This window comes from Drosophila serrata, unplaced genomic scaffold (genome assembly GCF_035046125.1).
Source record: "Drosophila serrata isolate PLE 108 unplaced genomic scaffold, ASM3504612v1 contig_130, whole genome shotgun sequence".
Classification (NCBI taxonomy): Eukaryota; Metazoa; Arthropoda; class Insecta; order Diptera; family Drosophilidae; genus Drosophila; species Drosophila serrata.
Window position 1 is genome coordinate 36,606 of NW_028257028.1, and position 121,896 is coordinate 158,501.

At 39.6% G+C, this 121,896-nt stretch overlaps 11 protein-coding genes across 22 annotated transcripts; 3 read left to right on the forward strand and 8 right to left on the reverse strand.

The window, feature by feature from the left end:
* Nucleotides 1-23,410: 23,410 nt before the first annotated feature.
* Nucleotides 23,411-48,413, forward strand: acj6 (abnormal chemosensory protein 6). The gene is made up of 8 exons (XM_086826118.1): nucleotides 23,411-23,488; nucleotides 23,905-24,081; nucleotides 43,576-43,753; nucleotides 43,828-43,968; nucleotides 44,331-44,562; nucleotides 45,413-45,576; nucleotides 45,634-46,576; nucleotides 46,871-48,413. The coding sequence occupies exons 1-7, from the start codon at nucleotides 23,411-23,413 to the stop codon at nucleotides 45,693-45,695; spliced, it is 1,032 nt and encodes a 343-aa protein (XP_086682244.1). The 3' UTR covers nucleotides 45,696-46,576; nucleotides 46,871-48,413.
* On the reverse strand, nucleotides 26,576-27,744 carry LOC110187039 (uncharacterized). 2 transcript variants are annotated; one of them, XM_020956404.2, is made up of 3 exons: nucleotides 27,437-27,744; nucleotides 26,730-27,331; nucleotides 26,576-26,673 (listed from the first exon to the last, which is right to left on the reverse strand). In XM_020956404.2, the coding sequence occupies exon 2, from the start codon at nucleotides 27,307-27,309 to the stop codon at nucleotides 26,899-26,901; it is 411 nt and encodes a 136-aa protein (XP_020812063.2). In that variant the 5' UTR covers nucleotides 27,310-27,331; nucleotides 27,437-27,744; the 3' UTR covers nucleotides 26,576-26,673; nucleotides 26,730-26,898. The 2 variants fall into 2 exon arrangements, with proteins under 2 accessions (XP_020812063.2, XP_020812064.2); XM_020956405.2 differs by having other exon boundaries at nucleotides 26,730-27,328; nucleotides 27,437-27,701.
* A 68-nt stretch (nucleotides 48,414-48,481) lies between the features above and the next one.
* On the reverse strand, nucleotides 48,482-52,748 carry Prp5 (pre-mRNA processing factor 5). Its single transcript, XM_020956379.2, has 5 exons — nucleotides 52,487-52,748; nucleotides 52,178-52,432; nucleotides 50,901-52,116; nucleotides 49,811-50,811; nucleotides 48,482-49,746 (listed from the first exon to the last, which is right to left on the reverse strand). The coding sequence occupies exons 1-5, from the start codon at nucleotides 52,501-52,503 to the stop codon at nucleotides 48,606-48,608; spliced, it is 3,630 nt and encodes a 1,209-aa protein (XP_020812038.2). The 5' UTR covers nucleotides 52,504-52,748; the 3' UTR covers nucleotides 48,482-48,605.
* Nucleotides 52,749-52,885: 137 nt separating this feature from the next.
* On the reverse strand, nucleotides 52,886-54,032 carry Sirt4 (NAD-dependent protein deacylase sirtuin-4). The gene is made up of 2 exons (XM_020956393.2): nucleotides 53,782-54,032; nucleotides 52,886-53,725 (listed from the first exon to the last, which is right to left on the reverse strand). Exons 1-2 carry the CDS (start codon nucleotides 53,960-53,962, stop codon nucleotides 52,971-52,973), a joined length of 936 nt encoding a protein of 311 aa, XP_020812052.1. The 5' UTR covers nucleotides 53,963-54,032; the 3' UTR covers nucleotides 52,886-52,970.
* A 41-nt stretch (nucleotides 54,033-54,073) lies between these two features.
* On the forward strand, nucleotides 54,074-55,737 carry LOC110187024 (p21-activated protein kinase-interacting protein 1-like). The gene is made up of 3 exons (XM_020956389.2): nucleotides 54,074-54,969; nucleotides 55,034-55,110; nucleotides 55,172-55,737. Exons 1-3 carry the CDS (start codon nucleotides 54,205-54,207, stop codon nucleotides 55,665-55,667), a joined length of 1,338 nt encoding a protein of 445 aa, XP_020812048.2. The 5' UTR covers nucleotides 54,074-54,204; the 3' UTR covers nucleotides 55,668-55,737.
* Nucleotides 55,738-55,854: 117 nt separating this feature from the next.
* Nucleotides 55,855-65,061, reverse strand: HDAC6 (histone deacetylase 6). Of its 7 annotated transcripts, XM_086826077.1 has the most exons (10): nucleotides 64,890-65,058; nucleotides 64,277-64,521; nucleotides 61,913-62,248; nucleotides 61,724-61,854; nucleotides 61,471-61,654; nucleotides 59,746-60,017; nucleotides 58,265-59,690; nucleotides 57,570-58,202; nucleotides 57,303-57,390; nucleotides 55,855-56,623 (listed from the first exon to the last, which is right to left on the reverse strand). In XM_086826077.1, exons 2-10 carry the CDS (start codon nucleotides 64,277-64,279, stop codon nucleotides 56,220-56,222), a joined length of 3,477 nt encoding a protein of 1,158 aa, XP_086682203.1. In that variant the 5' UTR covers nucleotides 64,280-64,521; nucleotides 64,890-65,058; the 3' UTR covers nucleotides 55,855-56,219. The 7 variants fall into 7 exon arrangements, with proteins under 7 accessions (XP_086682203.1, XP_086682205.1, XP_086682204.1 ...); XM_086826079.1 differs by lacking the exon at nucleotides 57,303-57,390 and having other exon boundaries at nucleotides 57,609-58,202; XM_086826078.1 differs by lacking the exons at nucleotides 64,277-64,521; nucleotides 64,890-65,058 and adding an exon at nucleotides 63,960-64,138.
* Nucleotides 65,062-66,106: 1,045 nt separating this feature from the next.
* LOC110187037 (uncharacterized) lies at nucleotides 66,107-68,302 on the forward strand. Its single transcript, XM_020956401.2, has 2 exons — nucleotides 66,107-67,679; nucleotides 67,739-68,302. The coding sequence occupies exons 1-2, from the start codon at nucleotides 66,212-66,214 to the stop codon at nucleotides 68,200-68,202; spliced, it is 1,932 nt and encodes a 643-aa protein (XP_020812060.2). The 5' UTR covers nucleotides 66,107-66,211; the 3' UTR covers nucleotides 68,203-68,302.
* Nucleotides 68,200-70,787, reverse strand: dah (discontinuous actin hexagon). Its single transcript, XM_020956400.2, has 6 exons — nucleotides 70,430-70,787; nucleotides 70,144-70,360; nucleotides 69,214-70,077; nucleotides 69,035-69,152; nucleotides 68,808-68,973; nucleotides 68,200-68,737 (listed from the first exon to the last, which is right to left on the reverse strand). The coding sequence occupies exons 1-6, from the start codon at nucleotides 70,680-70,682 to the stop codon at nucleotides 68,391-68,393; spliced, it is 1,965 nt and encodes a 654-aa protein (XP_020812059.2). The 5' UTR covers nucleotides 70,683-70,787; the 3' UTR covers nucleotides 68,200-68,390.
* Nucleotides 70,788-73,241: 2,454 nt separating this feature from the next.
* Nucleotides 73,242-82,092, reverse strand: Top1 (DNA topoisomerase 1). 3 transcript variants are annotated; one of them, XM_086826081.1, is made up of 8 exons: nucleotides 81,722-82,092; nucleotides 80,017-80,258; nucleotides 78,513-79,533; nucleotides 78,352-78,446; nucleotides 75,810-76,939; nucleotides 75,499-75,749; nucleotides 75,224-75,417; nucleotides 73,242-75,151 (listed from the first exon to the last, which is right to left on the reverse strand). In XM_086826081.1, exons 1-8 carry the CDS (start codon nucleotides 81,746-81,748, stop codon nucleotides 75,049-75,051), a joined length of 3,063 nt encoding a protein of 1,020 aa, XP_086682207.1. In that variant the 5' UTR covers nucleotides 81,749-82,092; the 3' UTR covers nucleotides 73,242-75,048. The 3 variants fall into 3 exon arrangements, with proteins under 3 accessions (XP_086682207.1, XP_086682208.1, XP_020812071.1); XM_086826082.1 differs by lacking the exon at nucleotides 81,722-82,092 and adding an exon at nucleotides 80,359-81,218; XM_020956412.2 differs by lacking the exons at nucleotides 78,352-78,446; nucleotides 78,513-79,533; nucleotides 80,017-80,258; nucleotides 81,722-82,092 and adding an exon at nucleotides 77,125-78,176.
* Nucleotides 82,093-82,788: 696 nt separating this feature from the next.
* On the reverse strand, nucleotides 82,789-110,635 carry gce (germ cell-expressed bHLH-PAS). 3 transcript variants are annotated; one of them, XM_086826083.1, is made up of 10 exons: nucleotides 110,347-110,635; nucleotides 110,070-110,151; nucleotides 91,976-92,922; nucleotides 87,681-87,844; nucleotides 86,133-86,487; nucleotides 85,872-86,064; nucleotides 85,577-85,808; nucleotides 84,651-85,511; nucleotides 84,450-84,589; nucleotides 82,789-84,378 (listed from the first exon to the last, which is right to left on the reverse strand). In XM_086826083.1, exons 3-10 carry the CDS (start codon nucleotides 92,911-92,913, stop codon nucleotides 84,226-84,228), a joined length of 3,036 nt encoding a protein of 1,011 aa, XP_086682209.1. In that variant the 5' UTR covers nucleotides 92,914-92,922; nucleotides 110,070-110,151; nucleotides 110,347-110,635; the 3' UTR covers nucleotides 82,789-84,225. The 3 variants fall into 3 exon arrangements, with proteins under 3 accessions (XP_086682209.1, XP_086682210.1, XP_020812068.2); XM_086826084.1 differs by lacking the exon at nucleotides 110,347-110,635; XM_020956409.2 differs by lacking the exons at nucleotides 110,070-110,151; nucleotides 110,347-110,635 and adding an exon at nucleotides 100,738-101,577.
* On the reverse strand, nucleotides 100,751-116,364 carry LOC110187022 (uncharacterized). Its single transcript, XM_086826085.1, has 3 exons — nucleotides 115,533-116,364; nucleotides 113,199-115,458; nucleotides 100,751-101,577 (listed from the first exon to the last, which is right to left on the reverse strand). Exons 1-2 carry the CDS (start codon nucleotides 116,235-116,237, stop codon nucleotides 113,209-113,211), a joined length of 2,955 nt encoding a protein of 984 aa, XP_086682211.1. The 5' UTR covers nucleotides 116,238-116,364; the 3' UTR covers nucleotides 100,751-101,577; nucleotides 113,199-113,208.
* Nucleotides 116,365-121,896: the final 5,532 nt, after the last annotated feature.

A 121,896-nucleotide genomic window follows, 5' to 3' on the forward strand; every position in this document is an offset into this window, starting at 1 on the left:
TAATGCGTTTTTGGCTTAGTTATGAAATTTGTAAATTTTGATTTGTCGAAAAATGTGGTATAAAAATATTGTTAATTTCGGTTAAAAAATGGTAATGGACCTTCAGTCAGAAGCTTAAAAGAAAGTGAAGGAGTCATTTCCGACCCTATAAATCATATATATTCTTGATCAGCATCAACAGGCGAATCTTTTAAGCCAACTCCGGCCGAAAAAAATTTTTTTCCGAAATTTCCCATTTTTGTGAAAAAAGGAAAGGGGTTACATCATGAAAATTTGCAAAAATCGGACAAAAATTCACATTTTAAATGGAGTATGCAGTTTTGTTAGCCTGCTAAAAATTAACCTTCTGCCGCTTTCCGAATTGAAATTAATGCGTTTTTGGCTTAGTTATGAAATTTTTAAATTTTGATTTGTCGAAAAATTTGGTATAAAAATATTGTTAATTTCGGTTAAAAAATGGTAATGGACCTTCAGTCAGAAGCTTAAAAGAAAGTGAAGGAGTCATTTCCGACCCTATAAATCATATATATTCTTGATCAGCATCAACAGGCGAATCTTTTAAGCCAACTCCGGCCGAAAAAAATTTTTTTCCGAAATTTCCCATTTTTGTGAAAAAAGGAAAGGGGTTACATCATGAAAATTTGCAAAAATCGGACAAAAATTCACATTTTAAATGGAGTATGCAGTTTTGTTAGCCTGCTAAAAATTAACCTTCTGCCGCTTTCCGAATTGAAATTAATGCGTTTTTGGCTTAGTTATGAAATTTTTAAATTTTGATTTGTCGAAAAATTTGGTATAAAAATATTGTTAATTTCGGTTAAAAAATGGTAATGGACCTTCAGTCAGAAGCTTAAAAGAAAGTGAAGGAGTCATTTCCGACCCTATAAATCATATATATTCTTGATCAGCATCAACAGGCGAATCTTTTAAGCCAACTCCGGCCGAAAAAAATTTTTTTCCGAAATTTTCCATTTTTGTGAAAAAAGGAAAGGGGTTACATCATGAAAATTTGCAAAAATCGGACAAAAATTCACATTTTAAATGGAGTATGCAGTTTTGTTAGCCTGCTAAAAATTAACCTTCTGCCGCTTTCCGAATTGAAATTAATGCGTTTTTGGCTTAGTTATGAAATTTTTAAATTTTGATTTGTCGAAAAATTTGGTATAAAAATATTGTTAATTTCGGTTAAAAAATGGTAATGGACCTTCAGTCAGAAGCTTAAAAGAAAGTGAAGGAGTCATTTCCGACCCTATAAATCATATATATTCTTGATCACCATCAACAGGCGAATCTTTTAAGCTAACCCCGGTCGAAAAAAATTTTTTCCGAAATTTTCCATTTTTGTAAAAAAAGGAAAGGGGTTACATCATGAAAATTTGCAAAAATCGGACAAAAATTCACATTTTAAATGGAGTATGCAGTTTTGTTAACCTGCTAAAAATTAACCTTCTGCCGCTTTCCGAATTGAAATTAATGCGTTTTTGGCTTAGTTATGAAATTTTTAAATTTTGATTTGTCGAAAAATTTGGTATAAAAATATTGTTAATTTCGGTTAAAAAATGGTAATGGACCTTCAGTCAGAAGCTTAAAAGAAAGTGAAGGAGTCATTTCCGACCCTATAAATCATATATATTCTTGATCAGCATCAACAGGCGAATCTTTTAAGCCAACTCCAGCCGAAAAAATTTTTTTCCGAAGTTTTCCATTTTTGTGAAAAAAGGAAAGGGGTTACATCATGAAAATTTGCAAAAATCGGACAAAAATTCACATTTTAAATGGAGTATGCAGTTTTGTTAGCCTGCTAAAAATTAACCTTCTGCCGCTTTCCGAATTGAAATTAATGCGTTTTTGGCTTAGTTATGAAATTTTTAAATTTTGATTTGTCGAAAAATTTGGTATAAAAATATTGTTAATTTCGGTTAAAAAATGGTAATGGACCTTCAGTCAGAAGCTTAAAAGAAAGTGAAGGAGTCATTTCCGACCCTATAAATCATATATATTCTTGATCACCATCAACAGGCGAATCTTTTAAGCTAACCCCGGTCGAAAAAAAATTTTTTCCGAAATTTTCCATTTTTGTAAAAAAAGGAAAGGGGTTACATCATGAAAATTTGCAAAAATCGGACAAAAATTCACATTTTAAATGGAGTATGCAGTTTTGTTAACCTGCTAAAAATTACCCTTCTGTCGCTTTCCGAATTGAAATTAATGCGTTTTTGGCTTAGTTATGAAATTTTTAAATTTTGATTTGTCGAAAAATTTGGTATAAAAATATTGTTAATTTCGGTTAAAAAATGGTAATGGACCTTCAGTCAGAAGCTTAAAAGAAAGTGAAGGAGTCATTTCCGACCCTATAAATCATATATATTCTTGATCAGCATCAACAGGCGAATCTTTTAAGCCAACTCCGGCCGAAAAAAATTTTTTTCCGAAATTTTCCATTTTTGTAAAAAAAGGAAAGGGGTTACATCATGAAAATTTGCAAAAATCGGACAAAAATTCACATTTTAAATGGAGTATGCAGTTTTGTTAACCTGCTAAAAATTACCCTTCTGCCGCTTTCCGAATTAAAATTAATGCGTTTTTGGCTTAGTTATGAAATTTTTAAATTTTGATTTGTCGAAAAATTTGGTATAAAAATATTGTTAATTTCGGTTAAAAAATGGTAATGGACCTTCAGTCAGAAGCTTAAAAGAAAGTGAAGGAGTCATTTCCGACCCTATAAATCATATATATTCTTGATCAGCATCAACAGGCGAATCTTTTAAGCCAACTCCGGCCGAAAAAAATTTTTTTCCGAAATTTTCCATTTTTGTAAAAAAAGGAAAGGGGTTACATCATGAAAATTTGCAAAAATCGGACAAAAATTCACATTTTAAATGGAGTATGCAGTTTTGTTAACCTGCTAAAAATTACCCTTCTGCCGCTTTCCGAATTGAAATTAATGCGTTTTTGGCTTAGTTATGAAATTTTTAAATTTTGATTTGTCGAAAAATTTGGTATAAAAATATTGTTAATTTCGGTTAAAAAATGGTAATGGACCTTCAGTCAGAAGCTTAAAAGAAAGTGAAGGAGTCATTTCCGACCCTATAAATCATATATATTCTTGATCAGCATCAACAGGCGAATCTTTTAAGCCAACTCCGGCCGAAAAAAATTTTTTTCCGAAATTTTCCATTTTTGTAAAAAAAGGAAAGGGGTTACATCATGAAAATTTGCAAAAATCGGACAAAAATTCACATTTTAAATGGAGTATGCAGTTTTGTTAACCTGCTAAAAATTACCCTTCTGCCGCTTTCCGAATTGAAATTAATGCGTTTTTGGCTTAGTTATGAAATTTTTAAATTTTGATTTGTCGAAAAATTTGGTATAAAAATATTGTTAATTTCGGTTAAAAAATGGTAATGGACCTTCAGTCAGAAGCTTAAAAGAAAGTGAAGGAGTCATTTCCGACCCTATAAATCATATATATTCTTGATCAGCATCAACAGGCGAATCTTTTAAGCTAACCCCGGTCGAAAAAAAATTTTTTCAGAAATTTTCCATTTTTGTGAAAAAAGGAAAGGGGTTACATCATGAAAATTTGCAAAAATCGGACAAAAATTCACATTTTAAATGGAGTATGCAGTTTTGTTAACCTGCTAAAAATTACCCTTCTGCCGCTTTCCGAATTGAAATTAATGCGTTTTTGGCTTAGTTATGAAATTTTTAAATTTTGATTTGTCGAAAAATTTGGTATAAAAATATTGTTAATTTCGGTTAAAAAATGGTAATGGACCTTCAGTCAGAAGCTTAAAAGAAAGTGAAGGAGTCATTTCCGACCCTATAAATCATATATATTCTTGATCAGCATCAACAGGCGAATCTTTTAAGCTAACCCCGGTCGAAAAAAAATTTTTTCAGAAATTTTCCATTTTTGTGAAAAAAGGAAAGGGGTTACATCATGAAAATTTGCAAAAATCGGACAAAAATTCACATTTTAAATGGAGTATGCAGTTTTGTTAGCCTGCTAAAAATTAACCTTCTGCCGCTTTCCGAATTGAAATTAATGCGTTTTTGGCTTAGTTATGAAATTTTTAAATTTTGATTTGTCGAAAAATTTGGTATAAAAATATTGTTAATTTCGGTTAAAAAATGGTAATGGACCTTCAGTCAGAAGCTTAAAAGAAAGTGAAGGAGTCATTTCCGACCCTATAAATCATATATATTCTTGATCACCATCAACAGGCGAATCTTTTAAGCTAACCCCGGTCGAAAAAAAATTTTTTCAGAAATTTTCCATTTTTGTGAAAAAAGGAAAGGGGTTACATCATGAAAATTTGCAAAAATCGGACAAAAATTCACATTTTAAATGGAGTATGCAGTTTTGTTAACCTGCTAAAAATTACCCTTCTGCCGCTTTCCGAATTGAAATTAATGCGTTTTTGGCTTAGTTATGAAATTTTTAAATTTTGATTTGTCGAAAAATTTGGTATACAAATATTGTTAATTTCGGTTAAAAAATGGTAATGGACCTTCAGTCAGAAGCTTAAAAGAAAGTGAAGGAGTCATTTCCGACCCTATAAATCATATATATTCTTGATCAGCATCAACAGGCGAATCTTTTAAGCTAACCCCGGTCGAAAAAAAATTTTTTCAGAAATTTTCCATTTTTGTGAAAAAAGGAAAGGGGTTACATCATGAAAATTTGCAAAAATCGGACAAAAATTCACATTTTAAATGGAGTATGCAGTTTTGTTAGCCTGCTAAAAATTAACCTTCTGCCGCTTTCCGAATTGAAATTAATGCGTTTTTGGCTTAGTTATGAAATTTTTAAATTTTGATTTGTCGAAAAATTTGGTATAAAAATATTGTTAATTTCGGTTAAAAAATGGTAATGGACCTTCAGTCAGAAGCTTAAAAGAAAGTGAAGGAGTCATTTCCGACCCTATAAATCATATATATTCTTGATCACCATCAACAGGCGAATCTTTTAAGCTAACCCCGGTCGAAAAAAAATTTTTTCCGAAATTTTCCATTTTTGTAAAAAAAGGAAAGGGGTTACATCATGAAAATTTGCAAAAATCGGACAAAAATTCACATTTTAAATGGAGTATGCAGTTTTGTTAACCTGCTAAAAATTACCCTTCTGCCGCTTTCCGAATTGAAATTAATGCGTTTTTGGCTTAGTTATGAAATTTTTAAATTTTGATTTGTCGAAAAATTTGGTATAAAAATATTGTTAATTTCGGTTAAAAAATGGTAATGGACCTTCAGTCAGAAGCTTAAAAGAAAGTGAAGGAGTCATTTCCGACCCTATAAATCATATATATTCTTGATCACCATCAACAGGCGAATCTTTTAAGCTAACCCCGGTCGAAAAAAAATTTTTTCCGAAATTTTCCATTTTTGTAAAAAAAGGAAAGGGGTTACATCATGAAAATTTGCAAAAATCGGACAAAAATTCACATTTTAAATGGAGTATGCAGTTTTGTTAACCTGCTAAAAATTACCCTTCTGCCGCTTTCCGAATTGAAATTAATGCGTTTTTGGCTTAGTTATGAAATTTTTAAATTTTGATTTGTCGAAAAATTTGGTATAAAAATATTGTTAATTTCGGTTAAAAAATGGTAATGGACCTTCAGTCAGAAGCTTAAAAGAAAGTGAAGGAGTCATTTCCGACCCTATAAATCATATATATTCTTGATCAGCATCAACAGGCGAATCTTTTAAGCCAACTCCGGCCGAAAAAAATTTTTTTCCGAAATTTTCCATTTTTGTGAAAAAAGGAAAGGGGTTACATCATGAAAATTTGCAAAAATCGGACAAAAATTCACATTTTAAATGGAGTATGCAGTTTTGTTAACCTGCTAAAAATTACCCTTCTGCCGCTTTCCGAATTGAAATTAATGCGTTTTTGGCTTAGTTATGAAATTTTTAAATTTTGATTTGTCGAAAAATTTGGTATAAAAATATTGTTAATTTCGGTTAAAAAATGGTAATGGACCTTCAGTCAGAAGCTTAAAAGAAAGTGAAGGAGTCATTTCCGACCCTATAAATCATATATATTCTTGATCAGCATCAACAGGCGAATCTTTTAAGCTAACCCCGGTCGAAAAAAAATTTTTTCAGAAATTTTCCATTTTTGTGAAAAAAGGAAAGGGGTTACATCATGAAAATTTGCAAAAATCGGACAAAAATTCACATTTTAAATGGAGTATGCAGTTTTGTTAGCCTGCTAAAAATTAACCTTCTGCCGCTTTCCGAATTGAAATTAATGCGTTTTTGGCTTAGTTATGAAATTTTTAAATTTTGATTTGTCGAAAAATTTGGTATAAAAATATTGTTAATTTCGGTTAAAAAATGGTAATGGACCTTCAGTCAGAAGCTTAAAAGAAAGTGAAGGAGTCATTTCCGACCCTATAAATCATATATATTCTTGATCAGCATCAACAGGCGAATCTTTTAAGCCAACTCCGGCCGAAAAAAATTTTTTTCCGAAATTTTCCATTTTTGTGAAAAAAGGAAAGGGGTTACATCATGAAAATTTGCAAAAATCGGACAAAAATTCACATTTTAAATGGAGTATGCAGTTTTGTTAGCCTGCTAAAAATTAACCTTCTGCCGCTTTCCGAATTGAAATTAATGCGTTTTTGGCTTAGTTATGAAATTTTTAAATTTTGATTTGTCGAAAAATTTGGTATAAAAATATTGTTAATTTCGGTTAAAAAATGGTAATGGACCTTCAGTCAGAAGCTTAAAAGAAAGTGAAGGAGTCATTTCCGACCCTATAAATCATATATATTCTTGATCAGCATCAACAGGCGAATCTTTTAAGCCAACTCCGGCCGAAAAAAATTTTTTTCCGAAATTTTCCATTTTTGTGAAAAAAGGAAAGGGGTTACATCATGAAAATTTGCAAAAATCGGACAAAAATTCACATTTTAAATGGAGTATGCAGTTTTGTTAGCCTGCTAAAAATTAACCTTCTGCCGCTTTCCGAATTGAAATTAATGCGTTTTTGGCTTAGTTATGAAATTTTTAAATTTTGATTTGTCGAAAAATTTGGTATAAAAATATTGTTAATTTCGGTTAAAAAATGGTAATGGACCTTCAGTCAGAAGCTTAAAAGAAAGTGAAGGAGTCATTTCCGACCCTATAAATCATATATATTCTTGATCAGCATCAACAGGCGAATCTTTTAAGCCAACTCCGGCCGAAAAAAATTTTTTTACGAAATTTCCCATTTTTGTGAAAAAAGGAAAGGGGTTACATCATGAAAATTTGCAAAAATGGGACAAAAATTCACATTTTAAATGGAGTATGCAGTTTTGTTAGCCTGCTAAAAATTAACCTTCTGCCGCTTTCCGAATTGAAATTAATGCGTTTTTGGCTAAGTTATGAAATTTTTAAATTTTGATTTGTCGAAAAATTTGGTATAAAAATATTGTTAATTTCGGTTAAAAAATGGTAATGGACCTTCAGTCAGAAGCTTAAAAGAAAGTGAAGGAGTCATTTCCGACCCTATAAATCATATATATTCTTGATCAGCATCAACAGGCGAATCTTTTAAGCCAACTCCGGCCGAAAAAATTTTTTTTCCGAAATTTTCCATTTTTGTGAAAAAAGGAAAGGGGTTACATCATGAAAATTTGCAAAAATCGGACAAAAATTCACATTTTAAATGGAGTATGCAGTTTTGTTAGCCTGCTAAAAATTAACCTTCTGCCGCTTTCCGAATTGAAATTAATGCGTTTTTGGCTTAGTTATGAAATTTTTAAATTTTGATTTGTCGAAAAATTTGGTATAAAAATATTGTTAATTTCGGTTAAAAAATGGTAATGGACCTTCAGTCAGAAGCTTAAAAGAAAGTGAAGGAGTCATTTCCGACCCTATAAATCATATATATTCTTGATCAGCATCAACAGGCGAATCTTTTAAGCTAACCCCGGTCGAAAAAAAATTTTTCCCGAAATTTTCCATTTTTGTAAAAAAAGGAAAGGGGTTACATCATGAAAATTTGCAAAAATCGGACAAAAATTCACATTTTAAATGGAGTATGCAGTTTTGTTAACCTGCTAAAAATTAACCTTCTGCCGCTTTCCGAATTGAAATTAATGCGTTTTTGGCTTAGTTATGAAATTTTTAAATTTTGATTTGTCGAAAAATTTGGTATAAAAATATGTTAATTTCTGTTAAAAAATGGTAATGGACCTTCAGTCAGAAGCTTAAAAGAAAGTGAAGGAGTCATTTCCGACCCTATAAATCATATATATTCTCGATCAGCATCAACAGGCGAATCTTTTAAGCCAACCCCGGTCGAAAAAAATTTTTTTCCGAAATTTTCCATTTTTGTGAAAAAAGGAAAGGGGTTACATCATGAAAATTTGCAAAAATCGGACAAAAATTCACATTTTAAATGGAGTGTGCAGTTTTGTTAGCCTGCTAAAAATTTACCTTCTGCCGCTTTCCGAATTGAAATTAATGCGTTTTTGGCTTAGTTATGAAATTTTTAAATTTTGATTTGTCGAAAAATTTGGTATAAAAATATTGTTAATTTCGGTTAAAAAATGGTAATGGACCTTCAGTCAGAAGCTTAAAAGAAAGTGAAGGAGTCATTTCCGACCCTATAAATCATATATATTCTTGATCAGCATCAACAGGCGAATCTTTTAAGCCAACTCCGGCCGAAAAAAATTTTTTTCCGAAATTTTCCATTTTTGTAAAAAAAGGAAAGGGGTTACATCATGAAAATTTGCAAAAATCGGACAAAAATTCACATTTTAAATTGAGTATGCAGTTTTGTTAGCCTGCTAAAAATTAACCTTCTGCCGCTTTCCGAATTGAAATTAATGCGTTTTTGGCTTAGTTATGAAATTTTTAAATTTTGATTTGTCGAAAAATTTGGTATAAAAATATTGTTAATTTCGGTTAAAAAATGGTAATGGACCTTCAGTCAGAAGCTTAAAAGAAAGTGAAGGAGTCATTTCCGACCCTATAAATCATATATATTCTTGATCAGCATCAACAGGCGAATCTTTGAAGCCAACTCCGGCCGAAAAAATTTTTTTCCCTAAGTTTTCCATTTTTGTGAAAAAAGGAAAGGGGTTACATCATGAAAATTTGCAAAAATCGGACAAAAATTCACATTTTAAATGGAGTATGCAGTTTTGTTAGCCTGCTAAAAATTAACCTTCTGCCGCTTTCCGAATTGAAATTAATGCGTTTTTGGCTTAGTTATTAAATTTTTAAATTTTGATTTGTCGAAAAATTTGGTATAAAAATATTGTTAATTTCGGTTAAAAAATGGTAATGGACCTTCAGTCAGAAGCTTAAAAGAAAGTGAAGGAGTCATTTCCGACCCTATAAATCATAAATATTCTTGATCAGCATCAACAGGCGAATCTTTTAAGCCAACCCCGGTCGAAAAAAAATTTTTTCCGAAATTCCCAATTTTTGTGAAAAAAGGAAAGGGGTTACATCATGAAAATTTGCAAAAATCGGACAAAAATTCACATTTTAAATGGAATATGCAGTTTTGTTAACCTGCTAAAAATTAACCTTCTGCCGCTTTCCGAATTGAAATTAATGCGTTTTTGGCTTAGTTATGAAATTTTTAAATTTTGATTTGTCGAAAAATTTGGTATAAAAATATTGTTAATTTCGGTTAAAAAATGGTAATGGACCTTCAGTCAGAAGCTTAAAAGAAAGTGAAGGAGTCATTTCCGACCCTATAAATCATAAATATTCTTGATCAGCATCAACAGGCGAATCTTTTAAGCCAACCCCGGTCGAAAAAAAATTTTTTCCGAAATTCCCAATTTTTGTGAAAAAAGGAAAGGGGTTACATCATGAAAATTTGCAAAAATCTGACAAAAATTCACATTTTAAATGGAGTATGCAGTTTTGTTAGCCTGCTAAAAATTTACCTTCTGCCGCTTTCCGAATTGAAATTAATGCGTTTTTGGCTTAGTTATGAAATTTTTAAATTTTGATTTGTCGAAAAATTTGGTATAAAAATATTGTTAATTTCGGTTAAAAAATGGTAATGGACCTTCAGTCAGAAGCTTAAAAGAAAGTGAAGGAGTCATTTCCGACCCTATAAATCATATATATTCTTGATCAGCATCAACAGGCGAATCTTTTAAGCTAACCCCGGTCGAAAAAAAATTTTTTCCGAAATTTTCCATTTTTGTAAAAAAAGGAAAGGGGTTACATCATGAAAATTTGCAAAAATCGGACAAAAATTCACATTTTAAATGGAATATGCAGTTTTGTTAACCTGCTAAAAATTAACCTTCTGCCGCTTTCCGAATTGAAATTAATGCGTTTTTGGCTTAGTTATGAAATTTTTAAATTTTGATTTGTCGAAAAATTTGGTATAAAAATATTGTTAATTTCGGTTAAAAAATGGTAATGGACCTTCAGTCAGAAGCTTAAAAGAAAGTGAAGGAGTCATTTCCGACCCTATAAATCATATATATTCTTGATCAGCATCAACAGGCGAATCTTTTAAGCCAACTCCGGCCGAAAAAAATTTTTTTCCGAAATTTTCCATTTTTGTGAAAAAAGGAAAGGGGTTACATCATGAAAATTTGCAAAAATCGGACAAAAATTCACATTTTAAATGGAGTATGCAGTTTTGTTAGCCTGCTAAAAATTAACCTTCTGCCGCTTTCCGAATTGAAATTAATGCGTTTTTGGCTTAGTTATGAAATTTTTAAATTTTGATTTGTCGAAAAATTTGGTATAAAAATATGTTAATTTCTGTTAAAAAATGGTAATGGACCTTCAGTCAGAAGCTTAAAAGAAAGTGAAGGAGTCATTTCCGACCCTATAAATCATATATATTCTCGATCAGCATCAACAGGCGAATCTTTTAAGCCAACCCCGGTCGAAAAAAAATTTTTTCCGAAATTTCCCATTTTTGTGAAAAAAGGAAAGGGGTTACATCATGAAAATTTGCAAAAATCGGACAAAAATTCACATTTTAAATGGAGTATGCAGTTTTGTTAACCTGCTAAAAGTTAACATACTGCCGCTTTCCGAATTGAAATTAATGCGTTTTTGGCTTAGTTATGAAATTGTTAAATTTTGATTTGTCGAAAAATTTGGTATAAAAATATTGTTAATTTCGGTTAAAAAATGGTAATGGACCTTCAGTCAGAAGCTTAAAAGAAAGTGAAGGAGTCATTTCCGACCCTATAAATCATATATATTCTTGATCAGCATCAACAGGCGAATCTTTAAAGCAAACTCCGGCCGAAAAAAATTTTTTTCCGAAATTTTCCATTTTTGTAAAAAAAGGAAAGGGGTTACATCATGAAAATTTGCAAAAATCGGACAAAAATTCACATTTTAAATGGAGTATGCAGTTTTGTTAGCCTGCTAAAAATTAACCTTCTGCCGCTTTCCGAATTGAAATTAATGCGTTTTTGGCTTAGTTATGAAATTTTTAAATTTTGATTTGTCGAAAAATTTGGTATAAAAATATTGTTAATTTCGGTTAAAAAATGGTAATGGACCTTCAGTCAGAAGCTTAAAAGAAAGTGAAGGAGTCATTTCCGACCCTATAAATCATATATATTCTCGATCAGCATCAACAGGCGAATCTTTTAAGCCAACTCCGGCCGAAAAAATTTTTTTTCCGAAATTTCCCATTTTTGTGAAAAAAGGAAAGGGGTTACATCATGAAAATTTGCAAAAATCGGACAAAAATTCACATTTTAAATGGAGTATGCAGTTTTGTTAGCCTGCTAAAAATTAACCTTCTGCCGCTTTCCGAATTGAAATTAATGCGTTTTTGGCTTAGTTATGAAATTTTTAAATTTTGATTTGTCGAAAAATTTGGTATAAAAATATTGTTAATTTCGGTTAAAAAATGGTAATGGACCTTCAGTCAGAAGCTTAAAAGAAAGTGAAGGAGTCATTTCCGACCCTATAAATCATATATATTCTTGATCAGCATCAACAGGCAAATCTTTTAAGCCAACTCCGGCCGAAAAAATTTTTTTTCCGAAGTTTTCCATTTTTGTGAAAAAAGGAAAGGGGTTACATCATGAAAATTTGCAAAAATCTGACAAAAATTCACATTTTAAATGGAGTATGCAGTTTTGTTAGCCTGCTAAAAATTAACCTTCTGCCGCTTTCCGAATTGAAATTAATGCGTTTTTGGCTTAGTTATGAAATTTTTAAATTTTGATTTGTCGAAAAATTTGGTATAAAAATATGTTAATTTCTGTTAAAAAATGGTAATGGACCTTCAGTCAGAAGCTTAAAAGAAAGTGAAGGAGTCATTTCCGACCCTATAAATCATATATATTCTCGATCAGCATCAACAGGCGAATCTTTTAAGCCAACCCCGGTCGAAAAAAAATTTTTTCCGAAATTTCCCATTTTTGTGAAAAAAGGAAAGGGGTTACATCATGAAAATTTGCAAAAATCGGACAAAAATTCACATTTTAAATGGAGTATGCAGTTTTGTTAACCTGCTAAAAATTAACCTTCTGCCGCTTTCCGAATTGAAATTAATGCGTTTTTGGCTTAGTTATGAAATTTTTAAATTTTGATTTGTCGAAAAATTTGGTATAAAAATATGTTAATTTCTGTTAAAAAATGGTAATGGACCTTCAGTCAGAAGCTTAAAAGAAAGTGAAGGAGTCATTTCCGACCCTATAAATCATATATATTCTTGATCAGCATCAACAGGCAAATCTTTTAAGCCAACTCCGGCCGAAAAAATTTTTTTTCCGAAGTTTTCCATTTTTGTGAAAAAAGGAAAGGGGTTACATCATGAAAATTTGCAAAAATCTGACAAAAATTCACATTTTAAATGGAGTATGCAGTTTTGTTAGCCTGCTAAAAATTAACCTTCTGCCGCTTTCCGAATTGAAATTAATGCGTTTTTGGCTTAGTTATGAAATTTTTAAATTTTGATTTGTCGAAAAATTTGGTATAAAAATATGTTAATTTCTGTTAAAAAATGGTAATGGACCTTCAGTCAGAAGCTTAAAAGAAAGTGAAGGAGTCATTTCCGACCCTATAAATCATATATATTCTCGATCAGCATCAACAGGCGAATCTTTTAAGCCAACCCCGGTCGAAAAAAAATTTTTTCCGAAATTTCCCATTTTTGTGAAAAAAGGAAAGGGGTTACATCATGAAAATTTGCAAAAATCGGACAAAAATTCACATTTTAAATGGAGTATTTAGTTTTGTTAACCTGCTAAAAATTAACCTTCTGCCGCTTTCCGAATTGAAATTAATGCGTTTTTGGCTTAGTTATGAAATTTTTAAATTTTGATTTGTCGAAAAATTTGGTATAAAAATATGTTAATTTCTGTTAAAAAATGGTAATGGACCTTCAGTCAGAAGCTTAAAAGAAAGTGAAGGAGTCATTTCCGACCCTATAAATCATATATATTCTCGATCAGCATCAACAGGCGAATCTTTTAAGCCAACCCCGGTCGAAAAAAAATTTTTTCCGAAATTTCCCATTTTTGTGAAAAAAGGAAAGGGGTTACATCAAAATCGGACAAAAATTCACATTTTAAATGGAGTATGCAGTTTTGTTAACCTGCTAAAAATTAACCTTCTGCCGCTTTCCGAATTGAAATTAATGCGTTTTTGGCTTAGTTATGAAATTTTTAAATTTTGATTTGTCGAAAAATTTGGTATAAAAATATGTTAATTTCGGTTAAAAAATGGTAATGGACCTTCAGTCAGAAGCTTAAAAGAAAGTGAAGGAGTCATTTCCGACCCTATAAATCATATATATTCTTGATCAGCATCAACAGGCAAATCTTTTAAGCCAACTCCGGCCGAAAAAATTTTTTTTCCGAAGTTTTCCATTTTTGTGAAAAAAGGAAAGGGGTTACATCATGAAAATTTGCAAAAATCTGACAAAAATTCACATTTTAAATGGAATATGCAGTTTTGTTAGCCTGCTAAAAATTAACCTTCTGCCGCTTTCCGAATTGAAATTAATGCGTTTTTGGCTTAGTTATGAAATTTTTAAATTTTGATTTGTCGAAAAATTTGGTATAAAAATATGTTAATTTCTGTTAAAAAATGGTAATGGACCTTCAGTCAGAAGCTTAAAAGAAAGTGAAGGAGTCATTTCCGACCCTATAAATCATATATATTCTCGATCAGCATCAACAGGCGAATCTTTTAAGCCAACCCCGGTCGAAAAAAAATTTTTTCCGAAATTTCCCATTTTTGTGAAAAAAGGAAAGGGGTTACATCATGAAAATTTGCAAAAATCGGACAAAAATTCACATTTTAAATGGAGTATTTAGTTTTGTTAACCTGCTAAAAATTAACCTTCTGCCGCTTTCCGAATTGAAATTAATGCGTTTTTGGCTTAGTTATGAAATTTTTAAATTTTGATTTGTCGAAAAATTTGGTATAAAAATATGTTAATTTCGGTTAAAAAATGGTAATGGACCTTCAGTCAGAAGCTTAAAAGAAAGTGAAGGAGTCATTTCCGACCCTATAAATCATATATATTCTCGATCAGCATCAACAGGCGAATCTTTTAAGCCAACCCCGGTCGAAAAAAATTTTTTTCCGAAATTGCCCATTTTTGTGAAAAAAGGAAAGGGGTTACATCATGAAAATTTGCAAAAATCTGACAAAAATTCACATTTTAAATGGAGTATGCAGTTTTGTTAGCCTGCTAAAAATTAACCTTCTGCCGCTTTCCGAATTGAAATTAATGCGTTTTTGGCTTAGTTATGAAATTTTTAAATTTTGATTTGTCGAAAAATTTGGTATAAAAATATGTTAATTTCTGTTAAAAAATGGTAATGGACCTTCAGTCAGAAGCTTAAAAGAAAGTGAAGGAGTCATTTCCGACCCTATAAATCATATATATTCTCGATCAGCATCAACAGGCGAATCTTTTAAGCCAACCCCGGTCGAAAAAAAATTTTTTCCGAAATTTCCCATTTTTGTGAAAAAAGGAAAGGGGTTACATCATGAAAATTTGCAAAAATCGGACAAAAATTCACATTTTAAATGGAGTATGCAGTTTTGTTAACCTGCTAAAAATTAACCTTCTGCCGCTTTCCGAATTGAAATTAATGCGTTTTTGGCTTAGTTATGAAATTTTTAAATTTTGATTTGTCGAAAAATTTGGTATAAAAATATGTTAATTTCGGTTAAAAAATGGTAATGGACCTTCAGTCAGAAGCTTAAAAGAAAGTGAAGGAGTCATTTCCGACCCTATAAATCATATATATTCTTGATCAGCATCAACAGGCAAATCTTTTAAGCCAACTCCGGCCGAAAAAATTTTTTTTCCGAAGTTTTCCATTTTTGTGAAAAAAGGAAAGGGGTTACATCATGAAAATTTGCAAAAATCGGACAAAAATTCACATTTTAAATGGAGTATGCAGTTTTGTTAGCCTGCTAAAAATTAACCTTCTGCCGCTTTCCGAATTGAAATTAATGCGTTTTTGGCTTAGTTATGAAATTTTTAAATTTTGATTTGTCGAAAAATTTGGTATAAAAATATTGTTAATTTCGGTTAAAAAATGGTAATGGACCTTCAGTCAGAAGCTTAAAAGAAAGTGAAGGAGTCATTTCCGACCCTATAAATCATATATATTCTTGATCAGCATCAACAGGCAAATCTTTTAAGCCAACTCCGGCCGAAAAAATTTTTTTTCCGAAGTTTTCCATTTTTGTGAAAAAAGGAAAGGGGTTACATCATGAAAATTTGCAAAAATCGGACAAAAATTCACATTTTAAATGGAGTATGCAGTTTTGTTAGCCTGCTAAAAATTAACCTTCTGCCGCTTTCCGAATTGAAATTAATGCGTTTTTGGCTTAGTTATGAAATTTTTAAATTTTGATTTGTCGAAAAATTTGGTATAAAAATATTGTTAATTTCGGTTAAAAAATGGTAATGGACCTTCAGTCAGAAGCTTAAAAGAAAGTGAAGGAGTCATTTCCGACCCTATAAATCATATATATTCTCGATCAGCATCAACAGGCGAATCTTTTAAGCCAACCCCGGTCGAAAAAAAATTTTTTCCGAAATTGCCCATTTTTGTGAAAAAAGGAAAGGGGTTACATCATGAAAATTTGCAAAAATCTGACAAAAATTCACATTTTAAATGGAGTATGCAGTTTTGTTAGCCTGCTAAAAATTAACCTTCTGCCGCTTTCCGAATTGAAATTAATGCGTTTTTGGCTTAGTTATGAAATTTTTAAATTTTGATTTGTCGAAAAATTTGGTATAAAAATATGTTAATTTCGGTTAAAAAATGGTAATGGACCTTCAGTCAGAAGCTTAAAAGAAAGTGAAGGAGTCATTTCCGACCCTATAAATCATATATATTCTCGATCAGCATCAACAGGCGAATCTTTTAAGCCAACCCCGGTCGAAAAAAAATTTTTTCCGAAATTTCCCATTTTTGTGAAAAAAGGAAAGGGGTTACATCATGAAAATTTGCAAAAATCGGACAAAAATTCACATTTTAAATGGAGTATGCAGTTTTGTTAACCTGCTAAAAATTAACCTTCTGCCGCTTTCCGAATTGAAATTAATGCGTTTTTGGCTTAGTTATGAAATTTTTAAATTTTGATTTGTCGAAAAATTTGGTATAAAAATATTGTTAATTTCGGTTAAAAAATGGTAATGGACCTTCAGTCAGAAGCTTAAAAGAAAGTGAAGGAGTCATTTCCGACCCTATAAATCATATATATTCTTGATCAGCATCAACAGGCAAATCTTTTAAGCCAACTCCGGCCGAAAAAATTTTTTTTCCGAAGTTTTCCATTTTTGTGAAAAAAGGAAAGGGGTTACATCATGAAAATTTGCAAAAATCTGACAAAAATTCACATTTTAAATGGAGTATGCAGTTTTGTTAGCCTGCTAAAAATTAACCTTCTGCCGCTTTCCGAATTGAAATTAATGCGTTTTTGGCTTAGTTATGAAATTTTTAAATTTTGATTTGTCGAAAAATTTGGTATAAAAATATGTTAATTTCGGTTAAAAAATGGTAATGGACCTTCAGTCAGAAGCTTAAAAGAAAGTGAAGGAGTCATTTCCGACCCTATAAATCATATATATTCTCGATCAGCATCAACAGGCGAATCTTTTAAGCCAACCCCGGTCGAAAAAAAATTTTTTCCGAAATTTCCCATTTTTGTGAAAAAAGGAAAGGGGTTACATCATGAAAATTTGCAAAAATCGGACAAAAATTCACATTTTAAATGGAGTATGCAGTTTTGTTAGCCTGCTAAAAATTAACCTTCTGCCGCTTTCCGAATTGAAATTAATGCGTTTTTGGCTTAGTTATGAAATTTTTAAATTTTGATTTGTCGAAAAATTTGGTATAAAAATATTGTTAATTTCGGTTAAAAAATGGTAATGGACCTTCAGTCAGAAGCTTAAAAGAAAGTGAAGGAGTCATTTCCGACCCTATAAATCATATATATTCTTGATCAGCATCAACAGGCAAATCTTTTAAGCCAACTCCGGCCGAAAAAATTTTTTTTCCGAAGTTTTCCATTTTTGTGAAAAAAGGAAAGGGGTTACATCATGAAAATTTGCAAAAATCTGACAAAAATTCACATTTTAAATGGAGTATGCAGTTTTGTTAGCCTGCTAAAAATTAACCTTCTGCCGCTTTCCGAATTGAAATTAATGCGTTTTTGGCTTAGTTATGAAATTTTTAAATTTTGATTTGTCGAAAAATTTGGTATAAAAATATGTTAATTTCTGTTAAAAAATGGTAATGGACCTTCAGTCAGAAGCTTAAAAGAAAGTGAAGGAGTCATTTCCGACCCTATAAATCATATATATTCTCGATCAGCATCAACAGGCGAATCTTTTAAGCCAACCCCGGTCGAAAAAAAATTTTTTCCGAAATTTCCCATTTTTGTGAAAAAAGGAAAGGGGTTACATCATGAAAATTTGCAAAAATCGGACAAAAATTCACATTTTAAATGGAGTATTTAGTTTTGTTAACCTGCTAAAAATTAACCTTCTGCCGCTTTCCGAATTGAAATTAATGCGTTTTTGGCTTAGTTATGAAATTTTTAAATTTTGATTTGTCGAAAAATTTGGTATAAAAATATGTTAATTTCGGTTAAAAAATGGTAATGGACCTTCAGTCAGAAGCTTAAAAGAAAGTGAAGGAGTCATTTCCGACCCTATAAATCATATATATTCTCGATCAGCATCAACAGGCGAATCTTTTAAGCCAACCCCGGTCGAAAAAAAATTTTTTCCGAAATTTCCCATTTTTGTGAAAAAAGGAAAGGGGTTACATCATGAAAATTTGCAAAAATCGGACAAAAATTCACATTTTAAATGGAGTATGCAGTTTTGTTAACCTGCTAAAAATTAACCTTCTGCCGCTTTCCGAATTGAAATTAATGCGTTTTTGGCTTAGTTATGAAATTTTTAAATTTTGATTTGTCGAAAAATTTGGTATAAAAATATGTTAATTTCGGTTAAAAAATGGTAATGGACCTTCAGTCAGAAGCTTAAAAGAAAGTGAAGGAGTCATTTCCGACCCTATAAATCATATATATTCTCGATCAGCATCAACAGGCGAATCTTTTAAGCCAACCCCGGTCGAAAAAAAATTTTTTCCGAAATTTCCCATTTTTGTGAAAAAAGGAAAGGGGTTACATCATGAAAATTTGCAAAAATCGGACAAAAATTCACATTTTAAATGGAGTATGCAGTTTTGTTAACCTGCTAAAAATTAACCTTCTGCCGCTTTCCGAATTGAAATTAATGCGTTTTTGGCTTAGTTATGAAATTTTTAAATTTTGATTTGTCGAAAAATTTGGTATAAAAATATGTTAATTTCGGTTAAAAAATGGTAATGGACCTTCAGTCAGAAGCTTAAAAGAAAGTGAAGGAGTCATTTCCGACCATATAAATCATATATATTCTCGATCAGCATCAACAGGCGAATCTTTTAAGCCAACCCCGGTCGAAAAAAAATTTTTTCCGAAATTTCCCATTTTTGTGAAAAAAGGAAAGGGGTTACATCATGAAAATTTGCAAAAATCGGACAAAAATTCACATTTTAAATGGAGTATGCAGTTTTGTTAACCTGCTAAAAATTAACCTTCTGCCGCTTTCCGAATTGAAATTAATGCGTTTTTGGCTTAGTTATGAAATTTTTAAATTTTGATTTGTCGAAAAATTTGGTATAAAAATATGTTAATTTCGGTTAAAAAATGGTAATGGACCTTCAGTCAGAAGCTTAAAAGAAAGTGAAGGAGTCATTTCCGACCCTATAAATCATATATATTCTTGATCAGCATCAACAGGCAAATCTTTTAAGCCAACTCCGGCCGAAAAAATTTTTTTTCCGAAGTTTTCCATTTTTGTGAAAAAAGGAAAGGGGTTACATCATGAAAATTTGCAAAAATCTGACAAAAATTCACATTTTAAATGGAGTATGCAGTTTTGTTAGCCTGCTAAAAATTAACCTTCTGCCGCTTTCCGAATTGAAATTAATGCGTTTTTGGCTTAGTTATGAAATTTTTAAATTTTGATTTGTCGAAAAATTTGGTATAAAAATATGTTAATTTCTGTTAAAAAATGGTAATGGACCTTCAGTCAGAAGCTTAAAAGAAAGTGAAGGAGTCATTTCCGACCCTATAAATCATATATATTCTCGATCAGCATCAACAGGCGAATCTTTTAAGCCAACCCCGGTCGAAAAAAAATTTTTTCCGAAATTTCCCATTTTTGTGAAAAAAGGAAAGGGGTTACATCAAAATCGGACAAAAATTCACATTTTAAATGGAGTATGCAGTTTTGTTAACCTGCTAAAAATTAACCTTCTGCCGCTTTCCGAATTGAAATTAATGCGTTTTTGGCTTAGTTATGAAATTTTTAAATTTTGATTTGTCGAAAAATTTGGTATAAAAATATGTTAATTTCTGTTAAAAAATGGTAATGGACCTTCAGTCAGAAGCTTAAAAGAAAGTGAAGGAGTCATTTCCGACCCTATAAATCATATATATTCTCGATCAGCATCAACAGGCGAATCTTTTAAGCCAACCCCGGTCGAAAAAAAATTTTTTCCGAAATTTCCCATTTTTGTGAAAAAAGGAAAGGGGTTACATCATGAAAATTTGCAAAAATCGGACAAAAATTCACATTTTAAATGGAGTATTTAGTTTTGTTAACCTGCTAAAAATTAACCTTCTGCCGCTTTCCGAATTGAAATTAATGCGTTTTTGGCTTAGTTATGAAATTTTTAAATTTTGATTTGTCGAAAAATTTGGTATAAAAATATGTTAATTTCGGTTAAAAAATGGTAATGGACCTTCAGTCAGAAGCTTAAAAGAAAGTGAAGGAGTCATTTCCGACCCTATAAATCATATATATTCTCGATCAGCATCAACAGGCGAATCTTTTAAGCCAACCCCGGTCGAAAAAAATTTTTTTCCGAAATTGCCCATTTTTGTGAAAAAAGGAAAGGGGTTACATCATGAAAATTTGCAAAAATCGGACAAAAATTCACATTTTAAATGGAGTAAGCAGTTTTGTTAACCTGCTAAAAATTAACCTTCTGCCGCTTTCCGAATTGAAATTAATGCGTTTTTGGCTTAGTTATGAAATTTTTAAATTTTGATTTGTCGAAAAATTTGGTATAAAAATATTGTTAATTTCGGTTAAAAAATGGTAATGGACCTTCAGTCAGAAGCTTAAAAGAAAGTGAAGGAGTCATTTCCGACCCTATAAATCATATATATTCTTGATCAGCATCAACAGGCGAATCTTTTAAGCCAACTCCGGCCGAAAAAAATTTTTTTCCGAAATTTCCCATTTTTGTGAAAAAAGGAAAGGGGTTACATCATGAAAATTTGCAAAAATCTGACAAAAATTCACATTTTAAATGGAGTATGCAGTTTTGTTAGCCTGCTAAAAATTAACCTTCTGCCGCTTTCCGAATTGAAATTAATGCGTTTTTGGCTTAGTTATGAAATTTTTAAATTTTGATTTGTCGAAAAATTTGGTATAAAAATATTGTTAATTTCGGTTAAAAAATGGTAATGGACCTTCAGTCAGAAGCTTAAAAGAAAGTGAAGGAGTCATTTCCGACCCTATAAATCATATATATTCTTGATCAGCATCAACAGGCGAATCTTTTAAGCCAACCCCGGTCGAAAAAAAATTTTTTCCGAAATTTCCCATTTTTGTGAAAAAAGGAAAGGGGTTACATCATGAAAATTTGCAAAAATCGGACAAAAATTAACATTTTAAATGGAGTATGCAGTTTTGTTAGCCTGCTAAAAATTACATCATGAAAATTTGCAAAAATCTGACAAAAATTCACATTTTAAATTGAGTATGCAGTTTTGTTAGCCTGCTAAAAATTAACCTTCTGCCGCTTTTCGAATTAAAATTAATGCGTTTTTGGCTTAGTTATGAAATTTTTAAATTTTGATTTGTCGAAAAATTTGGTATAAAAATATTGTTAATTTCGGTTAAAAAATGGTAATGGACCTTCAGTCAGAAGCTTAAAAAAAAAAAGCTTAGAAAAATTTCTAGGCATGTTTGGTGGAAAAAACATTTTCATAAATTTTTGTAAATTTAAAAATTTTATAAGGGGTTACATCTTTAAAATTGACAAAATATTGAATTTTTGAAAATTTAAAACCGAGTATGCAAATTTGTTAAGCTATAAAAAACTAACACAGAAACACCTTCCGAATTAAACTTAATGCATTTTTGAAATTTTCGATATGAACAAATCGATTAATATTGATTCAAGGAATGCAAATATTGTAAACTTAGTTATGATCAATTTCCGATTCATTTGCAATCTGCAACTGTAGTTGCCTTCCATGATAAAAGCCTTGTTTTCCCTGTTCATCGCTTTTCCTTTCTTCATCAGTCAGTGTGTCTTCCTTCAAAAATAAACTCTTTACGATCTGACGGCTCCTTATTAACCATAAAGGCCTAGATTTTTGTCAGCACTATGATGCTTTTGCTTTCTTTTCCGTTTCCGGCGATTGTTAGAGTGTGTGTGTATGTGTGTATATATGGATGAGGAGAGGACCTGCCATTATGTCTATGTGAAGTCTGTCAGGCCCTCGTCCTGGCATCCTGAGAAGGGAGCACGCATAAACGTGGCGCCAAATGCAAAAACACACTGCGGGGGCCGTCGGATTATTTGCACACCGCGGCCCCCCTTCGATGTGGCACACCCTTGTCCCCTTGAAGTGGCAATGTGAGGGGTCTGGACGGGTTGGCCATGGTTGAATATGGCCAAGACGTCATTAGGAATGCACAACATTTTGATTTCTACAATGGCCGCTGTCCCGTTGCCGTCGCCTCTGCGGTTCTCCTTGGGCGATTGAGGGAGGAGCTGGACTGGGCTGCGCTGGTTTTCCATTGAATTACGCCTTTCGCCTTGGAAAATGGGCCGCAAAACGTGAGCGCCGATGTCCTTTAGACATGTGGGCGTCCTCTCTCTCTCTCTCTGTATCTCTCTCTATCTCGCTCTCTCTGTCTCGCAACCCATATCCTTGATATCCTTCCGTCGTTAGTCTTTCGTTTTCGTCGTGCGGCGTTTTGAAGTTTTTGTGCGCATCTAAATAATTGATTAACTGAAAAATTCGTGCGAGTTTCGTATACACAACGAGTTGTTTCACTTGTGCCTGTACAAATATATACACACATATATATATATATATAGAAATATATATATAAAATATAAAATCGATAAGACTGGAATAATAAAGACGCCGACGACGACGACGATAGCGATGGCGACGACATGAAGATGAACCGGAGGGAACCAAAAAACTTTTGATATTATTTATTTAAAAACCAGCTAGTGGCGCGCGGTGGCAGTGGCAGGTGGCACTGGGTTGGCGCAAAAATCAATATGACCCTCAAAAAAAAAGAAAAAGGAAAAAAAAACTGGTTAAAGACTGAGAAACGCTTTAAGATTAGATGGAGGAGTTATCTCCAAGGGAACCTTAATCTCGACAACTGAGCGAGTCGAGAAGGAAAACCTTTTACAAAAATATTTACAGAACCTAATAAATATATTAAGACTACTGTTGACATTTCATATTTAATGTCTTGGATACCGTCTTATCCAAGGAAATATCTGAATTCTCCAAGATAAACTATAGTTAGTATATGCCCCGAAAACAATGTTTAATAAAATATAAAATCTATCAGAATATATACAATAATATATACTATATTGAATAGAGCCCCTTAAAATTATTATAATAACCTGCCACGAATTTCTGCATATTAATATTCCATAAAAACAAAAGAATTTTAAGCAGGAAAATCCGTGCCTGAATAAGCGGAATTTCGCTATATATATTACCGTAAAAAAAAAACAAATAAAGAAAACTAAAAATATATACGAAATACCTTTTGCTACAAAGGCAAAGCCAATCTATACACATACTATCGATGTTTGTTCCGTCTTTTCAGAGTCGATTGTTAGAAGATGCTTCCCTATTATGCAATTCGTGGTCAGCACGTCAGAATGTAAGTTACACAAACTTCAAAATTAAACAAAAACTAACAAAACAAAATATATATACTATATAAGAAACAAATTATACAAAAACAAAACAAGCGAAAAACCATGTTTGTCTTGTCTCTTGATTGATTTTCCTTTTCTGAAATTCATATTTTTGATATTCGATATTTCCTATATTTGATCTCTCGTACATCCGGACTCTCTCTCTCTTATTTGAAAGCGCCGACGCCGACCTATACATATATCTATATATACATATATATATCTATTCGTATGCCAAAGTGTATCCTTGTTTCATCGAAAAATTCAAATTGGATTTGGGATTGATTTGTTCTCCATATTGTTTCGATTGTTTCGATCCTCCTCGCCGCCACCTTCGATCCATTTTGACCTCTCTGACCTTCTGCTCTCTGCCTTCCAGGGTGATATCTTCGCGGGCATCAACGACGGCATCCTGAGCCGAGCGGAGGCCCTGGCCGCCGTCGACATCCAGAAGCATCAAGCCCAGCATGTACATAGCCAAATGCCCTCCCAAATCAAGCATGATGTCATGTACCACCACCACACAATGAGCGGGCCCCCGCAACGTCCACTGCAGGTGAGTGTCCTTTTCTTAGTATCCTGTTTGATAGTTTTAAAGCGCTGTCCAATAGTTACAAGAACCATGAATATGTCACCAATAAATTCTTATTCATATACCCTTCTAATAGTACTTCCCCTCGATGATATATCAACTTTCGTCTCCATAATTGGTTGCTTATAAGTAGCATGCCGATTTCTGCTCTACGTTTTTAATGCTAAATAAATCTATTTTGTTATGTAAACTGCTGTCTGTGCCATTGCGTTCAATTATCAAAAGCGGCTTGCTGGGCACCCTTTTTCCCGGGCGAAAAGCACTTTCATTTCGCATCCATTACATGATTCTGGGATTAGCCAGGACATGGGGAACCGACCGGAAGTTCAACTCCAGCCGCTGATTGAACTGTGCGGCGTGTGTGTGTGTATGGGTGGGGAGACACACAGGATAAGGCATATTAGGCAACGTCTAGAAAGCTGCAAATTATGAAAGTCATTCCCTGATGAAAGTCCTGCGAGCGGCTAAGTGGAAAAGGACGAGAAACTGTCGCATTGGGACAGTCGGCAACTTCAATTTCCGCTTTCGGTGGTGGTCACACGCATGTCTCCCTCCCAAAATGTATCTCTATATATTTGAGTATATATATGTATGTACGCTTGTGCGGTTAATTTGAAATGTTTCTTTAATAAAATTAAAATTGTGACGTGTAAGCCTTCTGGGAACGTGCCACGTGACGGTCGTTTGCCAGGTAAGCACATCATGATTCGTGTCGTTAATTGTATTGTACTTCAACTCGAACTGGGCGTTCCGAAAATGGAACGAAAAAATAAAAGGACAACCGAGGCGCTCTCTCTAAAAACGCCCCGTGTTCCAGGAACAGAAGGTGTGCAAAAGGGGGATTGGGTCAGGTGGCCCAGTTGGGACTAGGACTGGGAACTGGGACTGGGAACTGGGAACTGGGAACTGGGAACTGGGACTGGGACATGGACTGGCACAAGTGGAATTATGTGCGCCAGTGGTTGGTGCTCTATTAGAAGTTGATTGTAATCAAATTACACAAGCAACCTGTTTTCGGGCCTCTAGCTGCACGGCAAAGAATATAAAGTGAACATTAAAAGTATTAAATAAATAATGTAGGAAATAAAGCGACCAGTAATATTTTAAGGTTAAGGTTAGGTTTTATTACCACAAATTCGAACATACCCATTTTAATTACTAAGCAACCTTAACACTATGAACTTATATATAACACGTTAATTCTGAGGTATTTTTGTTATTAAATATAAAAAAAGTAGAGAAGAAGACACTTTGGGAAAACGAAATTTCGATACCCTGCAGAACAATTTTTTCTAGAATTCAAAGATTTCAAAAATTCATAACTAAGCCAAAAATGCATTAAATTTAATTCGGAAAGTGTTTCTATGTTAGTTTTTTATAGCTTAACAAATCTGCATACTTTATTTTCAATTTAAGTTTAAACAAATAAAATAAATACATATTTTCCATGGCATACTTTTTTTATAGTAAATTTATGTTCTATTTTGTTGATTTATCAAGGCTTAAATATATCACAGCTCAGCCAAAAATGCATTAAATTCGATTCGGAAACCGTTTCTATGTTAGTTTTTTATAGTTTAACAAATCTGCATACTCGGTTTTCAATTTTAAAATTTAAATTTTTTGTCAAAAATTGACAATGATGTAACCCCTTATAAAATTTTTAAATTTACAAAAATTTATGAAAATTTTTTTGTTCTCCAAACATGCCTAGAAAGATTTTCCTGTTGATGCTGATCAAGAATATATATGATTTATGGGGTCGGAAACGACTCCTTCAATGTTCTTCAAGCTTCTGACTGATATTTATTTCCCCAATTTACTGCTCGAAATTCGGTCTTAAAAATATATTATTTGAGTCCAAATTTATCTCTCTGTGTAGCTGGGAAGTTGCTCTTGTCGCTACTGCCGCTCCTGGCTGGTGTTGCTCGTGTCGTCCTCGTGTTGCCGCCGCTGCCGTGCTCATGTTGCTGTTGCACTTGTTTTCGGCACAATCGAGCATGACGAAGTGCGCCCTGTCCACGCGCCGCCTGCGGTGGTTGATGTGTGGTTGCACCCCGCCTCCCCCTGCACCACTCCACGCACTCCCCTGTATATTGTACATACATATATTCGTTCGTAGGCAAAGTAATCCCACCCACAGGACGAATCCCTCCTGGCACATAACCCGTAACCCATAACCATTCCCAATTGCCAGCGCGTGCAGGCCTTAATTTTCGGCAACACACACACTCTCGAGCTTCGATTTCGGCCTGCACAGGACTCAGGTGGCAGGGAACTCTATCAATCACCCATTCTCCTCCCGGCTCCTGGCTGCGGTATCAGGCGAAGGACTGCACACGATCTCCGCTCCAATTCAATTGTTAACAAATTGGCTTTTCCGGGGGTAAGGGCTGAAGGAGGAGGCTACTTGGTTATAAGTAACGATGGGAAATCAAAAAGGGACTCAAGGAGAGGGTTTTTTACACTATTTTCTTTTAATTTTCCTAAAAACAAAGGAATCAAAGCGCTTCAGAATTCTTGAGAGACATTGTTTGGGGTGTACTAACTTGGTGCCTGTAAAACGAGAAGTGAAATTAAATTGAAATTCCTTTAACTTGTACAGCAATTACCTTTGGAAAAACAGTCTTTGCATGGACAAAATAGTTTGGAAATGAGTTCTGGAAAACCTTCTAGAGTCGTTGGAAAACCATATAAATTTTGTAATCGAAGAGACTTCAGCGGTTGTTGTTCACATCTGGTGAGAAGGTATCCGAAATGGGGGGCTTCTTACAAAAATTTCTATGGCACAAAGTGATAGTCCCGATATTTTTCGGTCCACTCGGCAAGTCTAGCATTATCGCCTCCATTCCGGGGGCACTGGCTCTGGACAACATTATCCCCTCCATCCCCGATGGACACAGCATTATCACCGGGCTGAGCCTCTTGGAGGGGAGAAGTGTTAGGTTTTGGGGCAGGTGCCTTATGTGGCTTGTGTGGCTTTTGTGGCTTTGGTGCCTTCGGTGGCTTCTGCGGCTCCTCGCCCAGAGCCACTTTGATGCGAACCAACAGCTCTGGTTTTAGTTTGGGCATAGGTACAGGTTTCTTCAAGATTTTTGGCGATTTCTTGGGTAAAGCCTTCTCTTCGAACAAATCGGTCAGCTTCTGCACATGCCCGAAGGCGGGCCACGAAGGACTTAGATGGAGCGGCATGTCTCTTGCTTAAAAAGAGCTGCTAAACACGGATTGAAATCATTTGAAATATTTAACAAAGATTCAGGTTCATATATTTCACAATTGCATGAGAAGATTTTCTCTTTATATTTCATTATTAACTCACAGTTTTCTTTAGTAAAATGTACAAATGTGTCAGGTATTACCGGTGTTTATTGTTTTGAATAAAAATTTTGTAATATCAAAAACTTTCCAATTTTGTTGACCAAAAAAAGAAGAAGAAATATTTCCGAAATAATTTTTGTTGACCTTCGTTTTGTAAGAGAATTTTGACTGCTGGTTTGCTTCTGAATGTCTCTTGAATGTTTTATATTTGACGCTTACTTCACTGATAAATGTTCCTTTATGGAGAACGTACAGGGTCTGAATGATTTTCGTACAGTCGAAAAACTTCTGACAAGAGAATGACAGTAGTATCTCACCTACTTGACCTGGCTTACATGATTTGTTTTAAAAGACGCTCTTCTTCGGTTATTAAAAGTAGATCCAAATACAAAAAATCTTCTTAGATATTTTAGTTATTTAGGAGACTTTCTATAAACTAAACCATATTTTCGTAAGAACACGCAACCCTTGTATAAGTCCCTTTATCGTCTTCCTAAAAACATTTGCTAGTCCTAGCCCAAGTCCTTGGCTAATTTCGTATCCTCCCACCTGAGAGGTGAGTGCCACTTCAAACCCCTCGGAACTCTGCTCTTCCCAACATCATCCCTCGATGGCTTCGTGGGCTAACTGTCAGAAAGTCCTGGCAACATGTGTCATAATCGTTATGCCAGAAGACAGGACCGGCAGAGACCCCCAGCGCATTATAAAACTCATTAAATTAAACTAATTTACGGAACGGCAGCCCCAATCGCAACTGGTTTCGGGTTTTGCGAGCATATGAAAAGCCAATTATGTGGAGAGGCAATCGCAATAAAATCCAGTGCACTGCCTTTGCCGAAAGGGGTAAACACGAGTAAATATAATGCTAATTAAAATAATCATATCCATCATAAAGTTTTCGTTTCGAGAGGACGTGAGAGAGAGTGAGGAGGGGTGGGTTTGTTGCTGTTGTCGGAACATTTGTAACAATTACGGCGGCGGCAAATATCCATTATCAGTTTCCATTCCCAACCCCATCCCTTCCGCCGTCGCAACTGTGCCAAATGAGCAAGGATGAGCCAGGATATTCGCTGTGATGCCACTTTGCAGGCATTTATCACAGATTTCTGCCGGTTCAAACTTATGCTACGATCTAGTTTGGGATCGGGGAATACCCGGTAGAGCAACCCTCGCTCGCCGACTGCCCGCTTGGCTGACCCGGAAAATAATACACAACAGACAGCAGCAGCACACTTAATTCAATTTAAATTACACTTACATATTTCCGGGCTGGGCCGGGCCGGGGCCAATGGCCATATCCTGTGTGTGCCATTAGTATTCGCAACATATGGCTTGATTTCCCGTCGTATCCTTCGGCCAGGCACGGCACGCACTGCCAGCGCCGCCCCGAAGGGATATACATAGTACTCGTTCTCTGGGCTCCTGCATATATCCTGTATATTCTCTCCTCTTCAACCACAAGTGGTTTATCATATTCGAAATTCATTTAGTGCACCTGTTTGATTTTTCATGTCCTTGCACTGCGGTTTGGCATATTGTTTGGTAAATATCGTTAACTTACCATTGCCACTCCACACGCAACTCCACTTCCACTTCCACCTTCGATTCCCATTTCCTCTTCCTCTTCCTCGCCCACTTCCGCTTCCTTTTTCTGGTACCGTTATTCCTGGGCCCAGCGGCGACAGGCGACAACAGCAAATATTTGTCTTGTGCGCACATTAGAAACAACTTACCGTTAACTAGGGTGGCCGCCAGTTACCACTAATAAAGTCCACCCCGGGGTAGAGCCTTGTCGGAAATTAGGGCTTACCTTGCCGGAAACTAAAGTAAACTAGCTTCATTTTTTTCTACCCTTCCAAAGATATTCTAATTTTAGTCAGAAGCTTGCAACACTATGAAGGAGGCATTTCCGACCGCATAAATCATATATATTCTTGATCAGCATCAACAGGAGAATCTTTCTGGGCATGTTTGGTGAAAAATAAAATTTTCAAGATTTTTTCAAAAATTGCAAATTTTTATAAGGGGTTACATCATTAAAATTGTCAATTTTTGGCAAAAAATTGAATTTTTTAAAATCAAAAACCGAGTATGCAGATTTGTTAAGCTATAAAAAACTAACACAGAAGCACTTTCCGAATTGAATTTAATGCTATTTTGGCTGAGCTGTGATATATTTAAGCTTTGATAAATCAACAAAATATAACATAAATTTACTATAAAAAAATATGCTATGGAAAATATGTATTTATTTTATTTGTTTAAACTTAAATTGAAAATCGAGTATGCAGATTTGTTAAGCTATAAAAAACTTACATAGAAACACTTTTCGAATGAAATTTAATGCATTTTTGGCTGAGCTGTAATATATTTAAGCTGTGATAATTCAACACAATACATCATAAATTTACTATAAAAATACCATTTTCAGGGTATTTTAATTTTAGTCAGAAGCTTTAAAAACCTTGAAGGAGTCGTTTCCGACCCCATAAATCATATATATTCTTGATCAGCATCAACAGGAGAATCTTTCTAGGCATTTTTGGTGAAAAATAAAATTTTCAAGATTTTTTCAAAAATTGCAAATTTTTATAAGGGGTTACATCATTAAAATTGTCAATTTTTGGCAAAAAATTGAATTTGTTTAAATTAAAAACCGAGTATGCAGATTTGTTAAGCTATAAAAAACTAACATGGAAACACTTTCCGAATCGAATTTAATGCATTTTTGGCTTAGTTATGATATGTGAAAAACTTAAATTTACACATAAAATTAGCATATAAAAAATAAATTTAATAAATTTATCAGTATAAATATAACAAGATAAATGCAGTTAAGTTTGCTACTTCCTAGCCATAATTGCCATCATTTTAGCAATTTGTCGAAATGTTTCCTTCCCAGCTGAAGTTCATCCCCTGAAGCGATTAAATTTAAACAATTTAAATGCTATTTGCAGTCATTTACATTCTTGATTTTTTCTGTTTTCTTCTTCCGAGTTTTAAAAATTCAAATTGTTAGGCAAACACACTCACTCAGTGGGGGAATTTTCGTGCATTGAACTTCCTGTGGAAAATAGAACCTTTGCCGTTTGTAATTGCGAGGCATTACTTGCCCATTGACTATCGTTCGAATTGCCCAATAATCGATCACTGTTGCTTGTTTATGGTCTCGCCATTTGTCTGGTTATCGATTACGTTGTCATTTATCGCCAGCAGCCTGATTGACATAATTAAATTGTGACCATATTTAATGTTGACCCACGCCACAAAAACCCCAAGATAGATGTGGGAGAAATTATGATTATTAATGCATTAACTTTATTTAGGGGTCTGGGCTTTTTTCCTAGTTCAGGTGAAAGTTCAATGATTCCCTCCCTCTCTCTCTCTCTCTCTCTCCCCCTCTCTCTGTATGTGTGAGTACACTTTTTTTATTTATTTAGTGTATTATTTGCGCTGTGCAGAAAGCTTCGTGTCATCCAGTGACAATTTACCGTCCCCATGCCCGCTCCCTCGCTCTCTCTGGCTCCACTTTCCCTTCGTTCCGCCTCGTTCTCGTTCTCGTCCTCGTTTCATTTATTTATTTATTTAGTTTCCTTTTCTTCATCAATTATTTATGTCCACCACTGTGTACGTACGTGTGCGTTCTTCTTTTTTATGACCGAGACAATTGAAGGCGCAACTTTACGAATGGGGGCGACGTTTAGAAAGAAAAATAAGAAAAACAAAGAGGGCCAGGGCTAGTTTTCACATAAAACCCAAACTGAACATACCCTAGGTCTGCATTTTGAGTTAAAATTTAATGATTCTCATAAAATTCCTTAAAAACAGCAACTTTGAGTTTAACATAACTTTGTTTTTGGATTGCAAATATAAAAGTATATGGATCGTAAATTATTAAAGATATCTCATATGATTAAATAGAGAACAAAATGTGATACATCTATATTTGCTACATCACAATTTACGTACAATATATACATACAATAGTTGTTTGCTTAATAACTATATTTACTTAATAACTAACTATTTAAAGGCTTTGTTTCGATCGTTTTAAATCGAAGCTTTTCCAAGTCTCTCCTCTTTAAGCTGCTTAAAAGAAAATCCACTTTAACAGTTGTTTGCTTTTGTGAGAAGTGAAAAATAAAAGGCGACGAACATCACTCATACGACACGTTGTCGCAATTACACGGATCCCCCGGCAAACACGGTCGCCCGGTTTTTGTGACTGCAAATTGCACTTTCGTCCTTGCAGCTCCTCATGCATACGTAATGGTCCACTTCCGGCGAATCAGCTTTCCGGGGTTGGCCCTAATCGACTGATTGCCCAAATTGCGGATTACAATGGACGCGGAAGGAGAGGGCCAGACAAGTTTTGGTCAGCTAAACGGAGAGCTCCCTAAGCTCGAGCTCCAACCAGGTTGGACCTCCTCCTACCTCCCGGAGGTGGAGCACAAAAAAATAGAGAGATAAGGAAGGGTTCTGCGACAGTTAACAGGTTAACCTGCCTAAAATGCACATCAACGCATCGCTTGACCCAAAATCCAACCCCCTGCCTGCCGTACATTTAATGTGCGGCATATGTGGATGCCAGACTTTACAATTATCAGTTACAACCTTGACGAGGGATGGACACGGCCTTTCAACGGAAAATATGCTTCCTTTTTTCCCTCAGTGAGACTTGCACCGGGCGAAGTGAGCATCAAATTGATCGTATTAATGGCCATAACTAGTTTATCCCGCCCATCTTATCAGGGGGGAAAGGGCGGATTATGCACGCAGATTTCCATTACACAAAAAGCAGGGGTGTAGCTGGGGTGTAGCTGGGGTGGCTCCGGCAGGTTGGAAAGTGCCTCTAAGGGTTGGGGGAGTTGCGTACTCTATCTATTCGCCGGAACATTAATGCAATTTCAATGAACCTGGGCTCCGGTCAACAACAGCAGCAGCCAGAAGGGGGGCAGGGGAACAACACTCTTTTTCGATTTGCGGCTCCTGTTCCGGCTGTGGAAACCCGTCCACGTCCCCGTCCCCGTCCTCATCCTCATTCACTTCGCACATCCCATTCCATTCCACCTGCCCAGGCCATGTTTGATCCGCTTGTTTTTATGCCCGTGGCCCGGCGCACACACACAATTTGTTTTAGCCGGCGAGGAGGGTTCCAGGTCCTGTTACCTTTACTCCTGATCCCAGACCCAGGCCCGGTCCCCGGCCTTCTGTGCATCTCCCACAGGAATTCCCAGGCAATATAACTGAAAGCAAAAATGAAGATAACAGTCAGCACGGCAAGTGCAAATCCACCCGTCCATTTAACAACTTGTGCCCGCCCCCTGCTCGCACTTCTACCCCTGCCTCAGTCACTCGTATCCTCATCCATATCCTCGCCCTCGTCCTCGTCCTCGTCCTTTTCCCTCGTCCTCCCCCTTTTTTTTGTTGGGCAAAACCAACTAACTGCCTTTTTACTCGGCGCGTCTGTGGGCGATTGGCGTGGCCCTGTTTGATGCTTGTAAAGACCACTTTACCCGCTATAATAAAAATAAATCATAATATTTCCCCGTGCCCCCTGTGACCCGGACCCGGTCCTCGGTCCCCGGGACAGCCGCTGCTCCTAAGCACAGTGGGCATGTCCTTGAGATTTTTGTGTGGATTTTGTTAATGCTTGTTGGGCATGTACAACTATTGTGCCAACGATATGTATACAAACTTAAAGGAACTTAGTTTCAAAACCTACTTCAATTTAATATTTGAACAATTGAAGTGTTAAAATTCATAATTAACAATGTTGTAAAGTGTTTAAAAATAATAAAGCAAAGAAGTATTGCTGCAAAATGAAACCGAATCCTGAATCCCAATACTCTACGTTTTCAAATACATGTTTTTGTGTAAACCATTCTTTATATAATTCTTAAATCTCACTCAATAGTATATTATGATTTTATTTTACTTCAAAATCATTTAATTTCAACATAGATCGCATTTGAAGTGATTTCGAAACACTATTTCCATTACACTTTGCCATTGTTGGCTCTACCAGTAAATTCAGGATGCTGACTGCGTACGCAGTGCCGTGTTCCTGCCCTGCTCACTCCCCTGCTCCTGTGTTATCCTGGAGGTTGTAACCCCGGATAATGTACTTAATGCATCTACATATTAATGTCGCACCGCCAACAACAAGGGCAAAGCAAGGACGAGGCGGGGATAGGAGGGGAAGGACCTGTGTTCGCTACTTTGTATGTAATTTCTATTACCGCCTTCCCCGTCCACTTGGGTTTTCCTGGAATCCCCGTGTGTCCTCGCAGTGTGTGTGCCTGTGTGTGCCTCTGTGTGTGTGTGTGCAGCGTGTCGTTGTGCTTTTTGTTGTTGTTTTTATTGCACAGACTTGCGACGCAGCGTGTGATTGCCACTTTCCCTGGGCACTCGAAAAAAATTAACTTCAATTTGCACATCAACTTTCACAGAAAAGCATATAAATTTTAATTCTGAATTATATTTTCATATTTCATTCTCCTTTAGGGTTTTTACTTAATTTTTCTTTTAAAAAAAATTAAAGAGAGAGGCATAGAAAGGTCAGCAGTTTATTGGGAATATTTCCCAAGTGCATGGTCTCTGGAAAAACTTAGGTATATTTATACCATTTTCAGGGTATTTTAATTTCAGTCAGAAGCTTAAAAAACATTGAAGGAGTCGTTTCCGACCCTATAAATCATATATATTCTTGATCAGCATCAACAGGAGAATCTTTCTAGACATGTCCGGTGAAAAATAAAATTTTCATAAATTTTTGTAAATTTAAAAATTTCATAAGGGGTTACATCATTAAAATTGTCAATTTTTGACAAAAAATTTAATTTTTTAAAATTGAAAACCGAGTATGCAGATTTGTTAAGCTATAAAAAACTAACATAGAAACGGTTTCCGAATCGAATTTAATGCATTTTTGGCTGAGCTGTGATATATTTACAATTTGACTTTTCCAAAAAATGTTCATATAAAAATGTGGAAATATATTAATTCAATGAGCGAATACTTAAAGCTTAATCGTGATCGATTTTCGACTTGAACCTATAATTCAATTGCACATTGCAATAAACTTTGGCTTCCCGTAGTTAGTTTCCTTGCTTGTTTAAAGTCACTTTCATTTATTTAACTTAAGAAATAAAATATGTAATTTTAAATAGATAAATGTATCCCCCATTTTGCCAAGTGTCCTTTTACCCCTCACCTGAGAAATTGTAACTGAACCTGTAACACCACCGCTGCTGCACTTGTTCCTCCTTCGCCGGTGTGTGCGTGACTTGTAAAAGGATCCACCGGGACAGGGTAGTTGTGTGTGTGTGTGTGTGTGGGTGTGTGTGTGTCCGTACCTCAGAGTTTCCAGGTTTCCCAGTTATATTGATATGTCTCCCAGTAGAGCAGCGCCGGAAAACAGGCGGCAGAAGGCGGGCCGTTAAGCTGGGACCGCAATGTGTAAAAAATTACGAGCATTTTAAGCATGGGAGGAAACATGGGAGCAAACACAACAGGGGAAAAAAATATATTTATATTAAAGCCTGGTCCGGGAAACGTTGGCAGGTGGTTGCCGGAGGCAGAGTCCTGCAGGTCCTTAATTCCTTCCTTCCTTCCTTCCTTCCTGCAGCCACGGCACGCATGATGGCCCAGCAACAATATGCCGGCAGCATTAACCCTGAAACTTATTGCAGTGTACGGTGTACGGCTCTTGGAAAACTTTATGAGTTGTGTCTGTCCAGGAGTCAGGCATACACTTAAAGCAGATTGCCAAAGGACCCGGAAAATGGCAGGGAAAGCCAGTCAATTGAATGTAATTAAAGACTAGGAAAACAGCAAAGAGAAAACTTCCAAAAAAATGTGGTACAATGCAGGAATAACCTCTGACTTTTACGCTTAAAAACTAAATTAAATGTATTTTTATTTAGCTTTAATATTGTTTATATTTATTTTAATATAATAAATATATAAAGATTGGGAAAATCAAAGAAGTAATACAGGAATATTTATTAAACAATTACCTAGCACATTACCTCTAAGTATCTTTACTTTGTTAAGATACATTCACAACTTAAAACTAATTTTAGTTCAAGGATTTCAAGAGAAATTAAATTCCCAAAAGTCGTTTTAAATTTATTGGAAATTAGCTAGCAAAAATCGAAGTAATATCTTTTATTAAGTTAAACAGTCCAAGAAAGTCTTTCCAAATCCAAATCAGTTGCAGTTGCAGTGTATCCCTTCATGTCCTGGGAATTCCCCGTGAAATCCGCCTTGTTGAATCCTTGTTCGCTTCCCCCAACGGACCCTTGCGATCCGAACGGCAAACGGCAAACGGCGAACGGCAAAAGGTAAAAAGTAAAAGTAAGTAAGGACACGATTTCCACCCCCCACCCGGCGGCCACCGTTGCCTTCCAGCTCGTCTGGCGGATATAAAAATAAAATAAAATCTATTACGTGGCAAACCACCCCACATTTATGCGGCAATTTGTTGTTTCTTGATTGTGTCTGTGCGCTGTGTGTGCTTGCGAGTGTGTTGCGGGTGTGCACTTGGAGAAAAGTCTGGCGATTCAAGTCACACAAAAAACAGTTTTTCAAACTGCAGGGTATTCTAATTTTAGTCAGAAGCTTAAAAAACATTGAAGAAGTCGTTTCCGACCCCATAAATCATATATATTCTTTATCAGCATCAACAGGAGAATCTTTCTAGGCATGTCCGGAGAAAACTAAAATTTTCAAGATTTTTTCAAAAATTTAAAATTTTTATAAATTAAAATTGTAAATTTTTGACAAAAAATTGAATTTTTTAAATTGAAAACCGAGTATGCAAAATTGTTAAGCTATAAAAAACTAACATAGAAACACTTTTCGAATTGAATTTAATGCATTTTTGGTTGAGTTATGAGACTTGTAAAAAGCTTATATTTTGGGAAGTCTGGTTCTATACAATTTATAATCTTAATTAATAATCAAATGCAGCGTTATTATTATGGCTTTTTTGTTAATGTTATGGTGGACATTAAATATTATTGTACATTTATGAGTTTAGTAATGAATAAATGTATACATACATCTTATTATTATTATCCTTCCGTGTTTTTGTTTTAATTACCACTTTGATTCACTTGCCCATCAGTTGTCTGGCTCCCTATGCATATTTTTTTCCAGTGTACCGACGTGTGCTGGTGGAAATGTAAGTAAAGTGTATCATTTTCCCATTTGTCGACCCCTTTTCGCCGCCCCTCCATGGGCACTTCTCGCACTTTGTCTCAATTCCCAAAACTGTCGCCCCGGCAATTGCAATTTATGAAGATTTGTGTGTGGCCAGAGTGGGTGAGGGGTGAGGGGTGAGCATGAGGGAGGGTAAGGCAAAGGACGATACACCGCCCCCTCGTTTAGCCTCGTTCGCCTGCACTTGTTTTGATTTGTTTGGAATAATAACAGATGCTTACCGTTCATATTATTCATTGTTAAAATTATGAACGCTTGACAATAAAAATTGGTATTTGAACAGCTCTCGAAAGGTGCACTCAGCCCGCATACACACTCACACACACTCACACACACATCCGACCCCATTGGCCTGGGCAAATTGCAATTTGTGCAAATATTTATGTACATTGAAAATTACTCATTTGTGTAACACCAATTAATTTCAACAAACAGCAGCGGCAGGCAGCACAACAATGGCCAAACCATTTATAAAACTTGATGCTGTTGTTGCTGCTGTTATTGTTGCCACTGCTGCCACTGCTGCCGTGTTGTCCTTCGCCTTTCTGGTTAAACAAATGGAGGGAAAATGAGGTCCTTTGTTTCCCCAAAATAAACGATGCTGTTGCTCTGTAGCGTGTTTGCTGTTTGCCTTGCGGTGCAGGACACTGCAAAATGAGGGGGGCCAGAGAGAGTGCTGTGCACAGTATATGGTACAGTGAAGCCCCCATTGGGTTGCCGCAAAAAGTTTTACCCTCCAAGCCCCCCCAAAACTAAAAGGACTCACGATTTGTCTTTTTATGCAGGAGCAACATCCTGGAAAACAGTTCAATGAGCACCGGGATATGGCTTTCTGCACTCTAAATATATTTATTTTCATTCTAATTAGTAACTTTACAAAGTTTATTTATTTTTAAGGTGATGCAGAGTCTAACAATTAAATATTCTTGGCAAGATTACTTTTAGTAAAGAAATATTATATGAATTATTATGAATTTTGTACTTTCTACTTGAATTAAAGTTAGTAAACTCCATACTTTAATCGTTATGGAGCCAAAGTTTATTAATAAAGTATACATTAATTAAATTTTGTATTATAAATATTTAAATAGGTTTATTTTAATTGTAAGATTTATACGTTTTACCAAAGTTTTTCTCTTCGTAAAAAGAAATCCTTATTTTTAAATTAAAGGAAATTTCCTTCTCTCAAATACATATAAAGTCCCATACTTTATTTTCAAGTCGAAGTAGAAATGAGAATAAATTGGGGGTTAGAATGAGCTCATTATTAGGCCAGTGCACTTGTCCCCTCTTCAACTTTATTTACACTGCAATTTTTCAAGCCGCGCTGACAAATTGCAGCTAATTACAGGCGGCACTTCAAGTTTTCCACTCAATCAGAGATAATAAGAACAAATGGATAAGGGATATGTGTGTTTTCAGGGGTCGTCTTGTACATAGCATTTCAAGGGTGCAAATTTAAGAAAATTTCTTTGGTAACTTTTAAGAAAAAATCAACACAAAGGCTCAAAGGAACTTATTTGTTCAAGCGAGTCAGGAAAACAGGTGAGAAACAAAGTTTCCTGATTCGAAACAACTAAAAGTAGTTTTTTTAAATACATAAAATTGTTTTTCTCGATAAATTTATAATATTAGGTGGGATATACATATATGTAATTTTATATTTGATTTAAAGAAGTTTCAATTTCCTTAGATTACAAATTTAAGCTAAATTACATTCGAAAGTAGACTATTCATAGAAAAATAAGCCCCGAAATCTAACAAATTTCTAGACAGTAACTATTTCAATTTGAGCATAACAAATATTAAAACTTTTTCAACATTTATCAAAGATTCCAGACTGATTGATTTCAAATAAGCCACCTCAATTAGAGGCTTCATTAAAGTTTAGCAAGTTTCGCTTGATTTTTCCCCCGCAGCGCACGAAAGTGTGCTACGAAATCTGTCAGGACGAGGGGAACGGGTTTGCCCTATCTGTTCGTGCTTGGTGCTTGTGCCCTGGGTGACAAAAGTCACCGCCATAATATATTAACAGTGCTAAAAAATTAATGAACAATAACAAAGTACACACACACACACACGCCTGTGAGAGCGAGAGGAAAAAAGAGAAGGATAGCTGGCAGACAGAAGACAAACAAAAACAAAGACAGGCTAGAACAAATTGCGCCAAAAACGCTTTATTATGTCAAAACAAGGAACCAAAAAGAAGTATAGAACGCAGGTAAGAGAGGGAGAAATAACAAATTACATTATATACTATATATACACAGATATGTATGTATATAAATGTATATAATGAGGTCATTTGCGCGTAAACAATCAGAGAGGTGAAAAAGGCAAAAAAAAACGCACACAAGGAATCAAAGGCGAAGCCAAGGGAAAGGAAAGGAAAGGAAAGGAGGACAGCAGGACATGTTTATCAACAAACGGCAAATAAATAAATTATGTTCGCAAATTTGTTAATAAATTATGAAGCTGGCGACCAAAGTCAAAGCGTAAAATTAAAGCGAAGAAAGAAAAGGCAGAAATGGCGAACAAGGAATGCCCTTTTCCCTTTAAAAAAAAAGTGTGGACTTAATACAACACTTTATTATAAAAATTAGTTGGTAAACTATTGAGTTCATTTTTGTATAAAATATTCAAATGGAAATCGTTTGTACCAGCTGAGTTTAAACAGGGTTTAATGGGTTTTACGGCAAGTAGTTAAAGGGAGTTTTTAGCTATTTTTATAATAAAGGGAAATCTTTTATTTTAATACCATTTTAGTTTAATAAAAAAAGGTACAATAGTTAGTTCCTATATTTTGTTAATATTTATCTTGAATTGTATTCCTTTTTTTAAATGTTAAGCATTAGTGTGTTTTTATATTTGAACTTAAAACTTAAATCTTGCCATCTAGTCAGCCTTGAACTCCTTGTTTCAAACCAAAAGTAAAAAGTTTTCCCAAATTTTGTAAATTTCAACCGATTTCCAAAAAGTTCAGACATATATATATATATATTTGTCCTTACAAGTAGTATTATAGCCATACTTGAAGCTGTCCAATTCTGCAGGAAAAATTCAGGCAAGTACGCTATATTCACTGATTCCCTATCCTCCTTTAGAGCATTGCATTCCCTGTCCTTGTTCAGGGTATTTCTCTTTTAAAATGGCGTCTTTGCGCACACAGACACACGCACACACTCACACAGGTCCTGCCTGCTCTCTCTCTGCTGCAGCAAAAAGGATATATGTATGTATGTCCGCGTGCGTATGTATAAAACACACGGGTATATATGTATATGTATTGCAGCAGAAAATCAATGCGGACAACATTTGGCAATTTGAAAGAGCACCGAATGCAATTGTTGTTCCCTCCTTTCCCTCGTATTTATTTACGTTCCTTTTTGTTCATTCTTTTTTTGGGGGGAATTGTCTTCTATTGTTGCATTTGATTTGTCCTCTGGCCATAAAGGGGTGGAGATACCTGGCTTGACACACCCACACCACACCCGAAAAGGCCTATCTCCCTCGCACAGGAAACTTCTGGCCAAGTATCGCTCTAGTCCCAGCTTGAGTATGGGTTTTTAGAACAAGAGACTTTAGAAAAATAACTAAGAATAAATCATAATACAAAATATAAACATTCAGAAGCCATTAAACATTTTTACAATGCTCACATGTTTTGGTTTCGTGTATCCTTTCAGCGTATTATAATTTCTGTCAGAAGCTTAAAAAACATTGAAGGAGTCGTTTCCGACCCTATAAATCTTATATATTCTTGATCAGCATCAACAGGAGAATCTTTCTAGGCATGTTTGGTAAACAAAAAAATTTACAATATTTTTTCAAAAAATTCAATTTTTCATAAGGGGTTACATCATTAAAATTGTCAATTTTTGACAAAAAATTGAATTTTTTAAAATAGAAAATCGAGTATGCAGATTTGTTAAGCTCTAAAAAACTAACATAGAAACACTTTCCGAATTGAATGCATTTTTGGCTGAGCTGTGATATATTTAAGCCTTGATAAATCAACAAAATAGAAAATAAATTTACTATAAAAACATATGCTATAGAAAATATGCTATAGAAAATATGTATTTATTTTATTTGTTTAAATTTAAATTGAAAATCGAGTATGCAGATTTATTAAGCTCAAAAAAACTAAAACAGAAACTCGTTCCGAATTGAATTTAATGCATTTTTGGCTGAGCTGTGATATATTTAAGCTGTGATAATTCAACAAAATACATCACAAATTTACTATAAAAATACCATTTTCAGGGTATTCTAATTTTAGTCAGAAGCTTAAAAAACATTGAAGGAGTCGTTTGCGACCCTATAAATCATTTATATTCTTTATCAGCATCAAAAAACGGATCGTTCTAGCTATGTCTGGCATAAAATTTTTTTTTTCAAAAATTTCCAAAATTTTATAAGGGGTTACATCATTAAAATTGTCAAAATATGACCAAATTTTAAATATTAAATTAAATATGCAGATTTATCAACCTAATATAAACTAGCATAGGAAAGCTTTCCGATTGAAAATTAATGCATTTTTAATTGAGTTATGAAGGATATTCACTGCAAGGTTTCGATTTTCATAATTTAGCCTCCTTTCTTGTTTAGACTTAGTTAGATCAAGGTCACAAGGTTCTGAATATCCCAAAAACGAAAGGAACGAAATGTACAACATCCTCAGAACAAAATACAATTTAAATACAGATATCGCTTCTATATTTCACTTAAGATTTAAAGAATTTAAGATATATAATTATTTTCTTTCGGTGCAAATTCAACTTAAATCCGGGCCAACTTTAAGTTGCAGCCTTTTGTAGCAGAAGCCTTTGGCCCCCTTTGAATAATTTTATTAATTACAAATTATGCGCCTAATGAAATGGCCAGAGCAGAGGGACTTTTGCCGGCAGGACGACCGAGGAGAGTTTTAGAGGATAAAGAAGTGGGCGTATGTATGTATGTATGTATGTATATATGTACATATATATGTATGTATGTTATATAGTATATCCTACTCGATGCTGACGTTGAAGTTAACGCTGGCAGCGACATCGGCGTTTGGCATCGGCGTTCGGAATCGGCACTGCCCACATGAATTTTGCATAAGCCCCAGCCAACCACAATGCAGCAGCAGGACTATGGCTCTTTTCGGGGGTCCTGCCGTAGTCACGGGTACGCAGATCCTGGCTCTGGCTCCGGCTCCGGCTACAGCCGGGTGCGGGTTCACGGCAGGTCCATGGCCAAGTCTCTCTCTCACTCGCTCACTCACTGACATACTCTCTCTCTCTCTCCGACACTGCGTGGTGTCCTTGCGCAGGGTGGTTCCTGCTCTCAGTAGAGAGAGACAGCCGCATTAGTGTGCGAAAGAGAGCGCGCAGCAGGACCCGCATCCCCAAGTGCGACCGAAGCGAGCGAGAGAGAGAGAGAGAGCACCGCCAAGGGTGCAAACCAATAACCGTCAGACTAATTTTGGGATTGGTTTATAATTGAAGAGTTTGCCATTGTATTCGGCAACATCCCAGCCAGGGGAGAGAGAGGAGTAAGGAGCGGGGCGGGAGTAGGACCAAGAGCAGTAGCAGTAACAGGAGCAGGAGCAGGAGCAGGAGCATCAAGCCTCTACATAGTTTCTGGCATCTACATAAATATACACACAAATATATATACTGTATTATTGTAGTCCTCCATCGTGCTTATCATTTTAGAGTTTTACATAATTGGCACGGGTCCGATTTTGGTGGTGTCCATTTTCCATTTTCCATTTCCCTGGCTATCCCTTACCGCTGCTGCTTCTCCTCCTTCTCTAAGCGGGGGCGTGGTATATACGCTTTGTACATAAAGTCAAAGAGGAGCATAGAGCAATGGGTTGGGGCAGCACTAAGCGCTAGTTTTACCCGCCCGACTGCGCCACATTCACACACAAAAAGATAAATAAATATGAGTGACCCCCTCAGCGCCGGAAAAGCCCTCCCTCCTCCTATTTCTAGTGCTTTTCCAGCTCTCGCTCGCACAGCTCTCACACGGCTTTAACCCACTCGAAATGGAAATGGAAGTGGAGCAAAGGGAGGGAGCAGGGAGCAGGGAGCAGGGAGCTGGAATCGAGGGAACAGGGAATCAGGAGCAAGGAGCCACGAGCAGAGCTAGGAGCCCAGTCTATTTGTAGCATACTTTTCAGCTGTAATCAGTTTAAATGCTTAACAAAGCAACACAAAAGCAAGCGAAGGATAACGAGCAAGGGGAATGGGCAAAGGGAGTGAGAGCAGAGCCAGGAACACCATTTTAGTTGCTATTCATATTTGTATAAATAATTCAACAATTCCATACATATTTGATGCCTAGACAAAAGAGTTGTGAGAGCGGATTCGTATCCCATATCCGTATCCGTTCCATTTCGCCTCGTTTCATTTCGTTTCGTTTTCAGTCATCTCAAGATGCGTTCAATGAACGGGGAACCCCGAAAATCCCCAATTTAGCCCCTTGCTCCTTCCCCTCGCTCTCCTTTCCCTTTACTTTTTTGGGAAAAGTAACAAGTGCAAGGGTTGATGGAAGCAGGAGCTGTTGACTTTAATTAGAGGCAACTTTAAATACATTTCTTATGCCGCGTGAGTGGAAAACTTTATAAATTATCTGCTTACGGAAGACTCTTGGATGGGGGCTTGGAACTTTTCCAACGTGATAATTACAATGATTAGTTTTGGGGGTAACGAAAGCGATAAAGCTGCGGCAGGTCTTTGAATTATTTATATGGATTTCTTTTTCAGGCACTTGTCTGAAGTTTTATGTAATTTAAAATATAATATATATATAAATTCAATGGAAATATTGAAAACAAAGCTAATTAATTAGATTTATAGCTTACATTTTCCCAGTATTTGATGTTAATGTTTGTACTATTTAATCATGGTCTTGCAGATGCACCATTCAATGGACCAGCTGGACATGCTGGATCCAACGGGCTCGATGACCACATTGGCGCCCATTTCGGAGTCACCACTAACGCCCACACATCAGCACCTGCACGGTTCCTATCACAGCATGAATCACATGATGAGCCACCACCATCCGGGCACGTTAAGTGGCCACACGGGGGGTAAGTAGTGATCGGAGCTAGCCAGTGAGTCCTTGATCACCTTCTCCTTCTCTCCGCATTGTTGTGGCCATCAGGTCACCATGGACACTCAGCGGTACATCATCCTGTCATCACGGCGGCAGTGGCGGCCGCTGGCCTGCATCCCGACACCGACACCGATCCCCGAGAGCTCGAAGCGTTTGCGGAGCGCTTCAAGCAGCGGCGCATCAAGCTGGGTAAGCTGAAAGTGCTAATTGTTTAATTAAAATCTCAAATTCCTAAATTAAAATATTTCAAGATTTATGCAAAAAGCGTAAACCCAGTTTTAAATTTATAATTTGTAAGGCAATTAGAACCTTTTTCATAATTTTCATTTATGAACACTACCTAGTGGCGCCATCTATGTGTGGGTTTTCCTTCTGTTGCCAAAGCTTTTTATTTGTGAAGGATGTAAAAGGTTCTGGTCAACAAAATGGTCTTACGCCACCTCAAAAACAATTATTTATTATGATTATTTATACAAATTCGAAGTTTACACCCAAAATAACTTAAATTGACTGGATTTAAATCTATTTCATTAATAACCAATGACTTACAGGTGTGACGCAGGCCGACGTGGGCAAGGCCCTGGCCAATCTCAAGTTACCTGGCGTCGGCGCACTGTCGCAGAGCACGATCTGTCGGTTCGAGAGCCTGACGCTGTCGCACAACAACATGATCGCCTTGAAGCCCATCCTGCAAGCGTGGCTCGAGGAGGCCGAGGCGCAGGCGAAAAACAAGAGGCGCGACCCGGACGCGCCCAGCGTGCTGCCGGCGGGCGAGAAGAAAAGGTAGAAAGTGTTTTAATCGACCCGCCAGCCGAACCCCTCCCCCTCACACTCCCCCTCTCCCACCCACCTGCACCTGAGTTCTTTCCCATGTCCCAAGACCCATCCCGGCGAGAAATCGCCGGGTCAGCAAATCCCCATAAGCCCCCCGGAGAGTACCTCTTCCAGCATCGGAATAGCGAAGAAATTGGCCCAACATCGAAATATCGCAGAGATTTATGGAATCGAGCTCGAATGCCAGTTAGTTTTATTTTCATTATTTTATTTCATTTTAAATACCTCAAAGAAACCCTAAAATATCTAATATTTATTTCATATTTTTGTATATCCCAATTTTTTGGCTAAAACAATGTTTTCCAAATATCACAGCTCAGTCAAAAATGCTTTAAATTCAATTCGGAAAGTGTTTCTGTGTTAGTTTTTTATAGCTTAACAAATCTGCATACTCGGTTTTCAATTTAAAAAAATTCAATTTTTTGTCAAAAATTAACAATTTTAAAATTACAAAATTTTTTGAAAATTTTATTTTTCACCAAACATGTCTAGGAAGATTCTCCTGTTGATGCTGATCAGGAATATATATGATTTATAGGGTCGGAAACGACTCCTTCAATGTTTTTTAAGCTTCTGACTGCAACATGAATACCCTGCAAAGGTAGAGAAAAACCCTGGCTTCGGCTCGATTCCAATGACAGAAAACACAGCAAATAAAGAGTCTTAAATCTTGTACAAAACTAAAATTGAAAATTAAATTAAAATCATCCACCCCCTTGCCGAATTACCACCTGTCCGCGTCCGTTCCCCGGCTTAGGGCCCCGCTTCTAAAGTAATCTATATCGAGTCTTTTTTCAAGAAAAAGGACTTCCATTGCGGCACCTGAAAAGCGTTCCCTGGAAGCCTACTTCGCCGTCCAGCCGAGGCCGTCCGGTGAGAAAATCGCAGCCATTGCCGAAAAGCTGGATTTGAAGAAAAACGTGGTGCGCGTCTGGTTCTGCAATCAACGTCAAAAACAAAAACGTATGAAATTTGCCGCTCAACAACACTGACAATCAAATAATACAGCCACACAATTAGGTATAGTTAGTAGTGTAACACCAACAATGACTGGCCACGGTTCGGCGGGATTCGGATACTGATAGTCGTTTATGACGGCAGCGGCGGCGGTTAACACGGCGGCGGCATCAGCAGCAGCAGCAGCAGCAGCGGCGGCGGCAGCAGCAGCAGCAGCAGCGGCGGCAACAGGAGCGGGACCGGGAGCGGGACCGGGAGCGGTAACCGGGACGGTAGGCGGTCCGGTTACGGGAATGGTTCTGGGAGCAGGAGCAACATCGCAACTTGGACAACAACAACAACAGCAGCAACACCACCAGCAGCAGCAGCAACATCAACAGCCACAACACACAGCATCGCATGCAACATCCGCGTGTCACATGCCCCTCGCGGGCGACTATTACCTATAGTGATTCTGATTCATGACCCCAGACACAGACTCATGATTCCTGATTCCTGATTCTTGATTCTGATACCGATTTCGATGAATATATATATATATATATAAATATAGATTTCGCCAGCGATTTGCAGCAGCGGCAGCATCACCACAACAACTACAAACTATAACAGCAACCGAGAAAGAGTCCTTCTTCACTTCTCTCTATATTTCACTCAGTAAGATGTAAAAGAAAAAGAAAAAACAATAAGAAACAGTACTAATAATAGCAGCAAAATACACACAACTATAACATAGTTCCCCTCCTCCAATTTCCACTAATTTTCCCCAATTTTAAGAACCCCCTACACTCCCCAAAAAAGATACATAATAATGAAAAGAGAACGTGGAAAACTCTCAAGTATAGCAAGGAAAAATTGCAATAATAATAAACAAAAAAGAAGAAAGCGAAGAGAAAGAATGAAAACATGCAACAAAGAAATACAAGAATTTTTTTAGGAACGAATAATGAAACAATGGACCAACATATCAAATGCAATAATTTATTGAATTGTATAAGAGAAAAAGGTAAGCAAAAGCACAACGGCCAATGGTATTTGCACAGAGAAAAATATTGTTTCCCGTATCTTAAATCATTCAATACTTTTATATTATAGCAATTTGTTTCATTTGTTTAATACAATTTAGAAAGGATATTTCTGTTATTTATTTGTAAGATTTACTTTTATAACATTTATATTTTCTCTGTGCATCCTCAGCCGCCTTTCACCAGTTTTAACCGAAAATAAATTGACCAAACTAAGCCATTTATTTGTATTTCTCTTTCATCCCCTCTTTTTCTTACTTATTCCTTTTTTGCAGAACAAAAATGAGCAAAAAAAAAAAGAAAGAACAAATTGAAATGATAAATCAATTGAACAACACACGACGGGCCTTCCCCTCTCTCTCTCTCTATCTCTCTCTCCAGGAAAGAAGAAAGAAACCCCTCCACTCCAAAATCTGCTACTGCCCAACAAAAAGGATAAACACACACACACCGAACACACACACATACACACAGTAAGACACACCGACACCGACAAAGACCAAAATACGAATGCCAAGAAATTGCTTCAAGTGATCCGATAATAAGAATCTAAGCTTATAAATCTAAGGAAAAATGGCAACAAAAGAGGAGATACTGGAGGAAACAACAGCAGCAACAGCAACAGCAGCAGCAACAGCAGCAGCAGCAGCAGCAACAGCAGCAGCAGCAACAAACAAACAGAGACACACACACACCACTCACTTGCGATATTGCATATTAGCCACTCTGTATATAATACTATATACAATATAGGGAACTTTGATTCGATTGTAAATACCAACAGCACAAGTAGCCAAAAACAAAACATAAAAACAAGGATGATTTTTCAGCTAGCTTACCGTAGATCCAGAGAACCAGGCCAAAAGCAAAGAGTAGCCACACCAAGCCCCGAACTCATAGCCCCCCTTTTCCAAGCTTCCCCCACAGAGACCAGCAAGGAAAGAGCATAATTTAACCCTTTTTTTTGTCTAATTATAAGTAAACTAATGCAAAAACAAAAACAAAACAAAACAAACAACTAAATAAATGCAAAGAAAAGCAGAAAAGTTAGCAACAACTGTGGAGATATTGCAACGAATTTAAAATGTTGCCAAACTAAACTAAAAACTAAAGCGGAAAGACACAAATATATATATAAAAAAGCCACTCTATGACAACTATGCATAAAACATATGAATATATATAGTAATATATATATAGTATATATATTATATATATAAAGAATTTTAAAAAAAATTATATACTATACATACAATTTTTTTTGTGTTTTTTTTTTTTTGTATAATTTAGCACATTTTATAGATTTAACTAGAATTGTACATATAAAACGAAGAAACATAAAGGTCAAGGTTATATATAGCGCGCGTGTGAAAGATTTTGAATGAGTAGCCATAAATATAACAAATAAAAAATAAACACACGAAAAGCGCGAAATTCAATAATAATTAAAAAACAAAAACGAAATTAAGAAAAGCAAAGGGAAAGCTAAAAGAGAAATAACTCATAGTTTTGTATTGAGACAACATTTTTGCCGACAAATTAGTGCATATAAAACAAAAAACAAAAATGTAAACAAAACATTGAATTTTTTTCATAAAAGCGCATAATAATAGTTATAAAAAATTATAATACCAAACCAAAGGAACAGCGAACATGCCGGACAAGCTCATAACTACATTTAAATTTAATTTTAGTAGTTTCTAGACACAAGAAAAACAAAAACAAAATACTGTAGCATGAAAATCAATTGATTGCAGGTGGAGAGATATATAAGTAAATAATAAAAATGCAGCAAGACAAGCAACAAAAAATACGAAATATTTACAAGTCTTTTCCATTTTGGGCACCTTTTCACTTTAGAAATATTAAATGTAAACAGAAACTTGTTACTTGTTTTCGTTTTAATCTTGCCCGCGTTTAAGTTAGAGTAAAATCTTTATTAGATTTGATTGCGTAGTTGATTTCAACAATTATCCTTTGTCTGTTAACAATTTCCTGGAGTGGCCCTGCCTAGACCACCTTGTAGCGTCCCTTGTTAAAGACATGGTGGGCAGAGCTGAGCTTCAGCAGCTCCTCCTTGATGAGGCGCGTTATCTCGCGCTTAGCCTTCTGCACGGCCAGCTCGCTGCAGCTCTCGATGGCCAGGTAGAGCTTCCTCTCGCCATCCGGCGGATTCTTGCCCTGCGGCACATAGGTACCGCGCACCGTGAGACCCGCCTCCGAGTACTCGGAGATCTGGGCGAGCGCCTCCTTGGAGGTCACCTTCCAGCGGGCCTGTTGCGGGAAGTCGTTGATCTCCAGCTCTTCTTCGTATTTGGTAAACGAATTGGTATTGCCGCCAGCAATGGTGCCCAGGGACTCCTCATCCTCCTTGGGCTGGTAGTTGAGCTTATTGTTCAGCTTGGCGGCCATCTGTTCGGCCACCGTTCGGGCGGTCAGCATCGCCGGGGCTGTGCCTGGGACATGCTGTCCCTTGAGCAGTGGCTCCACGACCGGCACAGTGCTCTTTATATCCAGATTCTTGCTGCTGTTGATCTTGGAGGCCAGTCGCTTGGCCAACTCAAGTTTATCCGAGCTGAGAGTGGCTCCGACAGCTGATCCAGTCGCTGCGCCAGCAGCAGGTGTGCCCGGTGCAGCGGCCGCTGATGCCGCTGCAATGGCCATATTGGCAGCAGCAGCAGCGGCGGCGGCCGAGGCCAGAGCCACATTGCCACCGGAAGCGGCGGCAGCAGCCACCGCAGCGGCAGCCGCCGCCGCAGCTGTGGCCGTGGCCGACGTGTCCTTCACCGTGCGCTTGGCCGCAAAGATCTGTTCAATCTGCTGGTCAATATCCTGCTCGATGTCCTCCTCATCATCGGAGTCGGCCAGACCCAGGGCGGCCTTCTGCAGTTTCTTGCTCTCCTTGACCGCGTTGAACTCCTGTTCGTCGAATTTGAAGCCCTTGCCGCTGAAACCGCCGCCGGTGTGCACTGTTTTGCCCTCGGCCTCCTGGGCGGCCTTGTACTCCGTCCACAGCGTTTGCAGCTCGGCGGGAATCAGACTGCCGGACAAGTCCAGGGCACGAATCACATCGCCAGCATAGCGCGATTGCTCCGGCGTAATGAAAGTGTACGCGCTGCCCTTCTTGCCCGCTCGTCCAGTGCGGCCACACCTGTGGGGAAGAAGAGTATTTAGTAAGATTATGATCATAGGGCTTTAGGTTCTCACTGTCTTACCTGTGCACATAGTCCTCGTAGTGATTGGGCACATCGTAGTTGACCACCAGGATGAGATCCTTGACGTCTAGGCCACGTGCCGCCACGGAAGTGGCTATCAGCAGCCGCACCTTGCCCGACTTGAAGTCTATGATGGTGGAGTCACGATCGAACTGATCGATGCCGCCGTGCAGGCTCATGCACGGATACGAGGCCTTCATGAGGTCGCGCAGCAGGCTGTCGGCGTTCTCCTGTTTGTCAACAAAGACGATAATGCTACCAGCCTCTTGGTAGATTCCCAGCAGCTCCAGGAGCTTAAAGAACTTGGCGTCATCGTTGAGGATGACAACATTCTGCTCGACATCCTTGCAAACCACCGACCTACCGCCGACAATCACCTCGATGGGTTTTTTGAGAATGCGGCGGGCCAAGGCCTCCATTTGGCGCGGGAATGTGGCACTGAACATGACCGTTTGCCGATCCGGCCGCACGTTGTCGATGATGCGCATCACCTGCGGCTCGAAGCCCATGTCGAACATGCGATCCGCCTCGTCCAGGACCACATAGGTGACTCGTCGCAGGTTCGTAACGCGTCCCGAGTTCGCCGCCAGCATATCGATCATGCGCCCCGGCGTACACACGAGAATCTCGGCGCCGCGCTTCAATTCGGCTATCTGCTCGGAGATCCCCGTGCCGCCGTAGACACAGACCGGTCGAAGGCCCAGCGATTTGCTAAACTTGCGTATGTCCTTGCCGATCTGCATGCAGAGTTCGCGCGTGGGTGCCATTATTATGGCAATGGCGCCATCGCCATCCTCAAGGCTCGGCTGGTCCAGGATGTGCCTAAACATTGGTAAAATGAATGCCAACGTCTTGCCACTGCCGGTTTTAGCAATACCTATCAGATCCCGTCCGGACATGATGGCCGGTATGGCCTGGCACTGGATGGGCGTGGGCTTCTCGAAGCCCAGCTTGCGCAGCACATCCATCTCTTTCTTACTGACGCCGCACTGGGCCCAGGTCTATGGGGATAACAGTCATTAGTTAGGCACAAGCGCAAAAACACATACAAGCTGTTCTAGCTCTTTTAGTTTCGTTGATTTAAACTCACCTTGATGGGCTTGGGGCAGCCTTTGCCCTTTACTTGTACCCCCTCCAGCTCTGCACGATACTTCTCCACATCGCCAGCGGTCATGCGCGCAAGCTCTGGCACCTCTACGTAAAAGCATTTCCGGAAGGGAGCATAGCTAACCGAGGAATGATCAATCTTAGCCAGCTCCTTGCGATGCTTCATGGCCAGATTGACGGCCGTGTCGCGTATATCCTCCAGCTCGTCCTCGCTGGAGTACTCCAGACTGTCCATATTCTGTTCGATCAGCTCGCCCTTCTTCGTCGTCGTCGACTTCTTCTTCGCCACGCCCGTGAGAATGACGACGCCCTGGTTCTTTGTAGGCGGATTTACAAAATTGTTGACGCGGCGCATCTCATTGTTGACCTCCTGCATATAGGCATCCAGCGGGTCTATATCGTCCTCGGGCTCTGCTTCCGCTTCGACTTGGGAAGCATCTTCCGTCTCCATTTCGGTTGTGGTTTCGGGTTCCGACTTGATCTCCACCGAAGGTTCCTTTTTAACTTCAACGGTCTCCATTTGGACGGGAGCTGCGGGAACTGATTCAGTGAGATCTGGCTCGGACTGGGGCTCCTTCTTCACCTCCTTGAGCTCAGCCACAGGCGTCTCCTTCTTGACTTCCACCTCGGTTTTGGGTGACAAGCCCATTACTAGCTTGGCGCCGAATGCCTTGCTAAAGGTGGGTCGCTTCATCGGGGAGAACTTTGGCTCGACAGCGTCGTCGTCGAAGCGCTTGCGGATGCTATGGAACTTGGACGGCGGAGAGTCGGGCTCAGCATCCTTCTTGCCGCTGTCCAGCGACGGAGCGTGATTGCTATCATCCTCCTCGGACTCATCCTCCAAGCTCCACTTCTTGACGGTTTTCACTGCAGCCGGTGCCACTGCCGGCGCTTTGGCATCCCGTTTGCGTTCAGCCCGCCAGCGTTCGATGCGCTCACGACGCTTGATCATCTCCTGCTCGAGGCGGCGCTGCTGCTCCTCCTTGTCGATCTCTTCTACCTCCTCGTCTGAAGAGCTGGATGAGGGCACCGGTATAATCAGCGGTGCAGGGGCGGCGGGACGCCTGCCATCTGCCTCGCGATCCCGCTGTCGATCACGATCTCGATCCTTTTCCCGGTCTCGTTCCTTTTCCTTCTCACGCTCACGCTCCTTTTCCCGCTGGCGCTCACGATCCCGATCTCGGTCCCGATCAAAGCGTCTGTAAAAGGTAAAAAATACTGCTTTAGTCATAGATTCTGGACTGATTAAGAACCACTCACTTTTCCTTGTCGTAATCCTTGGACCTGGAACGCTTCCTTCGCTTCTCATCCCGCCTGCCGCGTTCGCTGTTCGAATCCTTCACACGCTTACGATCCTCCCGGCCGCTACGGGAACTTCCAAAGCTGTTGCCGCCGCCTCCTCCTCCTCCATTACGGGATTTCACCATGTCATAGTCCCTGCTGCGATTATCTCGATCCCTGTCTCTGTCCCGATCCCTGTCCCTCTCCCGTTCTCGATCCCTGTCCCGCTCGCGCCTGTAGAACTCGGCTGTTATTGCAAATATTTGACGAAAAAGGTGGAAAACTTACCCTGAACTCTTCGACATCTCCGATTTGTTGGTGTCCGGTGGCGCCGGTTGACCGCAGACACGCCTCCTACTTACGGACGGTGGCTAATTGATGCTCACCCACTGGCTTTCTCTTTACAGAACACCTCAAAAGTCGTAATTCAATCCTTTTTATTGAGCTTTTGAAAAATTTTCACTTGCAATCCGGCATCAGCTTTTTTCTTGTTTTTTTTTATATCTATTTTTTTGCTGTTCACTAGAGTTGGACAGTCATCGATATCTCTATCGATTACATATCACTATCAATTGACCGTATTTTGGTATTTTAAAATCTAGTTGGTATATTTTGAAGCTAATTGGAATTTCACTTGATTTGAATATTATGTTCATATTTTGTTTTTAACGAAATAAAATACAATACTTAAGTTACAAAACATGACTATTTAGTTAAAATATTTATTCCCATCTTTTGGGCACACATAACAAAAACAGATACTCAGGATTAGCTAGGAGCTTTTCGTGGAACGAAAGTCGAATAGCTTGGGTATCACATCGCCGCACTTGGCGGATATCTTGATGTCCGCCAGATGATCAGCCCGCGTATCTCCTATATTGACTATGGCCACCGGCAGCTTAAGATCCTTGGTCTGTAGCACGATCCGGTATCCGGAGAAGACTAGGAGACTGGATCCGAGCACCAGCAGGCCATCGCTGTTGTACACCATCTCTGCAATCTTATCCAGCCGCGCCCTGGGCACCGAATCCCCAAAGAAGACAATCTCGGGCTTCAAATCACCGTCGCACTGCGGGCAAGCGGGTATCTGGAAGTTATCGATGTATTCCGCGGGTATCTCCACATCGCCATCGGGCCGGATCATGTCGGGGGCGTCCTTAAAGGCCGGATTAAGGGAAGCGAGAATGCTCTGGAACTCGTGACGATCGATACGATAATCACAGGACAGACACTTGACCACAAAGCCACTGCCATGCACCTCCATTACGCTACGGCTGCCCGCCTTCGTGTGCAGTCGGTCCACATTCTGGGTGACCACAGCCTGGACGCGCTCCTCCCGTTCGAATCTGGCCAGAGCATGGTGCGTGGCATTTGGCTGGGTGGCGGAGAACGTGGGCCAACCCACGAAATTACGGGCCCAGTAGCGTTTGCGAATCGCCGGCGACTTCACAAACTCCATGTGCTGAACCGGCTTGTGATTGGACCGGGCGTAGAGTCCAACGCCCTTGGAGCGGTAGTCGGGAATGCCTAATGATCATTAAATTTAGCTGCTTGGTTGGATGTTTTAAATACGAGATACTCACCCGATTCCGTGGAGATCCCAGCGCCTGTCAGAACCAAAACATTCGGTTTGGACAACAGGAAATCCTCTAGCCGCTTAATGTCATCCTCCACCGCTGGCTTGTGTTGTGGCACATACTGCTGCCGGGCGGTGTTGCTTCTTAGAGCGGTGCAGCGGAACCGCAACAAGCTGCCCACGCGCATTTGGGGATTGGTTTAAAATTGTATTATTGTTAATTTTGCACTTGTTACCGCATCAGTGTGACCCTGAACGGGCCCCTGTAAAAAATACCAAATTAATATCGGTATTCACGGTCAGCGCTGCCACCTGTGTACCTTCAGTGTTGCCACTCTGCTTGCGCACGTGTTGAGTTGAGCGCCTTCAGCTTCGCTCGTAAACAAATTGTTAAAAGCTGAAAAACAAAGCAATTTTAAATAGAAGCAGCATGCCGCCAGACATCGAGATCATCGTGAGCACTTACAATGAGTTCCTGCTGGGCTATCAAGTCACGGCGCCCGAAGAGGAGGGCGAAAAGTCCAACAAACTCAAACTGAAGCAAACATTTGCGGACAAATCGCACGCCGGCTCAATAAAATCCTTGGCTGTTCAGGGTCCCTGGGTGGCCACCGGCGGAATCGATGATCGCATCTTCATCTACGACATGCGCATCCGAAAGCAGTCCCAGATCCTGCTCTCGCACTCTGGCACAGTGAACACGCTGACCTTCTCCCCGGACCTAACGCACTTGCTCTCCGGCAGCGCCGATGGCCATATGATTGCCACACGGGTGGGCAGTTGGACCACCGAGGGCGACTGGCGCAAGGCCCATGCCGGCCAGCCAGTCACCCACATCAGCTGCCATCCCAGCAGCAAGCTGGCCCTATCCCTGGGCGGTGATCAGGTACTCAATACCTGGAATCTGGTGAAGGGCCGAGTGGCCTACAAGACGAACCTGAAGAGCAAGAAAACACTGGGCAGTGCGCCGGAATGCCTGTCCTGGTCCACGAGCGGCGATCACTTTACAATAAGCGGTCCACTTCTGCTGGAGATTTGGGACATCAAGAACGCCAATGTGGTTAGGCGCGCGAAGACGCCGGGCAAGCCCGTCTGCGTCAGTTGGCTGGATGCCAAGGAGTGCCTGACTGGCCTGGAGAACGGCAGCATTGCCTGGATTTCACTGGAGGACGGGGAGGACGGTATAGAGGCAGCGGTGAGTGAAAATATATATTCATGGACATTATTTTTGTATAACAGATCTCTCCTTCTCTTGACAGCCAAAAATCATTCCTGCTCACGAGTCGCGGGTGAAGGCCATGGCCTATTTGAACGACACACTGGCCACCGTCTCCAGGTGAGATTTCTTTGGAAGCAGAAGCCTTAACTATCCTCTGACACTTTCTCATATCTCGTAGCTCTGGTGAGATCAAACTCTGGCGTTGTTGTCTCGAAAAACGAGAACTGGAGGAGGTGGCTAGCACCAACATCGATTGTCGTCCCACGGGCCTGGGTCTGCTGGATCTCGGTCAGTTCGGCAATGCCCGTCCCGAGGTGGAGCGCGTCAGTGTGTTGGACAAACCGGCGGTTAAAGCGCAGACCAGTAAGTCCGCGAAGGTACCGGCACCGCGGGGCTTCGTGACCATTGAATACGAGCAGGACGAAAAGACGGAAGTTGAAGCGGAACCTAAGAAAAACACAAAAAAGAAGCAGCCCAAGAAGGCGGTACCAAAACCGGAGGAAGAGGAATCCAGTGAAGACAGCAATGAGGAGGACGACAGCGAGGAGCTCTCAGACAGCGACAGTGACGCCTCCAGTGACGCTGGTGAACGGCGAAGGAAACCTACCAAGAGGAAACAGCCGCCAGCCACACCACCCTCCCAGCGGAAGGGCAAGCAGCAGAGAAAGAAATAATGACTTGAATTAGTTAATTGTTTGACTTTACGATAATATGACTGTCAATAAAGTTGAGTTAATCATAGAATGAGATCTTGACTCTGGATTTTAGAAAAGATGGAGCTCCCGATAGCATAGTGCTTTTTAATAAGATTGGGAAAAACTATATTGGAACGTTTTCTAATTTCAAACAAATTTTTAAACGTTTGCGGGTCAAAAAATACTCCAAAAACTATCGAAATCTTTATTAGACAGTAATTAGCTGATAACATTAACAATTTTAATTTGTATACAGTAGAGGGAGCCGGGATCAGGATTTCAGCTCCCAAATCAACAATAACTTCATGTTTTATTTTGCTTAGCGGAAATGTGCTAGGGGTAGGAAGGCGGGATAGCTATCTATCTATCACTCTCTCATGGGGCCAGGAAATAGTGGAGAAGGTTTAGGTAAATGCGTTCCAGCAGCGGCCACAGGTGCTCGGCCAGAAACTGGATCAGGTGTCTGAGCGGCGGGCAGAGTGTGCACATGTAGTTCGTGAGGGCGTCCAGCACGCGGACGAGGGCCATGGGTCAGTTACTGTCGTTGTTATTCCGCTCCAGCTGGATGCAGATAGTCCCAGCTCTGCTGCTGCTCCCCGGGCCGTCATCCTTGTTTCGTCCGTCCGGTCCTAGTCCGTAGCAACCGTCCTCGCGTCGCTGGCAGGCATATGTCCAGGCCATGGGCTCCTCGAACTTGTCCATATGCGCTGCATTGAGGAAGACGTACAGGCGGGGATGATCGAGGTACGCGGAGCACGCATAACACCACACGGACAGGTCGCTCAGGCTCAGAGCCAGTGGATGATCGGAGCACAGGGAGTGCATCTGCATGTGCTCGTTCACGTAACGCCCACAGGCCACCGTCCGACAGCTCAGACACACCCAGTTCTCCGCCAGCGAATCGCACTCGCTGCACGCCGCCTTTGTATTTATTGCTGTTGGGCGAGACAATTGTAAAAGTATATATAAAAATTCTGAATAAATATTTAAACACACAGCATATGTACAAAAAGCCAGAGAGCATGCGAAATCATCAGCATTAATAGCTTTGAAGCAAGAACAAACTAGAAAAAGCATTTAAAAAGCATAAATGAAAAGTTCAAACTTGCTTTATAAACAAAAACAGCTGAAAACGAAAGCATAATGTTGACACTAAACTTAAAAACAAACATAGAACACAAAACACTTAAAAAAACACCAAGAATCCAAAAGAGAAAAAATTTAAGAACTAAGAAAGCAATTACATATTATGAGCACTTTTCTTCTATACTTCTATATGATAAATAATCTTAAACTTTCTCGAATTTAACTTAGTTCTTTTGATATTTATAAAAAAGGCTCATATTATTATGTACACAAAATCTACGTTTTAAAATAAGTTTGTTTATAAATGCTTGTGGGCGCAAAACCCTTTAACCGCAAGAGTGGGACCTATAACTGGTTTAAATTGCCAAATTTCTGTTTAAATTAACCATTAAATTATTTTGTAATGAAGATATCTATATAAAATCTCAAATATAGAAGAATGCCCGAAAGAAACAAAAGCACACAACATTTACGTGGGACATAGTGAAGCAGAAGCTGGACTGAACTGATGGGAATCGGGGGTCTTACTTAGTGGCGCCTCCTCCGGTCGCAACAGGCTCAAGTGAGGACACGTCTTGAGCGGATACACGGCGAACATCTCATTCTGCTCGAGGGCCTGGGTGAGCCCAGGCCAGGGTTAATGTCAAGATGAGAGCGACACCGCAAGATGAGGGATTTAATTTTTTAGAGGTAATGGTGGCATGGAAATGAAGGAGACAACGAGAGATAGAGAGAGAGAGAGAGACAACCGATTAGCTAGGGGGGATGATGGTCTGTGCATGATGTTCGTCATACCTCCTTGTGCTCCGCCATGTACTCGGTGAGCGTTTTTACCTTGACTTTGGGCTTGCTCCCGCTGGGCCGTTCCTCGCCGGAGTCGGTCCGATCGCCTTCGGCTCCGCCCGCTACCCGCGGAACGCTGTCATTTGTAATATTCAACTGCCGCAAGGAGGCGGTAAGAAAATCCTCGTTGTTGTTCTCGCCCACGAACGGTTCACGAGGCAGCCGTTTGCCCACGAACTTGAGCGATTGCCAGTGCTGGCCCTGCACCTGCAGGCACGCCTGCAGCGTCTCCACACAGCTCTGGAAGGCCACGGTCGGCTGTTTCTGCAGTGCCATGGCACCTAGCTGGGGCGTGGGCACCGGATCGCCCAGCAGCGTCTTCGTGCACATGGTCATTGCGTACGAAATGGAATTCACGTTGTAGCCACCCTCCAGGCAGACGATGATCTTGCCACCGGCCAGCGCCGAAAGCCAGTGGGTGAGCAGGCCGTAGCCCTCGGGCGTGACCTTACACCCGCCGAGTGGATCGCCAATGGCAGCATCGAAACCGGCCGAGACCAGCACCAATTGGGGATTGAACTCATAGGCAATGGGCATGATGAGCTGCTGAAAGGCCAGGGCATACTCCAGGTCGCCCATGCCCTTCTACAAAGGAAAGAGAACACATATTAGCAAGGGAAGCAGATAATGATAATACAAGCACTCACCTTGTTCCAGGGTATATTTACATTGAAGCCCCTGCCAGCCCCCTTGCCGACCACATCGAAATTGCCATCCGGTCCCTTGGGGAAGAAGGCGCCGTGCTCGTAGCGATGCACACTGATATACAGCACCTTGGGATTCGACTCGAAGATGTGCTGCGTGCCATTCCCGTGGTGGACATCCCAGTCAACGATGAGCACACGCTCCAGGCCAAAGTCCCGTATGGCATACTGAGCGGCAATAGCAACGTTGTTGAAGATGCAGAACCCATGCGGTTGATCCGGCTCGGCATGATGACCCGGCGGCCGGACATTGCAGATACCGCTGCGGGATTCACCGCGCAGGACACTCTCCACCGCCTGCAGAACAGCTCCGGCGGCCAGGGTGGCGCAATCGAAGGTGCGCGGATGCAGATACACTGAATTGTAGCCCGCTCCGAGCTGGTGCAGTTCCTCCGGATCACGGCCGAGCAGGCGACGCACAGAATTTACATGGGAACGTGTGTGGGCGAGGCAAACCTCATCCGTGGTTGCAGTCCTGCCCGTTGGCAGCTGCTTCATTCTTGCCAGCAGGGCGTACTCCTCGTGCATCTGATGGATATGCAGAATACGCGAGGGCTGCTCTGGATGCCCGGGATCATGGAGATTCGAGTGCTCCAACATTTGGGGATCGTAGGCATAGCAAACCCGGATCGGCGGCATCGATAGCTTCGTCTCTGTGCGCAGCACCTGCAAGCGGGCCAAGTTCCGGGCTTTCTTCTCCGGCGGTAAAGGGATGGCCGTGTCGCGCGTAGGATACCGATCCATGGGTGGCGGTCCGCCTATCCAAATGCGCACAATCTGATGCAGATCGTTATCCTTCTCCTTTTCCTGGTCGACCAGCTGGGTCAGCTCGGCCACCTCGTACGTTCTCTGGAGCTGCAGGCAACGCCAGTGCGGCCTGTGCAGGCAAATGCAGTTGAGCAGAGCCTTGGTCAGCTCTGGACGCGGCAGGACCAGTGGCTCCACCAGAGGCGGGCAGGGATCACCGAGCAAAGAGCGAAGAGTTAAGGCGGCACCCTCGGCCAGGGAATCCAGGCAATAGCCACCCTCGAGGACGACAGCTACTCGAGAATCGGCGAGTCGGAGTAGTGGGTTCAGCAAATGAGGATAGCAAGCGGGAGTCACCTCCATTTCACCCTCGGGACAGCCCAGGGCAGCATCATAGCCCGCGGAGACGATGATCAGTTCTGGCTGAAACTCCAGGGCCACGGGCAGCAGCAACTGCTGAAAAATGGCCAAATAATCGGCATTCGTCATTCCAATGGTATTCAGGGGGACATTGAAGTTGTAGCCAGTGCCAGGACCAGATCCTATAGCATGGTAATCGGACTCCTTGAGGTGCGGCCAAAAGCTGCCATACTCGAAGCGATGTATGGAGAAGTAAACCACCCTGAAAGGAACAATAGTTAGGGATATCTGTTAGGCTTAGGCTTGCTTGGACTCACCTGGGATCGTTGTAGAAGAACCGCTGCGTTCCCTGCCCATGATGGACATCGTAGTCAATAATCAGGATGCGCTGCAGCTTGTGCACATCCAAGGCGTGCTGGGCAGCTAGAGCCACATTGTTGAAGAAGCAATAGCCATTAAATTCGGCCTTCATGGCATGATGACCCGGCGGCCGGATGATTGCCATGCCATTTTGTGCCTTTCCAGTGATCAGTTGATCCACCAGCTCGATGGTGGAGCCGGTGGCCAGTAAAGATAGCTCAAAAGTGGACTAAGAGAAGGAGGGAAAAGAAAAGAGAGAGAATGGGAGGTTATCAACACAGGGTAATTTGTAATCTGGAACAAAACCTTATCTGAAACTTAAGTATAGGCACAATACAATACGGGTTTTATGAATTTACAGTGCGTTTCATACGTATAGAGATAGGGTGGAGATAGCAGAGACTGATTTGCTGTACAAGATTGAGTTATAAATAAAATATGCATTTGTTTTTAATATATATAACCTATATAATATGAGAAGCAGAAAGGAATCTAGCTCCGGGAAGCCGAAGATTGTGTACCCTTACAGTTTGCAAGTGAATTTTGAGTATGTATTTGTATACAGAAATTTTTTCGATAAATCGAAGTTTTAAAATCTCATAACTAAGTCAAAAAAGCATTAAATTCAATTCGGAGAAAGTTCCTATTTTAGTTTTTTATAATTTAATAAATCTGCATACACGGTTTTCAATTTTAAAAAATTCAATTTGTTGCCAATTTTTGAAAATTTTAACGATGTAACCCCTTAAAAATTTTGAAAAATTTTTGAAAATTTTATTTTTCACCAAACATGCCTAGAAAGATTCTCCTGTTGTTGCTGATCCAGAATATATATGATTTATAAGGCCGGAAACGACTCCTTCACTTTCTTTTAAGCTTCTGACTGAAGGTCCATTACCATTTTTTAACCGAAATTAACAATATTTTTATACCAAATTTTTCGACAAATCAAAATTTAAAAATGTCATAACTAAGCCAAAAACGCATTAATTTCAATTCGGGAAGCGGCAGTATGTTAATTTTTAGCAGGCTAACAAAACTGCATACAAATGTGAATTTTTGTCAGATTTTTGCAAATTTTCATGATGTAAGATGCCTAGAAAGGTTTTCCTGTTGATCCTGATCAATAATATATATGATTTATGGGGTCGGAAACGACTCCTTCAATGTTTTTTAAGCTGACTCCTTCCTTTCGTTTCAAAATCTTTACCACCTTTTTATATATTTAAAAAAAAAAAGAAATATAATAGATAAAGGAGAGGCAACACATTTAAACTTGATATTTGCTAGTAAAAATAAATAGAAAAACTCAAATTAACCAATTTGATAGCAAACATATATACAATTTATAAATATGGATTAGAGAAATACCTCAAGCTCACATTAATTCAATATATACCAATTATTTATAACGAATAAATAACTACATCGCCTGAGACCTTAACTTTAAACAATAAGACAATAAAAGTGAGGAAAGAGATTACATTTCAGGTTTCACTGAAACGCACTGTACTCAAGCCTCTCTAATCTAATCTGCATCAATTTACATTTTCCTCAAGCAGCAAATGAACTAAAAACAGCACGATCTTCCCAGGCAATCAAGCGTAAGCACAAACAAATCATCAGGGAAGCCCTAAGGGGTACGTGGTACCTGGTACCTGCACCTTAATCGATTTGCTTACCGGATGAATGAAGATTGAATCGTAGCGGGAGCTCAGCTCCTCCATGCGCTCATCGTCGCGTATGCCAGCGGTTTGCTTAAGCCGCTCAAAGTGCTCTTCGGTGTGCAGGAGCAGGATCTCCTCCTTGGTGGCGGCCCTTGAAGGCAACTGGTTGCATCTCTCCACCAGACTCAGTTCACGGCAACTGAACGCGAGAGATAAATAAACGAATTAAATATTAGATATTCTATAATATTAAGGACTTCGAACCCACCGCTCCAGGACGCGTGTGAAGCGCTCGGGACACTCGTAGTGCTCCTTGTCCCACAGACAGCAGTGCTGGCTCATGGTCTCGTCATAGATCAGAGCCGTGGGTCCTCGCACCAATCCCTTGGCATTCATGGCCTACGAGGATTATGCTCATTGATTAGATGTTAATGGACAGCCAGGATAAGGAGCTTACATTCTGGAATATATCGGTCACCGTCTCCTGCACGGCCATGGCGTTTCCCTGATTCTTGAGCATATTCCGTGCACGACGTTTTGCCTCCAAGAGCGCTGCGCTCGGTTTGCCAGCCTTTCGCTGATCGCCGGCGTTGCTGCCGTTCCCGCTGATGCTGTTCCCGCTGCTGCTGCTGCCGCCGCCGCCGCTGCTGCTGTTGCTGCTGTTCCCGCTGCCGCCAATCATTCCAGCTGCCGTTGCGGCCGTCGTACCGCCAGCGGCCGACTTCGATTTGACCATGGCGCGTGTCTGGATCTTTGCCTGCTGGGCGCTGCGTCGCGTGACGATGGGCGGGCTCTGCGGATTTATATAATGTATATAAATTAGTCTCGATTACAGATATGCACCCATACACAGAGAGAGGAGCTACGATGCACTGATTATTTCCAATATATGTAGATCGCATTCGTTATGCATAAGAAAACTTGAAAGTTCGTATGAAAGCCAGGTGTGCAATAGAAATATACGAAACAGAAATGTCAAAGCAACAAGGTTACGAGCGTTGACAATCAGTTTGTCAAGTAACATAATTCTTAGCAAAACGAAAAATCCCTCACAATTTTGGGTTTAAACTGAAAATGTATGAATAAATAAAAGATTTTTTTTTAATTTTCTTTTATAATATTATTAGGATAACTTTAATCTATAAATATAAAAAACAAAACTGAAATATTTTAATTTAAACATAGTCAAAAAAACAAAAACATTGCAATTCGTATGCTGTCAATTAATTCTTTGCAAAATGCAAAAAGGATTTGAAGAGATTCCTACAATTAAGCAACGCAAAGCTAATTCTGAGGAAAATTTACGCTTGCCACTTCTTAGTGGTCTTTACTTTTATATACTTGAAAAATTTCGTCGGAAAAAGTTCGTGTTTGATCGAGTCCAAAATTTTAATCATGCCCGGCAAACGAATTGACGATAATACCATACAATTGGTTTACTTTAACCATTTCAAAGGGTAATTAATTCAGAAATGTTTCATATTAAGTTAAGAACAATGTATAATATTAATTAACGGGCTGAAAAGAAAAATAGACTTCACCTGTACAATTCTACGGTCAGATTACCAAAGCTCTCCAGACGCGAAGGATTTTTAATGATATAATGACGAAGGAGTTTTATTTGGACATCCTTAAAAAGGAAGAAATTTGGTCTGCATGACGCAACTCGTCCAAAAGGAAATAAATATTAACTGCACCAGGAAAACGAACCCAAGCTCAAATCTCAGCTGTGCAGGACCTGGCTCCTGTTTAATTGTAAAACAGTCATTGACACTCCTGCGAAAAGCCCAGATATAAATATAAATAGAAAATTTTGGGGATTTTTTGGAAAAGAACGTGACTAAACGGAGTCCAACAAATAGAAAGGGTTTACTTAAAGTAATACAGGAGAAATGGGAGAAAATTCAACTTGAAGGGGCTAATAATGCCAGCTATTATAGTTTTTAAGTTATCCTTGTTAAACTATAACGTTTTTGCATTTTGCAAAGAATTAATTGACAGCATACGAATTGCAATGTTTTTGATTATGTTATTTTTTACTGTTTTAAGTTAAAATATTTAAGTTTCGTTTTTTATATTTATAGATTAAAGTTATCCTAAAAATATTATAAAAGAAAATTTTGAAAAATTCCTGTATTTGTTAATAATTTTTCAGTTTAAACCCAAAATTGTGAGGGATTTTTCGTTTTGCAAAGAATTACTTGACAAACTATACTTTTGGGGGCCTTGATTACAGAACCCAATAGTTAACACTAATCTTGGTACAGTTTTGACTCGCTTAGGTGTAATTTTGTATAATATAAAATGTTGTTTCTAAGTTATTATAAATAAAATCGTTAATTTTCTCTCCCCGATAATTTCAAAACATGCATAAATGACTTATTTTCCTAATTCTATTAGTAAAACTACTAAAAATTATATATTGGCTTTCAGTTGAGAAGGTTTTACTGTAGTTATCAGCTTGGACTGTTTACATTTATCACAAACAACAACAAAAATCGTACTTTTGGTACAGTTTTCTGAAGTTACAGTTATTTCTGTCGATAAGCTTGATAACTTGATCAAATCTCTAGGCTTCCAGCTGTAACCTTTCCAGGTGCTCGCTTTTTAGAGGTAACACTGTGCAAGTGTGTGTGCCTGGAAGGCAACCAACTGCTGGCCACGAAGTTTAAACGGGAACTGCGACTGGGAAGCCAGCTTGGAGCATGGAACATGGCCAAGCCAGCGGGCTGTTGGGCTGCGGCGCGAGTGGGAGTTGTTGCCATTGCCGCTTTTGGCCAGAGCCACTTCAAAAAGGCGGCAGCGGGCAGCACGTACTTACCATAATGTGTGTGAGACCGAATTCGAATCCGAATCGGAAACTGGAGGAGGAGACAGGAGAAGCAAGCGGAGCAGCAGGGGCGGCCTGATTCACAGCTGTGGTGGGCGTCCGTTTGTTTGTTTCTTTGCAGCCGTCACCGTAGTAGCCGTGGGTAATACTTTCTGGGCTTTCCTTCGGCTCCCGTTCCTTTTTTATCGATTCTCTTTAGTTTTTTTTTTTTCTTATAATTAGCCGTTTTGTGTGTGCTATAAATTATGCCTACTTTATTTCTATCTCGCTTTCGCAATCCCTACTCTAGCTCTGCTACTGCCCGTCAGCGAGTGTGTGTGTGTGTGTGTGTTTGCGCTTCAGTTGCTTTGCCTTTTTGTTGTTATTGTTATTATTCTTCTGCTTCTTGTTTTCCCGTTTGCTCTTGTAATTGCACTGCACTGAACAAATAAAATTATGTTTTTCTCGCAATTCGGTTTACAGTTAACAGTTGCAGCTGCAGTTGGCAGTGTAAGGCAGCATTCGCGATTTTTAATAAGAAGAAGAGAAAACGAAGATGCAGCAGGAACGCAACAGCAACAGCAACAGCAATGGCAGCAGCAGTAGTAACAGATACAACCAGAACCTGAAACAGAAATCTCGCGCACACACACGGCGATGGAACACTTGCAGGGAGTGGGTGGGAGCGGTGTGGAGCAGGGAGCCGAAGACGCGCGCGGGCGGCGAAGAATACGGTCGGCGATGTTTGTGTCCCGTCTTCTTCTTGTCGCTTACATGAGAACAGATGTTTGCCCGATAGGCACAACTTGTTGATAATCGCCGGAATCGATAGCTGTAACGATATAGAAGGAATATATAAAAACTTATCATTTATGAATTAAATTCTAAAAGAATACATTCGGTAACGAGTGCTTGTACTTCTTATTGTGTTAGCTTCAGTAAATTTACAAAATATATTACATTTTCTCAAAAAATGAAATCATCGTTTGAACTCATCGTAATGAACGATATACAAACCAAAAGTGTTCTTTTTGTTAGGTTTAATTATTGCAAAGAATAAGAACTATTGAAAAGAAATGAAAACAATCCAAAATATTGTTATAAAATAAGAACAATCTTTTTCAAAATAAATGAAATTAATTAATTATAGCAAGAGACGAAATTTCCAATCTTTGATTACTTGGGTGTTTTTGGAAATGGGATTTTTTCAATTTAAATAATTAAATGTTTTAATCAAATACGAACGATTTATGTATGTATGTACACATAAATAAATAATTCTAATCATATGTCGCAACTGAAATCCCAAGTTCGGATTACTTGGGGTTTTTTTTTTTATATATCGCTTAATAAAGTTCAAAAAATGTTCAGAAAAAAAGGCTCTTAAAATACTTGTATACCAGTCCCATACCCTTGGATGCTATTCCTGGTGGTTTCTGATTGAAATATCAAACAACAATTAATTATAATCAAAAAAATTAAAATTAAAATGGGGTAAATTTGTGCAAAAATAAAAATAAATTCGACTTCTAAGGTCAATTGCACACCTGTCATCAAAATGCAAAATAAACAAATTCTACAATTACAAAAATTAAAAAAAAATAAATAATAATAATGTCACTGTTCTGTATTCACAAAATCCCCCGAAGTATTTCTAACTTTGTTGATAGAAAACGGAACCTATGAATAATTAATTAAAATAATACAATTGTTAATAGCTGAACAGCTTTATGAAGAAAATATTTAACATAACATAACAAAATAATAATTAAAGAAAATTAACATATGGTAGTAAAAACATCGAAAGTTCTGCCACCTCTATCAATTAACCTTCACCGATCTAGATTTCGTCGTTCTATCGATATAGTGCCATCTCTGGCACCCGCCAAATCTCGACCTTTGATTTAATGCTGTGCCGCTTTGTTTACCTCTGTGGATTCCGCGTCCATGCTGCCCTTCGTTGAGGAGCACGTGCCGGAGCTGCTTCTGCAGCGCTCGAGCATCGCCTTCAGCCGCAACCTGCACCTGGAGCGCGGTCGGGATCGACATAATGCCACCTCCAGCTTGGTGCTCGCTCGGAACCTAAAGTTCTACGAATTCCGGCGCAAGCAGCTCCTGCATCACATCGATTTGAGGGGTACTCGGTTGCAGCGGTGGGCCGTGCAGCTGGAGAGCTACAGTGGACCCGTGAGCAACTTCTTGCTAAAGGAGCCAGACTCTTTTAATGGCCAGGAGTTGGACTGCAGCATGCTGTCGTCGCCAGAGGACCTACCAATCCAGATAGGCAAATACGTGTGGCAGCAGGATCAGATCTATATACTGCTGCACTGCTGGGAGCTGTTCCTCGTCCTACGTCGGCCCAAGGAGCATGGCTGCAACTTTGTGCTGGTGGCTCAGCACCTGGATGTGGCCTTGTTCCGCATGATTGGCGGCCCCATACCCTACCAGGCCTACGTGGAGCTACAGTTCGGTAGCAGTGGCAAGCGCCTGTGCACGGACTTTCAGGAGCCCCCGCTGGACGAGGGCCCCAGCACCTCCAGCAAGGCCAGCGCCTCTGCCTCCGCCTCCGCCACAGTGTCCGTGTCGTCGCAGAAATTTGAGCGCCTGGTGCAGCAAGTGCATAGCGCCCGGGCGGAGCTCTCTAGTCAGCGAGCGCAGACGCAGCGGGACTTTGCCCGCAGCCAGGATCTGCAGACTTTTGGGCCGCCCGGCCAGCGTTCCTTGTTGCTGGAGGAGAAGCAGCTGTTACGGCGCTTCGGCGACGTGTGGACGCGTGTGTGCGGTGACTATCTGGTCTGCGGATGCCTGCTGGTCAACATAGCCGGTAGCCATCGGATGAGCATTGTGCAGGAGTTGCGTCCGCTGGTGCGTCTGGAACCGCCGCCACCAAACCTCAGTCTCGAACATCGCTTGTACGAGCTGCCGCTGCAGGCGGATGGCCAGCCACCGGAGGATTATGATGAGCTGGCGCAGTTCTGGGCATGTCAGGAGCAGCACAGTCGTCGCTTGAATTGGCGGGAGGTGGCAAAGGCCGCACAGCTGCCGCCCGAGTGCTCGGCGGTGTTGGTTGTACGCCTGCGGCTTGCCGACCTCCTGCAGGCGGAACAGCTTCACCTGATGGCGGTGTATGAGGTAAGGAGCGTGCAGGAGAAACAGCTGGAAGCGGAAGCCGCGACGGAGATCAGGCAGCTGCATTTGGTGAGTTTGGATGCGAGAAAGCTTCTGGACGACATGGAGGCCCAGGCACCCACATTTGCCGCATCCACATTGCACCAGGACTTTCTTGCCGTTATCGTCACCCAAAAGGCGCATTGTACTTTGCGCCTAGAGTTCCAGGCGGCTCAGGACTGCACGCGGTTCGAGCAGCTGCTGGCGTCCAAGCTACAGTTCGAGCTGATCCAGGCGCAGGATCAAAGTGAGTTGTGCCACACCTTTACATTCAAAAGGAAACTAATAGCTTCTATCCTTCGACAGCCTCCCACTTGCAACTCCTAGATGGCACCTGCTCGGAAACCGATTTCGAGTTGGCATCTGACCCTGATTCCGTGCAGCGCATCTTCCACAACCGCCAGCCGCTGTCGCAATGGTGCGGCATCCTCTTGCTCCGCGACGATCCCGGACAGCATTGGCACGTGTACGCGCCCACAGAAGCCCGTCTGCGCCTGCTCCTTCACCACCTGATGCGCGATCTCCTGCAGCTGCACTGCAATCTCACCCTGCTCGAGATGAGCGAGCATAACCCTTCGCCTGCGGACGACGTCGCTGCTCTCGAACTGGAAGCAAGTCTCGGCGAGGAGCTGCAGGCCTGGACAGCCCTACTGCGGACGGGAAACGGAGCGGAGAAGCGACTGGAACAACTGCAGCATATCCAAAGTCTGCAAATGGTCAGCGATGTGCTGGCGGCAACTGTGATAAGGAGGCAGAATGATCAGGAATAGGTGGCATGCCATAATCTTTATGATATTGCGATCTCGTCCGACTGTTTTTGTACACTTAAAGCATAAACATAAAGCATTAAATTTGTAAACAATTTAAAAACTGGAAATCCCTTACTAAAGCTACATTAATAAGTTACGAGCTCACAGGTCCAAGGTTGGACTTGGTCGGGCTGGAATCTCACTTTTTTTCACGTGCTCAGGCGTCGCTGCTGCTCCTCGCTCTTAATTATGCTGTCCAGGACATTCTCTAGGTTCTGTGTGGCCGCCGATAGCTCGGCATTGTCGCTGTAGGAATCCTCCACAATCTCTTTAACCTTGTGCACCAGCAGCTTAAAGTTGACCATGCCATCTCCCGGTGCAGCAGCCCCGACTCCTCCTGGCTGCTGACGTTCTAGCAGGGCAGAGACCGGGGCTAAAGGAAGGGAACCTGGTCCCTGGCTGGCTCGACGCTGATCAAACCACAAACTGATGTCGTTCAGGGAGTAATCCGACTTGTTGGCCTCCAAATAGCTGCGATTCAGCTCGGCTCCATTTACTGTAAAGAACGGATTATGAACAAGGTAAGGATAGTATACCAGAATCCTTGAAAGGGAGTCGGTACTTACTGGAATGAGTCAAATTGGCTCCCACGGGCGCATACATATCGAAAAGCTGCTGCCTCTGCGGCGTACTGGAGCTCAAGAAGGTGGAGCTAACCAAGGCAGTAGTTAATGAAGGAGCTGGAGCTGTAGGTGGTGGTGCTGCTCCTGGCAGGGAGGCCGGGGAAGAACGCTATAAATGTAAAAAGTTACCACAAGTTCCCTTAAAAATAAAACGTTAAAGCTAAACCCACCGATAGCTGTCGCATATCCTCAATGATTTGCAACAGAAACCTTTGGTGTGCACTCAAGAACTCGGAGATTTCCGAGCTGGACGAGGTGGCCACCATTTCAAGCTGTGTTTCCAGTTTCCTAAAAAAACCCAAGGTTATTATAAGAACCAGAAAGAGAATAAATCCTCTCCAGAACTCACGCATTCTGCTGCAATAGACGATCAATGATGGACTGCAGCTGGCCCGAGGCCTTGCTGGCCATTCCAGTTAGAGACAACAACTCCTGCTGCTGCTGCAGGATTTCCTTGCTGTGCTGCTGCTGCTGCTCCTTATCGTGAAGACTCCGCGTTTCGGCGGGTATGGGCGTGACAGCGGATTGACCCACTGCGGCGCCACTTTCCTGGGCATTGCAGAAGCCACGACGCTCCTCCTCCTGGGCCGTCTTGCGCCGCGGCACCCAAAGCCAACCGCATAGCCTGGCCAAATGCCGTGTCCAACGCTGCGGCGGCTGATCCTCCACAAAGACTTCACACATCCGATGGCATGGCTCGTGACGGCCGCCCGCAAAGCCCACCGCGAAGCAGGGAAGGCACAGTGAGATGTCCCGGCACACCTGGCAGCGAAAGCGAATCCCCACAATGTGCTCCTTGCGGCAGCCTGCGCAACTGTTGCTATGTATCAAATGCTCTGTGTCTTCAATGCGCTTGATCAAAGCCAGCAGATTGCCGTAGATGAGGAAGCGTGTCTGAAGGCCCGCTCCCGTCCAGAGTTTGTGGAACTGCTGTTCGCCGAGACCGGCTATGCCATGGGGACAGCGGGCAAAGCATTGCTCCATCGTCAGGGGCAGATTGTGGACGCCGTAGGCCTTGGCCTCGCCCAGATAGCTGAGCAGCTTGCTCAGCGTGGCCAGCAGTTGCTCGAAGGCGTAGCGCGACATTATCTGTGTCTTGGGATCAGCCAGCAGACCAAAGAAGTCGGCCACCAGGTGATCACTGCTGTATAGCTTGCAGAGCAGGATGAAGGTGATCTTGATCTCCAGCAAGGAGATGGAATGTCGACGTTGTCTGGAGTATATAGAGCGAAGAAGGCTTAATAAAGAGAAGAGAGAGTCAGAGAGAGAGAGCCCTTACGGATCGTAGACGTTCCAGAAGAAGTTGGCCAGCATTCCGGTGGCCCTGTCCAGTTGATAGCAGCTATCCTGGGCAAAGTGTCCCAGCTTCTCGCAGGCAAAATAGACGTCGTGCAGCAGCGATGTCAGCTGGAATGGTGGCACCATCAGTTCCCAGCTGCCGCTCATTCCATGGCGTTCCAATATCGCCAGCAGCAGCTTATACGGTATTTTTCCAGCTGGAAAATAGGAACGCATGCTCACAAATTTCAGAGGACACTCTTGGAGGTTGCTGCTCTCGTACTTACTGTGAAATACCTTCTGCAGGGCCACAAACTTGCTGGCACAGCGGTACACCGTATATTTGTAGCTCCCGTAGTCCGTCTGCAGCGCATCCATTATGGTGGCCAGGTCTTTGTTGTTGTTGCTGGTGCTGAGCGCAGGAGCCACTTGTTGCGCGGCCACCACCTGTCCAGGCGCCTTTTCCCGGGCCAGGCAAGCCATCGCCTCCGCGCTAGTCCGCATTTTGGTCAACTGCGGTCGATGTGTCGTGGCCAGCATTGCGTTTGTTGTCAAGTTTTAGCTTATTATTCTGTAGTTTTGGCCCTTTCACGAACGCGTCTCAAGCCTGGCTCTCTTCTTCTTCGCTTCCGTTAGCGCAAAAGTCAAATCTCGGAACAGTGTGACCACGCCGCTTTGCGATTTCTGAAAATCGATAATGCGATCGATAACCAGCCGTTGCGATTTGAAATTGTGAAATTAGAGTTTTTGTACACATTTTTGTTAAGTTTTGGGCAAATATTAAAATAAATTTGTTATTTTATTTAAATTGATGCAGATTAAACTTCTTTTGCATTTAATATTCTGCTAAACTTTAGAATAGTTGAGTGAATAAAAGGATATTTTTAATTTCTCAATTTATTCAGACTGAAATATCTAAGAATGAATATTGTTCTTTTACATCTTTAAAAATATCCAAAATTGGTAAAAACATTTAATTTGTAGAAAAAATTGTGATATTAAATATAGATATGTATCGACTCCAGGAATGCTATTAGTAGGTATCTTTCAACAGTAAGTATCAATGAACATTAAGTAACTATGATCAGTAAGTAAGTATCTATGGCTATTAAGTATGTATGTATGATCAGTTACTAACTTTGAACACTTGTAAACAATGACTTGCAACTTTTGTAACACAACACATATCTTCTACTTAGCCGGCAGCAGTCACTTCGTTCCGGGGATGTTTGAACCAGTTGGGAATCATAAACATGTGCGAGATTTGTTTTGAACCAATTTAAGAGCAAGCTATTTCAATGAAACTATGGAGTTATTCTTCTATAAAATTATACTAGTATATAAGTCGGACCATGGCGGATCGGTGGACTATATATATACATATATATGCTGCCATAGGAACAATCGGACGATTTGTAGAACTATGATCATTAAGTAACTCTGAACATTAATTAACTATAATCAGTAAGTAACTCTGAACAGTAAGTATCTATGGCCAGTAAATAACTATGATCAGTAAGTATCTATGACCAGTAAATAACTATGATCAGTAAGTATCTATAACCAGTAAGTATGTATGATCAGTTACTAACTTTGAGCACTAGTAAACAATGACTTGCAACTTTTGTAACACAACACATTTCTAAGACTCGGGCGGCAGAAGTCACTTCGTTCCGGGGATGTTTGAACCAGTTGAGAATCATAAACATGTGCGATATTTGTTTTGAACCAATTAAAGAGCAAGCTATTTCAATGAAACTATGGAGTTATTCTTCTATATAATTTTGCTAACATATAAGTCGGACCATGGCGGATCGGTGGACTATATATATACATATATATGCTGCCATAGGAACAATCGGACGATTTGTAGAACTATGATCATTAAGTAACTCTGAATATTAATTAAATATGAGCAGTAAGTAAGTCTGAACAGTGAGTATCTATGACCAGTAAGTAACTATGATCAGTAAGTAACTATGATCAGTAAGTATCTATGACCAGTAAGTATGTATGTATGATCAGTTACTAACTTTGAACACTTGTAAACAATGACTTGCAACTTTTGTAACACAACACATTTCTAAGACTCGGCCGACAGAAATCACTTCGTTCCAGGGATGTTTGAACCAGTTGGGAATTATAAACATGTGCGAGATTTGTTTTGAACCAATTAAAGAGCAAGCTATTTCAATGAAACTATGGAGTTATTCTTCTATAAAATTATACTAGTATATAAATCGGACCATGGCGAATCGGTGGACTATATATATACATATATATGCTGCCATAGGAACAATCGGACGATTTGTAGAACTATGATCATTAAGTAACTCTGAACATTAATTAACTATGAGCTGTAAGTAAGTCTGAACAGTGAGTATCTATGACCAGTAAGTAACTATGATCAGTAAGTATCTATGATTAGTAAGTAACTATGACCAGTAAGTATCTATAACCAGTAAGTTTGTATGTATGATCAGTTACTAACTTTGAACACTAATAAACAATGACTTGCAACTTTTGTAACACAACACATATCTGATACTCGGCCGGCAGCAGTCACTTCGTTCCGGGGATGTTTGAACCAGTTGGGAATTATAAACATGTGCGAGATTTGTTTTGAACCAATTTAAGAGCAAGCTATTTCAATGAAACTATGGAGTTATTCTTCTATAAAATTATACTAGTATATAAATCGGAGCATGGCGAATCGGTGGACTATATATATACATATATATAGCTACCATAGGAACAATAGGACGATTTATAGAAAAACAACTATAACTTTTACAGTTTTAAACTGATTTTCATCAAACTTAATATATGGACATTATTTATAAATTTAGAATTTTGTGTAAAACTTTATGAAAATCGGACTACTATATCATATAGCTGCCATACAAACGATCGTTAAAAATAGAGGAAAAAGCAAAACGGTGAATGTAAAAATGTAAATATAGCATGTATAGGTGAATGAAATAAAAGCAGGCATTACTTTATATATATATATATATAATAAAGTATATAGATAAAAATCGTATAAATTCGAAGATCAGGCACCCATTTCGGAATATCCCAAGGAGGAAACAAGACGTGTTTAAAATTAAATATAGGTTGTCGTATGTATATTTGCATCATTCCATTACAATTACAATAACTTAGGCTTAAATTTTTTTTTATTATACGTTTATGTTTTGTTTTCGTTTCTTTAAAATAAGTTGTAGTTGTTTTTTTTCTTGTTTCTTTTTTTATTAGCTTACATCGATATTGTTGTTGTTTTAATATGCCAAGTTTTTTAAGTGAGTGTGACACAAACGTTGATGTTTCCTTAACTTTCTTTTTTTGTTTTTGTATCTTTTTTATTGCCTTTTGAAAGCATACATTCATACGTATATAAATGTGTGGTGTGTTGCTTTAATTACTAATTATCATATGTGTGTGTGTGTCTCCTCTCTCTTTATTTATAGTTCAATATTCTTTATCTTGCAATTTATGCTAGGGGTGAGGGGGCTTCCATCTTGATCATTTCGTTTTAATTTAATAATTAAAAATACAGCTACATACAGACATTATTATTATATTATATAAATCATAAACGATGGGCTTGAACAAAGGTTGTAAAGTGTAGATTCTCCACTACGATGCTCCTTTTCCTCCTCCTTCTCTCCACTCTCTTTCAGTTTAAGAGAGAGATTTCTTGATTCTCTTTGATTTTTACAGGGTTCTCTTGTTTTTTTTGTTTTTATTTTTACTTTTTGTTTTAGGCTCACTTAATTGCACATACTAATTAGATGCTAAAGCATGGAGTTCCATTTTTCATTTAAGTTTCGTTTTTCTGTGGTTTTGGTTCATTGATTGATTTGCAATTGGTTGTTGTTGTTGTGGCTTGAACAGAATTTGAAACCTGTCTATATATGTATATGTGTATACATATATAGCTTAGTTAAAAAAATATTAAAACGGTTTTTCAAATTTATATGAATTTAGCATTTGTTTATTTTTAGAAAGTCGTAACTAAACTCACGAAGGTACATACAACGAAAACCACTTCTATAATAACACTAATTAATGTTTTCTTTTTTAATCCTTGTTTTAATTTTACATTTCTTGTTCTCTTTTTAGGGAGTTAAACGGCCGCCTTGGGTTCAGAGTTGAATAAATTATGCTATGCTATTCTGCCTTCTCAGATCTCTGTTCCGTTTAGCATTTAAATACGTAATCATAAATTGTATATTAATTAATAGTGAAAGTCATCTTTGCTAAATCAAAATCAACTATAGTTAAAACATACAAAGAAATCATCTTGCTTGCGTCTTGGTTGTTTTCGTTTCTTGTAGTTTTTTTTTGTTTTTGTTTGTTTTTTTTTGTTGTGGTTGCTGTTATTGTTGTTGTGCTTAATTATCATTTATAATTAACATAATAGATATTTATATAAAAAAAAATAAAGGTAACTTTCATAGAATTATGCTTTCTTGAATATGTTTTTTCTCCCTCTTCTTCTCTTGGCTTGGCTTTTTATTTAACATACAGTATATGCGTATATATATGCATACATATCAATCTGATCATGCACATATATAGCACATATCCAGGTGTGTGTGTGTGTGTGGGTAATGGGTGGTGCACATTTCGTTTAGTTAGACTTTAACGAAAAAAATACATTGCAAGCAGCTCTCTCTTTATCGCTATCCCTCTCTGAATCAGATTCTCTCTTGCTGCCTTCACTCTAAATCAAAGGGTTTTTGCAGTCTCCCCTTAACCCAAACAGCTGAATATATGCATTACCAATTGCATAAACTGTTTGGGGAAAGAAGACATGTGGTTTCAGCTCCTGTTTTTCTGCCGTTGCTCCGCTGCTTGCTTCTGTTGCGCTGTCTGTGCTTCGATGTGTGGCTGAGTGCCTTTAGAAACGATAATTCTCATCGGCCATGTGAACGGCCCAGAGGAATTTGGTTCTTTGTGTTTTGTTAAAGATCTTCTCGATGGGCACGCCATTCTTTTTACACCTGCAAATGGGTTAGGGGGCAAGTTAGAAGGTGAGTGAGTGGTCAAGGGATATACTTCGAGCCGATACTCACCATGCCACCGATATGCGTGGATCGAGATAATTTAGCTTAGATGTGCCCAGGGCAATGGTCTTATTCTCGTCTCTATCAGTCTCTTGTAATTCCAGTTTCTTAAGCTGATCCTTCAGGCGCTCCAGCTGTTTGCCCTTCTTGTCCGCATTAATCTTCTCCTTCATGGAGCCGCGCTTGGCTGCCTTCTTCAAGTCCTGCAAAGGTCAAATTTGAGTTAAATGTGCAAAATTGAAGAAGCAATCTCAAGCATATTTAATGTTCTGCGCCATACTCACATGATATTCGGCCTCGCAATCATCGATGGCATCGCGCTTGGCCTTTATCTTCTCCTTCAGGTTCTCCATGGACTTCTGATGGCCCTTGGGCACGGAACGCTGATGGTTACAAAGGATGGCCACGGCACGATTGGCCCGGTTGTAGGCCAACAGCTTCTCCGGCACCGTCGCACTCGGATCGGTGAGCAAATCCAGTTGACTTTGCAGCGTCTTCGATGCGTTGTACGTACGGAATACCTTGGCCGTGAGTCCTACAAAATTCCCATTGATTCAGTCTCTCGGTAAGGAGAATATTTACTTCGAGCACTTACCTTCCATCAGCTCCTTGAGATGCTCGTTGAGCACCTGGGTATTGAGGCGATCGAAGAGATCGTCGCCCTCCTTCTTGTGCTCCATGAACAGCTCGAGGTTCTTGAAGACGCGCTTCTCCACCTCGACCTCGTTGTAGTAACGTATGGAATCCTTACCGGGAAAGTCGAACACCACCACGTTCTCCTTGCCGTTCAGCTCCTTGTGCAGCTGCACGTGCTCCACGCGCAGCGAACAACAGCCGACAGTGTCGGCCTGATCCTCATCCTTTTCGTTGCCCGCCCTGAGGGCAAGTTTGTCGATGAAATACAGGGCCACTGCCCTCTGACGGACACGCATCTCCTTGGACTTCCATTCGTCGCGATAGGTGGCACGGATCTTATCGATTACCTTGTCCAGGCGTCGCGCCGTCTCGTACTTGATGTGATCCTTCTCACCCTTCAGCTTGGACGAGGGATTCAGCATGATGTACTTCACCTGGCCCTGCACATTCTCGATCCAGGAGGCCAGCCAGGTGACCGTGTTGTCGTGGCGCACCTCCTTCCATCGCGATCCTGGCGGCGGTGGCGGCACCTTTGAGTCTTTGCCACAATTGATGGACACATCGCTGGCCTGGATGCGTCGCTTGATCATGCCCATTTTGGGATGTTCACCACGACCACGGAAGAGGCCTGGCGGCTCCAGGCGGAAGTTACCAATCTTTTCCTTGTGGCCATCGATCATACAGAAGCCGTACTCCTTGATCAGGGCCTCGTTCTCGTTTTTCTTCACCAGCTTCTCCTCCTTGGTGGCTGCCTTGCGTTTCTCGGATTCCGCCTGGAAGAAGTCAAACATCTCCTGGAAGTTGCATTTACGGAAATCCTTGATGATCTCCTTCTCCTTGGACGTCATCGACTTGCGGAAGTCCTTGAAGAAGTTGTTGTTGAACACATCCTTGGTGCAGTAGTCATGATTCAACATCTTAGCATAGAAAGTGGCCGCCTCCTCCGTTTCCTCCGACAGTTCCAGGGGCTTTCCGTCGTAGAAGAAACGCACATTGCGCGGCACACGCTCGTACGGTGGGGCGAAAACGGGTCCCTTGTGTTCCAGCGTGGACCATTTGACGCCATCCTCACGCTTCTCCTCCTCCCACCTGGAAAATTGGAAGGGAATAGTATTTAGTATATGTTTGGTAGAATTGGAAGCAGTTTTTTAGATTAAATCCCATTGTATATTGCTTGTTATGATTATAATACTTTTAAAGCAAACAAAATGTATATTTCCTATAATAAAATACCCTAATATTATCCTAATACTACCCTAAAACCAGCTCCTAACCATCGACTTTGCTGCTCTTCGTCTGGAACGACGTCGCTCTTTCTCCTTTCTCTTCTCTTCCTGTTTGTGGCAACGGTGGCCAGTTGCTGCCTGAAAACCAAGCAGACACTCCGATTTCCCAATGGAAGCACTGCCGCCGCCAGCCAGCGCATTTGTTTTCCTTTATATTTCCAGTTTCTTTTTATGTTTTTTCTTGTTTTATCACATTACGCAAAGCAGTGGTGGCGGCGACAGCGGTGGGGATCAAACCTAACCTCAAAGTCTGTACTTTTTCGGTCTCGCTCAATCAGCTGTTTTCCCGTGGGGGGTTCGTCGTCTTCGCACGCGTTTCGTGGGGAATGTTTCCCCCAGCACAGTGGGCCCCAAACTGTATTCGCCCCTATATAACTGTTGGTACTCACAGTCTGCCTGTCTCTCTCTCTCTCTTTTTCCTTATTCTTTAAGTTTTAATAGAAATAGAGATGTAAATATATATATTTCCTAAAATATAGACTGCATTTATATTTCTTATAAAAGAGCACACTTGCTATAAATGTTAAATTTTTCTGATATAATATATAATATTCCAGATATAGCATGAACTAAGCTAAACTGGCAACAGTGTATCGTATCTGTGTGACTTTCAAAATGTAGGTCAGTGACATTCAAACTTCACAGGCAAACACATGGCATTCGCACACGCATACACACTACACGTGTGCACACGTCATTTTCAGTTGCGTGGGCAGCCAGCGTGTTTTTGTTTTGTTATTGTTGCAAGGGCTGTATATTTATAAAAGTATATACATATATATATATACAACCACATTTATTCCTTTTCCAAGTGGATGCTTAAATTTTTGTATGATTAATCAAAGCCTTTCACCTGAAGTAACCTTCTCTCAAATGTAATAACAATAAAAATAAGCTTGTTCCTTATCGGCAGCTAAACAAAGTCATTGATTTTATAATAAATACACGAGCAAGAGTTGAAGATTTAAATTTGTATCGAATATTATGGATGATTAGTTATCGGAACCTACAAGAGCTAGCTTATCATTTATCTATTTTTATGATCCTCAAAGGTACTTTAGAAAAACTAATATATAATATACAGTTTGTTAGCTTTTCCTTATCAAAATAGACTTTTAAACGGCTTAAAATCTCTCGAAAATCTTAAAAACTTGCAATTTAACCTATTTTTTGAGCTAAAAATGGCCTTTCCTTTTGAAAAGCATCTTCACTTACCATCTCCACACCTCCTCCTCCTCTTCCTTGATCTTCTGGCGTTTGGTGGGCGAAACATTCTCCGTCTTGATCTGACTTCCTCCTCCTCCAGACTCCTGTAGACGGAAAATAAGTCATCAATCGTCAGAACAAAATTAAAGTGTAAATTAAACAAAGCCTACCTTCTTGATCTTTTTCTTTTTGGGCTTGACGCTGCCATAGTCGTCGTCGGCCTCCTCTTTGACCCGCTTCTTCTTGTTCTTCTCCTTGGCCTCCTTCTTGATCTTTTTGCGCGCCAGCAGCGGAATGTCGTCGTCGTCATCGTGGCCGCCGCCGCCGCCATTTGACGGCTCGAGTACCTCCTGCTTGCGCTTACGCATGGCCAGCGGCACATCCTCCTCGTCGTCGTCCATATCCGCGTCCTCATCCTGATCCTGATCGTTGTCGTTCATGGTGCTATCGTCCTCAACATAAGTGGACTCATGCTTAACCTCAAACGGCGGCTCATCGGCCCGAAACTGGGACATGGAGTAGTCACAGGAGCTGGCCTGCGACAGGTTGTTCAAGCTCGTATCCTCCTTCTTGATTTCCACAATCGATTCCTCATAACCATTCTTGTAGTTATTGCCATCAATGGAATCGCCGTTCCCATTGCCATTGCAGTTGACATTGGCATGGGTGGACGTATCGTAGCCACCGAGGGGCTGCTGCTGCATGTGGAAGGGATCAATGGCGTCTGCGTTTAGTGCCGGCTGAGAGACGGGCTCGGGCTTGACAAACACTCCATCGTAGGATGGCGTTTCCTTCGAGGAGGAAGAGCTGCTGTGACGCGAACTGGAATGTTTGCTCTTCGATGATGACGATGACGAGGAGGAGCTCTTGTGACTGCTACTGCTGCTGCGCTCCTTATCACGGGAGCTAGACGAGGACGATGAGGACTTGTGACGACTGCTGCTGCTACTGCGATCCCTGTCCTTGTCACGTCGCTCCTTATCCTTCGAGGAGCTCTTATGGTGGCCGGAAGAGGACGACGATGACGAGGAGGACTTGTGTTTGCTGCTTCCATCCTTTTCCCGATGACTCGATGAGGAGCTGCTGCGGTGTGAGTTGCTACTGCTGCTGTCGCGCTCCTTATCCTTGTCCTTGTCGCGATGTTTTGACGAGGAGCTGCTGCTGCTGCTGCTCTTGTGGCGATCCTTGTCGCTAGAAAATGGGTGAAAATACAATTGTTATTATAACAGTTTTGCAGTTGATTATTTTAGGCTTAGCTCGGCTCCGGCATAACTATTGTCTGTGTGTTTAAAGCGTAGCTCTGCGGGCTATCGTTCATTCTCACGGGTGAAAAGGAGGTCAAGTGATCATAACTATGTTGTTTGCATAGATAATTGAATCAAGCTAAACGGGGATTGCCATTTTGTATGCTTTGTAAATATACTATAAATCGGATTCATTCATATACTATTTAACTGCCCTTACCCTACCTCTTTAGCTTCCATCCTTGATCCACATGTTCCCGTACATTTCCAGGAGGATATATAATGTAAGTTTTCCTTTCTATCTTACACGATCCCATTACTTCTTCTGTTACAATCTTATCCTAAGAGAATCTACGTCTTCCAGAAGATTCTAACCAATCTGCTCTTTCGCCCTACATTATATTCCATTATCTTTAGACCTCACACATACCGACTGCTGCTCTTGTGATCCTTGGACGAGCTGGACGAGCTGGAGCTCTTGTGCTCCCTGTCCTTATCACGATGCTTGTCCTTGCTGGAGGATTTATGCTTGCTGCTCCCACTGCTACTGCCGCCGCCGCCGCTGCTGCTGTGGTGGTGGTGGTGGTTCTGGGACTGGTGGTGGTGTCCATTGGTGGTCACCCCGTTGGACTGCACCATCTCGCAGCTGCCACCATTTTGTGCGTGGATGTTCTACAAAGGAGGGAGAGAGAGAGAAAGATATAGAGAAAAATTACAAGATGTAGACAAGAGTGGAGCATGAGGAAAGTAAGGGTATAATCGAGCCAGAAACCTGTGCATTCGTCATGTCTTTCCAGCTGCTGCTGCTGCTGCTGCTGCTACTGCTTCGCCGCCTTGTACGTTTTTCACTTTTGTTAAGAATTACTTATGATTTTCTTCCTCACTTTAGATTCCGATTAAAAGTCGTGCGGCCTGCGTGTGTGTGCGCTCACCACGTGGTGAAAAATCAACCCTAACAAATGCCGCGTAGGAAAATTCATGGGAAACAACAACAACATTAGAGATGTTCGAAGAAGCAGAGCACCGAGCACAGAGCGATGGCGACCCAAGATTCCTGCTTCCGAGTGGGAAATGGGAATCGAAATCGGGCTATCGGTTGGAATAGGTTAAGAAACATATGCCAAACAATGGCACACGCACACACCACCTTGCAAACCCACACACACCGCTTCACTGGAGAATACAGAAAATCGACTGCGTTTTATAGCATAATTTTGTACTCTTATTTTTTTCAACGTGGGCACACACACTTGCACACCCGGGGTGTGTTATTGTTGTTGTTGTTATTATTATTGGGGTGGCAAATCTCGCTTATCACAAATATCAAGATGTATGTACGTGGGATTTGTAATTGCAAAATGGGACACTTGCAATTACATACAAAAAGAGAAGAGTAATGAGATACAACAACAACAAACACATGTGATTTTGAATTATTTTGTTGTTGCTGCCGCTGACCAAGGTGACCAAGTGTGACCACACCACGGCCAAGGGGAAAACATCAACAAACTGCAAGGCTAATATAAATATTTGTGTTAAAACACCCGAGTTAAAAGTGAACCCTGCATATATTGGATAATTTCGAAGTTACAGCCGCCCCGTGGGGTCAAAAGGGTTGAGTGATCAAAGACAAAAAAAAACAAGGAAAAGAAAGGTAGCTACAAACAAAAAAATACTGAGTTGGTATATCGCGAGCGGTCACACTGTGCCAAATACATTTCGTTTCGTCTGTTCGGCTTTTCTCCTTCCTCCCCGCCCACTACCAGCCACCTCCCGTCCCGCATCCGCACTTGCCACTTGCATTGTCGCCATTTTCGTCAATTACCAAAAGGCCTTTTTGTTGCTTTTGCTTTGCGCTGCTGTGGCTCTGCCAGCAAAATGTTCGTACCGTACGCACTGCGAGCAGCGACGCCGACTGCGTAGCACCACTTGCAACTGGGTTTCTTTTTGTATTGTCTTGCCTTTTCATTTTTAAATTTTATTACTTTGCGGCAGGCAGGAAGGCGCAGGCAGGCGCCTATTCAACACGTTTGGACTTGTCTTTCGGTTTAATTACATAAAATGAAGAGGCCAGCCCGCTCGCCCGCCTGCCTGCGGGGCGAAAAGTGAAGGAAGGAATTTTCTCGGAAACTTACATTTTCGGCAGCCACATCTCCGCTCATTTTGCACCGTTGCTGCTGCTCGGCGTTTTTTTTTTTGTTCGTTTTTCCCCTGCTCCTCACTTTCGGACCCCGTTCAATTTTGTTCCGTCCGACCCGTACGTTGATGTTGCGCACAATACGACAGTTTTTCCGGGCAGTGTGTAGTTGCTGTCTGCCAGTGTGTGGAAAGTGGAAGGCTCTTTTCAGTTCTCTAATGTTCGCTTCTTGTTCTGCCTTCTCTGCTTTTTCGCTTCTTTCGCCTTGAAAAGCAGCACACAGCCACGCGAACGTCACAATCCGAGCAGTGTGACCAACTGCTAAAACATCGATGATAAATCAGCCAATAATCGATATTACCTTTTAAACATCGATCAACCCAGCAGCAGGTCACACTGCTTTGAACTACTTGAACGTTTAAATCGCAACCAATTGACGTAAAGTGTTCAGAAATTTCGTAGACAATGCCAAAGTGTTTTGTATGGGAATGATATATTAGTTAACATTACTATATTGACTACAAATAAACGTGACGCTTAAAAAATTAAACAGGAGCTCTTTTAATTTCACTGGTATTATAAATAGCTTACCATTGGCCGGCATTGTTGGAATGTCGATTACCGATATTTTTTCAACATTAGTATTTTTGGTATATTTAATTTAAATTATTCCGCCTTGTGACCGTTTTTGATATTTTAAAAACAACTTCCTTCATTTTTAAATCCTTGGAGGGTATTTGCACCGCAATAAAGAAGTGGACGATCGCGAAATTTATAAAAGAATTAAGAACTTCGCTGTATTTTACCATATTTTCATGTCCCCTCAGATATGGAAATTTTTTTATTATTAAGAACTTTGGTTTCAATGTTAACCAAATCGGATTACTAGGACTGATAGCGTAGTTTATAGAAATTGATCAAAAAGATTTGAATCTTTAATATTTTTCTTTTCATTTATCTAAAAAAATCAATTTTAATAGCAGACTGCCAAACTCCGTCGCGTTTGATTCATTTCTTTGTTGGTTGGAAAATCCCTCAATAATTTAATTAAACAATGCTTCTCCATTGTTTTGTATGTAGGTACACAAGTTTATTCACTAATACATTAGTTTACTATTAATTTAGATAAAAAAAAAACAAATGCATAACAAACATTTAACAGAGTTCTCTTATTTTTTCATGCTTTAGATTTTCTTTTCTGCTGGTTTTTGTTTTATGTGTGTGGTTTGTGTGTGTGATTTAGATTTTCTTAAATTTTTCTTTACACCGATTCAAACACATTTAGTATTTATAGCATATATCTGTGTAAATTGTACTTGGCTGCTGTTGTTGTTGTTTTTGTTGTCGTCGATGCTGATATTTCCGGCTATTAACAACATTAAACATCTATAAAAAGGTGTGTGTGTGTGTGTGTGTACAGTAAATTTAATTTATCTATTTTATGAATATTTTTATTATTCCGAATTAAGTTTACGTTGTTTTTTTCATCGTTTCCTTCATAGATTAGTTTTGTTTAAATTTAAGCGTGTATCTATGTATGTTTATAGTATGTGTGTTTGTAGTTGGTAACAGTCTTTTATCACGTTTAGTTTGGGCCATGCGCTAACCACGCACAACATATGGTACATAGGTACATATATATATTAATATATATACTTATACATATACAAATATATATATGTGGTATATTTAATGTATATTCCGATTTAGCCTAATAATTGTTTATATATCCTCCCATTTATGCTAATCTTTATCCTTCGTCCGTCGCTTCGATTTCGCTGAAATTGCATTTTGTTTGTCAAATTTCTATAATTTACAAAACAAACTAGAAAATAGTATAAAAATCCAGAGATTTCAGAAACAATTTGAAAAGATAACCCAACACACATTGGGTGACTTTAAATATCGCAGGAACTCAAATATTTCCTTTAAGTATAAAAGCGAGGAAGAACTTCGAACTAAAATCGAAATCGAAATAGCAAAATCGGCGCTGGAAACAGGAAACGGAAACCGCTCGTTACTAGTTGCCAGTTAATCCTTGTTCTTTCTTGCTACTCGTTACTCGTTACTTCAAAGTCCGCTCTATGTGGTACGTAAGGTTAAAAATAATAACAAACTGATCAAACAGCATTGTGTATCAGCGAGTGTATCGTCGGTGTGTGTGTGTGTGGCTTTTGTTGTGCGTTTATGGGGGCATCTCCAGTATGTAAAGTATGTTTGTTTCATGCTCACTCATAGGTTGGGATTATAGGTAGTGGTTATCTAACCGTAATTGTAATTGTATCTCTCCTGCAGCTGGTCTCTCACAATCGTGGGTCTATACTCTAGTTATATATGGGTATATATATTTATATATAAGAGCTTGTGTGTTTCTTGTTTTGCGACAATCCGCTTTTGGGACTTGAGCTGGCTGCCAGGACAGTAGTAGTTATCACATCGATGAAACCCTTCTTCAGTCGAGAGCTGACCTCGCTCTCACTCTCTCAGTATCTCTCAAGCTCTCTAGTCCTGTTCCCGATCCCGAGCCGTTGTCTCCTGCTGCGTTTCCGTTTCCGATTCCGGGGACTTACGGGCGCCGCCGGCCTTGCTCTGCAACTGCACCTCGTACTCGCTCTTGATATTCACATACAGCTCGCTTTGCTTCTGGTGTTCCTGCTGCAAAGGGTGAGGAAAATGTATGAATTCAAGCGACATAAGGATCAAGGGTTTTTGGGGAGATAGCTCACCATGATCTCATCGAAGCGCTGGTCGGCATGCGGCAACTCGTAACGCTGGCCCTGCTCCCTCAAGTTCCTGGCCACATTGAGCTGCTGCGTCAGCGTTCTTCCTATCTGATCTAGGGATGTGTGCAGGGCATGCTCGATTTCTGAAGGATAACAAGTGATAGTGTCAAGGGTTAGTGAAAAAGGTATTCCCTGTTTCCTCACCAGTGCTGGGCATGAAGCGCCGCTTCGCTGAGTGCTTTTCCTCGCCTTCCGACAGAGTCGTAGTGCTCCTCTTCAGGCTGGAACCTATCGGCAGGGGATCGGGCGTGAGTGGTGCCTGGCAATAGTCGCAGGAGGATCGGGATTCAATGCATGTGCAACTGGACGACAGGGAGGCGGTAGGTGACTTGGCTGCCGAGCTATGGATACCGCGCAAATGTTTCGCCGCAGTCACATTCACCACACTGATGCTCTTAGATATCGAGGACTTGACGGAGGAGGTTTCTGGTGGCACCAGAGCGAGAGGCGGGGTCTTGGAGCTGCCTTGACCATGATGATGGGACAGAGCACTCGATGAGCTTCCGTGCTGTGAACGCCTATGATGGAGCTGCTGGTGATGGTGATGCTGGTGGTGGTGTTGACTATACGAATCCCCAAGCTCGGACATGCTCCGTACCCCATCATCGGGATCTTCGTCATCGTCCTCGTCGTCGTCCTCCTCCTCAACATCTTCGTCCTCATCACCCTCCATGCCCTGGGCACCATCTTCCCCGGACTTTTGCAGGTTCTGAATGAGTCGCAGCACCGCCTTCTCAAGCAGAGCCGGATGCTCCGAAGCCGGCACATCGACGGTGGACTGCGGTATCTGCGTATTGATGATCACCGAGAACTTCTTCTTCATCTCCTGCACTCGTCGCTTGCCCTCCTCCTCGTCCAGCAATGTGTTGACGCAGAAGAATGAGTGCACCTTGTTGGTTTCCTTGTCGACCTCCAGATAGCCCTTGGATTGCAGGTAGATGATGTTACCGTTCCGAGTGAAAAGGCGATAAGTGGACTCGCCATACGAGCTGTTGCAGTCGTACACTGTTAGGATTTCAAATGAATTTCGTTATAAAATATTAAGATATACAATATAGTTTTAAACTCACTCTGTCGCAGAGCTACAATCACCCAGCGCACGTCGTCGTTGTGCATGAAGGTGAACGGACTGAGGTTGCGCACCTCGTCCGTCATATAGCCGGCCACGATGCCGATCCTTTGGTCGCAGTCAATGATCCTGCCGTCTATCAAATGGCGGGTATTGTACTCGAGCGTATTGGCATCGATCAGGCGGTTGACGATCTTCGGAGGACGGATGATCCGAGCGCAGGCTGTCAAGATCTGGACGGGAATATGCAACGAGTTAAGGCATATACATATATTCATATAAATGATAATGCTTACTATATCGTTGCCACTGATCGTGTGCAGTGGAATGACATCGTCGCGACCGCGGGTCCTTCGTATCAGCTGCAAGCTGGAGCTCAACGTATTGGAACGGACGCCACGTGGAGCCTCGTCGCTGCGCCGGAAGCAGCCATCGATATTAACCACCTCGTAGGCTGTGGGTTCTGATCGGGGTCCAGCACGAGCCAACCTGAATATCGGGAGGAATATCAATATATATTTATATATATTTATATTTAGCTACAAATATACAATTACCTCACATGAAAGCTACGCCTGTCCTCGCGCAGCTTCCGATCGATGTAGTCCTCCTCGGACTTGCTCCGCTGGCGGGGCTCACCCTCCGCATCCGAGTCTCCGTGGGCATTGAAGAGGTTCTCCAGCTCGGTGGGTATGAGCTTATCCTTGAGCATGCTCTGGTCCTCGGGATGGGTGATCTGCATGATGCTCTGGCCGTAAAGGTCCGTCTGGCAGTGGCCCAGGTGCTGTTCGACGCTGGACGAGATCAGCAGGATGTGGCCATGGCAGGTGAGGGCCAGAAAGAAGCTGTCCAGCATGCTCATCAGTGTGTCGGTGATCTGGGGCCGCTGGTGGAGCAGGGATTTGCCAAAGGCTGCAACGGAATTTGCGGATTTCAATTTTAGGGATTTTAAATCAATTCTTCCAGAGCCTTTTATAGATTTTTCTACTCTATTTTTCATTTGCGACCCTATAAACCCTATATATTCTTGATCAGCTTTAACAGCTGAATCGATCTAGCTGTCTCCGACAAAGATTTAACATTTTCAGAAATTTCACATTTTTATAAGGGTTAAAATTATGAAAATTAAATTATGAAAAATTGATAAAAATTTGAATTTCATAAAATTCTAAATTGAGTATGCAGATTTATTGCCCTAATAAAAACTATCATAGGAAAGGTTTCCGAATTAAAATTAATGCATTTTTGGCATAGTTATGACTTTTTTAAACTTTAATTTGTCGATAAAATTGCCATATAAAAATATAGATAAAATCGAGTCAAAAAATTGTATTATGCTTTTATTCAGAAGCTTAAAAAATGTGGAAGAAATCATTTCCGACCCGATAAACCATATATATTCTTGATCAGCATGAAAATCATCATCGATTTAGCTATCTCTGACAAAGGTTTAACATTTTCAGAAATTTCACATTTTTTTAAGGGTTAAAATTATGAAAATTGAATTATGAAAAATTGATAAAAATTAGAATTTCATAAAATTCTAAATTAAGTATGCAGATTTTTTAACCTAATTAAAACTAACGTAACACAGCTTTCCGAATTAAAATGAATGCATTTTTGGATTAGTTATGAGTTTTTTAAGATTTAATTTGTCGATAAAATTGTCATATAAAAATATAGATAAAAATCGACTCAAGAAATGTTGATATACTTTTATTCAGAAGCTTAAAAAATATAGAAGGAGACATTTCTGACCCTATAAACCATATATATTCGTGATCAGCATGAAAAGTTGAATCGATTTAGTTATCTCGGACAAAGATTTAATTTTTTAAAAATTTGCACAATTTTTTAAGTGTTCAAATTTAGCAAGTTGAATGTTGAAAAATTGATAAAAAATTAAATTTCATAAAGTTCAAAATTGAGTAAGCAGGTTTGTTAACCTAAGAAAAACTAACACAGAATAGTTTTCCGAATTGAATTTAATGCATTTTTGACTTAGTTATGATCGATTTAAAACTCGGAAAGGGTATACAAACTTTGGCTTCCCCAAAGTTGACTTCCTTTCTTAATTTGAATAGAAATTTAAAATGTAACCTTACCGTGCTTTAATCTTAATCCATGGGCAGCGAAACGCAAAACCGCTGTCTTGTCCACTCGTCGCGGCGATTCTGCCACATGGGGCACCATTGTGGACAGCTCCTGGATGGATCCATTCAGTTTATCCCGGCGATTTTTCTCAGCTCGATTGCGTGCCTCGCGACCGCTAGAATATAGTTAAATAAATATACTTGTATTAGAATCGTATTCTTAAGATTAAAATTAAAAAAAATTTCGAATAGTTCATGATAATATTCGATATTCCAATACATTTTATTTTTGGCAAACCTCAAATAAATTTCACATGATATGTGTCATTGTGATTCTACATATATTTTGAGGCGAACTTTGGAACTCATAGTTCTCTCTCTAAAGAGTCAGATTAATGACGATAATAAAGGTATAGTGTGCAATGCACACCCGCCAAGTAGTTAGATATAGTATACAATTTTCAGATATACGACAAGCGTTTGCTGATTGAGGTAGGAAGGTGACAAAGTCCCAGAGAGCTGCAGGGGTTTAGATTAGCCAATCGCTTTTTATATGCCGTGTGTTAATTGTTGTTTAGAGGAGAAAATACAAACAAGTTGCAGGAAGCGAAGAGTAAGTATCCAATAATAATACCATAATATTAATAGGCCTCGGGTTTCTGAGGAGAATTTCGTAGGATTTTATTTCTATATAGATTTGGTAAAGAATGATCTTAAACCGGGTCTCAGCAATTTAATATTTTGTAGACCCTTTTATATGCTTGAGAGGCTTTCTCAAATAATTACATGTGTTTGATAAATATATTTTATACATGTATCTTGTGAGTTTCTTCTGTGGTCACCCATATCATTTATATTTTCTGGAACAACCTCGTGTGGCTATCTGCTTACGACTTTGTAGCCTGTAGTCCATTTCCCGTATTTCCCATATGCACATATGCACACAACACCAGTAATCATATAGCTCTGTTCCTATATAATATAGTGCAAATACAAAAATCTATAAAAATATATATGGGGCGCATGACTTGGCATTTGTTTGGCGCGGTTACGCAGTCTCGTAAGTATTACATAGTGCAACCGTTCGGCTAGACTATGACAACGAAAAAGGTCCGAGTACTGTCAATAATTATCAGCTCCGTTCAGGGGTATCAATTCCGGGGGGAAGATGGACGGGTGGTGCAATTCAAGGGCAATGATCACGTCGCTCTTGAGGGCAGTTCCGCCATTAATTGCATAAAGTCAGACACGGAGAAAAGTGGTTTCGGGTTAAATTAAAAAAATATATAATTCATTTCAATATATTTGTAAATTCTTCATCTATTCTATTTGTTAAATAATATTAAAATAAATATATTCGCTTTATACTTTATACTTCAAGTTTCCAGCTAATTTCTGCTCAAACCTGGTCACTTCGAACTGCTTTCTATTCAAGCCTGGTCACATTTAATTTCATATTTAAATATACAATGTATTCGAAAGTATCATGAGTAATTCATACGGAAATGTGAGAACGCTGCTGCGTTCGATTAGCAATGGCTACCACAGCTGCCACATTGTTGTTTTCGCACATACACCCAACCCACCGCCCCCCTTGCCTAGCCACTAGCCACTGATGTAATTTATTTTAAAACGCAATTGCAAAACAAGTTCGCAAAATACACTCACACTCACACTCACACAGACAAGGCAAGTGCGAAACGAAGTGCAGGAGCAATTGCAACTGCAATTGCAATGGCAAAGGCAATGTAAACAGCAAAAAAAAACTAAAGAAAATAGGAAAAACAAAATGAGAGAAAAAAACAACAGGAAAGTGCGCAACAGTTCGAGTAAACAAAAAACAGGCAGTGGTCACAAACACCAAGGGAGGTGCACATTGCAAAATTACTTTGAGTTGCAATTATAATATTACTAATTATAAGCATTAAATTAATCAGTTGCAAATGATTTTTTTAATAAATTTAAAGTTTTCAAAAGGATTTGAAAATTCTAGAACAAGAATGCATCAAACTAGGTCACATAGTTACGTGTGCTTCTTATTTAAATCTGGTTACATAGTTACTATTGCATTTATTTCAAGTCTGGTCACATTATTTTGCATATTCTTATGCTGCCAGAAAAATAGTTTGGAAATTGTTTTTACTATTACAATAAGACAAGTGTCTCCTGGAAAGTTCGAAAACATTGTGCTTAAGGATTGAGTTTGAACTATAAATTTGGCAACCAGGTAAATAATAAATTAAAACTAACAAAACTAACCCGAGTCAATAAATAATTAAAAACTATCAGTGTTAATTTTAAGTTGTAATACAATACCGGCTGCATTTTTGCTCATAAATGCATTTAAAATTTTAAAAATAGCCTAAGCAATAGGGCGCACATAAAAACAAATATTTAAAAATTACCAAAAACAAAATTTGATTGCCATTTACTGAAACGAAATGAAAATTCCTATAAATTCAGCTAATTATTTGGTTATTAAATATCTTTAATGGCTTAATCAATATCAAAATCATTTTTCAAATAAAAACCAAACAAGTCACATGCTTAAGAATAACTTGAATGTTTAATCAAAAGCTTTAATTACTTGTTTATTTAAGATGGAAAAAAAAAAAATTTTAGCTAGAGTATTCAATTATTGACTATATAGTTTCGTGTGATTTTCTGCTGCTATTTGGTTGCCCTTGATTGAATCAAGCGAGTGCACTGCACCCTTGCACTTGATGTCACATTGTTGTCGTAGCAATTGTTGAGACCTTTTTTTTATTTGCTGCTTTTGGCCCACTCAAAGCGTTAACGTTAACGGTTTTAGTTTTTTTTTTTGTTTTTCGTTTGTTTTCTTAGCCAATTCCAAGTGTATTTGCTATCTGTGCACTCAACTTGTTGCATTCGCAGCAGAATGGGGAAAACAAGCTACACTTTACAAGATTTTTGGATCTAGAATTACTAGATCTAGAATCTACTTTGATGCTAATTAACAATTAAATTGGTAGAAGCAATCAGAAATATGATAATATTTCATTCCAAACCAACGTATCGATATACAATATCGATTTACATTTTAAAGTGACAATAAATCGATATTATATTATATCGGAAACATATGTATAATCAACCAAAGCGACTAAGGAAAGTAATAAGATTTTTAAAATGTTTTTCAATAATATTGAAATTTTAAGTTTAATGTAATATTCTCTGATATTAATAAGAGTTTACAATATTTTCGATAATTCAGAGACTTGTCTGCATCTTAGCGGAATTCAAGCAGAAATGTTTTCACAGCATATTTTATCCAAAAGAAAATGTGGATAATTTTTTCCCACTGTATTTTCTATTATCTCTATTTCTCACAGTGCATTGGCCCTACCCCCCCACACTCTATCTTTTTCTTTCTGCTCTCTCTCTGTCTTTCTCTCGCTCTCGCTCTATGGCTGTGGAGCTTACATTGTAAAGAGCGCGCGTATCGATAACTGCATCACCACCACCACCACCATCGATACCACCACCCAACGGATGCAGGTCGACCTTGGAATCGCCGCTAATGACGTATCGAAACGCATTGGATTATATATGGCCGATTGTAACGGTACAGCAACGGCAAAAGCAGAAGCAAAAGGCCAAGTAAATAAGGAAGCAAATTGTTAGTAGTTCAAACGCTTCTTCTGTCGCTTCTCTGCTGATTTGCCAACTGATTTGGGAAACGCGGCAAGTGGGGGGAGGGGGCGGCTCCTGATTGGCCTCCGATTGGAGGAGGTGGAGTGGGTGGTGGTCAATGTCGTGTGCGGGTTTCCAGCGGCTCCCCCTTGGCTGGAGCAAATTGGTTAGCGATTCCGCTGAATCCAGGACCAAAAATAAATCCCAAACAGAAGAACCCAAGTCAGATGGATACGTATATAAATACACATTAACTGGCTAATCAGGTTTAGTTAAGTTAAGCCACAAGAAGACAGGCTAATTGGGAGCGGGAGGGGGAGCGAGCTGGAAGCAATCTCCAATCCCCAATCAGTCCAGACAACCAGCGGGATGCAGGCCCTGAATAACGTTCAATTGGCCACCCGCGGATGTGGATGTGGTCCCCACTTAACACCACGGGTGATCCAACCGGGATCGCCATTCATTCCATGTGCGGTTTCTCAGAAAGAAATGAAAGAGGAGGAGGAGCTCCCCTTGGAACTACAGAACTCCAATTTCCGTGCCAAGGAAGAGTATCCATGAACTTAAAACGAAAGTAACCCGATTATTATTAAAGATTTCCCAACAAATCTAAGCAATTCTAGAAGGTATATACCTTGGCTTTACAGACTCACCTATTCGAGAGCTGAAACATTTCCATCATGGTCTCGTGCGGATGCTGGTGATGCGGATGCTGAACGTGGTGCCCATGATGGGGATGCGGATGCCCGTGGGGATGTGGCTGCTGGTACGGATGGTGCAGGGCATGCCCCGGGTGATGCAGGTGTGCCTGATGTCCCGGATGACCTGGATAGCCTGGACCGGGACTTGGTCCTCCAGGTCCGGCGTAGGTCATGTACCTGCCACCGGCCATTGAACTGCTGCCGGCAACCGAAGAGGAGCCACCTCCAGAGCTGGAGGCACCGTAGGGCGCATTGGGATACCACATATTGGGATAGAAGTTAGGCGGCGTGCCGTGAGCCGCGGAATGTCCATACGGATGCAGGCGTCCAGATGGGGGTCCAACTGCTCCTCCTCCTCCTCCTCCTGGTCCTCCTCCGCCGCCGCCTCCTGGCATGGTCAAGGGACTCGCTGGCGATCGGTAGTTAAAGTGATACATGGAGCTGGAGGGAGGTCGGAGCATTAGGTCACAGCCAGAGCCCGAGGCGGTGGAGGGCGTTGGCGACATATAGAAGCTATTGGCGGCACTTCCGCTGCCACTTGGCGCATAGTCGCTCCCGAGCACCGAACTCTCGTTCTCATCCGGATAGTTATCCTCCTGCCCTTGGTCTGCATCTTGGTTGGGGTCTTGGTCTTGGTTCTGGTTCTGGTCCTGGTCCTGCTCCTGATCCGCATCCATGTCGGTGGGATCCCAGGCCAGGTCGTCCAGGCTGCACTCGCTCTTGCCGAGCACGAGCAGATCGCTGGCATTAATCGCCGGCGGCTCGTCGAAGTAGGGAATGTCTTGCTTGAGGTCCTGCTCAATGCGGTCCTGGCTGGGGCGTCCTCCTTGCTGGCTGTGGCTCGCGGAGGCGGCTGATGCGGCGTTCCTGCTGCGACTCGCACCCTCCATGTTCTCTAGCTGGAACGGGTAAAAAAATATAGGGATCTATTAGAAGGAGCGATCGAAGCAGATTGCAGAGAAAAGAAATGAAGCCTTACTTTGTCAATATAAATATTGAATGTATATATAATACATATTTAATTTAAAAAATACTCTCATTTAAATACCAAAACAATTGATGGTACACAAGTAGTTTTCCTCAAAGATTTTTCTTTTAATAGTCAAGGTTTTTTCTTAATATTTGTACACTGACTCCTAACTACATATCTATTTTTTCTCTTTAAAAACAAAGCATTTCAGTTTCAGTATTAAAAATAGCTGGAAAAAGAATGGAATAGTTAAAGATATATAAAAAAAAAACATGGGCGCAATTGGACTCTACGTTCCTGGGACTTGCTGCTTTTTTTATGATCGAACTCGTAAAAAACGCTCAAAGCCATAAAAAATAGTGAGTCATGGGCGGAGGTCGAGGTGGGTCTGGCAAGGGGGATCGGTTCGGTTCGGTTTTGGTTTGGTTGAATGACAGCAGCAAAAGTCAAAGAACAGGCCAAAGATACTCTCCGTGTGTTATTTATATGCGAATCTTGTCCAAGTGCCGCCTATAAATAATACCCTCACTATACACACACACACACACACTTTGAGATCAGATGGCGCACATATATTCGTCTATTCAGGGCAGATCTTTGAACTATATTTACTGCTCTCGGTTTCCCCATTGTCATACATATTTCCCGCCTCTCTGATTCACATGACAAACGATGGGAGAACAGAGATTCTGCTCGTAAATTTCGTATTTTTTGTCCTCGAACCCAATCAGCGTCCTCTACTGATGGTTCTTCTATGTATTCTCTTTGGATTCCTCTCAAGAACAATTGAAGAAAACATAACATGAAGCCTCCAGGGTAGCAGCACCGCCGAGAGCAAAGGCACTGGCGGGGCAGCAGTGTCCAGGGTAGTTGCAGTGTCCAGGGTAATAACAGAGTCCAGGGTAACAACAGCGTCCAGTGTAAGAGCAGTGTCCAGGGTAACAACAGCGTCCAGGGTAGCAGCAGCGTCTAGGGTAGCAGCAGTGTCCAGGGTATCAGCAGCATCCAGGGTAGCAGCAGTGTCCAGGGTAACAACAGCGTCCATGTTAAGAGCAGCGTCCAGGGTAACGGCGTCCAGGGTAGCACCAGCGTCCGGGGAAGCAGCAGCGTCCAGGGTAAGAGCAGCGTCTAGGGTATCAGCAGCGTCCAGGGACGCAGAAGCATCCAGGGTAACAACAGCGTCCAGGGTAAGAGCAGTGTCCAGAGTAGCAGCAGCGTGCAGGGTAGCAGCAGCATCCAGGGTATCAGCAGCGTCCAGGGTAGCAGCATTGGCTGGAGCAAACGCCAGGCGGAAAAGCTGTCCAACCACGACGACGACCACACCCAATCCTTTGGCTTACGTGAAAGATGCTGTCCGTACGACCTGACCCGTACGATGTATATGCAAATAATGTCGGAAAACCTGCATTAATTTTCGGGCAATACTTGCATATACATCGGACGGTTCGAGTCTTACGGAAGCACCTCTCACGGAAGCCAATGGATTCATGTCTTGATGGAGCGCATCCTGTGCATCCTGCACTTTTTCCAGGAGCACCTCAAGGATTGGGACGAGACGAAAACCTTGTGGCCACAGTGGAGCCCTTGGAAAATGCTCTCTTGATCGTTGGCGGTGATTCTGGTATTTGCTCAGCCTAAATAGGGGTATATAGGGTATTATATATAACCCATATACATATATTACAATTTAAATAAACACACCTCTTGAACAAAATTTGGAGAAACTTTTTTTCGGGATACAAATAATTTAGAAATATTTACTAAAGGTGTTGCTGGTTCGACGAATGGAATTACAAAGAAAATTATTAGGAGCACAATTTGGCAGCCAGACTTTTGGTTTGACACAAGGAGTTCAAGGCTAACTAGATGGCAAAATTAAAGTTTCAAGTTCAAGTATTTAAATACAATAATGTTTACAAAGCAAATTAAATAATACATAAGTACCCAAACTAGAAGAAAGCTTAGTTAAGTTTTTTAAGCTTTGGTTTCTACAAAAAATTGTCTTAAAAATTAATGAATGAAAAAAAGAATGTGAATATACAGGGTATTATTATTTCAGTCAGAAGCTTAAAACATTATGAAGGAGTCTTTTCCGACCCTATAAATTATATATATTCTTGATCAGCACGAAAAGCTGAATCGATTTAGCTATCTCCGACAAAAATTTAATTTTTTCAAAAATTTCACAATTTTTTTAGGGGTAAAATTATGAAAATTGAATCATGAAAAATTTATAAAAATTTAAATTTCATAAAATTCTAAATTGAGTATGCAGATTTTATAATCTAAAAAAAACTAGCATGGGAAAGCTTTCCGAATTAAAATTAATGTATTTTTGGCTTAGTTATAAGTTTTTTAATTTTTAATTTGTCGATAAAATTGTCATATTAAAATATAGATAAAATCGTGTCAAAAATGGTATTATACTTTCAGTCAGGAGCTAAAAAAATATATAAGGAGTCATTTCCGACCCTATAAATCATATATATTCTTGATCAGCATTAACAGCCAAATCGATCTAGCTATGTCAAACAAAAATTTAATTTTTTCAGAAATTTCACAATTTTTTTAGGGGTAAAATTATGAAAATTGAATCATGAAAAATTGATAAAAATTTAAATTTCATAAAATTCTAAATTGAGTATGCAGATTTATTAATCTAGTAAAAACTAACATGGGAAAGCTTTCCGAATTAAAATTAATGCATTTTTGGCTTAGTTATAAGTTTTTTAATTTTTAATTTGTAGATAAAATTGCCATATAAAAATATTGATAAATATTGACCCAAAAAAGGTATTATACTTTCAGTCAGGAGCTTAAAAAATATATAAGGAGTCATTTCCGACACTATAAACCATATATATTCTTGATCAGCATGAAAAACCGAGTCGGTCTAGCTATGTCAGACAAAAATTTAATTTTTTCAGAAATTTCACATTTTTATTAGGGTTAAAATTCTGAAAATTGAATCATGGAAAATTGATAAAAATTTGAATTTCTTAAAATTCTAAATTAAGTATGCAGATTTATTTAATTAAAAAAAACTAGCATAGGAAAGCTTCCCGCATTAAATTAATTTATCAAAAAAAAAGTGTGATAAAAAAATATTGATATATATTTATGACATTTATAATAAATATTATTTATTATCCTCCAAGTTCCCTGCGCATATTTATCGTTTTCAATTATTTTTTTTAAATTGTAACTTCACCTCAAAAAAAAAGACCTTAGTGTTACGTTCCGAGATAATATAATTATCTAATTAAAGGCAAAAAACAAGGAAGGTGACAAGGTACTTGACGGGCAAGTAAGTAATATGCAATTCAAGCGTTATTTATTTAGTTTTCTTTCTTTGTTTTTTAGTTGTTATCATCGACGTTGCTGCTGTAATATTTGCTCTTCTTCTCTTTTTATTAGTTTATTTTGCCATTGCCGCTTCTGCACTTTTTTTTCCGCCTTTCCAACTTTGTTTTGTAATTGTTTTCGAGTGCCAGGTGAAAATACACACACACACACACACACACACACACACACACAGGTGATAGGGGGGGGGAGGCAGAGAGCATGTCAATCGCTTCGACCGAAATCGCCAGACAGACGGCGCTGTTGACGTCGCCGTTGCACGGCTGACTGTCGGTGCAATGGGGCGTATACGCAACGCGATGGAAAAGCGACCGAGCGAGCAGGCGGAGAAAAGCAGCGACAACAGTGGGTGGGGTGGGGTGGTACGGTTGCCGGGTTGTAGAACACCCTATATATATTGTTATAAATAAATTTAAAATTTAAATAAATCTAATTTTATATATGAATTGTTGCCTTTGTATCTCTTTTTTGGTTTTCTATTTTTTTATACCTTGCAACGCAGTGAAGGAGTCATCTTTCAGCAGTAAGTTAGTGTGATCAGAAAAAAAACCATGATAAGTTCTCATCTATCTAAGACCAGAAAGTAATTATGATCAGTAATTAACTATGACCAGTAAGTAAGTATCAATACACATTAAGTAAGTATGATCAGTAAGTAACTTTGAACATTAAGTAACTATGATCAGTAAGTATCTATCTATGACCAGTAAGTATGTACATATGTATGATCAGTTACTAACTTTGAACACTTGTAAACAATGACTTGCAACTTTTGTAACACAACACATATCTGATACTCGCCCGGAAGAAGTCACTTCGTTCCGGGGATGTTTGAACCAGTTGAGAATCATAAATATGTGAGAGATTTGTTTTGGAACAAATTAAAGAGCAAGCTTTTTAATGAAACTATGGAGTTATTCTTCTATACAATTTTGCTAGCATATAAGTCGGACCATGGCGGATCGGTGGACTATATATATACATATATATGCTGCCATAGGAACAATCGGACGATTTGTAGAACTATGATCATTGAGTAATTCTGAACATTAATTAACTATGAGCAGTAAGTAACTCTGAACAGTGAGTATCTATGACCAGTAAGTAATTATGATCAGTAAGTATCTATGACTAGTAAGTAACTATGATCAGTAAGTATCTATGACTAGTAAGTAACTATGATTAGTAAGTTTCTATGACCAGCAAGTATGTATGATCAGTTACTAACTTTGAACACTAGTAAACAATGACTTGCAACTTTTGTAACACAACACATATCTGATACTCGGCCGGCAGCAGTCACTTCGTTCCGGGGATGTTTGAACCAGTTGGGAATCATAAACATGTGCGAGATTTGTTTTGAACCAATTAAAGAGCAAGCTATTTCAATGAAACTATGGAGTTATTCTTCTATAAAATTATACTAGTATATAAGTCGGACCATGGCGAATCGGTGGACTATATATATACATATATATAGCTACCATAGGAACAATAGGACGATTTATAGAAAAACAACTATAACTTTTCCAGTTTTAAACTGATTTTCATCAAACTTAATATATAGGCATTATATATTAATCTAGGATTTTGTTTAAAATTTTATGAAAATCGGACTACTATATCATATAGCAAACGATCGTTAAAAATTGCAAAACTGTTAATGAAATAACAGCAGGCATTACTTTATTGTTTTTTAACATAAATATATATAAATTATATTGTATTAATTTTCAGTGATCGAATTTCAATTTGGAAGGGTATACAAACTTCGGCGTGCCGAAATTAGCCTCCTTTTTTGTCTTAAATTCATTCTTGCTTATCTCTGAGCCTAATATTTCGGCTTTTGGCCATAAAGTGGCACACGACACACCTGAAATCTAACTAGAATTTCGGGCCACAAATCGATAAAGTTGCCAAAGTGGCCAAGACCCAAGACTTGTACCCCCAAAAACGACCGCCTCTCTCTCTCTCTGTCTCTGTCTCTGTCTCCCAACTTGGCTATATAAATTTTAGATATAATCGTGTGCGAGTACGCACGTCTGAGTCCATATTTATATGGCCCGAGTGTGTGTGTGTGAGTGCGGGGCAATTATACTTTGTACAGATATTCAACATGAATATTGCTTTTGATAAGCCGCCCGCCCCAAAAGCATTGCTTGTTTGCTCTTCTCGATTGCCTTTCAGCCAACAAACACAACAAAACAACACACACCCACACACACACACCATGCTCAAACACCCCGCCGCGTGTGTGTGTAGATATCGCTAAGCTGATTAGACGGCGCTAGAGCTTGTTGGGGTCAAGCTTTGACAGTTAATTCGCTAGTTGGAAATGTGTGATATCTCCCAGTACTTAGTATTCAGAACTCAGCCCCACCGCTTATTACCATTACCCGACCCAGACATCACATAGAAAGCGCAGGGGAGAAGGGGGAATTATTTGAAATGCACATATCTTATCGCTAGGGTCAATTTCTGGTCTGATCTCTATTTAAAATGGATATATTATTTCTTTTCCCCTATAAACTAGTTGTTGAAACTACACCGAAAGAAAGATATCAATTAAACATTTAAACTTAGTTGTTTCTTAAATTCTTGGATATATAATCAAGCAATATACCATTTTAGTATAGTATATATTTTATTACTTAGATATATTCTTTATTAGATATATTCATTAATTTGATATATTGTATTCCAAGACCTTCTCAAGATATCAATTAAACATTTAGCCTAACATTCATTGAATACTATGAATCAAAGAGCTAAATTATTTCTTAAATTCTGGGACAAAGGCATTTAAATATAACATATATTTGATTAATAAGACTTATTACTTAATTAGATATATTGTATTCCAAGACCTTCTCCCGATTTTATATAGTTCTAAAATTGGTAAAACTACCTTTCCCCATAGCATCTATCAAAGGTTATCAAAGGCCCTCAATAGGGTCTTATCATGTTATATAACTCCCGAACTAATCTATTTGTATGTCAACATAGTGACTCACTGTTTTACGGGTTACCAAAAACGATAGAAAACTATTATTCACCCGATTGAAGAGCTATGATAATGCAGGTGTGATTGCATTACATTGTGAGCTGGCCAAGTTTACAACTTTAGGTGGTAATCTCCTTAGAGATTACCCAGATTTGATAAGATTAGATTGGTTTTATTTTTAGCAAAAGGGTTTCTGAGATGTTCTTATAAAATTTCTTGAGATTCTTAACCGTTTTTCTCTATTTTAAAAACTTGGAGACATATAAATGTATTGCAAAAAAACTAATTTTACTAATTTTAACAATAATAAAAAAATCAACTAAAATAGCATTGTGGAATCTCTTTTGGCATTATCTTCCCTTGAGCGTATAATAATCTTTTAGAATAAACATGAGATTATCACATTTGCGCCAGGGTTGCCACCTTTCTTTGCGATACCGTTAGCTTTCCCTGGGCCCGCATAAATCAATCATGAACAAGAAAGGAAGCTAACTTCGGCACGCCGAAGTTTATATACCCTTGCAGATAGAACTTCTATGACTTGGAATCTCAACAATATAAATTATATTTATTTGTGTTAAAAAAAATGAAGTAATACCTGCTTTCATTTCATTCACCTATACATATTATATTTGCAGTTTTACATTCGCAGATTTGCATTTTTCCTCTACATCAAACATAGTCGTCCGATTTTCATGAAATTTGACACCAAATTTAAGACTAATATAAAATGCCTATACCTCAAATTTGATGAAAATCAGCTGAAAACTGAAAAAGTTATAAATTTAATTGTATTAATTTCTCGATCGTTCCAATGGGAGCTATATGATATAGTAGTCCGATTTTCATAAAATTTTAGGCAAAATTGTAGAGTATAGTAGAATGGCTATATCTCAAATTTGATCCAATTCTATTGAAAACTGAAAAAGTTAAAAAAAATTTTGTAAAAATTTTCCGATCATTCCTATGGCAGCTATCTGATATAGTCGTCCGATCCGGCCCGTTCCGACATATATACGAGTGAGAGTATATGGAAGGCTAACTACAAAGTTTCATTCAGATAGCTTCAAAACTGAGAGACTAGTTTGCGTAGAAACGGACAGACGGACAGACGGACAGACGGACAGAAGGACAGACGGACAGACGGACAGACGGACATGGCTAGATCGACTCGGCTGTTGATCCTGATCAAGAATATATATACTTTATATAGTCGGAGGTGCCTCCTTCACTGCGTTGCAAACTTCTGACTGAAATTATAATACCCTGCAAGGGTATAAATATTTACGTCTAATGTTGGCAATAACAATAACAGCAATAATAACAATCAAATGAAAGGAGGGAGCAAAAGGCAAAGAAAAAATCAATTTCACTTACATGTTTTGCGCTGTTTCTTGTTTTTCTGCATGAAGCTTTTCGCTAGCGCTCTCTCCTCAGCTGCTCGGCCTCTCTCTCTCGCACTCGCAATCTTTCTCTGCAAGCTTCGGTGCCGTTTGTTTGGTTTGCCTGCTTTCTCCCTTACTCTTGTCTGAGCTGTGCGTCTCGCTCTCTCTGTCTCCTACTGTGGGCGGAGGATGCGGTTTTTGTTTTGTTTTTCTTTTTTTTTTGTTGAATTGGGAAATTATATATTTTGTATTACTTTGTTGTGCTGTTGATATTAGTCTTATGCAGTTTGCATTTAACGTTGTTATCGCTGCGTTTCTTTGTACTTTGCTGTTGTATTTGAGTGTTTGCAGGGAAACAAATTATGAACAAAAAACAACGAAAATCAAACACGAATAACGGGATTCTCAATTGTTCCGCGGTATATTCTTGAATTTAACGCACTTGGTATTTTTCTGGTATCTTAATAGTCCCACTTTCGGTGAAAAGTTCCGGTAGTAGTATTTTTTCAAACATCTTTCCTCCGATTTTCTTCGCACTTTAGTTTTCTTTGTTTATTTTTGGACGGGGTAGGCGGATAATTGATTATATTGTTACATTTTCGTATTCATATTTCTTGTTGATTCATTTTTAATTATATTTTGGTATATATGGTATATATGCTTTTATATTTGTTTCTCAATATCAATCAATATTTGTACAGCTGGAGGTATTTTGTTGTTGTTTCACTTCTGTTTGTTTGTTTGGTTGTTGTTGTTGTTGTTGCTATTGTTGTTCCATTTTTGTTATTCAGCTTCCAGCAAGTGTTCAGTGTTGTTTTGTTTTTGTTTGTTGCTGAAGAAAAGAGGGAAGAAAAACGGGAATAAGAGTCAGAAAAAGAGCTCCAAAATCGTTTTTTGGTTTGTTCTGTTCTTTTTTTTAATAAAGGTAAAGGTTTCATTGTCAATTCAACCAAATGTTAAACATTTTCGAAATAGAATTCTTAATTACTTTTAAATTACTCTTGGCAAGGTTTTATTTGGTTGTCGGTTGGGTTTTTTTTTCGTCTTTGTTCAACACTTTTAATGTATAAACTATCAGTTTTGCAAACTATTTCTTGTTGTCTTAATTAAAATGCAAGAATATGTAGCCTTTCCTAGGCCCTTAAGTATGAATTTAATAAGTTTCAAAGATTTATTCTTCCAAATCTTTTTAAAAACCCGTATAGTTTAAATTTTAATCATATTCTTATATATTTAAAATAATTATTAACAAGTCAAATAAAGTGTATTTAGAATTTCGGTGCAGCCCGCGACTTTATTTTGTACTTTGGTTCGTCTCGTTTTATAGCTCGAATTAAAATTGTAATATTGTTTTTGCTGCTTTCCGTTTGCTTTTTGTTTCCTTTGCTAATTAAATGAATACTTTAATTTATATATTTGAATTTTTATTTCCCACTACGCTAGCCAGTCGTCGATCGGATCTGTGCTGTCACCTGTTGCCTTTGTTGCTCTCTGCAGCTGCTAAATGCTTCTTAAATTCTTTTTGTTTTATACTTTTTGTTATCTCGTTGCCTTTGTGGAAATATACACACAATAAAGTATATAGTATATAGTATAGTATATGTATATAAACCGGTTAAAGCCGACCCAAAATTTAGCACCCAACGGGGTGGAATTTGAGGCCCGGTTCGGGGTTTTCAGCGGGTTCCAAATTAAGGGAATTATTGAACCCGAGTTCAAGTCTTCAATGTCGATCAACCAAGTTTTACTCGATTCTTTTTTGGTTCGAGTTTTATAAAATGGATTTTTAGGGATTTTTATACCTAAGCTATAAATTGTGAAATATATTTTGTAAGTCCTATAACTTTAAGCTTTATTTCCCTATTAATTAAAGAGAGCTAAACTGGGTATGGATTTTCTATTCAATACAAAAAACAATGTTTCTTTATTTTAAATGTCTGTTTAGCTAGTTTCATATTCCCTCGCCTTCATCTACCATTTTCCCTTCACAAAAAAAATTGTGTGTATACAAAATATATAACATATACTATATATATTTATTTGTGCGCATTCAACTCAAGTGTTGCTTGGCAGTCTAAATCAAATATATACATATAAGAAGATAAACTTCTTGGCGACTGTGTTCCCCACTTTTCCCCCGAAATCGGTGAAAGCTCCTCCTCCTAGAAACAGACACAGACACAGACACAGACTTTGTGGTATTTGTATCGAAATTTCCCATGAAGCAAGGACATTAATGCGTAGGAGGGAGTGTGCACACGCACTCTACAGGCCAGGAGGTCCTGCGACTACAGTGAGCATTGCTTTAATTCGTTTGCTTATATATAATATATATAACATATATAATATATAAGTAATTTGTTAAAGATTAAATTTGAAATTTGTTGTGAAATAACATAAATATTATTATGGTTGTTGACCTTCAAGTGGCTAACCTGTTTTCGCACTTAATCTATAATTTAATGAGCAAATCACTTAATTTGGTATATTATATTCTTTGAATATATATCATATATCACTTTAGATTTATTTCGCTTGTAAAAAAGTGAATGTATTAATTTATTTTTTGAATTAATATGCAAATGTTAAAATATATATTATTAAAATAATGAAGTGAGGTTGTAAAAGAATTTATTATATATTATTTAAATGCTTTTATTATTTTTTTAAATATTTTTTTTGCTTCTAAGTTCTTTTTATTGAGTCTCCTCTGTGCTTTTGTTGGTCTTTGTGTTTGTCTCGCTTTTCGGGAACATGGCACCCACTGCGAAAATCTTTGGCAACATTTTTTCGAAGGCCTTTTGTTTGCGCTGTGGTTGACACACACAGGCACAACCAACCACCCCACCACCCAACCACCCAACCACCCATTCTATTTCCCTTTCCCACCAACCCACTTCTAGTTCTGAACCTAAATCTCGCTTTGAATATGGAAATGGATATGGATCTGGATCTCGCCTTGCGAGCCTGGGCCTTGTGGGTCAATCACCCGCCAGCAGGTCGTAATTGCAAAAATGACACAGAGAGAGAGAGAGAGAGAGAGAGAGAGAGAGCAGCAGTGACAAAAAATTAAAATGTAATATAAAGAACCTTTTTCGCCGCTCTTTTTTTTAATTTTATTATTTTTATATATTTTTTGCACCCGCTTTATTTGCATTTCAGACGCGACGATGTAGAAAAAAGCAAAAAATAAATAAAAAAACGAAGGCAAGACCCGAAAAAAAGAAACAAGAATAAATTCAAGTGCTCGAGGGGGCAGAAAAAAAAATGAGAACAGCACAAAAATTGGCGAGCAAAGAGAGCAAAAAGCTAATTGCCAGACAACGAACCCCAAAGGCGGCGAGAGAGAGAGAGGGAGAGATTAAGAGAGAGCAGGCAAGAGAGCAGCACATCGCGCGGTAACAAAATAAATAAATTATATAATTTGCTTTGACGTTTGACGTACCACCCCCCCTCTCCCTCAACTCCCCTTGCTGCTTCCCACTTCCAGAACTTGCGGTTTGTTTACATTTGCAATAGTTGAAGTTACATCGAACGGGACGCGCGCTCTCTCTCTCTCTCTCGCCTCGGGTTAGATTAGGCTTGAACTGCGGGGCGTATACGCAATATTACGTATACGTATGCGCCGGCGATGTACAGCGATCATTTATAAATAGAGTAACAAAACAAAAACGCAGCCTAGGAATGCCAGCTAATAGATCATTAAAAAATGATCATTTTGCCGCAAAACAAAATACAAATAAATAAATGGGAAGAGGTTGGAAAATTGTAAATGAAACCTGTTGCGGTTCCACATGATTAAGCTGGCCATTGTAATCATTGCATTCCATTCGTAATCTGAACTCTCGAACTGCTGTCTTTTTAAATCATTAAAATGTATATATTTTGAAGTCTGTTTCTATGTTTCTTCTTTCTCATTTTCGTTGAATTTAACCTGACACCTGTTCTGGGGTATGCAGTTACACAAAAGAAAAGGATCAAAGGGATAAGTGAAACCACCAAACATGTGCAAACATGTTCATGTAGCGGAAGAAAATAGATGTATTAAGAAGATATTCAATTTACAATAATAACCAAAAATTAAACATTAAAAAACTCATAGCTAAGGAAAAAATGCATTAATTTGAATGCGGTAAGCTGTCCTATGCTTGTTTTTATTAAATTTTTAAATCTGCATACTCAATTTACAATTTTAAGAAATTCCAATTTTTATCAATTTTTCATAGTTCAATTTTCATAATTTTAACCCTTAAAAAAGGTGAAATTTTTGAAAAAATTAAATCCTTGTTAGAGATAGCTAAATCGATGCAGCTTTTCATGCTGATCAAGAATATATATGGTTTATAGGGTCGGAAATGATTCCTTCCACATTTTTGAAGCTTCTGAATGAAAGTATAATACCATTTTTTGACTCGATTTTATCTATATTTTTATATGGCAATTTTATCTACAAATTAAATCTTAAAAAACTCATAACTAAGCCAAAAATTCATTAATTTCAATACGGTAAGCTTTCCTATGCTAGTTTTTATTAGACCAATAAATCTGCATACTCAATTTACAATTTTAAGAAATTCCAATTTTTATCAATTTTTTAAAATTCAATTATCCTAATTTTAACCCTTAAAAAGGTGAAATTTTTGAAAAAATTAAATCCTTGTCAGAGATAGCTAAACCGATGCAGCTTTTCTTGCTGATTAAGAATATATATGGTTTATAGGGTCGGAAATGATTCCTTCACTGCGTTTTAAGCTTTTGACTAAAATTATAATACCCTGCAGGGGTATAAAAATATATACAGAAATACAAGAAAATACATCTAAAAGGAAAATCAAAGACCAAATAAATATAAAAACAAAAGGCAAAAACCAACCAACAAATAAACAAACAGCAAAAATCACACACACACACACACACACACACACACACACACACACACAACCTTTCTTTTCTTCTCGCCGCTAACTGCTGAGTCTGTCTCAGTCGCCGCCTCAGCTGCTGCCTCTGCCGCCTCGACCTGGCCTAATGCCGACTGGCGACTGCGACGCGAACAGCGAACAGCGACGCAGACGTCGGCATCGACATCGACATCAGGTGGTGGCTGGCAAAAAAGTTGTCGCAAAAACCAAAAATAGCTGAGCTGAGCTGAGAGAAAGAAAGAACGAGAGTAAAACACACAGAAAGATAGAGCGAGAGAGAGAGAGAGGAGTAAAGAAGAAATGGGGGAAGTCGAGTGGAGAGAAGAGAGCAGAGAGTTAAGCAGCAAAGGGGAGGAGGGGGGAGGGAGGGAAGAACGTGGTCGATGGAGCACGTTCTACAAAGATTTCCGAGTGCATTTTGCATAACATTCCATAACATAAGTAATACCTATAATAATCATAACAAAACAGAAAAAATATATATATTCAAGGTGGAGAGTAATAAAATAATTTGTTAAATTTGGAAACATTCTCTTAATAATGATTTCATTAGACCTAATAATTGTATAATTTATAAATTAATATTAGTTTTAAACTTGTATTCCATCTATTTAATTAGTTAAATAATAATGATTAAACCACAAGTATAGGATTTATAAATAATTAATTTCCCACGAGAAGAATAATGAAACTGAAAAAAGCGCATAAATTTCGAGCAAAATACTAACTACTAAATACTAAAAACATGCTCAAGTAAATAATAAACAGTATAAATACTAACTTCTAGTATATACCACTTTGTAATGGAAGCCAAAGCCAAGTGTTTAGTATTTCCCTTGCGACAACGGGGCGTATGCGTGATGTGCGAAGATTGCGCATACGCCATGTGAACCGCAGAGACCAGAGTGTCGCTCCGATCTAAACGGAATTGATTTAATTAGCATGGCAGCCTAAAATGGCGTCAAGCTATCTCAGGCCGTGTGTGAGCCACAAAGCCCAAACTTAAACCGAAACCCATACCCCCGGCCATGCGATCTCCAATCAGGCATGCTAAATTCGCCTCCAATTAAGATTCGATTTATCGATAAACTGGTGTTTTGGCAGGCCACATTTTTTGGCGGATCGTTGGATCGATTTGATTGCCCTTAATTTATGGCCCGATCGCTTTGCATGCCGCCAGCGAGGCAGCAGCTCACAAAGCCGTTTCCTGTTTACAACAATTATTTTTGCTCGAGTTCCAACACAACACTCTCTCCGTTATTGTTAACGATATTAAAACAGCACTTTTATGGCATCAATTTTTGGGCTATTTATTTCTCAATTTTTAATTGAGAAATGAGCGAAAGAGGGGGAGAAGAAGATGGATTTTTACGACGTGACCTAGCAACAATTGGTTTGTTTTGGGTTTTAATTATTTAAAAATTAGAGGGACCAAATACCGAATTGTTTTATTATGACAACTGTAGATCAATATTATATTTTGTATACAACGAGAAAGGAAATTAATTTCGCGAAATGGAAGCTAGTTTCTATTAGTTTAATAAATCGGTGTACTCTGTTTAAAGTTTGTAATATAAAATTTAAAAAACGCATAACTAAGCCAAAAATGCATTAATTTTAACTCGGTAAGCTTTCCTATGCTTGTTTTTACTAATTTAATAAATTTGAATACTCATTGTAAAGTTTTAGAAAAATTCAAATTTGTATCAAATTTTCAATATTCAATTTTCACAATTTTAACCCTTATAAATTTATGAAAATTTTGAAAAAATTAAAATTTTGTCGGAGATAGCTAAATCGATTCAGCTTTTCATGCTGATCATGAATATATATGGTTTATAGGGTCGGAAATGACTCCTTCCACATTTTTTAAGCTTCTGAATGAAAGTATAATACCATTTTTTGCCTGGATCTTATCTATATTTTTATATGACTATTTCATCGACAAATTAAAGTTTTAAAAAATCATAACTAAGCCAAAAATGCATTAATTCTAAATCGGAGAGCAGTTCTCTGCTAGTTTTAATTAGGTTAAAAAATCTGCATACTCAATTTAGAATTTTAAGAAATTCAAATTTTTCTCAATTTTTCAATATTAAATTTTCCAAATTTTAGCCCTTAAAAAATTGTGAAAATTTGTAAAAAAATAAATCTTTATCGAAGATAGCTAAATCGATTCAGCTTTTTTTGCTGATCAAGAATATTCATGATTTATGGGGTCGGAAATGATTCCTTCACACCGTTGAAACCTCTTGACCAAAATATAATGTAAATTATTTAATGCAATTTGCAATTTTTATTTCTCTTTCACTTTTGCAAGCAAACTTTCCCCTCATCCAAAATTATAAATAATTGTTAGAAAATCAAGCATAACAAAATCGGAGAGGGTTAAATGTGCACATTTAAATATGAGTTGCTATATATACAGAGACATTTATGTTATATACATTTTTTTGGCATCAGTTTTCAGTTTTCCAGTTCAGTCAGCGATTTGCAATCTGTTTTTTATTCCGTTTATTGTTGTCTAGGCTGGCTTATCAATTTGCCGCTTTCGGTACAAGTTCGGCTTTCCTTTTTTCCGCAGCTTTCGGGCTCCCCGCCCCCTCCTGGCCCCCACCGGAACCCCTTCGCCATGACAGAGCTTTCGGCTCTCTCTTTCTATGTCTGCCGCTCGCTCGCTCGCTCGGAGCGTTGAGCGTTGAGCGCAAAACGCTCTCAGACGCGACGTCAGCAAAAATTTCATGAGAAGGCGACAAGAACAACAAATTATAAAAAATATATACACAAACACACACACACTCACACACAGGCTCAAATAATATATGTATATAAGCGGGCCAAATAAAAATATGAAACATTAAACAAAAAAAAGGCCAGCAGAATATACGTATGTACACATTTTTCTTATTTCTATTCATTACACAAAAAAATAAAGAATATTAAACTCACACACTCTGGCAAGCGATTATTAAATTATTATTATACTATGTATATAATAAATATATAATGCCGTGCACAAGTGTGTGAACACAATTAACACAACATTCGAAACATTCTGCGACGACGCAATTGAAATGCCAACATCAACATCATCGCTTAGGCTTTGGCAACAATCTTTTCGTTTTGTTTCTAGTTTCTTGTTTTTTGTGTGACGCCGAAATTAATTATCAAACACAAAACAAAACAACAAAAACAACTACACACGCACACACAAATGATCAAAGTAACAAGTCCAACACACACAAGCAGCGAAAATAATAATAATAAGACAAAAAAACAACGAAAAATCATCGGCAACAGCAAAGAAAACCTTGAGAGCAGCACAAACGAAAAATATAAAAAAAAAAATAACAACAAAATAACACTACCGAAAACATAATAAAACCGAAAAATTGGAAAGAAAAGCAACAACAAAAAAAAAACCAAATACGCTTTTTTTTATTGATTCGGAACTCGGAACTGGTAGGTAAATCATTGAAAGTTTGTTGCCAAAAAATATGTCTAATGCTGGCTATTTATATTTACTTTTATTATTATTATCATGCCCATCCAAAGATCATTTATTGAGATGCTGGACTGTGCTATATGAACCCCATCGGGTTCAAGGGTGAACGTGGATCTGGACATGACATTTGCACCTGATCTTCAGCTTAACTCCACTTCATTTAAGGATTTTAAGGATTTTTTGGAAATGAAATAAATGCGTTAGAGATACGCCAAGTCAACCCCATAAACCCTTAAATTTGGTTAACAGAAGATCCATTTATAATAGGAAATTTCAATTTAATATGATATCTATTTCCCTATTTATTTTTTATTAGGTATTTCAAAGTCGATAGATTCAACGCTCACGTTCTTGCTTGAATTTTTCGCTGTTTTTGTTGGTGTTTCATTCGCTTTCTGATACAAAACACAAAATAAAAAATTAAATAAACCGAAAAAAGAAACTGGAAATTCATTAATATGTTAATTTTTTTTTTTGTCTTGCCTCATTGATTGTGTCGGTGTGTGATGTTTATGGTGTGTGTGTGTGGTGTGTGCGAATATATAGTGTTAATGTTGGCTAAGCAGATTTTCGGGGGATGTCAAGCGGTCGCAGTGGGAATTTTGTGAATCGAATACTTTTCCTAAGCCAACAGAGGCAGGTTCTCATGTTTCGATCACGCTGCACGAATTAATCGAGAGGGAATCAAATGAGAAATACAAATCCAAAGATACATATAGAGAAATGCGCGCGCGCGCGCAGCTGATATTCAATTCACCAAGAGACTACACCAACACAGCTCTAAAAATTACTCCAAAGTTACACCAACACAACTCCAACATACACCAACGCATCGATATACTCGATTTTAGACTTTTGTGGCTAATATTTTTTGAAGCCATTAAGGTCAACGTAATCTACCTTCTTTTGTAATATTTCTCCGCCGCTTCTTGTTGTTGTTGTTCTTTTTGTTGGTTTTGTTATTCCACGATTACCACAAACACTAGCACACACGAGAAAAAAAAAGAAAATGAAAGAAAACCGCTGTATTATTATTGAAGCAACTCGAGTTTGTTTGTTGCTTGTTTCCTATTTCGCTTTTCGCTCCTTTATTCCGTGTTTTTTCTGTATTTTTTTATGAGGCTTGGGGGGCACTGTTTGATATTCCAATTTCATTGGTTAGCGCGGCGCCATTTACGTTTCTCGAGCGTGTTCTTTGCATTTCAGCAGCGGCGACAACGACGGCGATGAAGGCAGGCCAGCAGTTACTGCTCCCGCCTCTGATCTTTCACTCACACAAATTAAATACAAAAAACAAACAAACAAAAAAAAATGTACATGTATAATAACAATAATAATGATTATAATAAATAAATATATAAAAAGCGAAACGCCGAGAAGTTGCGACGGCAATGCTAGCAGCGAGCGAACCAAGCGGACGGGGCCAAGCGAACGTCGCGACGCGTCCGTCCGAACCGCTACAGAAACAAAAATTAATTACATATATTGAAATCACAAACTAAACTAATCAGCCAGGCCGACCGACCGCCGGAGAGCGGATTGCGGAGAGTGGAGAACAACGCTCCCGAGCGCAAAAGCTCGGCCGAGCGGAAAAGCTTGCTCGCTGCGAGCGGAGCAGCAGCGCTGAGCGGAGATAGAGCGACAGCAACAACCTGCGTTGGAAAGCTGGCGAGACCTTGACTAAGGTTTCCGGCCGGGAAACCCTCAATGCGGCGAGTTCACGCTCACCATTTAGCCAGCAGCAGCTACCAAGCTGCACTATGCAAAAATATTCACATATTTATTCGATATTTGTATATTGTATCTTTTGCAGAATTCTAAATACTTGAATTTGTATTTTCGATGGGGAATTTTTGAATCCGTTGAATTTGCGCAGAAAAGTAGGCCACACAAAATTGCTATGCTTAAAATGGCACCAGTTAAAAGTCATTTTAAACATGGCTATTTTGTGTGGCCTACTTTTCTGCGCATTTTCAAGACCTTAGAATTTCATAGACATTAGAATTAATTAAATTATAGCTAGTTTTGCTTTATTTAAATTAATAAACAAATGAGCAAGTTAAGATATTAACAAAGACTAAACTAAAAAATTTAATTAATTAAGACCAGAGAGGAAACTAACTTTGGGAAGCCAAAGTTTACATAACCTTGCAGTTTGCAATTAAATTATGGAATCGAATTCGCATTTTAAATACGATGTTTATTCATATTTTTATACGACAACTTTTTCAACCAAATTTCTAAGCTGAATATTTTAAATATTGAATTACTGCTTACGAACTTGCAAGATATATTACTCGATTTGCTAATTTTATCTTGCAGTGCACTTGTAGCAATGAGAGACAGCGACTTGGCTCTCTCTCTCTCTCTCCTCTCTCTGTCTCTCTATCTCTGGGAGCTTTTTCTTGGAGGCGGAGGCGGAGGCGCGACAGTTTGTCGCTACTTGGTCTATGAACTTGACGCTGGCGTCTTACACAATGCTGCCTCTGCCTCTGCCTCTGTTTGCGTCGCTGCTTCGGTCTTCTCAACGGTTTCTTTCTCTTCTCTCCAACGAAACACGAAACACGAAACACAACACACAAACACACACACACCACATACACACACTTAACTCTTAAACAATATAAAAAAAAACAAGCACTTTATCTTTTAGAGTTCGAAACTAACCTAGGAACTTAGGAAAGTTAGGAACTGCAGCGTGAAAACTAAGACTCGACTCTTGAGCGGAGGCGCCACTTGGCCAACTGGCCAACCAACCGCTTCCACTACCAATTCCACACAGAGCCACTGGAGCAACGGCCGATGAGCGGAGCGAGGACGCGTCGTGGAACTTGGACAGATGCCGACCGACTGCGCTGCGGATGAGGCCCGGTCCAAAGCCCAGTCAGTCGTCAGTGTCAGTGGGTCCTGTGCTCAGTGCTCCGAGCCAGGACAGCAAACGGCAGCAGCAGCCAGGACGACGCACTCAGACAGCTTTTGGCCACTCGAAGAGAAGCTTTTCCACTTTGCTCATTTCCCTGCCAAAGAAAGCAACAGTGGGGCACGGGCACGGGCGCAATTGTGGGGCAGACAGGGCGCATACGCGATATTCGAGTTGAGCGATAACTTGGCCACAATTGCGGTCACAACAAATATCTGGGCCATCATCCCCTGAGCCTACAAATCAAATCGTTTTTGGCCCAAACAGGTGGCAAACGGGGCGAATACGTAATATTCAATATGTGCACCAACGATATTAGTTTGATGTGTTATGATTAAATTAAAAGCAAACCTATTCTCCTTTTTCTTATATCTATATCTTAAAAATTTGTTATATTTCATAATTGAGTAAATATAAAAATGTTTAGCATGTAAATACATAAGAACAAGGAAGCTAACTTCGGCAATCCGAATTTAAAATACAAAAAAAACCTATATATTATTAAATTACTTTGATTTTAATATATTAAAATAACCAGAAACTTTTCTTTTTTTTCTAAAAGTAAATAGAAATATTATCTTAATTTCCTGAATAAAACAATTAAAGATAAGTGTGAGTGTGATAATCTTACTAAAAATTATGCTGTTATCTAAAGTTTATATTTTTTTATATAATATGTAATAAAGGTCCAAGCATAATAAGTTGATAAGAGGCAGATAACACATTTGGCACTACAATTTCCACCATAGGTGTACCCTGGCACGCTGTGCTCTCAGGCTCTTTCTTTTTCTTTCTTTTTTCTGTAGGTTTATGGGGTTTCTTTGGTTATCTCGCGATAAGGCAATCAAAATAATAAACACAACACAAAAGGACAAGGAGAAGGAGGAGGAGAAGACGGCTGAGTCGGACAAACTAATCTCAAACATTCGATATGCGACATTCGGAGTGATTTTATTGTTTAGCATAATCGAATGTTTGGCAAATATATAAATTTAATTCGGCTTAATTATCAGGGAATTACTTTGATTTTTTGAATCATTTTTAAAGAATTTCAAAACTCAAATGAAGTATGTTTCCTATAGGAATTAAAAATAAAAGAAAACACTCACCCTTCTCCTTCTATCCCCGCAATATATTCAATTCCTCGGGCAAAGCATAGATGCGCAGCTGCTTCTCGGTCATCACGTCCTGCAGATGGGACAGTTCCGGCGGCACATAGATGGCCCCATCCATATACAATGCCTTGTCCCAGGGACACTCGTCCAGAGCGGATATCAGACAGTCCTTGCTCCGCTCGAAGCTGGTCTTGGTGTCGGAGAGGCAACGCAGGTAGGTGCGCCAGTAGAGCGAGTTGCGTCGCAGGATCTGATAATGGTTCGCCTCCAGCTCGGAGCGGTTGGTGTTGCGCGGCAGGAAGGTCTCGAACATGTTGAGCACGCGATTCCGCACGACGGACTCCACCTGGCTGCGCGTGTGCGGATCGCTCTCCTGCTGGTCGAAGCTGGAAGACTGCTGTAGGGTCTGGGCAAAGCGACAGCGAGCGGCAATGACCAAATGGAGCAGCGACAGGATGCCGGCCTGGGTGCGTATGAAGCGAGCGCGCAGCTTGTGCCACGGTATCGTACTGAAGGTGGTCCACAGCTGAAGGAAGACCAGGTTGCGCGGGTATTCATGGAGTCCCAGCTCCACTAGCTCCACAAGATTCATTTTCTTGATTGTCGGCGCTTCAGACAAACGGGGAACTTGCTCCGTCCGAGATTTCTGTGGCACAGGCAGCTGCCTTAGCACAAGCTGCAGTTCCAGGACTTGCTCACGTACGAACCGTGTGTGTTCGTTGATCTTCGCCATAGAGGGTTTCAGCTGGTCTCTCAGTAGCCCAGCGAGCAGGATTTCAATTTCATCGGGGCGATCCGTTAGGCTCAAGAGCAGACAGCGAGCTCGCAGGACGGTGACCAGCTTGTTCGGCATAAAGTAATCCTCCAGGCGCATCTCCGCTGGCTTGTTGTCCAAGGCACATATCTTCATTAGTAGCTTCTGCTTCATGGTACTCTCATCCGTGTAAATTGTCCTCTTTCTGACAAGATCCACGCAGATGCTGTGGAGCAGCGGCAGCGCCTGGTCGTGGCGATTCCGCGAGATCAACATTTCGGCAAAAATCAAATAGGCATGCACGACATCCGGAGAGGAGGGGGAATCATCATCATTTTTCTCCTCCTGCTTGGCAATAATGGATTGAAATATGCTAAACGCCCGACTCGGGTCATCGTCGCGCTCCACGATCTCGAATTCGCACATGGCCAGCTCAGTGTAGAATCGGGTGACCTCACGATTCTTCTCCTGGCGCAGCAGGTTACGTATGCGAGTACGGCTTTCTTTGACGTACTCATCGGTTAACTTGCCCGTCAGCTTGTGGAGCACCAGCAGAAGTCGTTGGAAGCGCAGCCAAAGGAGCACAAAGAGCCGACGCTTCCTCTCCTCGGTATGGAAGGCCTCGCTGCATTTCAGGAGGAGGCTACTTATGGTGGCCGCATACAGATCACTGCCAATGCAGTGCGGCATGAAGCTGGGCGTGACGCACATCTCCCGGGCCAGGTCCAGCATGGCGGTGGTGAAGTCGTCGGCGTCAGTACGGTGCAAGGCATACGAGATCCGATCCGCCAAGCTGGCGAGAAGCATCTCAATGGCCTCAGAGTCCCCGAGTTGGTCGATGCGCGAGTTCAGCTTCTCTGCCAGGCAGTCGGTGCGCACGAGGGGCATCTTGGTTAGCTGCACCACCAAGAGGAGCAACTGCAGCCGATTCGCGGGTGTCTTCAGCGGGTATATGTAGTGGCAGACATCGTCGGTGGAGATGCAACGCTGCGGATCCAATCCCCCTTCCACGTCATCCTCCAACGAACGACTCAGCTGCGGATATGGCAAGAAGTTATACGCCTGACGCAGTCGCTCCACACGCGTCCAAATCTCCGGCATCGGCATGCCCGACTGCAGCACCAGCTCCTCGAACTCGATCAGCGGACGCTCATCGTCGGCCCGCGCCTCCAAACAGTCCACCGCCAGACCGGGAAAGTTCAGCTCCAAGGCCAGGCGGAGCAACGCGAAGACATGATTGTAATTCGCCGATTGCCGCAGGAAGAGTACGCAGTTGTGGAACAGATTTAGCATTATCTTGTCCGTGTCGACGGTGTCTAGCAGCCGGCTCGAGGTGTCTGTATGTCCAAGATGCATGCGCCGCATGCTGTTCTCGTAAATGCGCAGCACATCCGGCACATTGCAGCGCGCCATGGTGCCTTGGGTGGCCATGATCAGGCTGCTCCACAACGTGTACACAAAGGGGCTCCGCTGCAGCATGGTTTCCAGGCGAACGGCCACCTGGTATGGGATGGACGAGAATGGCATAGATTACAGATCAGATACAAATTAGCTTAGATTGAAAGAGATCTAACCTCACTGGGCGGATAAGTGGCGTTCATCGTTTCCGTGTACAGACGGAGCAGCTCCTCGTTGCAGGGATGGTGACCCAATGCCATTTCCAGGCTGTGCAACTGATGCTCGGACACTGCCAGACGATTGGCCCTGTCCAAATTGAGCCCAAGCAGGCGATGCAACTCGAGCCAGTGCTCCAGACGCTGCGGCTCTTGCTGGGCAAGCATCTTGATCTTCCTGAGTTGGGCCTGCAGCTTGGACAACTCCTCCGGCGAGAGGGTGCCCTTCGCCGCCGCACGAATCGTGAAGCGTGTGAGCTTGGGGGGACGCCAGCGCGGCGCGTGTTTGACTTCCTGGGGACGACGCAACCGGCACTTGTAGCGCGGGCGGTTGGGTTCGGCCAGAGTGTCCAACGTTCGCAGGCTTTCGTTGCTTTGCTTGTCCACGTAGAAGCCATCGGTTGCGGCATCAAATTCCAGGAGTTTTTGCGGCACAGCCTTCTTTGCTGGCGGTGGAGCCTCTTCTTCGCCAGAAGAAGAAGACGAGGAGGAGGACTCATCACTGATGTGGGACTGTTGTGCGACTTTCTTTCCAATGTTTGCACTTTCCTTTTCATAACTCTTATTTGCCTTCCAGTCGGCGCTCGTTCCGGATTTCTCTGTTTCTTCCTGTCTAGCCGTGACTTTGGGCGGCTTTCCACCGCCATAGGCAGGAAACAGAGACATTGCACAATTACCTACCGTTTAATTAAGATTTGCACAACTTTAGCGTAGATTTTTATGAATGTTTTTTCGTTTTTGACAAAGCAAAAACACCAGAACCGGCAAAATATGACAAGTCAGTGTGGCCAGCTCGCGGAAGCACGTAAAATACCACAAATCACAGGTTACACAAAAATAATGAAGGAACAATATTTTTATAATTAATTAATTAAAACTTACAAAATATATACAAATTTAGCATTTTTACTGGACCTTAGCCACTTTTCTCTTATTTCGTTTATTGGGAAGAACTTTGCTGTTTTAGTGATATAATTTTCACAAAACAAAGCAGACACTTTTCCACCTTTAAGCCAGTTTCTCCACCTTTCCACCTTTTGGAGAGTTCCAGCTGAGTTGCAAACCATCGAAAAATATTTTAAATCTTCGAGTGTTTTCAACACTTTCTGTGGGTTTTCCGCCAAAGGAAAACGGAAACACGAACCGAATACGAAGTTTTACGAAATTGAGGCACCCAAAACACTCGATATACATGCAAACACAGGCACACACACACACACACATGGTGCATGTGCATAGGACGAATGTAAAATGCGTTGTGTTTACCATGCTTTCGAGTTGACCCATTAAAATCGAATTATAAACGTTATTTTGTGGAGGATCGTTATGAAAATCGCTGCAACTAGGTAGAATAAAAGGAGAGTCGCGAAAAGCATCCGCTGGCCGATGGATTTCCCCCACTGGCATTGCCTAATGACCCCTTACAGTGACGGTCGGTTGGGTAATGCGAAAAGGCTGCCGTTTTTGGCTGGAAAATGTCAGTTCTTTTGTCAAACTGCCCGCTTGTGGCTATTCCAATATGATTTCGGGATATTATGGACATTTCGAACAATACGGGCTCGGTTTGGCGGCCATTCATTATGTCATGTCCCTTCCTGTCATCGAGAGCGCGCGACATGTAAACTTCCTCTTTTTGGCTACGAAAAATTATGCGAATTTGTTGAGGGTCTGGAAAACTGCAGGAAAAACAGCAGCTAAATCAGCTAAAGGTTTCCAGAAACTCGTCTTTATTACATTTTCTAACTTTACTTGTATGACTTTACTCATTTTACTGTTTAGAAAGATATGTGTATAAGTTATTTCTCTTGAAGAATACTTGGAAATATTGTTACAGTTGTTGGAAAATAAATGAATTATGTTATTAAATATAAATAATATGTATATGTTTGCATTTCTTCATTTATACTTTTAATAAGAACATTAAAAAAGGTAATAAGGTTTAAATTGAATAAATATATTTATTACTAGCTGTACCCTGCCACGTTTCTCTGTGGCATATTGTGGTTAAGAGGGCACTTCTGAATACATCAATGTTCCGGCAAAATCATCTTCCTGGCATAAGGTGAAGAAGGCAGTCAGAGTTGTCGCTGGCGGATTCAGGACTCTTTCTTGCACATTTCTTTCTGTGAAATAGATACGTTGACCATTCTCCAAATCGACTGCCAAGTGAACTAAAGCTGGATAGCGTTCATGAATGGGGAACGAACAAATTCTCCATGCAACCTCGTTGCTGCTTTTGTATCTTCCAGCCTAGTATTGAGATATTTCATCGACAACTCGTACTGCATTGCTGTCCCCATTTTCTGCCTGAACACCAAAAACTGCCATATCGCTGCCTTTATTCACGTACTTGCAGATATATTTAATCGATTTCACGGAATTGCAATATTCTACGTTGATGTGCGCTTTGTATGATTTTGACAATAGTGTTGAGTATGGAACCACCCAACGATTGTCTACCTCAATATCACCAATTCTCATGTTTAAAGTTGCCGAAGTCCCTCCATCTTCAGTTGACCGTCTCCTATACATAGGATATCCATCGTCCCCTGTTACGGTGTTGGCTGTAAATGCTCGAGGATATCGCTTGGAACACTTCCCGTCTACCATGCATGGTGAACTTCGGTTGAGGGTACCACATGGGCCATTGATCATGTTCTTGATGACAACTGCATGCAAATCTGTATCAACCTCTGCCCGTGGAATCTCAGCGCATATCACATTGTCAATTTCGTCTGGAGTAATTTTATCATACAGCCAAATCAGTATGTGCGCATGCGGCAATCCTCTCTTCTGCCATTCTACTGAATACATCCAGCACCGCACAGATCCAAAAACTCCATGTTTCACAATGAAATCCATCAGTGACTTGAGCTTTTGTCTGAAAACACGGGCTGTGATGTCATGCCTATCCCTATACGATTGTCCAGGAAATAACAGCTGAACTATCTCGTCCCAAGCTGGATTGCATGTGAAGGTGATAAATAAGTCTGGACGGCCGTAGCAACGAACATATGCCTGGGCATCTTGAGCATATTCATGCATGTGGCTCGGACTACCTATGTATGAGGATGGCAAAATCGTGAGCTTTCCAACGTTGGTTGTATTACGATCATTCATCACAGCATCCCTCAAATGGATATATTCCTCGGACCGAAGTTTGTTCTGATTCAATCGGAGGAACAGCAAACGTTGTTTCAATTTTTGCATACATATCGACAATGTACTGATGAAACATCTGACGACATTTCAATATATGATTGCAATCGGTCCTCCGAACCATTAACCTGTATGAGTAAAAGTTCATCGCGCAGCCGCGTCTCTCGGATGGAGGCCCGTTCTTCGTCAGTCATATTCGTAATCTTACGTCTTTTTGCTTCTGTATTGCGAATACGACGACCCAATCTCGACTTCTTTGGTGGCATGACTTCGTTTCTTACTGAACCTGAACAAAAAATAAAATTTGTATCTCCAATTTCTTCTTTCAATATGTTTTGAATGTTTGACAGGAAATGCTTTGATTTGCTTGTAGAGGGCGCAGTAGTAGGGGCACGGGGAAACGCTAAAAAATAGATATATTCGCAACCGCAGATAAGCTATCAACATCAAAAGTAGTCAATAACCGAGCTGGAACCTCAACGCATCTTCTCTAAAAATTTGGGCATAAACGGTTGAGAACTTTTCAAGTTTCTTCTTTCAATATGTTTTGAATGTTTGACAGGAAATGCTTTGATTCAGCTGGCTGCCTGTAGATGGCGCAGCAGTAGGGGCACTTGGAAACGCTAAAAAAATAGATATATTCGCCACCGCAGATAAGCTATCAACATCAAAAGTAGTCAATAACCGAGCTGGAACCTCAACGCATGTTGTGTAAAAATTTGGGCTTAAACGGTTCAGAACTTTTCGAGTCTATGAAGGATGTAGACACGAACAGAGCATTTTTATATATATAGATTATGTATTAGTATTATTTTTTAGGTGTTTCCTTTTACAACTTTATCTGCTTTTTACAATTTTGTCATAGGAAATACCTTAAATTAATATGATTTATATATTTTTCGATTTTTTCATTCACATATCTATTACAAATGGTCCAAATTTTCATAGAAAATACCCATAAAGACCACTTAAATTAATATGTTTTATATATTCTTCAATTTTTTCAATCACATATTCCTGTCTTCTTAATGCAAAATCCCATTATCTTTGTTTGAAAAGATTATGCCTTATATGTACTTATATAGCTTATAGTTATATAGCGAATATGTTGCCAGGAAACATATATATCTGGGAATAATGCTTAATGTCAATCGATTTGCAACTTAAGCTTTATGCACATTGTGATAGCGTTTTCTGGGGAGGCATCGACGCGCTGCTGTCTCGCCGTGATTTCAGCTAGACTTTTACCGCTTTTCCACGGGAGTTTCCTTTCCCCATTCTCCATTCCCCATCTTCTTGCCTTACTTATTTTTTGCACACTTCATTTTTTCCCTCTTACCTTTTTTTAGCATCTGAAAGACGCTGTAAAATGCGCTCGTTTACACCTCAAGTGGCAATCATTTGCCATCGCCCCCAGTGACGTTATCGTGGGAGTTTCCTTAGCATTTTCCCGACCCACCCTCCAGACTCTGCCTCTGCCTCTGCCTCTGAGAGCCCCGCACCGCATTTTCCCTGCCGCTAATCACCAGCTGTGAGAATGTCCTGAGAAAAGGAGAGAGAGAGAGAGAGAGCGCGGGCGAGAGAGAAGGCGAGAAGCGTTGACTGCTGCTGTTGTTGATGATGATGAAGTGCCAGCAATGTGACAGTTACAGGATGAGACAGAGACGGAGACAGAGACAGAGACAGAGACAGAGAAAGAGACAGCAGAATGAGAAGGGAGAAGCACATGTGAAATAGCAGGATACGGGAAAATAGGAGTTTTCTTTTCTTATTCCAAAAGCTAAGACAAGTTTGGCAAGGAATATTGATACAGAGGTTATTTTTAAGGTTTTTAAATTTCTTTTCCTAGGTTTTTTACTCCCTAATTTAAAGAAAATACTTGAGTAAGAACTTAAGAAAATACATATTACAAAAGTAAATGCAAAGCTCTTGGTAATGTCCTTATAAAATTGCTTTGATGTTGCTAGTTTTCAAAAAGTTCTCTTCATATCTGTAACTATTTGTAAGGTGCCTAATCCTATTTTTTTGAGCACGACTGTACACTCACTTACTCCACATTTGTAATAATGGGAAAACAACAAGAACAACAATGGCTGTATGACAATGACAAGGCAAATAGCGAGAAAAACTTCACAAATGTCAGCTGGCGGTTGTCTTCTAATAATTTTCCACCCTCACTTGGAAAATTGAACTGTAATTACACTTGAGGCCATCGCAAAGGGAGGGAAAGCGTAGAATAAAATTAAAAAAACTGGCATTTAAATGAAAACAAATCAGTGTCAGAGCGAGAGAGAGATAGAGAGAGAGAGAGGGAGAAAGGAAGTCTGGACTTTAAAAAGAGCCAGACCAAAGTTGCCAACGGCAACATATACTTGTATATTTTATATATTTCATGTCTGGGATATATTACACTGTGGAGTATGCTTAAGATATAAATAATTATAATATACTAATAATAAATATAATAAATTATATATATATTCTAGAGAAAAACAAAGATTTTTAGATTGAAAAACTTTGAAATATATATCCCTTAAGATATATTGGCATATATTTCTGCCTGTGCATGGGCTGTGTATATATCGCTTTATATTTACAGCTACTAAACTGTAATCGGGGCCACACACCGGAAGTTGAAATGACTTGAAAATTTATTGCATTTGCAGGAGCACAGCGTCGACAATGTTGGTGTTGCTGCTGCTGTTGCTGTTGCTGCTGCTGCTGCTGCTGCTGCTGCTGCTGTTGCTGTTGCTGCTGCTGCTGCTGCTGCTGATGTTGCTGCTGCTGTGCATTCAGCAGGCAAACGCTTGGCTGACTTTGGTGTTGCCATCGCCATCGCCATCGCATCGGCATCGCCATCGTCAACGAAACGGAAGTGGCGCGGCAGTCAATTGGGAAGACAGGCCAGGACATGGCCGGAGGCACACAGCCAGCAGGAGGCAGAGGGGGTAACGACTGGGGTTTCCAGAGCCGGCGATTGCAAAATTGAATAAGCCCACAGAACCCGATCCCTCGAGCTGAAACTGAAGCGCAACGGAGCAAAGCAGCCGGAACACGAACTCCACCCAACTCCATCACTGTTCAAAATATTGTGTTATTACAGAAATTTCAGAAAAGAAACAATGATTCAAATTATTTCAACTTCAATTTGAGTCGAATATAATAT

Excerpts from the sequence above, each read along its gene's own strand:
- acj6 (XM_086826118.1), top strand. The coding sequence starts at position 23,411 with ATGTTTGTTCCGTCTTTTCAGAGTCGATTGTTAGAAGATGCTTCCCTA. Across the intron at positions 43,754-43,827 it reads GTTAAGTGGCCACACGGGGG|GTCACCATGGACACTCAGCG; the intron begins GTAAGTAGTGAT and ends TGTGGCCATCAG. Across the intron at positions 44,563-45,412 it reads CCGGCGGGCGAGAAGAAAAG|AAAAAGGACTTCCATTGCGG; the intron begins GTAGAAAGTGTT and ends TCTTTTTTCAAG.
- LOC110187039 (XM_020956404.2), bottom strand. The coding sequence starts at position 27,309 with ATGCCGCTCCATCTAAGTCCTTCGTGGCCCGCCTTCGGGCATGTGCAG.
- Prp5 (XM_020956379.2), bottom strand. Across the intron at positions 50,812-50,900 it reads GCTGCCCCAAGCCCATCAAG|ACCTGGGCCCAGTGCGGCGT; the intron begins GTGAGTTTAAAT and ends TTATCCCCATAG. Across the intron at positions 49,747-49,810 it reads TACGAGGACTATGTGCACAG|GTGTGGCCGCACTGGACGAG; the intron begins GTAAGACAGTGA and ends TCTTCCCCACAG.
- Sirt4 (XM_020956393.2), bottom strand. The coding sequence starts at position 53,962 with ATGCGCGTGGGCAGCTTGTTGCGGTTCCGCTGCACCGCTCTAAGAAGC. Across the intron at positions 53,726-53,781 it reads TGGGATCTCCACGGAATCGG|GCATTCCCGACTACCGCTCC; the intron begins GTGAGTATCTCG and ends AATGATCATTAG.
- LOC110187024 (XM_020956389.2), top strand. The coding sequence starts at position 54,205 with ATGCCGCCAGACATCGAGATCATCGTGAGCACTTACAATGAGTTCCTG. Across the intron at positions 54,970-55,033 it reads AGGACGGTATAGAGGCAGCG|CCAAAAATCATTCCTGCTCA; the intron begins GTGAGTGAAAAT and ends TTCTCTTGACAG. Across the intron at positions 55,111-55,171 it reads ACACTGGCCACCGTCTCCAG|CTCTGGTGAGATCAAACTCT; the intron begins GTGAGATTTCTT and ends CATATCTCGTAG.
- HDAC6 (XM_086826077.1), bottom strand. Across the intron at positions 61,855-61,912 it reads TGACCGATATATTCCAGAAT|GCCATGAATGCCAAGGGATT; the intron begins GTAAGCTCCTTA and ends TAATCCTCGTAG. Across the intron at positions 59,691-59,745 it reads TTCTTCTACAACGATCCCAG|GGTGGTTTACTTCTCCATAC; the intron begins GTGAGTCCAAGC and ends TGTTCCTTTCAG.
- LOC110187037 (XM_020956401.2), top strand. The coding sequence starts at position 66,212 with ATGCTGCCCTTCGTTGAGGAGCACGTGCCGGAGCTGCTTCTGCAGCGC. Across the intron at positions 67,680-67,738 it reads GATCCAGGCGCAGGATCAAA|CCTCCCACTTGCAACTCCTA; the intron begins GTGAGTTGTGCC and ends ATCCTTCGACAG.
- dah (XM_020956400.2), bottom strand. The coding sequence starts at position 70,682 with ATGCTGGCCACGACACATCGACCGCAGTTGACCAAAATGCGGACTAGC. Across the intron at positions 68,974-69,034 it reads AGGATATGCGACAGCTATCG|CGTTCTTCCCCGGCCTCCCT; the intron begins GTGGGTTTAGCT and ends TTACATTTATAG. Across the intron at positions 68,738-68,807 it reads AGCCAATTTGACTCATTCCA|TAAATGGAGCCGAGCTGAAT; the intron begins GTAAGTACCGAC and ends CGTTCTTTACAG.
- Top1 (XM_086826081.1), bottom strand. The coding sequence starts at position 81,748 with ATGAGCGGAGATGTGGCTGCCGAAAAT. Across the intron at positions 79,534-80,016 it reads GATCACAAGAGCAGCAGTCG|CGACAAGGATCGCCACAAGA; the intron begins GTATGTGTGAGG and ends CCCATTTTCTAG. Across the intron at positions 75,750-75,809 it reads TCTCAAGGAGCTGATGGAAG|GACTCACGGCCAAGGTATTC; the intron begins GTAAGTGCTCGA and ends GGAATTTTGTAG.
- gce (XM_086826083.1), bottom strand. The coding sequence starts at position 92,913 with ATGGAGGGTGCGAGTCGCAGCAGGAACGCCGCATCAGCCGCCTCCGCG. Across the intron at positions 85,809-85,871 it reads CGATCAGTGGCAACGATATA|ATCTTGACAGCCTGCGCTCG; the intron begins GTAAGCATTATC and ends ATTCCCGTCCAG. Across the intron at positions 85,512-85,576 it reads GATTGTAGCTCTGCGACAGA|TGTACGACTGCAACAGCTCG; the intron begins GTGAGTTTAAAA and ends AAATCCTAACAG.
- LOC110187022 (XM_086826085.1), bottom strand. The coding sequence starts at position 116,237 with ATGTCTCTGTTTCCTGCCTATGGCGGTGGAAAGCCGCCCAAAGTCACG. Across the intron at positions 115,459-115,532 it reads CCACTTATCCGCCCAGTGAG|GTGGCCGTTCGCCTGGAAAC; the intron begins GTTAGATCTCTT and ends ATCCCATACCAG.